The 144,179-nt window shown below is 35.6% G+C and overlaps 3 protein-coding genes, 2 long non-coding RNA genes and 1 pseudogene across 13 annotated transcripts; 2 read left to right on the forward strand and 4 right to left on the reverse strand.

Annotated features, from left to right (window-relative positions):
• Window positions 1-4,298: 4,298 nt before the first annotated feature.
• On the forward strand, window positions 4,299-55,272 carry LOC127809195 (uncharacterized). The gene is made up of 2 exons (XR_008025095.1): window positions 4,299-4,491; window positions 53,509-55,272. It is a non-coding gene; the product is annotated as an uncharacterized LOC127809195 (long non-coding RNA).
• LOC127809192 (putative disease resistance protein RGA3) lies at window positions 6,281-10,852 on the reverse strand. 2 transcript variants are annotated; one of them, XM_052347955.1, is made up of 3 exons: window positions 7,420-10,852; window positions 6,906-6,985; window positions 6,300-6,375 (listed from the first exon to the last, which is right to left on the reverse strand). In XM_052347955.1, the coding sequence occupies exon 1, from the start codon at window positions 10,763-10,765 to the stop codon at window positions 7,556-7,558; it is 3,210 nt and encodes a 1,069-aa protein (XP_052203915.1). In that variant the 5' UTR covers window positions 10,766-10,852; the 3' UTR covers window positions 6,300-6,375; window positions 6,906-6,985; window positions 7,420-7,555. The 2 variants fall into 2 exon arrangements, with proteins under 2 accessions (XP_052203914.1, XP_052203915.1); XM_052347954.1 differs by lacking the exon at window positions 6,906-6,985 and having other exon boundaries at window positions 6,281-6,375.
• On the reverse strand, window positions 27,244-55,244 carry LOC127809191 (putative disease resistance protein RGA4). 8 transcript variants are annotated; one of them, XM_052347953.1, is made up of 8 exons: window positions 30,769-34,228; window positions 29,579-29,709; window positions 29,409-29,430; window positions 29,036-29,108; window positions 28,832-28,920; window positions 28,548-28,625; window positions 28,322-28,450; window positions 27,244-27,622 (listed from the first exon to the last, which is right to left on the reverse strand). In XM_052347953.1, the coding sequence occupies exon 1, from the start codon at window positions 34,157-34,159 to the stop codon at window positions 30,905-30,907; it is 3,255 nt and encodes a 1,084-aa protein (XP_052203913.1). In that variant the 5' UTR covers window positions 34,160-34,228; the 3' UTR covers window positions 27,244-27,622; window positions 28,322-28,450; window positions 28,548-28,625; window positions 28,832-28,920; window positions 29,036-29,108; window positions 29,409-29,430; window positions 29,579-29,709; window positions 30,769-30,904. The 8 variants fall into 8 exon arrangements, 4 of the variants coding, with proteins under 4 accessions (XP_052203913.1, XP_052203912.1, XP_052203910.1 ...); XM_052347952.1 differs by having other exon boundaries at window positions 27,245-27,622; window positions 28,322-28,463; window positions 28,832-28,910; XM_052347950.1 differs by having other exon boundaries at window positions 27,245-27,622; window positions 28,322-28,463.
• LOC127809196 (uncharacterized) lies at window positions 28,454-38,138 on the forward strand. The gene is made up of 3 exons (XR_008025096.1): window positions 28,454-28,534; window positions 37,820-37,891; window positions 37,978-38,138. It is a non-coding gene; the product is annotated as an uncharacterized LOC127809196 (long non-coding RNA).
• A 1,555-nt stretch (window positions 55,273-56,827) lies between the features above and the next one.
• LOC127809317 (putative disease resistance protein RGA3) lies at window positions 56,828-117,193 on the reverse strand. Its single transcript, XM_052348079.1, has 2 exons — window positions 115,648-117,193; window positions 56,828-58,614 (listed from the first exon to the last, which is right to left on the reverse strand). The coding sequence occupies exons 1-2, from the start codon at window positions 117,080-117,082 to the stop codon at window positions 56,828-56,830; spliced, it is 3,222 nt and encodes a 1,073-aa protein (XP_052204039.1). The 5' UTR covers window positions 117,083-117,193.
• Window positions 81,742-89,490, reverse strand: LOC127809194 (putative disease resistance protein RGA4; annotated as a pseudogene).
• Window positions 117,194-144,179: the final 26,986 nt, after the last annotated feature.

Here is a 144,179-nt window from a genome sequence, read left to right on the forward strand (position 1 = left end):
TGAAATGTTCATAGGAGAGGGATATCTTAGTGATGGCCTCTTCAAAATGAATGCAATGATCATTGAAACCATGAATGAGAAGAAGAGTAATGATGTCTCTTCTTCATACGTGATTGAGTCTTGTGACATGCGGCATGGTAGGTTAGGTAATGTGAATTATAATTCTATACAAAGGTTAATAAATCTTGATTTATTACCAACTACGATTTTTAAGAAAAATCATTAGTATGAGGTTTGTATAGAAACAAAATTAATAAAAACTTCTTTTCATTCAATTGAAAGAAGTAGTGAATCTGTAGGTACAATTCACTTCGATATTGGTGATTTAAAGTTTATGCAAACTAGAGGTGGGAAAAAATAATACATTAATTTTATAGATAATTGCACAAGGTATTGTTATATCTATTTGCTTAGAAGCATCTTAAAATGTTTAAACATTACAAGAATGAAATTGAAAATTAACTTAAAAAAAAAAAGATAAAGGTAATAAGAAGTGATAAAGGTAGAGAATACGAAGCACCATTTGGTGAATTCTATTCACAAAAATGGTATTATCCACCAAACTAACACTCTTTATTCACCTCAATAAAATGGCATTGCGAAACATAAGAATCGAACTTTAAAAGAAATGATGAATGCCATGTTGATAAATTCAGGAGTTGTTCAAAACTTGTGGGGGGAGGCAATTTTGACTGCCAATTATATACTTAACAAAGTACCCTACAAGAAGTTAGAGAAGATACCATATGAATTGTGGAAATGTACAAGACCTTCCTACAAATACCTCAAAGTATGGGGATGTCTTGCAAAGGTAGTAGTATCTAAACCTAAAAAGGTCAGGATGGGACCTAAAATTGTGAATTGTGTAATTATCATATATGTTTACAATAGTAGTGCATATCGATTTCTTGAACACAAGTCAAGTATTGAGGATATTCATCTTAATACTATTATGGAATCAAGAAATGCTACAATCTTTGAAGATGTGTTTCCATGGAAGAAAGCACAAGAAAATTGTTCACTTAAAAGAACGATTGAGGGGAGCTCAAGTAGTCATCATCAATCAAAAGATGATGAAGTAAAGCCAAGAAAGAGTAAAAAGGCAAAATCAACCAAAACATTTGGTCCTAATTTTCCAACATGCTCGTTAGAAAATGAACCTCGAACCTACTACGAGGTAATGTCCTTTCCTAAAGCATTTTATTAGAAGGAGGCAATTAATAGTGAAATTGAATCCATTATGAATAATCATACATGAGAACTAGTGGATCTTCCTTTTGAAAGTAGACCATTATGCCATAAATTAATCTTTAAAAAGAAGATAAAAGCTAATGGCATTATTGATAAATATAAAGCTAGACTTCTTGTTAAAGGTTTTAGACAACAAGAAGGTATGGACTATTTTGACACAAATTCACCTGTATCAAGAATAACTTCCATACGAATGTTAATAGCCATCACAACTATTAACAAACTTGAAATATATCAAATGGATGTAAAAACATTTTTCTTAAATGGTGACCTTGATAAGGAGGTTTACATGGAACAACATAAGGAATTTGTTGCGAATGGATAAGAAAAGAAAGTCTATAAACTTGTCAAATCATTATATGGTTTGAAACAAGTACCTAAATAATAGCATGAAAAATTAAACAAGGTATCATGTCAAATGAGTTTACTATAAACAAAGTTGATAAATTATTTATATGACAAATACATATAAGGGTTATGTCATTGTATGTTTCTATATAGATGATATGATTATTTTGGATAGTAATGACTTCATGATCAAGTTTACCAAGAAAATGTTAATTAATAAGTTTGACATGAAAGACTTGGATGTTGCAGATGTCATATTAAGAATAAAAATTTCTAGGACATCTGATGGTTTAGTATTGTCCCAATCTCACTATGTTGAGAAAATTCTCAACAAATTTTCTATGAAAACACCAATGGACATAAGTGTCCATCTATCCAAAAAATAAAGGCAATGGAATAGACCAAGTGAAATATTCTCGAATAATTGGAAGTTTGATGTATGTTATGAAATGCACAAGGCCTGATATTGCATGCTCGGTTAGCAAACATAGTAGATTTATTAGTAATTCGAGTGTGGATCATTGGAAAGCAATAAAAATGATACTTAAATATTTGAGGTATACCTTGAAATATGAGTTATACTATACTGGTTATCTGATGGTACTACAAAGGTATAATGATGTAAATTGGATATCCGATACTAAGAATTCGAAATCCACTAGTGGATATGTTTTCATACTTGGTGGAGCAGTTGTGTCATGAAAATCCTCTAAACAACCGTGTATTGCAAGATTTATAATGGAATAACCTCCTAATTAAAACAAATTATGGGTGAATGAGAATTGATCTCAAATAACCCTTGGTTAGCATGTTTTTATGAAAACCTAAGACTGCGTTCTGTTTGTGTTTTAATTTTTAATTTTGAGTTTTAAATTTATTTTTAATTTTTTACTTTAAAAAACTAAAAACGTGTTTTGTTTGTCATTCTAAAAAACTGTTTCTCAAAACAAAAACTTAGAAAATACGTTTTTTTTGTAATTTTGAGAATAATTTTTTAATAATATTTTATTCAATAAATTAGAAATATTTAAAGTTAATATATTATTAAAAAATAAATACATTTTAAAGTTAATGAATTTTATAATATTTTTATTATTATAATAATAAAATACAAATAAATAAATAAATATGTTTTAAATTTAGAATTTGTTTTGATGAGAACACATAAAATAATTTTTTGTTGTTTTGAATTTTTTTTATAATTTTTTTTTATTTTCAAAAATATATTTTTAAAACTAACAAAAAGAACTCGTTTTCATTATTTTAAAAAATCAAAAATTAAAAATGACTTAAAAATAGTAAAGAGAACATAATTTAAAACTTTCAATCTCACATTCAAAGAACATGAATTTTTCCTTGTCGTTTATGCAGAGGTTATTCACCTACTTGTATGTGTTTGGTGAAGTGATTATTCAACTAATGGTTGTTGAATCTTTTACGAATGTGATAGGTTGATGATCACATTCAAATGTGAGCGTGTTAGGTGAATTCATGACATATTATGATGTCAATGACTGATTTGTCTCCCATAAATAGATGGTGAAGTAGTGAAGAAAGGAGAAAAACAATGTTCAATAAAAATGAATATGTATGTATAAGTGTGAAATTAAGAGTGAAGGAAAGAAAGGAAAGAGTTTTCTTGTGATAACGTTTGTGTTAGTACTCTTGTGAAGGAAAAGTGTTGAGTGCTCTTGTGTAAGGAATACAAGAGAAACAGTTCTTATTTTCTATTGCCATTTTCTCCTTTTGTTTCCATTCTAAAACATAGAAGATTCCTAAAAAGATTTTGAGCTCATAATCCTTTGGTTCGTGAATCTCAAAAGGAAATGCATTCTTGGAAAGTCAAGTTGTTGAAACTCTGGAAGAATACTTGTAAAAGATCATTTACATCAAGTAACGAGCATTTAAGTCATAAGACAAAAGGACTTAATCCTTGACACCACCACTTTCGTATCCTTGGACAAATAGTGTCTTATACTTATATTGGTTTTAATTTTATACCAAGTTATTTTAAGTATAATAACTTGTTTTGTACAGGTCAATATACATGTTAGGTATTCAATTACAACTTTTAATATACCTTAATATGCCTGCCAGGAAATTGTTCTAATTCAATTTCATATACAAGTATATCATACTTTATAAGTTAGAATGCTATGTAATTGCTATCATGCTTAGAGTTAAACTAAACCATTGCCAATTAAATTAAATCTCCCAACACCATTTAAGCGAGACAACATCACCATTTTGCAAAATCCAGTGACCGGTTCGCGTGAATACTGTTCCTATAGAGTCATTCAGATTCAATAGAACAATCTTTGTAAATATCATCAGGGAAAAATAAATTCGACTGTAATTTGTCCAGAATTATCAGCATCAATATATATGTACCAGTCTATAAAAAATGTTATTCATACAAAAAATTCTCAAATTAAGTACATGTTTTTCATGGCTATGTATCATGGAAAGGAAAACAGAAAACAAACAGGAATTATGTATTCTAGCACATTATCATCAGCCTTTTTTAACTTTATCCACACGAGCTGTAAAGGAAATCTAGCAAACACATCAGCAGCCTGAAAATTAAGCTTCAGTTACTCCAATTTCGATAATTGTCTGCATGTTCTCATGAGTCAGGTTCATTTAGATTCATAGTCAAGTAGTGAGTCTCCTCTCCCCGTCTGTTTTCTTTGTCCATGAGAACTGAAGTAAGTCAAACAACAAAATGGTAAAGATGATACTGACAAAAACAAGTTTCCAAAATTTGTAAAGATGATACTTAAAAATTGGTTTAGGATAACTAAACAAGATGAACAGAACTACTCAGAAGATCACTAGACAAATTGCATGCGGACAACAGTGGATCGTTGAAATTTTAAATTTGATAATAAGGTAATATTACATAATATGACAAATAAATAGAATAAAGTGGATAATATTATACTAGGGTAATTGGAAAAAGCTAATTCATATAAAACTCACATGATTTGACACTAAATTACCCAAGAGAACAGGGAAAGAAAACCAGAATGTCAAAAGGAAGCAGCAGCTAGGACTTTGGAAAACTAGAAAACTATCATGCTTATATGTCATAAATTATTTTAGACATGTTTTATCAGTATCACATGCTTAACCAACTCTAAGACCAATATAAAACTACAGAACCATTTCTTCACGACCAATATAAAAAATAAAATAACAAAAATGTCATGTTTATAGTTCTCATCACTAGATATATTTGATTTTCCTTTGCTTGTTTAGTTAGCGGACTATTAAATTATTTCACTTGACGTTATTGAATTAAAATAATTTCATTTAAACATATTATTTAAAAAAAGAAAAGCCTTTACTTGTTTAGGAAATTAAAGATAGGAAACAACTTAAGTTGATTTAGTCTAATACCTGGTTTGATGTGGATGTCTGATGTATGCTTGATCCATACCACACGGGAGTGCACTGATGATTCTACCATTGAGTCTGAACTAAAGCATTACTTTGCAGCCTCAACCAGAGAAAGTACACACGATCAACCTACAGGGAAACTCTGCATAAGCACATAATGCTCATCGGTCATCAACTTTAGACATCTTATCAATATTTCAAGATTTCACAGCTGTAAGATCAATACCTGCAATTTGATTCTGTAAATGGAATGTACATTCAATGTATGAAGTGTGAAAAAATTTCCTTAAAGTTTGTCACAGGCCTGCAAAACCCCATAAATACAAGTATCATGAAAAAAACTGGTAGAGTGACAATTTGTTTCCGATGTCTGATGTCTGTTTGATTATTATTATTTAAATTCTTATGATCAACCTAAGGGAAATACAGCATATGCACATAATGCTTATGGGTCATCAACTTTAGACATCTTGTCAATATTTCAAGATTTATCAGTAGTCAGATCAATACCTGCAACTAGGTTCTGTATATGGAATATACATTCAATGTATGAAGTGTGAACAAATTTCCTCAAAAGTTTGTCACAGGCCTGCAAGACCCTATAAATACAAGTATCATAAGGAAAATTGGTAGAGTGACAACGATAACTTGCAAATTAAATAAGAAATCCCCCAAGAAAAGAACATCTTCATATACATGGGAAGCATGACACACCTTCCAGAGAAAATAACTGCTTGTCATTTGAAAAATTCTCAAGTGGCCATTAACACGAACACCCAGCCTGTCCCTATTGCCAATCTGAAACTCTTAAATGTTAAAGACCTGACAATACCACCATTCTTGGAAGGAGAAATGAATAAGACAAAACTCTCTATTATCTCCATTATTCTAAATTATTCCACGGTGCAAATTCTCATTCACCCTTTCAGGAGTGTTAAACACAAGCCAAAACCACCTCTTGCAAATTAATTAGTTCAAAATTTATTATTTACACATAAAATTTAGTTTCTATACACATATGCTCATTGACTAAGCTCCCATAAAGGCGTTAAAAGGTAACTTCAGTACGGTACCTGATCCAGCCTATTCCAGCCTCTATGACGAAACAACATTGATTACCCTTTTAACTTATCAACCCCAGTCCAACCACCATACCAGCCCTAAAAAGATGTCGAAAGGAGGCCAAAAAGAGGACATTAAACAGAAGCTGCATTAGTCTCAACAGAAACCAAACGAGCAGAACCTGATTTATCCATGACAAGAAATTAAGATTAATCACATCAGTAACTCTCCACAGAGTTGAGAATGCAATTTGACTTTTCATCACGGAATTTGAAGCTGGGCTTATCTGCTTCAATGTTATGGGACTGCACCCTGTGAATATATAACAACACCAAAACCAAGAAAAAATGATAAAAAATAAGATACTATAGTCTAGAATGATAAACAAATTTATCTACGAAGATCAACAAGATTACATAATGCTTGAAGAGAGAGATCAATTTCCTGCAATCAAGATCCCTTTCTCAAAGTAGAAAGGTCAAGGATAAGCGGACTTAAATGTGCGAAAACAGGAAATCAGTTGGTGATTGTAAACTAAACATGGTTTAAAATTATCAGATCAAACTCATTCGAAAGAGATGAAAAACACTTAGAATGTTAAACTAAACATGTTCACTTAGTTGCTAAGAGAAGTGGGAAATAAAATTAGAATGTTTAACACATACAGCAGCAGCAGCAGCAATGACTTCGGGAGACTAGAAAAGCGAGAATGAGTTGCCAAAACCTAACTTTTAATTGGGCTGCCAAATTATAATTTAATACTCCGTTGCCAAAACCTATAAAAATTATAACTGCCAAAACATGTATCGCCTTAGACTTGAAACACAATCTAACAAATATACCTGTATTGTGAAATTCTGAACGTGACAAAGCATCATCATCTGTAAAATGATAAGTAATCTCAAAGAAGCTTGCTAATGGCCTGGAAAAGATCACAAATCCAAAGTATTAAAATATGGTATTACATGAAAACAATGTTAGTCTCTAGATAGCTCCTATATCATCATTGTGCCTGCCTTCGGTTTTTTTTGTTTTTGAGTTCTATTTAAAAAAAAATTGTAGTATTTTAGAAAAATGGGATTTTTCTCGAACAAAATAATCATAAGAGAAGAAATAAATAATTTTAGGATAGATTAGGTGATTGGAGAAGGCTTTACTTTTTGTAGGTAGGTAGGGCAGAGAGGTTGGTTAATTTGTCATTTTGTTGGAAGCTCAGCCCCTTTCCCAATTAATTGAAAAATGTTACGACTATTTAAATAAAAAAATAATGTGGATAATAAAATAAATAAATAAATAATTAGAGAGAATATGGAATAATAATAATAAATCAAAGAAAGGAAGAAAGAGGTTAAATACCTTGATATTTAAGAATATTAGCCACACGGCGAACAAGCTCTAACCGTCAAATATTTCCTCCTCCTCCTTTACATAGCAACCATCCATTTGAATGTAGTAGTTGTCAATTGCAATATTGTGAAAAGCTCTAATCATCCTAGTAAGTTATTTCGTCCTCCTTTACATAGCGACCGTCCTTTTGAATGTAGTATTCATCAATTACAATATTTGGAATGTGTTCAATGATAGGCCACTCCTCCATACTCTCCTTTCCCCATCCTCTTATTCTTCCACTCAACTCTTCAGTCACGGACGAGATTCTTAAATGTTCCAAAGAGGAAAGGTAGGGTATCACCCCTTGAGATTCAGATTGAGATAGACTCTTTAATTCTTTGCATACACAGATATTTAAAATCTGAAGAGAAGGCATCCCCTCATCAGGCAGTGGCAGAGACTTCAATCTTGAGCATAAAATGATTACTAGCTGTTGAAGAGAAGAGAGATTTTGCAGCCCTATTTCTGGAAGAGATTCCATATCCTCAACTGAAAAAATAAGTAGTTCTTTCAATTTGGAGAGTGGACGGATAAAAGTGTCTATAGAGGAAGAAGAAGAGGAAGAGACTGGTGCTGTCATCTTCATTGTCTGCTGCAACGGCATTGAACTAGTGCACCGCAAATCAAGTATATCGAGAGTTGGAAACAACGGCATTGAAGTCAGATTTGGACACCATCCTATTTTTAAGGAAGAAAGACTTGGAAAACAGAGCATTATCTCATCACTATCATCATTTATCTCATCACTACTCTTCTTCCACCATCCCTTCAGACTACCACAAAAACCGAGCTCAAGTTTCTTTAACGATGGGAAAAACGTCGACACTCCTTTTCCTCCAACCCCCTCACTATCTATGTACTCCAAACTTCTCATATCGTCAATAAACAATGCTTCAAGAGAAAGGATTCCATGTAAGGGAGGGATATGCTCAAGTCTTGGACAGTCTTCTAGATGAATCCCTACAAGATTTGAGAGACGTGAAAGCCAACTTGGAAACCTCATACCTCCATACCTTACCACTTTCAACTCTTGAAGATTCAAGTTTGGCTGGAGGTTTTGCAACGTTTCATCATTCAAATTAATATCTGAATTACTATCCCGCTCTGGGCCCCGCCACCTTATGGTCAACGACTGAAGATGTTGTTTATCTATCAATTTAGCTCCTTTACATTCTGATATCCAGGAATTGCTATCATATTCAACAACAATTATTTCTAGGCTCCCTCTCAACTCATTTAACCTTTTCAACTCATCCAATCCACCAACCATCTTAGATTTATGACTACTATTTTTTGCAACCACAAAACATGACAACGTCTGTAGAGAAGTTAATTGCCCAATCCCACGAGGCATATACTCCAAGCCACATAAATCATCAGCCAAAGAGCAACCAACATCAAGATGCCTCAGATTAATCAGCTTACTCATATCTCTTGGTAGTCTCTTAAGTTCCTCACACCCATTGAGCTTGAGCACTTGCAAATTTACCAGATTGGTGATAGAATTAGGAAGTTCCTCCATCTGATTATATGAAAGATCAAGATATTTAAGGTGCTTGAGATTTTCAATGAGAGGTGACACTTTGTGAATTCCTAATTCATGCAAAACAAGCACACGTAAATGCCCAAACTTTCGACAAATATACTCCCATGCCCCCTCATCCCACCATGTGCCACCTTGCAATATAAGTGTTCTTAGACGTTTTGCACAAGGCAACAGAATTCGAATTTGTTGTAACAAATCCAATTCCATGTCAAATGACACGTGCCGAGTCGAATCATTAATTCCATTTCCTCCGAGCTCTACTTTGGTGCTCTCAAAACCAGCGACATGGGTTGCAAGATCATGCATAAAATCATGCATTTTGCAACTTTTTATGTTACCTAAATTATCCTTTTCAACTTCCTGAAAGAAGGACCTCCACAATAAACTCTCAAAGCACATAAGAGCAACCGATTCTCCAGAGTCAACCGAATTTGAAGACCTAATGAACCCTTGTGCAATCCAAAGTTGAAACAATGATTTCACATCAATCCTATGACCTTTTGGGAATAAGCTACAGTATGCAAAACAAGGCTTCATATATGATGGAAGAGCATTGTAGCTTAACATAAAGGTCTGTATGATGTTTTCATCTATAATCGGATCTGGAAGTTCATTTCGTATAAAGGAACTCCACAGGGCTCTATCTTTCAAAGACATCAACCTCGCAATTGTCTTTATTACCAAAGGAACTCCACAACACCTCCTTACAATCTCTTCTCTAATTTTGTCATCTACATGACCCGACAGTTCGTCTTGACGAAATGCCTTTCTTCTAAACAGATCCCATGACTCATCATCTGATAGACCTTTTAAAACATGTCGATCTATTGTGCTTGTGAATTTTGCAATTACTTCAGAACGTGTAGTTACAATTATCTTGCTTCCTACTGCATCACGCGGTAACCCCTGCTTCAAATTATCCCATTTTTCAGCATCTCGACCATCCACACCACTATCCCACACATCATCTAATACAAGAAGATAATTATTTTCTTCATTTTTCTCCTTTTTTTCAATGATCTTTTTTAACTCATTTTTCAGACTCTCTAACTGATCAGAATCTTTACCCAAGACACCTGAGACACTTACCCACAGACGTCTCTCACCAAAATGCGCCTTAACTTGCTCATCATTGAAAACATGTTGAGCTAGTGTGGTCTTCCCCAACCCACCTATTCCAACTATGGAGACGACAGAAACGTTTTCATTGTAGTTGGAATTCAGCAGAAAAGTTTTAACAGCCAATTTGTCACCTTCTCTTCCAACTATTACTTCAGGTTCAGAGGAGGTAGTTTGCCTCCCGTCCGTAGTCAAAAAATCTGTCTCGTCATCCCGAATATCAAGGTTGAATCGTTTACGGTCAGCATCGATGGCATCTAGTTTCTCCCGAAGTGCTTTAACTTCATGACCCATTCGTGAACCATACACATATTGGTTTGATTTTGAGAAGAAAATGCGTACCTCCCTCGATACTTTATTACCAGGCATCAACTGTTTCTGCTGAATTTCTGTTGTAAAATCGTCCAGCAAATCCTCTGCATCATATACAGCTCCCCCCAGCTTCTCGAGCCAGTCTTTGATTTGATGGTTATGTTTTTGTGCCTTCTCCTCAGCATCTAAAATCACAGCCTTAATCCTGGTAAGTGTGCCATTGAGCTTCATTAATTGATCTTTGACCCCCCAGCATAGTGCAACCTCCTGAGCAGCTAGGCCACCTAGTTTCTCAATTATTTTCCCCGCAATACTGAAGAGCGCACCTTCAGCCATATTTTCTTCGTCGGTTCGATAAGGAGTGGGTAGAAGGAAAAGAAAGACAAGCTCAAAGGAGAAGAAGAAGAAGAAAGAATACGTGGTTGGTTTGGAAATGATGATGGGTTTGTATGCTAAAAGGGTTATATATAGAGAAGCAGATTCCAACGTGATCCAAACAGTCCAAGCTATCAATAATTATCCTTTAATCCTTAGGTTTTGTACTAAATTATAACTTAGTCTTTTTGTTAAAAATCTATAACTTAAATCTCTCTGATTTATCAAGAAAATGGCCACCGAAAGTTAAAGATTAAGCTGTAAATATATTTTGACTCTAAAAAGAGCTAGTCAATATAGGAAAATGAGACGTCCTTCGATATGCATGCATCGTGCGTTTGCAGGTGATGAGACTGAGTATCCAACGCCAGTGGAGGTTCTCAGGTAGCAGCATAGTATTGACGAGACTCTCATTAATGTGAATGAGATCTGTCATTAATAAAAATGAGATCTGAGATGGACTCGTGAATATCTAGTAAGGACTGTAATGATATTGCTGCAGATTGGTATAGGGCTAGATAAAGTTGAGATTGGGCTATGATAAATGGGCCAGATTAAGTCATGAGAGAGGGGTCAGATTTAGCCTAGACGATCCATAATTATTATTATTATTATTATTATTAATATTAATAGCATTATCATTGTTAATATTTAATTTTATCATTAAACAATGTACTCGTGTATATGCATAGCCGTGCATCACCAAACATGGCTGGATGAGTTCCCAGGCCGCATTATTAGATTTGGGGGGGGGGGGGGGGAGCGGTGGGGAGAGATATTTTTGGTAAAATGTTAAATTTAATTTTTGGGTTAAATATTAAAAAATGTCCTTTAGTTCTTAGGCTCCCAACTAAATTATAACTTAGTTTTTTTGTTTGAGCTATAAATATATAACTAAATGATTGGATTATAATAATAATACCATTCAAAGACAAGGGACTATGGAATGATTTGTTCTTAATTAATGTGTATCGTTAATAATTAGCTAGCTAGCAGTAGCAGCCTCTAGTACATCACTTATATTAATTGTAGGTCCCAAGATCAAGGGTCATGAAATCATTGTGTTCGAAGCAATGTTTGTCATAATAATATGTTAGGTGTTGCAGGGGTGGTATAAAAAGGCATAACATCTATGCCAGCTAGCCTGTCCCCAAGTGTTTGTGTTTTAATTTTATAACCCATCCTCGAACCGTACGCAAATTTGTTAATCACACGGTTCCGGCTTCTGGCATCACTCTTATTAATTAATTCTTCCAAATGCATGTTCAAAAGTTAAGGTTGGTTTAATTACATAATAATTCTTTCTTTCTTTCTTTTTTTAAAAAAAAAAATAATTTTTATGATTTAATGATACATTAAGCATGTAAATTACAAGTAGTAGTGACTTATGGTCTACTATAAGATTTTATTCAAAAATAATAAATATAATCACTATCTATTTGAACACCCAGACATATATATATATATATATAAATTTAGTTTTTGAAACTCAACTCTATAATAAAAAAAGAAGGGATTTGTTACTCATTAGTTTAGTAACAAATCTCTTCTTTTCTATTAGAAAGAATTCATTGGTGTGTTGCTCTGTAGACCTTCAGGTTCAGTATTCGAATCCTGATCAGAAGATAGTTCAGTAGGTAATGAGCGACCTTAAAAATGAAAAATGCTTGTCGCCCTCACATTTGTAGTTGTGTTAGGGGTCGAAACCTGCCTGCCTATTGGAATTGTGGGAGATAGCAACGGGAGCGGGAGTGATAGCACGTAATCTTAAAAAAATATATATATATTTTTTAATAAAATAAATTTGAAGAGGTTTAGATTAATGATGAATTAGTGTGGGAGGGGGGGGGGGAGAAGAAAGTGGGGCACTTGAGTTGAGATTAGGAATAAGATATTGATTAATTATATGTAGGGATGGCAATTACAACCGAAATCGTGAGGAATCGAACTGAAATCGAATCGGTCAATGCGATTAAAAACTGTTTGACTGGTTAATGGTTTGGTTTGGAGAAAAATCGAACACTGTTTCAATGGGTATGGTTTGATTATAGTTTTCACTAAAACTAAACCAAAACCCAAATCAAAACCGAACCGAATGGTAGGTAACCGAACCAAACTAAACCGAATATATATATTATATATATAATATATATTATATACAACCCAGCCCACCTTAGCCTAGCCCACCCCAGCCCAATTGCCTTGCTTGCAAACCCTTCTCCCATTTTCTTCTCTTTACTCTCTCGACCTCACTCTCGCTCTCTCTCACCCTCACTGCCTCCTTTCTCTTGCTCGTTCGCGTGTGCTTGCCAGTCAGCCTTGCTCTCTGCATCTCTCTTGCTCTTGCTCACCCTCGCTAGATCTATCTTGCTTTCGCTAAGGCTCGGCCCCTCTTGCTCTCACTCACCTTTGCTGTCTCTCGCTCTCTGCCCCATCTCTCTTGCTCATTCGCCAGCGCTCGCCCTCGCTCTCTGCATCTTTCTTGCTCGTTCGCTTGCTCGACCAATCAACCTCGCCCGCCTTTGCTTGGTATGTTTATCTTCTTTTAGCTCTTTGATTCTTTCGATTGACAACTAAAAAATTACTAGGAGAATCATAATCATAGAATTTCATTTCGTTATTATGTAACTCTTTTTGTTCCAAATGACAAACTTTGAGTTCAATTCCCAAATTGAACAATCCCTAAATTTGCAGGGAATACCCATACTTTTCTGGTAATGAGACCCAAATTATTTACTACAGTAGAGTTTTGTATAAGATTATGCTAGGAATTTGGGACGATTCATTAAATCACCAATTGCCATTTACTCATACTTTCTCATATTACTAAAAGAGTGTGCTTCGTGCATGTGCATTTGATGAGAACCAAAAGATAAACAATCCCTTTGCAATCAGAATTTTTCTTGGGCCAAATATATTTTTATAGGCATTTTTGTAGGGTCACATTAGCAAGAAGTTGCGTAATGGAATATATGGCTAGGACACCTACAAATTTTTGGGCACATGCAAGCATTAAGATATGCACATGGAATGGATGTTCTAGGCCATATTTAGGTAGAATTCTTGGGCACCCTGGTCGTTACCTTTGTTTCAAGTTTTTTTACTTTGTATGGTTTATCTTCTTTTAGTTCTTTGATTCTCTCGATTGATAGTTAAATTTAAGTAAGTTTTTACAAAATATGGCATGCTCGCAAAGTGGCAGCACAAAGTTGGTTGTCAAATGAAGTGAAAAAAGGTGAATTTATTTCATTTACTAGTTATTTTTTTATTGTTAAGACTTTAAAATTTTTATATTAATTTACTTTTTATATTTATATTTTTGTTAGATTGAGTTGGGTCATTCATTTCAGATGGATATGCATCAATTTACGAAGAAGATATTAATGTTGTTGATGAAGGTATTAACTTTTGTAGTTGATTTTTTTTAGCTTAAATTACAATTTAATTATGAAAATATTAATTTATTGATCTTTAACAATTGTAGGTTCGGAGATATGATTTTCTATCCAAGAAGTTTGAAGTTAATTTGTAATTTTATACAAGAATAAGCTAACTTTATTAGAGTTTGTCTTTGTTTATTGTGGAGTTATAAAATTTTTTTATGAATGCTATTTGCAAGAGTTTATCTTTTTTTGTTGATATGGATTAAACTAAAAAAAACATGGTTAAACCGAAACTGAACCGAAATCGAATGGTTTGATTATGATTTTTAATTTTTAAAATCAATAGGTTAATGGTTTTATTTTGGTTTTAGTATTTTAAGTTTGATTTGGTTTTAGTATTTTAATTTGTTTGAGAATAAATAGTTATATCTTGAGATTTGGGCAAATTGAAATTTTTTATCATTAGATGATAAAAAGAAAAGGTTGTTGAAAATCATTTTTGGTTAAATGTTAAATTTTATTTTTGGGTTAAATATTAAAAAGTATCCTTTAGTTCTTAGACTCCCAACTAAATTATAACTTAGTTTTTTTGTTTAAAAATTTGTAAATTAATCAATTTTGGTTAAATCTATAACTAAAATTGATTTGGTATTATAATAATAATAATAATAATAATAATACCATTCAAATACGAGAAAGGACTATGGAATGATTTGGTATTAATTAAAAATGTGTATGGTTAATAATTAGCTAGCTAGCAGTAGCAGCCTCTACTACCTCGCTTAAAATATTAATTGAGATCAAGGGGCTGCTTAATGAAGTCTACCAAATCAATTCTTAATTGATTTTTTTTTTTTATATATTTAATCTGTGTAAAGTACAAGTTAATTGAGTGTCGAGTCTAAAAAGTCAGGTTATAATTAATAACTATGATGTCTGTTTACTTATTGTCCATTTCATTAGACGACCGAATCTTGCAATCAATGAAGTTAGGTGAGGTTGATATAATATAATAATATGTTTGTTAGGTGTTGTAGGGGTGGTATAGTATTTTACAAGTTGTGTGCTGTCAGCATCCGTGCCAGGCCAGCTAGCCTGTCCCCAAGTGTTTTAATTTTATAATAATAATAATAATAACCCATCTCCAAATTGTACACAAATTTGTTTTAATCTTGAAAAGAATTAGAGGGTGCACCTCCCTCCATACGCTAGCGGTTCCCATTCATGCTCAGTTCCAATACATAGTTATAAAATTCACAAACTCTACAGAAGAATCCATTAATTTAAGTCGAATTTTATTTTAAATTATTTTTTTATTTAAATAATCTCATTTTAATTAAAAAACAATAATATTATTTTTTTTATTAAAAAAATCATAACTTAGTTGAGTTGTTAATTTAAAAGTCTGTCGATTCAATCCGTGACTTAGGTAGAATCCAAAATTCGAGTTGGTATTATAATTATATATATATATATATATATCTCAATCTTCAAATTGAAATTCAAGTTAGATGGAATATGGTAAGAGAGATAGGAATCATTAATGAAAAGGACCTTGCTATTTGTCCTTTTTTATCATTTCAATTATTGATGTTAAGATAAGTATGTCATTTAACATTGAGTAATGCTAGAGGTACGCCGTGGGCTATGCCCTCGGCTATCGAAATAATTTAAAAATAATTTTTATATTAGTTTTTGGATTTTGAAAGCCCAAGAAAGGTACATGCCTGCCCAGAGCCATCTTTTCTCCCTCTGCTACCCGCCCAAACCCAAAACCCAAAGCCATTTTCTCTGTCTTCTTCCTCACTCATCCAGTCTCTCTCTCTCACGCCCATTTTCACTCTCCCTTTCTCTCTCTCAAACCCACCACTCTCTCTCTCAAACCTTCGCCCCTCGTCGCCCTATGACCGCTGCGAGCACCGCCATCGCCCCCCCGGTCGCGAGCAGCGCTTGCTGTCCGTCGCCCCCCTGCCAAGAGCACCACCTGGCCCAGTCGCCCCCACCACCGGCCATAGACAGCCGTCGCCCCCCCCCCCCTCACACCGCCTTTGGGACCGCCATCGCCCTCCCTACCAACCGCTCGCAGCGCATCACCTCCCTGCCAACCGCTCACAGCGCATCACCCCCACCTGCCGTCGCCCTTCCCACTCCCCCACCGCTGTAGCCCCCAGCAGGTCACTCCCACCCGCTCGCAGCGTCTCACCCCCACTTATTCAGCTGTTTCAATAAGTTATTTTTTTCTTCTCTTAGCAAGCCAGAGATGGAACTTAGACGATTTTGCATTTCAGAAAGAGTTAAGCAAATCTATTTTTTCAAGTTGTTGACAATGAATGAAATGCTAGTTAGTGGCAGATGAATGGGTCTGCAGAAGTTGGATTTGAATGATTAAGAGAATAAAAATAATTTATTAATTATTCAGTTGTTTTTCAAATTAAGTTTTGATTTTTTAGTTATTTGTATTTTTTTGTTTTAAATTGAATAAACCAATTTGACAGAAATATATAATTATTTTATAAATTAGTTTTGTTACCCTAACAAGCTATGAAAGAAATATAGAGAATTTATTTTTCTAAATTTTGATTGCTAAACTTCAGTTTTATTTTACAATAAAATAATTTAATTTAGGGTTAGACTTTACGTATTGATCACTGTTTAATTGATTTATCTCCATTTCAAGACTAAGTCCTCCATGTAGAGTATTGTTTTAAAACTTGCTCTACTTGTAAAAAAAGAAGGCATAACTCAAATTCCTAATTGATTTTTAAATAATTAATTCAATTATTAAATTTGAAATTGAATGATTATTGAAATACTTAAATCTAAAAATTTTACATCTTTACAAAGATGTAACTATAGAAGGGACTAAGATTATGTATGTAAATGATTAAATGTTATTCCTTAGATAATTTTAATTAATTGATGATATATATATTACAAACAAAGTTCAAACTCCAATCTTCTCATACAAAATAATATTCTCCAATCTTCTCATACAAAAGAATAGGACGGTGCACCTCCCTCCATACGCTAGCTGTTCCCATTCATGCTCAGTTCCAATACATAGTTATAAAATTCACAAACTCTACAGAAGAATCCATTAATTTAAGTCGAATTTTATTTTAAATTATTTTTTTATTTAAATAATCTCATTTTAATTAAAAAACAATAATATTATTTTTTTTATTAAAAAAATCATAACTTAGTTGAGTTGTTAATTTAAAAGTCTGTCGATTCAATCCGTGACTTAGGTAGAATCCAAAATTCGAGTTGGTATTATAATTATATATATATATATATATCTCAATCTTCAAATTGAAATTCAAGTTAGATGGAATATGGTAAGAGAGATAGGAATCATTAATGAAAAGGACCTTGCTATTTGTCCTTTTTTATCATTTCAATTATTGATGTTAAGATAAGTATGTCATTTAACATTTTATTTACCAATAATATCATCTCTAGTCACGAGTCAAAATTTTATTCTCTCTCTTGTTAAATTTTAGTCTCTCACCTGATTTAATGAATTTTTAGAATCTCAAAAATATAATTATATCATAAATTAAAAATCCCTCATAACCCGAACCCCAAATATTAAGTCCCTCCTAAACCCAATTGCATGCAATGGGAATCGAACCATAGTGACGATTGTTCACTAAACTTAAAGTTTATATTTATTATAAATTTTATACTTTAATTTATATATTCATAAGAAATGACAGTGTATCAGTAGATCAGAAAAGAGAACTTATTTTGACTCTGAAAAGAGCTAGTCGATATAGGAAAATGAGACGTCCTCCGATATGCATGCATCGTGCGTTTGCAGGTGATGAGACTGAGTATCCAACGCCAGTGGAAGTTCCCAGGTGGCAGCATAGTATCGACGAGACTCTCATTAATGTGAATGAAATTTGTCATTAATGAAAATGAGATCTGAGATGGACGCGTGAATATCTAATAAGGACTGTAATGATGTTGCTGCAGATTGGTGTAGGGCTAGATGAAGCTGAGATTGAGCTATGATAAATGGGCCAGATTAGGTCATGAGAGAGGGGTCAGATTTAGCCTAGACGATCCATAATTATTTTTGGTTAAATGTATAACTAAATATATAACTAAATGACTGGATTATAATAATACCATCCAAAGACAAGGGATTATGGAATGATTTGGTCTTAATTAAAAATGTGTATGGTTAATAATTAGCTAGCTAGCAGTAGCAGCCTCTAGTACCTCACTTAAAATATTAATTGTAGGTACCAAGAGCTAAGATCAAGAGGCATGGCATCATCATTGTGTTCCAAGCAAAGTTTATCGTAATAATTAAATCAGATTTAATTCATGATTCAACCTAAGATATTGATCATTTTTTGAGAGGATTAATCTTGGTTTATTGCAATTAATTTAAATGATATGTTTTTAATTTTTTAAAAACTTATCATTTATTTTGTCAATTCTGGGCAATATAGTTATAGTAATTGGTGTGTGTGTTGTCTAAACAGGTGAAAAGTCACTTTTGAGTTTTATTTATTTTTTTTATATATTTTGTAAGGTAAAAAGTCACGTCTTACAAAATGTAAAAGAGACAAAAGTGACTTTTTACATAGCTACTCACACAATATAGCATATATATTAAGCCATCAATATTCTTCTCCAATTATTAATTCAGACTTTCCTCTCCGAAACCCAATAAATCAAAATCAAAATTTCTATTTTTTTTTATGGGATTTGGGATCCATGCATATGTTATATACATATGTATGTATGTATATAATGTATGCATGCATGCATGTATAAGCTATCTCTAATGGAAATGTTTGGGCAAAATGATATTTATGCCTTTGAACTTTTATAATTTTTTTTTATAAAATTTTAAATTTTTTATAATTTTAAATATGTGCCTAAATCTAGGCTAAAAGTATTTTTATGCCTTTAAACTTGTTGTGGTTTCAAACGTAATATTGAATTGTATAAAATTACTCATTTAAACATATAACCAGTAAATGATATATATATACGTACTAACATGACAGTTTTTTAATATCTCCTTAACTTCTTTCTCTTTTTGGCAGCTTCTCATCTCTCTTAGACGTCTCTTCTTCTATGGCAAATTGAAGTGATCGGTCACATGTCAGCGACTAACCACTTCTTCTTCCTCTCTTTTTTTTTTTTAAACAAAAAATTAACCACTCCAACTATATTATATATCTTCTTTTCTGCTACCGACACATGAATACGAAAAAGTTGGGTCATTCAATATATAGAAAGTTTAAAGTTAAAATTATGTAAGAGTGGGGATCGTATTAATTAATTTTGCACGAAAGTTGTATAATAAAAATCAATTTGTGTACGTAGCGGAGTTAGGTTGAACAAATTGCTCGTAGAATATAGTACGTAATGTGGAACATGACAAGTGTATAAGTTCAAGATCGTAAGTTAGTGTTATAGGCATGATGGATCCATGTTATATAAAATTACTTAATTAGTAGGGGAATATTGCCATGCATTGAGCCCATTGATGACCTCTCATGTCTGCATCTTATCTTTTGTTCCCTAGCTAGTGTCTCTCTACTTCATTCTTCTCAATTCCAACTTCTCTAATTGCTTTATTATATATATTTGTCTCACTTGCTTTCAACAGAATTATATTCTTATTCTTGCATCAATGAAAGAGATCACAAATTAAGAGAGCTAGGCTTAATATGTGTAAATAGATAACTAATCATGTATTGTATATAGAGATAAATGATCAACACTTCTGAACCTTGCTATCTCGGGGCCAAGAGGAATTGACAAAAGCATCCCCAATGGTTGCCCAGAGCTGCAGGCCGAGGTTGTACATTTGACGTCAATCAAGTCAAAAAAAAAAAACACAAGCAAAAACAAAAGGTGGGCTACGCGGAGGCGAGAGAGGGAGAGAGACAGAGAGAAGGGGGCGGGCGAGGGTCGGCCGAGAGAGAGGACCTTGGAAGTGGGTGGCGGCGGCGTGACGGTAGTGCGCAAACGTGGCGGCGACGATGGCGTGGGTGGGCTACGCGGAGGCGAGAGAGGGAGAGAGACAGAGAGAAGAGGGCGGGCGAGGGTCAGCCGCGGGTGAGAGAGAGACAGTGTAGACGAGGGGCGGCGACGATGGGGTGGGTGCCGCGGGTGAGACAGAGAAAGAGAGAGGGAGAGAGAGAGGCGGTGTGGGCGAAGGGCGGCGACGGCCGCGGGTGAGAGAGAGAAAGAGAGAGGGAGAGAGAGATGCAGTGTGGGCATGGGCGACAATGGCGGGCGAGTGGGAAACAGAAAATGAGAGAGAGAGGGTGAGAGGGAAACAGAGAAAGAGAGGCGTGATGGGATGGTTTTGGGCGGGCGGCCCCGCGCAGGGGGGGGTGTGGATCTCAGACGTTGATGGATCTCAACCATGGATCTCAGCCACACAAACATAGATTGTCTCTACACATTTTCAAAAACCTGCTATATTATATAGATATATATCCACTCAAAATTAACTTATTAGCCTGACATTTCAGTCATGTTTAGGATTAAATTTAGTACCTGTTTATAGTACACAAATGCCTTTAATTAAGGGGTAGGCCATTAATGATGACAGTGAATTATTGTCGAAATAGATGACCATTGTTTGTTTAAAAAGAAAAACAGATTGCAACTTCTCCCAATCAATCACTAAAGTTATAAGAGGGCTTAAATGCTCAGTTCCAATACATAGTTATAAAATTCACAAACTCTACAGAAGAATCCATTAATTTAAGTCGAATTTTATTTTAAATTATTTTTTTATTTAAATAATTTCATTTTAATTAAAAAACAATAATATTATTTTTTTTATTAAAAAAATCATAACTTAGTTGAGTTGTTAATTTAAAAGTCTGTCGATTCAATCCGTGACTTAGGTAGAATCCAAAATTCGAGTTGATATTATAATTATATATATATATATATATCTCAATCTTCAAATTGAAATTCAAGTTAGTTGGAATGTGGTAAGAGAGATAAGAATCATTAATGAAAAGACCTTGCTATTTGTCCTTTTTTGTCATTTCAATTATTGATGTTAAGATAACTATGTCATTTAACATTTTATTTATCAATAATAACATCTTTAGTCACAAGTCAAAATTTTATTCTCTCACCTGATTTAATGAATTTTTAGAATCTCAAGAATATAATTATATCATAATTTAAAAATCCCTCATAACCCGAACCCAAATATTAAGTCCCTGCTAAACCCAATTGCATGCAATGGGAATCGAACCATAGTGACGATTGTTCACTAAACTTAAAGTTTATATTTATTATAAATTTTATACTTTAATTTATATATTCATAAGAAATGACAGTGTATCAGTAGATCAAAAAAGAGAACATATTTTAATTCTGAAAAGAGCTGGTTGATATAGGAAAATGAGACGTCCTCCGACATGCATGCATCGTGCGTTTGTAGGTGATGAGACTGAGTATCCAGCGTCAGTGAAGGTTCCCAGGTGGTAGCATAGTATCAACTAGACTCTCATTAATGTGGATGAGATCTGTCATTAATGAAAATGAGATCTGAGGTGGACGCACGAAAATTCAGTAAGAGCTGCAATGATGTTGCTGCAGATTGGCGTAGGACTAGATGAAGCTAAGATTGGGCCATGATAAATGGGCCAGATTAGGCCATGAGAGAGGGGCCGGATTCAGCCTAGACGATCCATAATTATTTTTGGTTAAATGTATAACTAAATATATAACTAAATGACTAGATTATAATAATACCATCCAAAGACAAGGGATTATGGAATGATTTGGTCTTAATTAAAAATGTGTATAGTTAATAATTAGCTAGCTAGCAGTAGCAGCCTCTAGTACCTCACTTATATTAATTGTAGGTACCAAGAGCTAAGATCAAGAGGCATGGCATCATCATTGTGTTCCAAGCAAAGTTTATCGTAATAATTAAATCAGATTTAATTCATGATTCAACCTAAGATATTGATCATTTTTTGAGAGGATTAATCTTGGTTTATTGCAATTAATTTAAATGATATGTTTTTAATTTTTTTAAAAAAATTAAAATGATATTAAAAAATATTAAAAATAATTTAAATAGAGTTAATCGAACCGCGAATAAAATTTGAATTTTATTTGAGTTTAGAAAATAATTTTTTTTAAATTAAAGAATTAAAAGGGGGTATAAATTAAAATTCTATAAAATTAAAATTTAAACTCATTTTCCACCTTCCAATCAAAAACACCCTAACCCTTAGTAATTACATGACTCTTTACTGTTCATTTCATTAGACGATCGAATTTCGCAATCAATTGAGTTAGGTGAGGTTAGTTTAATAATATGTTATGCGTTGTAGGGGTGGTATAGTATTTTAGGAATTGTTTGCCTGTCTCCAAGTGCTTTAATTTTACAATAATAATCTATCCTCAAACCGTACACAAATTTGTTAGATCGTAAAAAGAAAAACCACCTCCCCAGATGAGTGTGATTTTGTTCACCCCCTTTAGTGGGGGTGAACAAAATTTATCATATTCTTTTACTCGTTATTTTTATTCATCTCACATATGTTATATATTTTTAAGTCATCAATAAAGAGGTTTTTTTTTCTAGACAACATATTGTGAAGTGAACAATGCATTAAACATCTCCATGAGTTTATGTAGAATAATATGTTGTGTGGAGAAACAATCATTTACATTTTTATTATTATTTTTGTTGAGACACAAAAGTGCTTTTGAAGTTACTATTAATCATGTTTGAACTAAATTATGAGTGTTTGTTTGAATTAAATTATGAGATTTTTTTTTTTTTTTGTGTATTTAAAGCTATCCTTATTATGTTATTCATCTACGCCCATGGAATCAGTTAAGCTGCTTTGGAAATGCTTGTTGAGTGTTAAAATTCCACTTTTAATATGTTGTGCTTATTGGTATGTTTGCAGCCATCCTTAGGGGCTGGCTTTTGAGGGGGTGGGGGTTTGTGATTTCACCATGGATTTGAATGATATTGATTAGCATGCTTATTCGTATCTGAATTCGTATCTACATCTATAAATAATTTTTTGACTAGCAGCTGAATTCGTAACTCTTATTCATTTAAATGAATATTTATGGCAGAGCTTACATGATAAAGTTTAATTTGATATTCATAAAACTACATGGCAGAATATTTATGCTTTGGAGACAAATGTGTTCACCTAGCATGTGCATCACAGCTTGGCAAGTTTAGGGTTTTATAATCCGAAAAACAGTTAATTTGTGTTTAATAGCATTTAGGTAAAAAAGAAAATGTTTTCTAATTTACATGAAAAATAAAAATCATCTTCCCTTAGATGAAATTTTTTATGGAAAAATAGCCAAAAACATGTTTTAATGATTGTATTATGGAATTAAATTTCATAAAAAATATAGTATGTCAAATAATAAAGATGAAATTTAATTTTTTGAATAAGACAATTTTCATGGACTCCATGTTATCAAACACACCCGCAATTGTGAGCAATATGACAGCAAAGCCTAATTCTTTCCCTTTTGACCCACATTGCTCTCTCGCTGTCTGTTCCCTGCAACAAATCTATCTTTTTCTATCCTTGTATGTTTGCACCATTATCATTACATTGTTGGCACCCAAGGTTTGGCTGATCATCATACTCTCTGAAATTTAATTGCCTTTTGTTCATTTTTAGACACTTCTCTCTTGGAACTAGATCACGTAGTATTTTCCTGTTCAAGTCTCTAAACATCGTTTTGAACATCGCATCTTTCTGCTTTGCTTATATTCATTCATCATCTGGCTATCTCACATTTACTTTCTTGAAAGAACTAATCAAACCATGGTAAAGTCATTTTCTTTCTTGAAATGTGGGCATCCCACATTTTTGTACAATTCCTTAAAAAACATAACACTCTTGTTACTATTATTATCATTTTCTAGATTACAAGACAAATGACAAGCCAAAAAGAACGAACATTTCCACACAGTTATCGACCACTCTATCACAACTTTTCTAAGTCAGCTTCATTACAGTAAAAGAATCTGCAAACTACACATGTCAAAGAAAGCACTACCAACTAACAGATGTCCTGGAAAACCATCTCAGGCTAGCCATCTTGCACCAAGATTTGAATGTACGCATATATAAAATCTAACCACAAATGCTGCAGCAGCAGCAACCTATCAAAGCAAGGTGCTGTTATTTCATCATTCATTAACTAAAAGCTCCCTCTAAAAACACCATTTTCTCCCAATTTAAAAACCCAACAAAAAAATTCAAAAGAAAAAAGAACTCAAAATCTCTTCAATAAAAATATACACAAATTGATTGGTTGGCTTTGGAAACCCTGTGACAAGTCCAAATATCCCTGTTCCTCACTTATGGCATAGAGTAGTTTCTTGTACATAAATTCCTGTTCAGAAAAAAAGAAACAATTAACAGCAATGAACAAAATTGATCAAGCAAAAAGAAACAATTTTGGACATACATAATTTCTTGGGGTCACCGAAGGATGGTAGGTTGGTGGCGCTTGGAGTTGGACAAAAAGAAACAATTAACATTAATGAAATACAGATCAAGCAAAGAGGTTAAACAAATTCAAGCAAAAAATTCACTTTCTTCATCCATCCTTTTTTCGGAAGCAGCTTCCATACTATATTGTTCAAGACAAGTTGAGTATTGCCAAATACAGCCAATCAAAGAAACCCAACACAGATCTCGACCATTTACTAACAAAAATCAAGTGAAACAATGTAAAAAAATTCTGTTTAAAGATGCACGCAAGCAAATCGTTAATACGCTCACATTTTGACCAATAATAGAGAGACACCAACAAACAAAATTGCAGACAAATAAGAAGCATAAGCAGAAGCAATAGAGTGCAGCTGTTGGAGCATTTCCAAACAAAAAAACTAAATCAGCATTTACCTGAAGAAGAAAGAGAACAAAGAGACGTCGCCAGAGGTGAAAGAGATGCGGTGAGGACCAACGAGGGTAGGAGGAGACGCACGGAGGACTGACGTCGAAGCTGGACGACACGCCGGAGGTGGAGGAGACGCATGAAGGACCGACGTCCGAGCTGGACGACACACCGAAAGTGGAGGAGACGCACGCCAGAGGGGGAGAGAGAGAGAGAGTGAATAAGGAAAAAGCTCTTTGGGCAGGTAAACAAAATAGTCGGCCGCACAAAGTAAATTAAAATAAATATTTTAAAATCGTCCCAAAACACTGCGCTTGACGTTCACCCCCATTAACTTGACGGGGGTTACGCTCACCCCTTTAAGGGGGTGAACAAAATCGCACTCCTCCGTGATGTATTGATCTACTATGTCATTATCTCTCTACGAATCTTCAAGTCTTTTTTTACGGTTAGACAATTTTCATTCATGTGAGGGATTGAAAAAAAATTGTATTAGATAAAACATGAACATCCTCCTAATTAAAACAAATTATGGGTGAATGAGAATTGATCTCAAATAACCCTTGGTTAGCATGTTTTTATGAAAACTAAATACTGCGTTCTGTTTGTGTTTTAATTTTTCTTTTTAAAAATTTATTTTTAAAAAGCTAAAAACGAGTTTTGTTTGTCACACTAAAAAACTGTTTCTCAAAATAAAAATTTAGAAAATGTGTTTTTTTTGAAATTTTGAGAATAATTTTTTAATAATATTTTATTCAATAAATTTGATTATTCAATAAATTAGAAATGTTTAATGTTAATATATTATTAAAAAAATAAATACATTTTAAAGTTAATGAATTTTATAATATTTTTTCTATTATAATAATAAAATACAATAAATAAATAAATATGTTTTATTATTTTGAATGAAAACACATAAAATAATTTTTTATTATTTTGAATTTTTTTATAATTTTTTTTATTTTCAAAAATATATTTTTAAAACTAGCAAAAAGAACTCGTTTTCATTATTTTAAAAAATTAAAAACTAAAAATAACTTAAAAATAGGAAAAAGAACGTAATCTAAAACTTTCAATCTCACATTCAAAGAACATGAATTTTTCCTTGTGGTTTATGTAAAGGTTATTCACCTAGTTGTATGTGTTTCCTTGTGGTTTGTGTAGAGGTTATTCAACTAGTTGTATGTGTTTGGTGAAATGATCATTCAACTAATGGTTGTTGAATCTTTTACGAATGTGATAGGTTGATGATCACATTCAAATGTGAGCGTGTTAGGTTGATCACATTCAAATGTGAGCACGTTAGGTGAATTCATGACATATTATGATGTCAATGACTGATTTGTCTCCCTATAAATAGATGGTGAAGTAGTGAAGAAAGGAGAAGAACAATGTTCAATAAAAATGAATATGTATGTATAAGTGTGAAATTAAGAGTGAAGGAAAGAAAGGAAAGAGTTTTCTTGTGATAACATTTGTGTTAGTACTCTTGTGAAGGAAAAGTGTTGAGTGCTCTTGTGTAAGGAATACAAGAGAAACAGTTCTTATTTTCTATTGCCATTTTCTCCTTTTGTTTCCATTCTAAAACATAGAAGATTTGTAAAAAGATTTTGAGCTCATAATCCTTTGATTCGTGATTCTCAAAAGGAAATGCATTCTTTGAAAGTTACGTTGTTGAAACCCTGAAAGAATACTTGTAAAAGATCGTTTGCATCAAGTAACGAGCATTTAAGTCATAAGACAAAAGGGCTTAATCCTTGACACCACAACCTCCGTATCCTTGGACAAATAGTGTCTTATACTTATATTGGTTTAAATTTTATACCAAGTTATTTTAAGTATAATAACTTGTTTTGTACATGTCAATATACATGTTAGGTATTCAATTACAACTTTTAATATTTCTTAATATGCATGCAAGGAAATTGTTCTAAAATTTCATATACAAGTATATCTTCTTACTTTATAAGTTAGAATGCTATGTAATTGTTATCATGCTTAGAGTTAAACTAAACAATTGCCAATTAAATTAAATCTCCCAACACCATTTAAGCGAGACAACATCACCATTTTGCAAAATCCAGTGACCGGTTCGCGTGAATACTGTTCCTATAGAGTCATTCAGATTCAATAGAACAATCTTTGTAAATATCATCAGGGAAAAATAAATTCGACTGTAATTTGTCCAGAATTATCAGCATCAATATATATGTACCAGTCTATAAAAAATGTTATTCATACAAAAAATTCTCAAATTAAGTACATGTTTTTCATGGCTATGTATCATGGAAAGGAAAACAGAAAACAAACAGGAATTATGTATTCTAGCACATTATCATCAGCCTTTTTTAACTTTATCCACACGAGCTGTAAAGAAAATCTAGCAAACACATCAGCAGCCTGAAAATTAAGCTTCAGTTACTCCAATTTCGATAACTGTCTGCATGTTCTCATGAGTCAGGTTCATTTAGATTCATAGTCAAGTAGTGAGTCTCCTCTCCCCGTCGGTTTTCTTTGTCCATGAGAACTGAAGTAAGTCAAACAACAAAATGGTAAAGATGATACTGACAAAAACAAGTTTTCAAAATTTGTACAGATGATACTTAAAAAATGGTTTAGGAGAACTAAACAAGATGAACAGAACTACTCAGAAGATCACTAGACAAATTACATGGGGACGACAGTGGATCGTTGAAATTTTAAATTTGATAATAAGGTAATATTACATAATATGACAAATAAATAGAATAAAGTGGATAATATTATATTAGGATAATTGGAAAATGCTAATTCATATAAAACTCACATGATTTGACACTAAATTACTCAAGAGAACAGGGAAAGAAAACCAGAATGTCAAAAGGAAGCAGCAGCTAGGACTTTGGAAAACTAGAAAACTATCATGCTTATATGTCTTAAATTATTTTAGACATGTTTTATCAGTATCACATGCTTAACCAACTCTAAGACCAATATAAAACTACAGAACCATTTCTTCACTACCAATATAAAAAATAAAATAACAAAAATGTCATGTTTATAGTTCTCATCACTAGATATATTTGATTTTCCTTTGCTTGTTTAGTTAGCAGAATATTAAATTATTTCACTTGACGTTATTGAATTAAAATAATTTCATTTAAACATATTATTTAAAAAAAGAAAAGCCTTTACTTGTTTAGGAAATTAAAGATAGGAAACAACTTAAGTTGATTTAGTCTAATACCTGGTTTGATGTGGATGTCTGATGTATGCTTGATCCATACCACACGGGAGTGCACTGATGATTCTACCATTGAGTCTGAACTAAAGCATTACTTTGCAGCCTCAACCAGAGAAAGTACACACGATCAACCTACAGGGAAACTCTGCATAAGCACATAATGCTCATCGGTCATCAACTTTAGACATCTTATCAATATTTCAAGATTTCACAGCTGTAAGATCAATACCTGCAATTTGATTCTGTAAATGGAATGTACATTCAATGTATGAAGTGTGAAAAAATTTCCTTAAAGTTTGTCACAGGCCTGCAAAACCCCATAAATACAAGTATCATGAAAAAAACTGGTAGAGTGACAATTTGTTTCCGATGTCTGATGTCTGTTTGATTATTATTATTTAAATTCTTATGATCAACCTAAGGGAAATACAGCATATGCACATAATGCTTATGGGTCATCAACTTTAGACATCTTGTCAATATTTCAAGATTTATCAGTAGTCAGATCAATACCTGCAACTAGGTTCTGTATATGGAATATACATTCAATGTATGAAGTGTGAACAAATTTCCTCAAAAGTTTGTCACAGGCCTGCAAGACCCTATAAATACAAGTATCATATGGAAAACTGGTAGAGTGACAACGATAACTTGCAAATTAAATAAGAAATCCCCCAAGAAAAGAACATCTTCATATACATGGGAAGCATGACACACCTTCCAGAGAAAATAACTGCTTGTCATTTGAAAAATTCTCAAGCGGCCATTAACACGAACACCCAGCCTGTCCCTATTGCCAATCCGAAACTCTTAAATGTTAAAGACCTGACAATACCACCATTCTTGGAAGGAGAAATGAATAAGACAAAAACTCTCTATTATCTCCATTATTCTAAATTATTCCACGGTGCAAATTCTCATTCACCCTTTCAGGAGTGTTAAACACAAGCCAAAACCACCTCTTGCAAATTAATTAGTTCAAAATTTATTATTTACGCATAAAATTTAGTTTCTATACACATATGCTCATTGACTAAGCTCCCATCAAGCAAGAACATAAAGGCGTTAAAAGGTAACTTCAGTACGGTACCTGATCCAGCCTATTCCAGCCTCTATGACGAAACAACATTGATTACCCTTTTAACTTATCAACCCCAGTCCAACCACCATACCAGCCCTAAAAAGATGTCGAAAGGAGGCCAAAAAGAGGACATTAAACAGAAGCTGCATTAGTCTCAACAGAAACCAAACGAGCAGAACCTGATTTATCCATGACAAGAAATTAAGATTAATAACATCAGTAACTCTCCACAGAGTTGAGAATGCAATTTGACTTTTCATCACGGAATTTGAAGCTGGGCTTATCTGCTTCAATGTTATGGGACTGCACCCTGTGAATATATAACAACACCAAAACCAAGAAAAAATGATAAAAAAATAAGATACTATAGTCTAGAATGATAAACAAATTTATCTACGAAGATCAATAAGATTACATAATGCTTGAAGAGAGAGATCAATTTCCTGCAATCAAGATCCCTTTCTCAAAGTAGAAAGGTCAAGGATAAGCGGACTTAAATGTGCGAAAACAGGAAATCAGTTGGTGATTGTAAACTAAACATGGTGTAAAATTATCAGATCAAACTCATTCGAAAGAGATGAAAAACACTTAGAATGTTAAACTAAACATGTTCACTTAGTTGCTAAGAGAAGTGGGAAATAAAATTAGAATGTTTAACACATACAGCAGCAGCAGCAGCAATGACTTCGGGAGACTAGAAAAGCGAGAATGAATCGATCGTAAGAGCTTATAGCCTAACTTTTAATTGGGCTGCCAAATTATAATTTAATACTCCGTTGCCAAAACCTATAAAAATTATAACTGCCAAAACATGTATCGCCTTGGACTTGAAACACAATCTAACAAATATACATGTATTGTGAAATTCTGAACGTGACAAAGCATCATCATCTGTAAAATGATAAGTAATCTCATAGAAGCTTGCTAATGGCCTGGAAAAGATCATAAATCCAAAGTATTAAAATATGGTATTACATGAAAACAATGTTAGTCTCTAGATAGCTCCTATATCATCATTGTGCCTGCCTTCGGTTTTTTTTGTTTTTGAGTTCTATTTAAAAAAAAATTGTAGTATTTTAGAAAAATGGGATTTTTCTCGAACAAAATAATCATAAGAGAAGAAATAAATAATTTTAGGATAGATTAGGTGATTGGAGAAGGCTTTACTTTTTGTAGGTAGGTAGGGCAGAGAGGTTGGTTAATTTGTCATTTTGTTGGAAGCTCAGCCCCTTTCCCAATTAATTGAAAAATGTTACGACTACTTAAAGAAAAAAATAATGTGGATAATAAATTAAATAAATAAATAATTAGAGAGAATATGGAATAATAATAATAATAAATCAAAGAAAGGAAGAAAGAGGTTAAATACCTTGATATTTAAGAATATTAGCCACACGGCGAACAAGCTCTAACCGTCAAATATTTCCTCCTCCTCCTTTACATAGCAACCATCCATTTGAATGTAGTAGTTGTCAATTGCAATATTGTGAAAAGCTCTAATCATCCTAGTAAGTTATTTCGTCCTCCTTTACATAGCGACCGTCCTTTTGAATGTAGTATTCATCAATTACAATATTTGGAATGTGTTCAATGATAGGCCACTCCTCCACACTCTCCTTTCCCCATCCTCTTATTCTTCCACTCAACTCTTCAGTCACGGACGAGATTCTTAAATGTTCCAAAGAGGAAAGGTAGGGTATCACCCCTTGAGATTCAGATTGAGATAGACTCTTTAATTCTTTGCATACACAGATATTTAAAATCTGAAGAGAAGGCATCCCCTCATCAGGCAGTGGCAGAGACTTCAATCTTGAGCATAAAATGATTACTAGCTGTTGAAGAGAAGAGAGATTTTGCAGCCCTATTTCTGGAAGAGATTCCATATCCTCAACTGAAAAAATAAGTAGTTCTTTCAATTTGGAGAGTGGACGGATAAAAGTGTCTATAGAGGAAGAAGAAGAGGAAGAGACTGGTGCTGTCATCTTCATTGTCTGCTGCAACGGCATTGAACTAGTGCACCGCAAATCAAGTATATCGAGAGTTGGAAACAACGGCATTGAAGTCAGATTTGGACACCATCCTATTTTTAAGGAAGAAAGACTTGGAAAACAGAGCATTATCTCATCACTATCATCATTTATCTCATCACTACTCTTCTTCCACCATCCCTTCAGACTACCACAAAAACCGAGCTCAAGTTTCTTTAACGATGGGAAAAACGTCGACACTCCTTTTCCTCCAACCCCCTCACTATCTATGTACTCCAAACTTCTCATATCGTCAATAAACAATGCTTCAAGAGAAAGGATTCCATGTAAGGGAGGGATATGCTCAAGTCTTGGACAGTCTTCTAGATGAATCCCTACAAGATTTGAGAGACGTGAAAGCCAACTTGGAAACCTCATACCTCCATACCTTACCACTTTCAACTCTTGAAGATTCAAGTTTGGCTGGAGGTTTTGCAACGTTTCATCATTCAAATTAATATCTGAATTACTATCCCGCTCTGGGCCCCGCCACCTTATGGTCAACGACTGAAGATGTTGTTTATCTATCAATTTAGCTCCTTTACATTCTGATATCCAGGAATTGCTATCATATTCAACAACAATTATTTCTAGGCTCCCTCTCAACTCATTTAACCTATTCAACTCATCCAATCCACCAACCATCTTAGATTTATGACTACTATTTTTTGCAACCACAAAACATGACAACGTCTGTAGAGAAGTTAATTGCCCAATCCCACGAGGCATATACTCCAAGCCACATAAATCATCAGCCAAAGAGCAACCAACATCAAGATGCCTCAGATTAATCAGCTTACTCATATCTCTTGGTAGTCTCTTAAGTTCCTCACACCCATTGAGCTTGAGCACTTGCAAATTTACCAGATTGGTGATAGAATTAGGAAGTTCCTCCATCTGATTATATGAAAGATCAAGATATTTAAGGTGCTTGAGATTTTCAATGAGAGGTGACACTTCCTCAATTCCTAATTTATGCAAAACAAGCACACGTAAATGCCCAAACTTTCGACAAATATACTCCCATGCCCTCTCATCCCATTTGCCACCTTTCAATATAAGTGTTCTTAGACGTTTTGCACAAGGCAACAGAATTCGAATTTGTTGTAACAAATCCAATTCCATGACGAATGACACGTGCCGAGTCAAATCACTGATTCTATTTCCTCCAAAATCTTCTACATTGGTGCTCTCTAAACCAGCGACATGGGCTGCAAGATCATGCATAAAATCATGCAGCCTGCAACTTTTTATGTTACCTAAATCATCCTTTTCAACATCCTGAAAGAAGGAGCTCCACAATAAACTCTCAAAGCACATAAGAGCAACCGATTCTCCAGAGTCAACCGAATTTGAAGACCTAATGAACCCTTGTGCAATCCAAAGTTGAAACAATGATTTCACATCAATCCTATGACCTTTTGGGAATAAGCTACAGTATGCAAAACAAGGCTTCATATATGATGGAAGAGCATTGTAGCTTAACATAAAGGTCTGTACGATGTTTTCATCTATAATCCTATATGGAAGTTCATTTCGTATAAAGGAACTCCACAGGGCTCTATCTTTCAAAGACATCAACCTCGCAATTGTCTTTATTACCAAAGGAACTCCACAACACCTCTCTACAATCTCTTTTCTAATTTTGTCATCTACATGACCCGACTGTTCGTCTTGACGAAATGCCTTTCTAAACAGATCCCATGAATCATCTGGTGATAGACCACCTAAAACACGTGGAGCTATTGTGCTTGTGAAATTTGCAATTACATGAGAACGTGTAGTTACCATTATCTTACTTCCTACTGCATCACGTGGTAACCACTGCTTCAAATTATCCCATTTTTCACCATCTCCACCATCCTTAGCATCCCACACATCATCTAATACAAGAAGATACTTCTTTTTACCAATTTCCTTTTCGAACTCATTTTTCAGGCGCTCCAACTGAACATCTTTACCTACAACCCCTTTGAGAATCTTCTCCAACTGATCGAAATCTTTTACAACCCCTTTGAGAATCTTTCCAACTTCTAAGACACCTGAGACACTTAACCACAGACGTTTCTCACCAAAGTGCGCCTTAACTTCCTCATCATTGAAAAAATGTTGTGCAAGTGTGGTCTTCCCGAACCCACTCATTCCAACTATGGAGACGACAGAAACATTTTCTTCGTAGTTGGAATTCAGCAGAAATTTTTTAACAGCCGATTTGTCACCTTCTCTTCCAACTATTACTTCAGGTTCAGAGGAGGTAGTTTGCCTCCAGGAAGAAGTCAAAAAATCTGTCTTGTCATCCAGACTATCAAGATTAAGTTGTTTAACGTCAGCATCGATGGCATCTATCCTCTCCAAAAGTGTTTTAACTTCATGACCCATTCGTAAACCATACACACATTGGTTTGACTCTGAGAAGAAAACGCGTACCTCCCTCCAAAATTTATTACCAGGCATCAACTGTTTCTTCTGAATTTCTGTTGTAAAATTGTCCAGCAAATCCTCTGCATCATATACAAATCTCCCCAGCTTCTTGAGCCAGACTTTGATTTGATTGTTCTGTTTTTGTGCCTTCTCCTCAGCATCTAGAATCACAGCCTTAATCCTGGTAAGTGTGTCCTCGAGCTTCATTAATTGATCTTTGACCCCCCAGCATAGTGTAACCTCCTGAGCAGCTAGGCCACCTAGTATCTCAATTACTTTCCCCGCAATACTGAAGAGCGTACCTTCAGCCATATTTTCTTCGTCGGTTCGATAAGGAGTGGGTAGAAGGAAAAGAAAGACAAGCTCAAAGGAGAAGAAGAAGAAGAAGAAGAAGAAGAAAGAATACGTGGTTGGTTTGGAAATGATGATGTGTTTGTATGCTAAAAGGGTTAAGCTGTAAATTTAAATGACGATATTATAATCACATTCAAAAGGCAAGGAACTATAGAATGATTCAGTCTTAATAATTAGCTAGTATTCTAATTATTTCTTGTAGAAAATAAAAAGGCATAACATCTAATTAAGTAATTCATTTGAATGTTTCATAAATTTTAGCATATAATGATTTCTTATAATAATAATAATAATAAAAATAATACAATGATAGTAATCACAAATATTAAATCTCACTCCAACAAAATTGTCTTTTAGAGACAGAGAATTAGGATCTATTTTTACTTTTAAAACAAAATTATAACACTACAACAAAAACAGGCATTAACAACTAAAAATTAGCGACGATATTAGTTTTGGTTGTTAATATAGTACTATTAACGGCTAAATATAAATCTCGTCGTTATAAGATAACTTTTAACAACAGACAAAATAAGTCGTCGTTAATATATTATTTTCCCGTCGTTAATGACTAAAATTTTTAATTCGAACCATAAAATAATAAAAAAATTATTAAAATTTAACTAACACTTATATAAGCAATTCTTAATATAATTATATTTTTCTATAAATGCACAAATATAATTATTAAACTATGATAATTGAGCATTATTATTGTTAGTAATATTTAAATTATTATTATTAATATTGTTATTATTATCATCATCATTATTATTATTAATATCATGCTAATATTATTATTATCATCGCTGTCGGTAATATGTATGTTGTTATCATTATTATATATATTATTGTTATTATTATTCTTATTATTTTTATTGTTATTGTTATTATCAATATTATTATTATTATTAGCATTATCATTGTTAGTATTTAATTTTATCATTAAACAATGTGCTCGTGTATATGCATAGCCGTGCATCACCAAACATGGCTGGATGAGTTCCCAGGCCGCATTATTAGATTTATCGGGGGGGGGGGGGGGGGGGCGGCGGGGAGAGATATTTTTGGTAAAATGTTAAATTTAATTTTTGGGTTAAATATTAAAAAATATCCTTTAGTTCTTAGGCTCCCAACTAAATTATAACTTAGTTTTTTTGTTTGAGCTATAAATATATAACTAAATGACTGGATTATAATAATAATACCATTCAAAGACAAGGGACTATGGAATGATTTGGTCTTAATTAATGTGTATCGTTAATAATTAGCTAGCTAACAATAACAGCCTAGTACATCACTTATATTAATTGTAGGTCCCAAGAGCTAAGATCAAGGGCCGTGGCATCATTGTGTTCGAAGCAATGTTTGTCATAATAATATGTTAGGTGTTGCAGGGGTGGTATAAAAAGGCATAACATCTATGCCAGCTAGCCTGTCCCCAAGTGTTTGTGTTTTAATTTTATAACCCATCCTCGAACCGTACGCAAATTTGTTAATCACACGGTTCCGGCTTCTGGCATCACTCTTATTAATTAATTCTTCCAAATGCATGTTCAAAAGTCAAGGTTGGTTTAATTACATAATAATTCTTTCTTTTTTTCTTTTTTTTAAAAAAATAATTTTTATGATTTAATGATACATTAAGCATGTAAATTACGAGTAGTAGTGACTTATGGTCTACTATAAGATTTTATTCAAAAATAATAAATATAATCACTATCTATTTGAACACCCAGACATATATATATATATATAAATTTAGTTTTTGAAACTCTAACTCTATAATAAAAAAAGAAGGAATTTGTTACTCATTAGTTTAGTAACAAATCCCTTCTTTTCTATTAGAAAGAATTCATTGGTGTATTGCTATGTGGATCTTCAGGTTCAGTATTCGAGTCTTGATCAGAAAATAGTTCAGTAGATAATGAATGACCTTAAAAATAAAAAATACTTGTCGCCCTCACATTTGCAGTTGTGTTAGGGGTTGAAACTTACCTGCCTATTGAAATTGTGGGAGATAGCAACGGGAGCGGGAGTGATAGCACGTAATCTTAAAAATATATATATATTTTTTAATAAAATAAATTTGAAGAGGTTTAGATTAATGATGAATTAGTTGGGGGGGGGGAGAAGAAAGTGGGGCACTTGAGTTGAGATTAGGAATAAGATATTGATTAATTATATGTAGGGATGGCAATTGTAACCGAAATCATGAGGAATCGAACTGAAATCGAATCGGTCAATGCGATTAAAAACTGTTTGACTGGTTAATGGTTTGGTTTGAAGAAAAATCGAACACTGTTTCAATGGGTATGGTTTGATTATGGTTTTCACTAAAACTAAACCAAAACCTAAATCAAAATCGAACTGAATGGTAGGTAACCGAACCAAACTAAACCGAATATATATATTATATATATAATATAATATGTATAATATATATTATATACAACCCAGCCCACCTTAGCCTAGCCAACCCCAGCCCAATTGCCTTGCTTACAAACCTTTCTCCCATTTTCTTCTCCTTCCTCTCTCGACCTCACTCTCGCTCTCTCTCACCCTCACTGCCTCCTTTCTCTTGCTCGTTCGCGTGTGCTTGCCAGTCAGCCTTGCTCTCTGCATCTCTCTTACTCTTGCTCACCCTCGCTAGATCTATCTTGCTTTCGCTAAGGCTCGGCCCCTCTTGCTCTCGCTCACCCTCGCTGTCTCTCGCTCTCTGCCCCATCTCTCTTGCTCATTCGCCAGCGCTCGCCCTCGCTCTCTGCATCTTTCTTGCTCGTCCACTTGCTCGACCAATCAACCTCGCCCGCCTTTGCTTGGTATGTTTATCTTCTTCTAGCTCTTTGATTCTTTCGATTGACAACTAAAAAATTATTAGGAGAATCACAATCATAGAATTTCATTTCGTTATTATGTAACTCTTTTTGTTCCAAATGACAAACTTTGAGTTCAATCCCCAAATTGAACAATCCCTAAATTTGCAGGGAATACCCATACTCTTCTGGTATTGAGACCCAAATTATTTACTACAGTAGAGTTTTGTATAAGATTATGCTAGGAATTTGGGACGATTCATTAAATCACCAATTGCCATTTACTCATACTTTCTCATATTACTAAAAGAGTGTGCTTCGTGCATGTGCATTTGATGAGAACCAAAAGATAAACAATCCCTTTGCAATCAGAATTTTTCTTGGGCCAAATATATTTTTATAGGCATTTTTGTAGGGTCACATTAGCAAGAAGTTGCGTAATGGAATATATGGCTAGGACACCTACAAATTTTTGGGCACATGCAAGCATTAAGATATGCACATGGAATGGATGTTCTAGGCCATATTTAGGTAGAATTCTTGGGCACCCTGGTCGTTACCTTTGTTTCAAGTTTTTTTACTTTGTATGGTTTATCTTCTTTTAGTTCTTTGATTCTCTCGATTGATAGTTAAATTTAAGTAAGTTTTTACAAAATATGGCATGCTCGCAAAGTGGCAGCACAAAGTTGGTTGTCAAATGAAGTGAAAAAATGTGAATTTATTTCATTTACTAGTTATTTTTTATTGTTAAGACTTTAAAATTTTTATATTAATTTACTTTTTATATTTATATTTTTGTTAGATTGAGTTGGGTCATTCATTTCAGATGGATATGCATCAATTTACGAAGAAGATATTAATGTTGTTGATGAAGGTATTAACTTTTGTAGTTGATTTTTTTTAGCTTAAATTACAATTTAATTATGAAAATATTAATTTATTGATCTTTAACAATTGTAGGTTCGGAGATATGATTTTCTATCCAAGAAGTTTGAAGTTAATTTGTAATTTTATACAAGAATAAGCTAACTTTATTAGAGTTTGTCTTTGTTTATTGTGGAGTTATAAAATTTTTTTATGAATGCTATTTGCAAGAGTTTATCTTTTTTTGTTGATATGGATTAAACTAAAAAAAACATGGTTAAACCGAAACTGAACCGAAATCGAATGGTTTGATTATGATTTTTAATTTTTAAAATCAATAGGTTAATGGTTTTATTTTGGTTTTAGTATTTTAAGTTTGATTTGGTTTTAGTATTTTAATTTGTTTGAGAATAAATAGTTATATCTTGAGATTTGGGCAAATTGAAATTTTTTATCATTAGATGATAAAAAGAAAAGGTTGTTGAAAATCATTTTTGGTTAAATGTTAAATTTTATTTTTGGGTTAAATATTAAAAAATATCCTTGAGTTCTTAGACTCCCAACTAAATTAATAACTTAGTTTTTTTGTTTAAAAATTTGTAAATTAATCAATTTTGGTTAAATCTATAACTAAATATATAATTAAATGACTAGATTATAATAATAATACCATTCAAATACGACAAAGGACTATGGAATGATTTGGTATTAATTAAAAATGTGTATGGTTAATAATTAGCTAGTTAGCAGTAGCAGCCTCTAGTACCTCACTTAAAATATTAATTGAGATCAAGGGGCTGCTTAATGAAGTCTACCAAATCAATTCTTAATTGATTTTTTTTTTTTATATATTTAATCTGTGTAAAGTACAAGTTAATTGAGTGTCGAGTCTAAAAAGTCAGGTTATAATTAATAACTATGATGTCTGTTTACTTATTGTCCATTTCATTAGACGACCGAATCTTGCAATCAATGAAGTTAGGTGTTGTAGGGGTGGTATAGTATTTTACAAGTTGTGTGCTGTCAGCATCCGTGCCAGGCCAGCTAGCCTGTCCCCAAGTGTTTTAATTTTATAATATAATAATAATAACCCATCTCCAAATTGTACACAAATTTGTTTAATCTTGAAAAGAATAGGACGGTGCACCTCCCTCCATACGCTAGCTGTTCCCATTCATGCTCAGTTCCAATACATAGTTATAAAATTCACAAACTCTACAGAAGAATCCATTAATTTAAGTCGAATTTTATTTTAAATTATTTTCTTATTTAAATAATCTCATTTTAATTAAAAAACAATAATATTATTTTTTTATTAAAAAAATCATAACTTAGTTGAGTTGTTAATTTAAAAGTCTGTCGATTCAATCTGTGACTTAGGTAGAATCCAAAATTTGAGTTGGTATTATAATTATATATATATATATATATCTCAATCTTCAAATTGAAATTCAAGTTAGTTGGAATATGGTAAGAGAGATAGGAATCATTAATGAAAAGGACCTTGCTATTTGTCCTTTTTTATCATTTCAATTATATACATACATACATTATATACATATGTATGTATGTATATAATGTATGCATGCATGCATGTATAAGCTATCTCTAATGGAAATGTTTGGGCAAAATGATATTTATGCCTTTGAACTTTTATAATTTTTTTTTATAAAACTTTAAATTTTTTATAATTTTAAATATGTGCCTAAATCTAGGCTAAAAGTATTTTTATGCCTTTAAACTTGTTGTGATTTCAAACGTAATATTAAATTGTATAAAATTACTCATTTAAACATATAACCAGTAAATGATATATATACGTACTAATATGACAGTTTTTTAACATTTCCTTAACTTCTTTCTCTTTTTGGCAGCTTCTCATCTCTCTTAAACGTCTCTTCTTCTATGGCAAATTGAAGTGATCGGTCACATGTCAGCGACTAACCACTTCTTCTTCCTCTTTTTTTTTTTTTTAAAAAAAAATTATCCACTCCAACTATATTATATATCTTCTTTTCTGCTACCGACACATGAATACGAAAAAGTTGGGTCATTCAATATATAGAAAGTTTAAAGTTAAAATTATGTAAGAGTGGGGATGTATTAATTAATTTTGCACGAAAGTTGTACAATAAAAATCAATTTGTGTACGTAGCGGAGTTAGGTTGAACAAATTGCTCGTAGAATATAGTACGTAATGTGGAACATGACAAGTGTATAAGTCCAAGATCGTAAGTTAGTGTTATAGGCATGATGGATCCATGTTATATAAAATTACTTAATTAGTAGGGGAATATTGCCATGCATTGAGCCCATTGATGACCTCTCATGTCTGCATCTTATCTTTTGTTCCCTAGCTAGTGTCTCTCTACTTCATTCTTCTCAATTCCAACTTCTCTAATTGCTTTATTATATATATTTGTCTCACTTGCTTTCAACAGAATTATATTCTTATTCTTGCATCAATGAAAGAGATCACAAATTAAGAGAGCTAGGCTTAATATGTGTAAATAGATAACTAATCATGTATTGTATATAGAGATAAATGATCAACACTTCTGAACCTTGCTATCTCGGGGCCAAGAGGAATTGACAAAAGCATCCCCAATGGTTGCCCAGAGCTGCAGGCCAAGGTTGTACATTTGACGTCAATCAAGTCAAAAAAAAAACACAAGCAAAAACAAAAGGTGGGCTACGCGGAGACGAGGGAGGGAGAGAGACAGAGAGAAGGGGGCGGGCGAGGGTCGGCCGAGAGAGAGGACCTTGGAAGTGGGCGGCGGCGGCGTGGCGGGGGGCGACGGTAGTGCGCAGACGCGGTGGCGACGATGGCGTGGGTGGGCTACGCGGAGGCGAGAGAGGGAGAGAGACAGAGAGAAGAGGGCGGGCGAGGGTCGGCCGCGGGTGAGAGAGAGACAGTGTGGGCGAGGGGCGGCGACGATGGGGTAGGTGCCGCGGGTGAGACAGAGAAAGAGAGAGGGAGAGAGAGAGATGCGGTGTGGGCGAAGGGTGGCGACGGCCACGGGTGAGAGAGAGAAAGAGAGAGGGAGAGAGAGATGCAGTGTGGGCGTGGGCGACAATGGCGGGCGAGTGGGAAACAGAGAGGGAGAGAGAGAGGCTGAGAGGGAAACAGAGAAAGAGAGGCGTGATGGGATGGTTTTGGGCGGGCGGCCGCGCCCGCGGGGGGGGAGGGTGTGGATCTCAGCCGTTGATGGATCTCAACCATGGATCTCAGCCACACAAACATAGATTGTCTCTACACATTTTCAAAAACCTTCTTGCTATATTATATAGATATATATCCACTCAAAATTAACTTATTAGCCTGACATTTCAGTCATGTTTAGGATTAAATTTAGTACCTGTTTATAGTACACAAATGCCTTTAATTAAGGGGTGGGCCATTGATGATGACAGTGAATTATTGTCGAAATAGATGACCATTGTTTAAAAAGAAAAACAGATTGCAACTTCTCCCAATCAATCACTAAAGTTATAAGAGGGCTTAAATGCTCAGTTCCAATACATAGTTATAAAATTCACAAACTCTACAGAAGAATCCATTAATTTAAGTCGAATTTTATTTTAAATTATTTTTTTATTTAAATAATCTCATTTTAATTAAAAAACAATAATATTATTTTTTTTATTAAAAAAATCATAACTTAGTTGAGTTGTTAATTTAAAAGTCTGTCGATTCAATCCGTGATTTAGGTAGAATCCAAAATTCGAGTTGGTATTATAATTATATATATATATATATATCTCAATCTTCAAATTGAAATTCAAGTTAGTTGGAACGTGGTAAGAGAGATAAGAATCATTAATGAAAAGGACCTTGCTATTTGTCCTTTTTTATCATTTCAATTATTGATGTTAAGATAACTATGTCATTTAACATTTTATTTACCAATAATAACATCTCTAGTCACAAGTCAAAATTTTATTCTCTCACCTGATTTAATGAATTTTTAGAATCTCAAGAATATAATTATATCATAATTTAAAAATCCCTCATAACCCGAACCCAAATATTAAGTCCCTGTTAAACCCAATTGCATGCAATGGGAATCGAATCATAGTGACGATTGTTCACTAAACTTAAAGTTTATATTTATTATAAATTTTATACTTTAATTTATGTATTCATAAGAAATTACAGTGTATCAGTAGATCAAAAAGGAGAACATATTTTGATTCTGAAAAGAGCTGGTTGATATAGGAAAATGAGACGTCCTCCGACATGCATGCATCGTGCGTTTGCAGGTGATGAGACTGAGTATCCAGCGTCAGTGAAGATTCTCAGGTGGTAGCATAGTATCAACTAGACTCTCATTAATGTGGATGAGATCTGCCATTAATGAAAATGAGATCTGAGGTGGACGCACGAATATCCAGTAAGAGCTGCAATGATGTTGCTGCAGATTGGCGTAGGGCTAGATGAAGCTAAGATTGGGCCACGATAAATGGGCCAGATTAGGCCATGAGAGAGGGGCCGGATTCAGCCTAGACGATCCATAATTATTTTTGGTTAAATGTATAACTAAATATATAACTAAATGACTAGATTATAATAATACCATCCAAAGACAAGGGATTATGGAATGATTTGGTCTTAATTAAAAATGTGTATAGTTAATAATTAGCTAGCTAGCAGTAGCAGCCTCTAGTACCTCACTTATATTAATTGTAGGTACCAAGAGCTAACTAAGATCAAGAGGCATGGCATCATCATTGTGTTCCAAGCAAAGTTTATCGTAATAATTAAATCAGATTTAATTCATGATTCAACCTAAGATATTGATCATTTTTTGAGAGGATTAATCTTGGTTTATTGCAATTAATTTAAATGATATGTTTTTAATTTTTTTTTAAAAATTAAAATGATATTAAAAAATATTAAAAATAATTTAAATAGAGTTAATCGAACCGCGAAAAAAAATTGAATTTTATTTGAGTTTAGAAAATAATTTTTTTTAAATTAAAGAATTAAAAGGGGGTATAAATTAAAATTCTATAAAATTAAAATTTAAACTCATTTTCCACCTTCCAATCAAAAACACCCTAACCCTTAGTAATTACATGACTCTTTACTGTTCATTTCATTAGACGATCGAATTTCGCAATCAATTGAGTTAGGTGAGGTTAGTTTAATAACATGTTATGCGTTGTAGGGGTGGTATAGTATTTTAGGAATTGTTTGCTGTCAGCATCCATGCTAGTTTGCCTGTCTCCAAGTGCTTTAATTTTACAATAATAATCCATCCTCAAACCGTACACAAATTTGTTAGATCTTGAAAAGAAAAGACCACCTCCCCCGATGAGTGTGATTTTGTTCACCCCCTTTAGTGGGGGTTGAACAAAATTTATCATATTCTTTTACTCGTTATTTTTATTCTTCTCACACATGTTATATATTTTTAAGTCATCAATAAAGAGATTTTTTTTTTCTAGACAACGTCTTGTGAAGTGAACAATGCATTAAACATCTCCATGAGTTTATGTAGAACAATATGTTGTGTGGGGAAACAATCATTTACATTTTTATTATTATTTTTGTTGAGACACAAAAGTGCTTTTGAAGTTACTATTAATCATGTTTGAACTAAATTATGAGTGTTTGTTTGAATTAAATTATGAGATTTTTATTTTTTTGTATTTAAAGCTATCCTTATTAGGTTATTCATCTACGCCCATGCAATCAGTTAAGCTGCTTTGGAAATGCTTGTTGAGTGTTAAAATTCCACTTTTAATATGTTGTGCTTATTGGTATGTTTGCAGCCATCCTTAGGGGCTGGCTTTTGAGGGGGTGGGGGTTTGTGATTTCACCATGGATTTGAATGATATTGATTAGCACGCTTATTCGTATCTGAATTCGTATCTACATCTATAAATAATTCTTTGACTAGCAGCTGAATTCGTAACTCTTATTCATTTAAATGAATATTTATGACAGAGCTTACCTGACAAACTTTAATTTGATATTCATAAAATCATATGGCAGAATATTTATGCTCTGGAGACAAATGTGTTCACCTAACATGTGCATTACAGCTTGGCAAGTTTAGGGTTTTATAATCCGAAAAACAGTTAATTTGTGTTTAATAGCATTTAGGTAAAAAAGAAAATGTTTTCTAATTTACATGAAAAATAAAAATCATCTTCCCTTAGATGAAATTTTTTATGGAAAAATAGCCAAAAACATGCTTTAATGATTGTATTATGGAATTGAATTTCATAAAAAATTATAGTATGTCAAATAATAAAGATGAAATCTAATTCTTTGAATAAGATATTTTTTATGGACTCCATATTATCAAACACACCCTTTAACCCGCAATTGTGAGCAATGTGACAGCAAGCCTAATTCTTTCCCTTTTGACCCGCATTGATCTCTCGCTGTCTGTTCCCTGCAACAAATCTATCTTTTTCTATCCTTGTATGTTTGCGCCATTATCATTACATTGTTGGCACCCAAGGTTTGGCTGATCATCATACTCTCTGAAATTTAATTGCCTTTTGTTCATTTTTAGACACTTCTCTCTTGGAACTAGATCATGTAGTATTTTCCTGTTCAAGTCTCTAAACATAGTTTTGAACATCGCATCTTTCTGCTTTGCTTATATTCATTCATCATCTGGCTATCTCACATTTACTTTCTTGAAAGAACTAATCAAACCATGGTAAAGTCATTTTCTTTCTTGAAATGTGGGCATCCCACATTTTTGTACAATTCCTTAAAAAACATAACACTCTTGTTACTATTTTTATCATTTTCTAGATTACAAGACAAATGACAAGCCAAAAAGAACGAACATTTCCACACAGTTATCGACCACTCTATCACAACTTTTCTAAGTCAGCTTCATTACAGTAAAAGATTTAAAGAATCTGCAAACTACACATGTCAAAGAAAGCACTACCAACTAACAGATGTCCTGTAAAACCATCTCAGGCTAGCCATCTTGCACCAAGATTTGAATGAACGCATATATAAAATCTAACCACAAATGCTGCAGCAGCCACAACCTATCAAAGCAAGGTGCTGTTATTTCATCATTCATTAACTAAAAGCTCCCTCTAAAACACCATTTTCTCCCAATTTAAAAACCCAACAAAAAAATTCAAAAGAAAAAAGAACTCAAAATATCTTCAATAAAAATATACACAAATTGATTGGTTGGCTTTGGAAACCCTATGACAAGTCCAAATATCCCTGTTCCTCACTTATGGCATAGAGTAGTTTATTGTACATAAATTCCTGTTCAGAAAAAAAGAAACAATTAACAGCAATGAACAAAATTGATCAAGCAAAAAGAAACAATTTTGGACATACATAATTTCTTGGGGTCACCGGAGGATGGTAGGTTGGTGGTGCCTGGAGTTGGACAAAAAGAAACAATTAACATTAATGAAATACAGATCAAGCAAAGAGGTGAAACAAATTCAAGCAAAGAATTCACTTTCTTCATCCATCCTTTTTTCGGAAGCAGCTTCCATACTATATTGTTCAAGACAAGTTGAGTATTTCCAAATACATGCCAATCAAAGAAACCCAACACAGATTTCGACCATTTACTAACAAAAATCAAGTGAAATAATGTAAAAAAATTCTGTTTAAAGATGCACGCAAGCAAATCGTTAATACGCTCACATTCTGACCAATAATAGAGAGACACCAACAAACAAAATTGCAGGCAAATAAGAAGCACAAGCAGAAGCAATAGAGTGCGGATGTTGGAGCATTTCCAAACAAAAAAACTAAATCAGCATTTACCTGAAGAAGAAAGAGAACAAAAAGATGTCGCCAGAGGTGAAGGAGACGCGGTGAGGACCAACGAGGGTAGGAGGAGACGCACGGAGGACTGACGTCGAAGCTGGACGACACGCCGAAGGTGGAGGAGACGCATGAAGGACCGACGTCGGAGCTGGACGACACACCGAAAGTGGAGGAGACTCACGTAAGAGGGGGAGAGGGAGAGAGAGAGAGTGAGAGAGAGAGAGAGAATGAGTGAATAAGGAAAAAGCTCTTTGGGCAGGTAAACAAAATAGTCGGCTGCACAAAGTAAATTAAAATAAATATTTTAAAATCGTCCGAAAACACTGCGCTTGATGTTCACCCCCATTAACTTGACGGGGGTTACGCTCACCCCTTTAAGGGGGTGAACAAAATCGCACTCCTCCGTGATGTATTGATCTACCATGTCATTATCTCTGTAATACCCAGTATTAAATAATAAGAGAATTTTTGAAGATATGGGTCAAAATGATATTTAGCAAAGTTTCGGGCTTAAGTGCAAATTCAAACGAAAGACGAATGACTAAGTTAAGATGAGCCAATTGAGGATAAATGGCACAATTGGGCGATATTTGATAAAAATCAAGAGATCCCGAAGAGTTGAAGTCAAAAGCACGCAGTTAGGAGCATCCAGGCAAAAGTACAGATTTTGTAAACTGCCCGAGGGAGGTCGAAAGGGCAAGTTTTTCAAAAATTCCGAAGGGAAATGGAAAATATAGAACTTGAGGGTCGTTGTGGAAGTGTTAGAAAGTCTATGGGTACCCAAGAAAGGGAGGAAATGCAATTAAAAGAAGGCTTGGGGCTAAAATGCAATTTTTGAAAAATTGCAATGTGTGTATCCGACCGCCCGCCTGTGGCAGCCAGCGGTCGCTTCTGGGGCATCGGGCAGGTCGCCCGGAGGCTCTAGGCTAGCCTCCAGGCGATGATGAGCTCGTTGGGAGCTTCCATTCGCCGGAAAATGGCGTGATTTGATCGGAAATCATGGCCAAAAGATTTTCGATTTGGCCGGATCTTTCGAGGGCTTAGGCTCGCGATTTGGTGCTTTTTAATTGGTTTAGAAGCTAGATCTAGGGTTAAGGGGATAAGGGCTGTAATACCCGAAAATAATTTGAGGATAAAAAATGATATTTGATCAAGGGCATAAATGGAATTTGTGGAAAAATAAGACTATAGGACACACTAACACAGCTTTGGACGACCGAATTAGTCAGAGGGAGTACCTCGGACCCTAGTTAATTAATGAAAATGGTATAGTATCGACGAGCATTTAAAATTATGATTTTTAGTGATAAAAGAAAGAAGATCGGGAACAGTTTTCGGTACAGCAAAAATACAACTGCCAATCAGATCATATTACCAAATTGTTATAGACGATATCCGAGAAATCAACGGAGAGTGTCAAGGACTAGTATTCGATGTATAAAACAACCCTTAAGTGGTTTCAGGTTGAATCGATTGGATTTAAGGTCAAATAAATCAGTCGGGCCTAAGTGTAATTTTCTAAAAATTACCCGAGGGAGGTCTAAACGGGAATTTTTCGAAAGATTCAAGGGAGAAATGAGAAATACTAATCTTGAGGGTCTTAGTGAGAGTGTTAGAAAGATCAGGGGCTTGAGGATAAGGACCAAAATGCAAAACAAAATTTCATGGGGGCCTAATTGTAATTTTCAGAAATTTCGCACGTACATGGCAGATTTGGCTGAGATTTTGACCTGATTTTCCGGCGATTTGGGCAGCCTAGGGTCGTCAGGGAGTGGCCTATGGTGGTCTAGGAAGCGTGGGGAAGAAGCCTTGGCCGGAGATCGGCCACGTGGGGGCGGATTTTGGCTATAAATAGCCAAGGGTTTCGGCCGAGAAGGAAGCACCAAATCGAGCTCATTTTTGAACGATTTTTGGAACTTTGATAGAGGGCTTTTGGTCTCTAGGAGTCAAGGATCATTTTGGGATCGATTTGAGGCGTTTTGGAGTAGGTTTGAGGAGGTGTCGAGTTCGGCCGAAGGTTTGTGGCGGTCCGCCTAGCCGGACCTGTAACCGGCCATTTAGGCCACTTTCCGGTGGCCTTTCGGCCTGATTTTTATAGCATCGTGATCGATTCTCCAAGGGCTTTTGAACGGCACCGATTTTGTAGCCATCGGAGCAGTCGCCGGCGACCGGCTCAAGGTAGAAGACGATAGGCGCGTGACTGCCACGTGCCAGTTCAAACCAGTCAACCACGCGCCCGCGCGTGAGGGCGCGTGAGACCTCAAGTAATTTCAATTTTTTTTATTTATTTTAAGAAAATTAAATTATGAATCATTATGTAAAAATATTTGAGAAAATAGTCGTATAGATATTTATTTTGGATTATTAGAGAAGAAAATGGGAGAAAAATAGGAAAAATATGAGAAAATTAAGGAAAATTATAATTGTTGGATAAATGTGATGATTATGGTGCCTTGAGGGTTGAGATGAAGTGACTCGTGCGAAGTTCGAAGAATGCACGCAAATCGAGGCAAGCACGCAAATCGAGGCGACTCGCGCTCTTCAAGAAAGTTGAGTTACAAGGTGAGTGTTCGCCCCCAACTTTGTTTTGACTTGTGAGTGGTCTTCATCCCTATGGCTTGGGTTTTTGTGATGAATTGTCCAAATGATTGTTTACACCTACATTAAACGTTGATTTTAAGTGATGCATGTTATGATTTAAGTTATGCATGTTATGATTTTTCGACCATTGGCATGTTTTGTGTCGTCCATGTGAGACGTGGGTTGGTAACCTGTGACGTAACCCAGAGTGACAGCACTCGCGATGCGTACCTAGGATTAATGCTAGGTGACCCACTTGGGACGGGGCTGAGACGGATTTCACCCTACGGGACCCAAGTGGCGGGGCTGAGAGTGGACACCACCCCGGTTGTTGGCTCAAGTGGCGGGGCTGCGAGTGGACACCACCCTAGGTTCCTTTGAGCAATAGCATTAATGCCGAGGTGACGTCGATTCCGAGGATAGTGCTGATGTGACACTCTTGGGGCTAGGGTTGCGTTGGGTTTTGAAATGTTTTTGAGTTGGAGCGTAAAGCCTAACGATGACAATGGGGTGATTCCCGGGTTCATATGTCGAGGTTGTCCCTCTTAAGCAGGACTGGTTTGCCAATGGGTCGGTGTGGTCGTGTCGCCTTTAGAGAGATTGCATTTTCCCCGGTTAGGGTTAAATGCTGTGTGGGATTCTCTTAGGCTGGTGCATGTCGGGATTTATCGATTTTGTATATGATTTTTCATATCTGCATGAAAACGTTTTTAAACTCTCACTTAGATGATTCAGCATCTAATTTGGACTATGTCCCTGGAATATACAAATGTTCCAGGTAAAAGCAGTGGCGCCAAGGGAAAGAATGTCATCGAGATGTAGCTGCTATGTTTAGATTCGTAGGTTTTGTCTATGATTACGATGTTCAAAGGTTATGTAGTATTTTCATATGAAACATCGGTTTGGTTATTGTAAAGGAATTGTCGGTTATATATCATTGAGGTTTCGATCTTGCTTCCGCTGATGTGATTGCTATTACCTGTCTTAGTTTATTTATTATTAAATTTGGATATGCTAAGAAGGTACGATCGGGATTGACGGGAAACGATTATGATGAAAGTATATGTATCGAGAGACTTATGTTGTGTGTTTGATGTTGAAAAAAAAAATATATATATATATATTCCCAAAATCTCGAATTAACGCTCGTTCTGAGAAAACGGGGCGTTACAAGGGCAACCGATCTATGGTGGAAAATCAGGTCGAGAGAGGGTATAAATAGACGTCGAGAGGCCGAGGGTTTTTTTTTTAAATCGAGTGAAATTAAGGGCATTTCGGCTTGAATCGAGGTGCAAGGATAAGGGGATTTTGTTCTTAGTGTTCTAAGGATTGATTCTGGAAAATTTGGGAGCGTTTGGTATAGATTTGGAGGGGTTTCAGTGTCTTGGCCGGAAAAGCGAGGGCCGCCGGACCGCGACCTGCAACTGGCTTTTAAAGCCACTTCCGGTGACTTTTTCTGACGGGTGAAGGCACCATTGAGGTCGCCTCAACAAGCTCTGCAAGCCCCTATAAGAATTTAGGGCATTGGAGGTCGCCGAAATCGGAGAAGACGACCGAAGAAGACAACCAGACGGCGGCGCGTGGCTCCCATTCGCAGGACCTCGGGGTGGCGCATGAGGGCGCGTGAGGTAGGGTTTTTATGTGTTTTAAATTTCATAATTTAGGTAGAATTATTTTAGGAATTATCATAGAAAAATATTTTGTAAAAACTGATGTTAGGTATTTTTAATTAATTTTTGAAAGTATAAATGTTTGAAAAATAAATAAAAATAGAAAAAAATTGTGAAAAAATAGAAAAGTTGATTCCAAAGGTCTTAAATAGTGAAATGGGTCGTTGGAAGAAGGATTACGCGATTTTCGAGGTGTGGCACATTTTTCGAGGCGAAATCTGGACTTTTCTAATTTGAGGTGTGTGGTTTGATTCTAGCTTTACCTTGTTTTGGAAGTGTTTTTAAGTGCTTGTGGTGGGTTCTAGTGAGCGGTTATACCCTCCTAGACATAGATTGTTTTACAAGGCTTTTACTCACGATCATTGTGTCGATATTCGCTACATTGCATTAACTGTTTTATTTTAAAATGTTGGTGCATGGCGTGTAAATTTTCATATCATTTGGGGTCAAGTTTAATTGCATCGTTGGGTTCGTATGGGGCGAGATGGGGTCTTCTTGAGATTGGGACAATGTTAAACCAGGTGAACGGGTGTCACACTGGGGCACTCGAGGGAATAATGTTAAACCAGGTGAACGGTTGTCACGACAGTGCACTCGAGGGATTAACGTTGGACCAGGTGAACGTGTGCCATAGTGGGGCATGTCAGGGTGATATCTCGAGTTAGACGTGTCTTGCATGTTGTCATATAGTATGCCATGCTCGTATGTTTTTCATGCATTGTATAACTGTTTCATACCTTCACTTAGATGGTTTATCATCTAACATGGGTTATGCCCCTGAAACATTCAACGTTCCAGCCAGGGACAGCAGCGAGGTCGAGGACACGACCGATGAGCCAGTGGTGTTTGTTGATAGTTGTTGTTGTTGTATTATTTTGGAAGCATTGATATTCACTATGTTATATATCGCTTGACGATGTTGTAATCATTAGTATTGGTGTTGTATACATATGACGGTATAGGAACATTTTGTGTGTAACAAGTGATAGGCCACGTCATTTTGATTAATTAAGTATTCCGTTGTGTTTATAATATCTCGTTCGGTTAAAATTATGTTATTATTAACTAAACGAGTAAGACTAGAACTCTTGGGGTTTATATCCGCATGTGAAGATTGTTCATGAAATCACCGTGGGTGTCGGCTGTAGTTTTACGACGAGTGTTTCATCTGCATATGAAGATTGTGCTCACAGGCGCCACGAGTGACGAACTTGGAAAAGAAAAAAAAAAATAACCGAGAATTTCCTTATAGTGACACGCCTGTATAGGATAGGGTGTTACAATCTCTCTACGAATCTTCAAGTCTTTTTTTACAGTTAGACAATTTTCATTCATGTGAGGGATTGAAAAAAATTTGTATTAGATAAATCATAAAACATGAACATCCTCCTAATTAAAACAAATTATGGGTGAATGAGAATTGATCTCAAATAACCCTTGGTTAGCATGTTTTTATGAAAACTTAAGACTGCGTTCTGTTTGTGTTTTAATTTTTTATTTTAAAAATTTATTTTTAAAAAACTAAAAACGAGTTTTGTTTGTCACACTAAAAACTGTTTCTCAAAATAAAAATTTAGAAAATATGTTTTTTTTGAAATTTTGAGAATAATTTTTTAATAATATTTTATTCAATAAATTTGATTATTCAATAAATCGGAAATGTTTAATGTTAATATATTATTAAAAAAATAAATACATTTTAAAGTTAATGAATTTTATAATATTTTTTTTCATTATAATAATAAAATATAATAAATAAATAAATATGTTTTAAGTTTAGAATTTATTTTGAATGAAAACACCTAAAATAATTTTTTATTATTTTGAATTTTTTTATAATTTTTTTTTATTTTCAAAAATATATTTTTAAAACTAGCAAAAAAGAACTCGTTTTTATTATTTTAAAAAATCAAAAATTAAAAATAACTTAAAAATAGGAAAAAGAACGTAATCTAAAACTTTCAATCTCACATTCAAAGAACATGAGTTTTTCCTTGTGGTTTATGTAGAGGTTATTCACCTAGTTGTATGTGTTTCCTTGTGGTTTGTGTAGAGGTTATTCAACTAGTTGTATGTGTTTGGTGAAATGATCATTCAACTAATGGTTGTTGAATCTTTTACAAATGTGATAGGTTGATGATCACATTCAAATGTGAGCGTGTTAGGTTGATCACATTCAAATGTGAGCATGTTAGGTGAATTCATGACATATTATGATGTCAATGACTGATTTGTCTCCCTATAAATAGATGGTGAAGTAGTGAAGAAAGGAGAAGAACAATGTTCAATAAAAATGAATATGTATGTATAAGTGTGAAATTAAGAGTGAAGGAAAGAAAGGAAAGAGTTTTCTTGTGATAACATTTGTGTTAGTACTCTTGTGAAGGAAAAGTGTGAGTGCTCGTGTAAGGAATACAAGAGAAACAGTTCTTATTTTCTATTGCCATTTTCTCCTTTTGTTTCCATTCTAAAACATAGAAGATTCGTAAAAAGATTTTGAGCTCATAGTCCTTTGGTTCGTGACTCTCAAAAGGAAATGCATTCTTGGAAAGTCAAGTTGTTGAAACTCTGGAAGAATACTTGTAAAAGATCATTTGCATCAAGTAACGAGCATTTAAGTCATAAGACAAAAGGGCTTAATCCTTGACACCACCACCTTCGTATCCTTGGACAAATAGTGTCTTATACTTATATTGGTTTTAATTTTATACCAAGTTATTTTAAGTATAATAACTTGTTTTGTACATGTCAATATACATGTTAGGTATTCAATTACAACTTCTAATATTTCTTAATATGCATGCAAGGAAATTGTTCTAATTCAATTTCATATACAAGTATATCTTACTTTATAAGTTAGAATGCTATGTAATTGTTATAATGCTTAGAGTTAACCTAAACAATATTGCCAATTAAATTAAATCTCCCAAAACCATTTAAGCGAGACAACATCACCATTTTGCAAAATCCAGTGACCGGTTCGCGTGAATACTGTTCCTATAGAGTCATTTAGATTCAATAGAACAATCTTTGTAAATATCATCAGGGAAAAATAAATTCGACTGTAAGTTGTCCAGAATTATCAGCATCAATATATATGTACCAGTCTATAAAAAATGTTATTCATACAAAAAATTCTCAAATTAAGTACATGTTTTTCATGGCTATGTATCATGGAAAGGAAAACAGAAAACAAACAGGAATTATGTATTCTAGCACATTATCATCAGCCTTTTTTAACTTTATCCACACGAGCTGTAAAGGAAATCTAGCAAACACATCAGCAGCCTGAAAATTAAGCTTCAGTTACTCCAATTTCGATAATTGTCTGCATGTTCTCATGAGTCAGGTTCATTTAGATTCACAGTCAAGTAGTGAGTCTCCTCTCCCCGTCGGTTTTCTTTGTCCATGAGAACTGAAGTCAAACAGCAAAACGGTAAAGATGATACTGACAAAAACAAGTTTTCAAAATTTGTAAAGATGATACTGAAAAAATGGTTTAGGAGAACCAAACAAGATGAACAGAACTACTCAGAAGATCACTAGACAAACTGCATGCGGACAACAGTGGATCGTTGAAATTTTAAATTTGATAATAAGGTAATATTACATAATATGACAAATAAATAGAATAAAAGTGGATAATATTATACTAGGGTAATTGGAAAATGCTAATTCATATAAAACTCACATGATTTGACACTAAATTACTCAAGAGAACAGGGAAAGAAAACCAGAATGTCAAAAGGAAGCAGCAGCTAGGACTTTGGAAAACTAGAAAACTATCATGCTTATATGTCTTAAATTATTTTAGACATGTTTTATCAGTATCACATGCTTAACCAACTCTAAGACCAATATAAAACTACAGAACCATTTCTTCACTACCAATATAAAAAATAAAATAACAAAAATGTCATGTTTATAGTTCTCATCACTAGATATATTTGATTTTCCTTTGCTTGTTTAGTTAGCGGAATATTAAATTATTTCACTTGACGTTATTGAATTAAAATAATTTCATTTAAACATATTATTTAAAAAAAGAAAAGCCTTTACTTGTTTAGGAAATTAAAGATATGAAACAACTTAAGTTGATTTAGTCTAATACCTGGTTTGATGTGGATGTCTGATGTATGCTTGATCCATACCACACGGGAGTGCACTGATGATTCTACCATTGAGTCTGAACTAAAGCATTACTTTGCAGCCTCAACCAGAGAAAGTACACATGATCAACCTACAGGGAAACTCTGCATAAGCACATAATGCTCATCGGTCATCAACTTTAGACATCTTATCAATATTTCAAGATTTCACAGCTGTAAGATCAATACCTGCAATTTGATTCTGTAAATGGAATGTACATTCAATGTATGAAGTGTGAAAAAATTTCCTTAAAGTTTGTCACAGGCCTGCAAAACCCCATAAATACAAGTATCACGAAAAAAACTGGTAGAGTGACAATTTGTTTCTGATGTCTGATGTCTGTTTGATTATTATTATTTAAATTCTTATGATCAACCTAAGGGAAATACAGCATATGCACATAATGCTTATGGGTCATCAACTTTAGACATCTTGTCAATATTTCAAGATTTATCAGTAGTCAGATCAATACCTGCAACTAGGTTCTGTATATGGAATATACATTCAATGTATGAAGTGTGAACAAATTTCCTCAAAAGTTTGTCACAGGCCTGCAAGACCCTATAAATACAAGTATCATAAGGAAAACTGGTAGAGTGACAACGATAACTTGCAAATTAAATAAGAAATCCCCCAAGAAAAGAACATCTTCATATACATGGGAAGCATGACACACCTTCCAGAGAAAATAACTGCTTGTCATTTGAAAAATTCTCAAGTGGCCATTAACACGAACACCCAGCCTGTCCCTATTGCCAATCCGAAACTCTTAAATGTTAAAGACCTGACAATACCACCATTCTTGGAAGGAGAAATGAATAAGACAAAAACTCTCTAATATCTCCATTATTCTAAATTATTCCACGGTGCAAATTCTCATTCACCCTTTCAGGAGTGTTAAACACAAGCCAAAACCACCTCTTGCAAATTAATTAGTTCAAAATTTATTATTTACGCATAAAATTTAGTTTCCATACACATATGCTCATTGACTAAGCTCCCATCAAGCAAGAACATAAAGGTGTTAAAAGGTAACTTCAGTACGGTACCTGATCCAGCCTATTCCAGCCTCTATGACGAAACAACATTGATTACCCTTTTAACTTATCAACCCCAGTCCAACCACCATACCAACACCAAAAAGATGTCGAAAGGAGGCCAAAAAGAAGACATTAAACAGAAGCTGCATTAGTCTCAACAGAAACCAAACGAGCAGAACCTGATTTATCCATGACAAGAAATTAAGATTAATAACATCAGTAACTCTCCACAGAGTTGAGAATGCAATTTGACTTTTCATCACGGAATTTGAAGCTGGGCTTATCTGCTTCAATGTTATGGGACTGCACCCTGTGAATATATAACAACACCAAAACCAAGAAAAAGTGATAAAAAAATAAGATACTATAGTCTAGAATGATAAACAAATTTATCTACGAAGATCAATAAGATTACATAATGTCTGCAGAGAGATCAATTTCCTGCAATCAAGATCCCTTTCTCAAAGTAGAAAGGTCAAGGATAAGCGGACTTAAATGTGCGAAAACAGGAAATCAGTTGGTGATTGTAAACTAAACATGGTTTAAAATTATCAGATCAAACTCATTCGAAAGAGATGAAAAACACTTAGAATGTTAAACTAAACATGTTCACTTAGTTGCTAAGAGAAGTGGGAAATCAAATTAGAATGTTTAACACATACAGCAGCAGCAGCAGCAATGACTTCGGGAGACTAGAAAAGCGAGAATGAATCGATCGTAAGAGCTTACCTCCCAAAGGTCGGAAATCGATGAGGCGCGGTCCAAGAATGGCCAGGAGATCACCGCACAAATCAGCAAAGAGATGTCGCACAAATCGGCAAGGAGAGTCGGTGTATGAGGGGAGGACACCGGCGCCGACAAGGGGAGAGAGGGGGAGAGACTTGAGTCTCCAAAGAGACAAATAAGTTTTATACATTAGGCAACTAGGGCATCCAATAAATTGGCTTCTCAGAGCAAATGGGCCATCACAAGAAATGCAAAGCAAATAGGCTAGGCATCTTCATCTCTTGAGTAAATGGGCTAAGACTCATTTCTCCTGCTCCTACAAAGAGATGGTAAATGAATTTAATACTCCGTTGCCAAAACCTATAAAAATTATAACTGCCAAAACATGTATCGCCTTGGACTTGAACGTGACAAAGCATCATCATCTGTAAAATGATAAGTAATCTCATAGAAGCTTGCTAATGGCCTGGAAAAGATCATAAATCCAAAGTATTAAAATATGGTATTACATGAAAACAATGTTAGTCTCTAGATAGCTCCTATATCATCATTGTGCCTGCCTTCGTTTTTTTTGTTTTTGAGTTCTATTAAAAAAAAAATTGTAGTATTTTAGAAAAATGGGATTTTTCTCGAACAAAATAATCATAAGAGAAGAAATAAATAATTTTAGGATAGATTAGGTAGGTAGGGCAGAGAGGTTGGTTAATTTGTCATTTTGTTGGAAGCTCAGCCCCTTTCCCAATTAATTGAAAAATGTTACGACTATTTAAATAAAAAAATAATGTGGATAATAAAATAAATAAATAAATAATTAGAGAGAATATGGAATAATAATAATAAATCAAAGAAAGGAAGAAAAAGGTTAAATACCTTGATATTTAAGAATATTAGCCACACGGGGAAAAAGCTCTAACCGTCAAATATTTCCTCCTCCTCCTCCTTTACATAGCAGCCATCCATTTGAATGTAGTAGTTATCAATTGCAATATTGTGAAAAGCTCTAATCATCCATAAGATATTTTGTCCTCCTTTACATAGCGACCGTCCTTTTGAATGTAGTAGTCATCAATTACAATATTTGGAATGTGTTCAATGATAGGCCACTCCTCCACACTCTCCTTTCCCCATCCTCTTATTCTTCCACTCAACTCTTCACTGAAGGCCCCGAGTCTTAAATGTTGCAGAGAGGGAAGGTAGGGTATCACCCCTTGAGATTCAGATTGAGATAGACTCTTTAATTCTTTGCATACACAGATACTTAATATCTGAAGAGAAGGCATCCCCTCATCAGGCAGTGGCAGAGACTTCAATCTTGAGCATAAAATGATTATTAGCTGTTGAAGAGAAGAGAGATTTTGCAGCCCTATTTCTGGAAGAGATTCCATATCCTCAACTGAAAAAATAAGTAGTTCTTTCAATTTGGAGAGTGGACGGATAAAAGTGTCTATAGAGGAAGAAGAAGAAGAGGAAGAGACTGGTGCTGTCATCTTCATTGTCTGCTGCAACGGCATTGAACTAGTGCACCGCAAATCAAGTATATCGAGAGTTGGAAACAACGGCATTGAAGTCAGATTTGGACACCATCCTATTTTTAAGGAAGAAAGACTTGGAAAACAGAGCATTATCTCATCACTATCATCATTCATCTCATCACTACTCTTCTTCCACCATCCCTTCAGACTACCACAAAAATCGAGCGTAAGTTTCTTTAACGATGGGAAAAACGTCGACACTCCTTTTCCTCCAACCCCCTCACTATCTATGTACTCCAAACTTCTCATATGGTCAATAAACAATGCTTCAAGAGAAGGGATTCCATGTAAGGGAGGGATATGCTCAAGTCTTGGACAGTCTTCTAGATGAATCCCTACAAGATTTGAGAGACGTGAAAGCCAACTTGGAAACCTCATACCTCCATACCTTACCACTTTCAACTCTTGAAGATTCAAGTTTGGCTGGAGGTTTTGCAACGTTTCATCATTCAAATTAATATCTGAATTACTATCCCGCTCTGGGCCCCGCCACCTTATGGTCAACGACTGAAGATGTTGTTTATCTATCAATTTAGCTCCTTTACATTCTGATATCCAGGAATTGCTATCATATTCAACAACAATTATTTCTAGGCTCCCTCTCAACTCATTTAACCTATTCAACTCATCCAATCCACCAACCATCTTAGATTTATGACTACTATTTTTTGCAACCACAAAACATGACAACGTCTGTAGAGAAGTTAATTGCCCAATCCCACGAGGCATATACTCCAAGCCACATAAATCATCAGCCAAAGAGGAACCAACATCAAGATGCCTCAGATTAATCAGCTTATTCATATCTCTTGGTAGTATCTTAAGTTTCCGACACCCATTGAGCTTGAGCACTTGCAAATTTACCAGATTGGTGATAGAATTAGGAAGTTCCTCCATCTGATTATATGAAAGATCAAGATATTTAAGGTGCTTGAGATTTTCAATGAGAGGTGACACTTTCTGAATTCCTAATTCATGCAAAACAAGCACACGTAAATGCCCAAACTTTCGACAAATATACTCCCATGCCCCCTCATCCCACCATGTGCCACCTTGCAATATAAGTGTTCTTAGACGTTTTGCACAAGGCAACAGAATTCGAATTTGTTGTAACAAATCCAATTCCATGTCAAATGACACGTGCCGAGTCGAATCATTAATTCCATTTCCTCCGAGCTCTACTTTGGTGCTCTCAAAACCAGCGACATGGGTTGCAAGATCATGCATAAAATCATGCATTTTGCAACTTTTTATGTTACCTAAATTATCCTTTTCAACTTCCTGAAAGAAGGACCTCCACAATAAACTCTCAAAGCACATAAGAGCAACCGATTCTCCAGAGTCAACCGAATTTGAAGACCTAATGAACCCTTGTGCAATCCAAAGTTGAAACAATGATTTCACATCAATCCTATGACCTTTTGGGAATAAGCTACAGTATGCAAAACAAGGCTTCATATATGATGGAAGAGCATTGTAGCTTAACATAAAGGTCTGTATGATGTTTTCATCTATAATCGGATCTGGAAGTTCATTTCGTATAAAGGAACTCCACAGGGCTCTATCTTTCAAAGACATCAACCTCGCAATTGTCTTTATTACCAAAGGAACTCCACAACACCTCCTTACAATCTCTTCTCTAATTTTGTCATCTACATGACCCGACTGTTCGTCTTGACGAAATGCCTTTCTTCTAAACAGATCCCATGACTCATCATCTGATAGACCTTTTAAAACATGTCGATCTATTGTGCTTGTGAAATTTAAAATTACTTCAGAACGTGTAGTTACCATTATCTTGCTTCCTACTGCATCACGCGGTAACCCCTTCTTCAAATTATCCCATTTTTCAGCATCTCGACCATCCACACCACTATCCCACACATCATCTAATACAAGAAGATAATTATTTTCTTCATTTTTCTCCTTTTTTTCAATGATCTTTTTTACCTCATTTTTCAGACTCTCTAACTGATCAGAATCTTTACCCAAGACACCTGAGACACTTACCCACAGACGTCTCTCACCAAAATGCGCCTTAACTTGCTCATCATTGAAAACATGTTGAGCTAGTGTGGTCTTCCCCAACCCACCTATTCCAACTATGGAGACGACAGAAACATTTTCATTGTAGTTGGAATTCAGCAGAAAAGTTTTAACAGCCAATTTGTCACCTTCTCTTCCAACTATTACTTCAGGTTCAGAGGAGGTAGTTTGCCTCCCGTCCGTTGTCAAAAAATCTGTCTCGTCATCCCGAATATCAAGGTTGAATCGTTTACGGTCAGCATCGATGGCATCTAGTTTCTCCCGAAGTGCTTTAACTTCATGACCCATTCGTGAACCATACACATATTGGTTTGATTTTGAGAAGAAAATGCGTACCTCCCTCGATACTTTATTACCAGGCATCAACTGTTTCTGCTGAATTTCTGTTGTAAAATCGTCCAGCAAATCCTCTGCATCATATACAGCTCCCCCCAGCTTCTTGAGCCAGTCTTTGATTTGATGGTTCTGTTTCTGTTTTTGTGCCTTCTCTTCAGCATCTTGAATCACAGCCTTAATCCTGGTAACTGTGCCTTCGAGCTTCTTTAATTGATCTTTGACCCCCCAGCATAGTGCAACATCCTGAGCAGCTAGGCCACCTAGTATCTCAATTACTTTCCCCGCAATACTGAAGAGCGTACCTTCAGCCATATTTTCTTCGTCGGTTCGATAAGGAGTGGGTAGAAGGAAAAGAAAGACAAGCTCAAAGGAGAAGAAGAAGAAGAAAGAATACGTGGTTGGTTTGGAAATGATGATGGGTTTGTATGCTAAAAGGGTTATATATAGAGAAGCAGATTCCAACGTGATCCAAACAGTCCAAGCTATCAATAATTATCCTTTAATCCTTAGGTTTTGTACTAAATTATAACTTAGTCTTTTTGTTAAAAATCTATAACTTAAATCTCTCTGATTTATCAAGAAAATGGCCACCGAAAGTTAAAGGATTAAGCTGTAAATATATTTTGACTCTGAAAAGAGCTAGTCGATATAGGAAAATGAGACGTCCTTCGATATGCATGCATCGTGCGTTTGCAGGTGATGAGACTGAGTATCCAGCGCCAGTGGAGGTTCTCAGGTAGCAGCATAGTATTGACGAGACTCTCATTAATGTGAATGAGATCTGTCATTAATGAAAATGAGATCTGAGATGGACTCGTGAATATCTAGTAAGGACTGTAATGATATTGCTGTAGATTGGTGTAGGGCTAGATAAAGCTGAGATTGGGCTATGATAAATAGGCCAGATTAAGTCATGAGAGAGGGGTCAGATTTAGCCTAGACGATTCATAATTATTATTATTATTATTAATATTATTATTACTATTATTAGCATTATCATTGTTAGTATTTAATTTTATCATTAAACAATGTGCTCGTGTATATGCATAGCCGTGCATCACCAAACATGGCTGGATGAGTTCCCAGGCCGCATTATTAGATTTAGGGGGGGGGGGGGAGCGGTGGGGAGAGATATTTTTGGTAAAATGTTAAATTTAATTTTTGGGTTAAATATTAAAAAATATCCTTTAGTTCTTAGGCTCCCAACTAAATTATAACTTAGTTTTTTTGTTTGAGCTATAAATATATAACTAAATGATTGGATTATAATAATAATACCATTCAAAGACAAGGGACTATGGAATGATTTGGTCTAATTAATGTGTATCTTTAATAATTAGCTAGCTAGCAGTAGCAGCCTCTAGTACCTCACTTATATTAATTGTAGGTCCCAAGAGCTAAGATCAAGGGCCATGGCATCATTGTGTTCGAAGCAATGTTTGTCATAATAATATGTTAGGTGTTGCAGGGGTGGTATAAAAAGGCATAACATCTATGCCAGCTAGCCTGTCCCCAAGTGTTTGTGTTTTAATTTTATAACCCATCCTCGAACCGTACGCAAATTTGTTAATCACACGGTTCCGGCTTCTGGCATCACTCTTATTAATTAATTCTTCCAAATGCATGTTCAAAAGTTAAGGTTGGTTTAATTACATAATAATTATTTCTTCCTTTCTTTTTTTAAAAAAAATAATTTTTATGATTTAATGATACATTAAGCATGTAAATTACGAGCAGTAGTGACTTATGGTCTACTATAAGATTTTATTCAAAAATAATAAATATAATCACTATCTATTTGAACACCGAGACATATATATATATATATATATAAATTTAGTTTTTGAAACTCAACTCTATAATAAAAAAAGATGGGATTTGTTACTCATTAGTTTAGTAACAAATCCCTTCTTTTCTATTAGAGAGAATTCATTGGTGTGTTGCTCTGTAGACCTTCAGGTTCAGTATTCGAGTCCTGATCAGAAGATGGTTCAGTAGGTAATGAACGACTTTAAAAATGAAAAATGCTTGTCGCCCTCACATTTGTAGTTGTGTTAGGGGTCGAAACCTGCCTGCCTATTGGAATTGTGGGAGATAGCAACGGGAGCGGGAGTGATAGCATATAATCTTAAAAAAATATATATATATTTTTTAATAAAATAAATTTGAAGAGGTTTAGATTAATGATGAATTAGTGTGGGAGGGGAGGGGGGGGAGAAGAAAGTGGGGCACTTGAGTTGAGATTAGGAATAAGATATTGATTAATTATATGTAGGGATGGCAATTGCAACCGAAATCGTGAGGAATCGAACTGAAATCGAATCGGTCAATGCGATTAAAAACTGTTTGACTGGTTAATGGTTTGGTTTGGAGAAAAATCGAACACTGTTTCAATGGGTATGGTTTGATTATAGTTTTCACTAAAACTAAACCAAAACCCAAATCAAAACCGAACCGAATGGTAGGTAACCGAACCAAACTAAACCGAATATATATATTATATATATAATATATATTATATACAACCCAGCCCCCACCCCAGCCCAATTGCCTTGCTTGCAAACCCTTCTCCCATTTTCTTCTCTTTCCTCTCTCGACCTCACTCTCGCTCTCTCTCACCCTCACTGCCTCCTTTCTCTTGCTCGTTCGCGTGTGCTTGCCAGTCAGCCTTGCTCTCTGCATCTCTCTTGCTCTTGCTCACCCTCGCTAGATCTATCTTGCTTTCGCTAAGGCTCGGCCCCTCTTGCTCTCACTCACCCTCGCTGTCTCTCGCTCTCTGCCCCATCTCTCTTGCTCATTCGCCAGCGCTCGCCCTCGCTCTCTGCATCTTTCTTGCTCGTCCGCTTGCTCGACCAATCAACCTCGCCCGCCTTTGCTTGGTATGTTTATCTTCTTTTAGCTCTTTGATTCTTTCAATTGACAACTAAAAAATTACTAGGAGAATCATAATCATAGAATTTCATTTCGTTATTATGTAACTCTTTTTGTTCCAAATGACAAACTTTGAGTTCAATCCCCAAATTGAACAATCCCTAAATTTGCAGGGAATACCCATACTCTTCTGGTAATGAGACCCAAATTATTTACTACAGTAGAGTTTTGTATAAGATTATGCTAGGAATTTGGGACGATTCATTAAATCACCAATTGCCATTTACTCATACTTTCTCATATTACTAAAAGAGTGTGCTTCGTGCATGTGCATTTGATGAGAACCAAAAGATAAACAATCCCTTTGCAATCAGAATTTTTCTTGGGCCAAATATATTTTTATAGGCATTTTTGTAGGGTCACATTAGCAAGAAGTTGCGTAATGGAATATATGGCTAGGACACCTACAAATTTTTGGGCACATGCAAGCATTAAGATATGCACATGGAATGGATGTTCTAGGCCATATTTAGGTAGAATTCTTGGGCACCCTGGTCGTTACCTTTGTTTCAAGTTTTTTTACTTTGTATGGTTTATCTTCTTTTAGTTCTTTGATTCTCTCGATTGATAGTTAAATTTAAGTAAGTTTTTACAAAATATGGCATGCTCGCAAAGTGGCAGCACAAAGTTGGTTGTCAAATGAAGTGAAAAAAGGTGAATTTATTTCATTTACTAGTTATTTTTTTATTGTTAAGACTTTAAAATTTTTATATTAATTTACTTTTTATATTTATATTTTTGTTAGATTGAGTTGGGTCATTCATTTCAGATGGATATGCATCAATTTACGAAGAAGATATTAATGTTGTTGATGAAGGTATTAACTTTTGTAGTTGATTTTTTTTAGCTTAAATTACAATTTAATTATGAAAATATTAATTTATTGATCTTTAACAATTGTAGGTTCGGAGATATGATTTTCTATCCAAGAAGTTTGAAGTTAATTTGTAATTTTATACAAGAATAAGCTAACTTTATTAGAGTTTGTCTTTGTTTATTGTGGAGTTATAAAATTTTTTTATGAATGCTATTTGCAAGAGTTTATCTTTTTTTGTTGATATGGATTAAACTAAAAAAAACATGGTTAAACCGAAACTGAACCGAAATCGAATGGTTTGATTATGATTTTTAATTTTTAAAATCAATAGGTTAATGGTTTTATTTTGGTTTTAGTATTTTAAGTTTGATTTGGTTTTAGTATTTTAATTTGTTTGAGAATAAATAGTTATATCTTGAGATTTGGGCAAATTGAAATTTTTTATCATTAGATGATAAAAAGAAAAGGTTGTTGAAAATCATTTTTGGTTAAATGTTAAATTTTATTTTTGGGTTAAATATTAAAAAGTATCCTTTAGTTCTTAGACTCCCAACTAAATTATAACTTAGTTTTTTTGTTTAAAAATTTGTAAATTAATCAATTTTGGTTAAATCTATAACTAAAATTGATTTGGTATTATAATAATAATAATAATAATAATAATACCATTCAAATACGAGAAAGGACTATGGAATGATTTGGTATTAATTAAAAATGTGTATGGTTAATAATTAGCTAGCTAGCAGTAGCAGCCTCTACTACCTCGCTTAAAATATTAATTGAGATCAAGGGGCTGCTTAATGAAGTCTACCAAATCAATTCTTAATTGATTTTTTTTTTTTATATATTTAATCTGTGTAAAGTACAAGTTAATTGAGTGTCGAGTCTAAAAAGTCAGGTTATAATTAATAACTATGATGTCTGTTTACTTATTGTCCATTTCATTAGACGACCGAATCTTGCAATCAATGAAGTTAGGTGAGGTTGATATAATATAATAATATGTTTGTTAGGTGTTGTAGGGGTGGTATAGTATTTTACAAGTTGTGTGCTGTCAGCATCCGTGCCAGGCCAGCTAGCCTGTCCCCAAGTGTTTTAATTTTATAATAATAATAATAATAACCCATCTCCAAATTGTACACAAATTTGTTTTAATCTTGAAAAGAATTAGAGGGTGCACCTCCCTCCATACGCTAGCGGTTCCCATTCATGCTCAGTTCCAATACATAGTTATAAAATTCACAAACTCTACAGAAGAATCCATTAATTTAAGTCGAATTTTATTTTAAATTATTTTTTTATTTAAATAATCTCATTTTAATTAAAAAACAATAATATTATTTTTTTTATTAAAAAAATCATAACTTAGTTGAGTTGTTAATTTAAAAGTCTGTCGATTCAATCCGTGACTTAGGTAGAATCCAAAATTCGAGTTGGTATTATAATTATATATATATATATATATATCTCAATCTTCAAATTGAAATTCAAGTTAGATGGAATATGGTAAGAGAGATAGGAATCATTAATGAAAAGGACCTTGCTATTTGTCCTTTTTTATCATTTCAATTATTGATGTTAAGATAAGTATGTCATTTAACATTGAGTAATGCTAGAGGTACGCCGTGGGCTATGCCCTCGGCTATCGAAATAATTTAAAAATAATTTTTATATTAGTTTTTGGATTTTGAAAGCCCAAGAAAGGTACATGCCTGCCCAGAGCCATCTTTTCTCCCTCTGCTACCCGCCCAAACCCAAAACCCAAAGCCATTTTCTCTGTCTTCTTCCTCACTCATCCAGTCTCTCTCTCTCACGCCCATTTTCACTCTCCCTTTCTCTCTCTCAAACCCACCACTCTCTCTCTCAAACCTTCGCCCCTCGTCGCCCTATGACCGCTGCGAGCACCGCCATCGCCCCCCCGGTCGCGAGCAGCGCTTGCTGTCCGTCGCCCCCCCTGCCAAGAGCACCACCTGGCCCAGTCGCCCCCACCACCGGCCATAGACAGCCGTCGCCCCCCCCCCCCTCACACCGCCTTTGGGACCGCCATCGCCCTCCCTACCAACCGCTCGCAGCGCATCACCTCCCTGCCAACCGCTCACAGCGCATCACCCCCACCTGCCGTCGCCCTTCCCACTCCCCCACCGCTGTAGCCCCCAGCAGGTCACTCCCACCCGCTCGCAGCGTCTCACCCCCACTTATTCAGCTGTTTCAATAAGTTATTTTTTTCTTCTCTTAGCAAGCCAGAGATGGAACTTAGACGATTTTGCATTTCAGAAAGAGTTAAGCAAATCTATTTTTTCAAGTTGTTGACAATGAATGAAATGCTAGTTAGTGGCAGATGAATGGGTCTGCAGAAGTTGGATTTGAATGATTAAGAGAATAAAAATAATTTATTAATTATTCAGTTGTTTTTCAAATTAAGTTTTGATTTTTTAGTTATTTGTATTTTTTTGTTTTAAATTGAATAAACCAATTTGACAGAAATATATAATTATTTTATAAATTAGTTTTGTTACCCTAACAAGCTATGAAAGAAATATAGAGAATTTATTTTTCTAAATTTTGATTGCTAAACTTCAGTTTTATTTTACAATAAAATAATTTAATTTAGGGTTAGACTTTACGTATTGATCACTGTTTAATTGATTTATCTCCATTTCAAGACTAAGTCCTCCATGTAGAGTATTGTTTTAAAACTTGCTCTACTTGTAAAAAAAGAAGGCATAACTCAAATTCCTAATTGATTTTTAAATAATTAATTCAATTATTAAATTTGAAATTGAATGATTATTGAAATACTTAAATCTAAAAATTTTACATCTTTACAAAGATGTAACTATAGAAGGGACTAAGATTATGTATGTAAATGATTAAATGTTATTCCTTAGATAATTTTAATTAATTGATGATATATATATTACAAACAAAGTTCAAACTCCAATCTTCTCATACAAAATAATATTCTCCAATCTTCTCATACAAAATAATATTTAGACATTTTCGTTTTATTTAACATCGTCTTTAATTTTTTTTTGATAACATTCACTAGTTGATAAATTTTGCTCCCTAACCACATCATATAAACTTAATATTTCATAAATTTAAATCCCAAACTCCTCAAAACTTAAATAAATTATATTTTTTATAACTCAAAATAAATCATATTTTTTATTTTTCACTCTCACAGTCAACTCAAAAAAAAAAAAAAAAAAAACAACGAAAGCAAATAGAAAAATTAAAGAAAAATATATATATATATGTGCGACTCGCTGGTTGGGGCAGACGACGGCAGAAGGGTTGGCGGGTGGGGGCGCTGGAAGGCAAAGGGGTCAGGGAGGGGGTAACCTGCTGGGGGCGACGGCAGTGGGGGTGCAACCGTGGTGCGGTGCGGTGCGAGCGGTGATGGGTGGCCGTCCAAGCCGCCGTGTGGTGGGTGCGGGCGGTTGCTCGTGGCGGAGGGAGGGGTGAGGACGGGTGGGGGTGAGGCGCTGCGATCGATTACAACCGAGAGACGGTTGGGGGGGGGCGATGGCGGTCCAACTGGGGGTGGGTTTGAGAAACAGAGAATGTGGGGGGGGGGGGAGAGAGAGAGAGAAGATGGAGAAGATGGTTTTGGGTTTGGCCGGGTAGCAGGGGAGAAAAGATGGAGAAGATGGCTTTGGGCAGGCAAGTACTTTTCTTGGGCTTGCAAAATCCAAACAATAATGTAAAAGTTATTTTTAAATTATTTCGGTAGCCGAGGGCGTAGCCCACGGCGTACCTCTAGCATTACTCTTTAACATTTTATTTACCAATAATATCATCTCTAGTCACAAGTCAAAATTTTATTCTCTCTCTTGTTAAATTTTATTCTCTCACCTGATTTAATAAATTTTTAGAATCTCAAAAATATAATTATATCATAAATTAAAAATCCCTCATAACCCGAACCCAAATATTAAGTCCCTCCTAAACCCAATTGCATGCAATGGGAATCGAACCATAGTGACGATTGTTCACTAAACTTAAAGTTTATATTTATTATAAATTTTATACTTTAATTTATATATTCATAAGAAATGACAGTGTATCAGTAGATCAGAAAAGAGAATATATTTTGACTCTGAAAAGAGATAGTCGATATAGGAAAATGAGACGTCCTCCGATATGCATGCATCGTGTGTTTGCAGGTGATGAGACTGAGTATCCACCGCCAGTAGAGGTTCGCAGGCAGCAGCATAGTATCGACGAAACTCTCATTAATATGAATGAGATTTGTTATTAATGAAAATGAGATCTGAGATGGACGCGTGAATATCTAGTAAGGACTGTAATGATGTTGCTGCAGATTGGTGTAGGGCTAGATGAAGCTGAGATTGGGCTATGATAAATGGGCCAGATTAAGTCATGAGAGAGGGGTCAGATTTAGCCTAGACGATCTATTATTATTATTATTATTATTAGCATTATCATTGTTAGTATTTAATTTTATCATTAAACAATATGCTCGTGTATATGCATAGCCGTGCATCACCAAACATGGCTGGATGAGTTCCCAGGCCGCATTATTAGATTTATCCCCGGGGGGTATTTTTGGTAAAATGTTAAATTTAATTTTTGGGTTAAATATTAAAAAATATCCTTTAGTTTTTGGGCTCCCAACTAAATTATAACTTAGTTTTTTTGTTTGAGCTATAAATATATAACTAAATGACTGGATTATAATAATAATACCATTCAAAGACAAAGGACTATGGAATGATTTGGTATTGATTAATGTGTATCGTTAATAATTAGCTAGCTAACAGTAGCAGCCTAGTACATCACTTATATTAATTGTAGGTCCCAAGAGCTAAGATCAAGGGCCATGGCATCATTGTGTTAGAAGCAATGTTTGTCATAATAATATGTTAGGTGTTGCAGGGGTGGTATAAAAAGGCATAACATCTATGCCAGCTAGCCTGTCCCCAAGTGTTTGTGTTTTAATTTTATAACCCATCCTCGAACCGTACGCAAATTTGTTAATCACACGGTTCCGGCTTCTGGCATCACTCTTATTAATTAATTCTTCCAAATGCATGTTCAAAAGTTAAGGTTGGTTTAATTACATAATAATTATTTCTTCCTTTCTTTTTTTAAAAAAAATAATTTTTATGATTTAATGATACATTAAGCATGTAAATTACGAGCAGTAGTGACTTATGGTCTACTATAAGATTTTATTCAAAAATAATAAATATAATCACTATCTATTTGAACACCGAGACATATATATATATATATATAAATTTAGTTTTTGAAACTCAACTCTATAATAAAAAAAAGATGGGATTTGTTACTCATTAGTTTAGTAACAAATCCCTTCTTTTCTATTAGAAAGAATTCATTGGTGTGTTGCTCTGTAGACCTTCAGGTTCAGTATTCGAGTCCTGATCAGAAGATGGTTCAGTAGGTAATGAACGACTTTAAAAATGAAAAATGCTTGTCGCCCTCACATTTGTAGTTGTGTTAGGGGTCGAAACCTGCCTACCTATTGGAATTGTGGGAGATAGCAACGGGAGCGGGAGTGATAGCATATAATCTTAAAAAAATATATATATATTTTTTAATAAAATAAATTTGAAGAGGTTTAGATTAATGATGAATTAGTGTGGGAGGGGAGGGGGGAGAAGAAAGTGGGGCACTTGAGTTGAGATTAGGAATAAGATATTGATTAATTATATGTAGGGATGACAATTGCAACCGAAATCGTGAGGAATCGAACTGAAATCGAATCGGTCAATGCGATTAAAAACTGTTTGACTGGTTAATGGTTTGGTTTGGAGAAAAATCGAACACTGTTTCAATGGGTATGGTTTGATTATAGTTTTCACTAAAACTAAACCAAAACCCAAATCAAAACCGAACCGAATGGTAGGTAACCGAACCAAACTAAACCGAATATATATATTATATATATAATATATATTATATACAACCCAGCCCATCTGAGCCTAGCCCACCCCAGCCCAATTGCCTTGCTTGCAAACCCTTCTCCCATTTTCTTCTCTTTCCTCTCTCGACCTCACTCTCGCTCTCTCTCACCCTCACTGCCTCCTTTCTCTTGCTCGTTCGCGTGTGCTTGCCAGTCAGCCTTGCTCTCTGCATCTCTCTTGCTCTTGCTCACCCTCGCTAGATCTATCTTGCTTTCGCTAAGGCTCGGCCCCTCTTGCTCTCACTCACCCTCGCTGTCTCTCGCTCTCTGCCCCATCTCTCTTGCTCATTCGCCAGCGCTCGCCATCGCTCTCTGCATCTTTCTTGCTCGTCCGCTTGCTCGACCAATCAACCTCGCCCGCCTTTGCTTGGTATGTTTATCTTCTTTTAGCTCTTTGATTCTTTCAATTGACAACTAAAAAATTACTAGGAGAATCATAACCATAGAATTTCATTTCGTTATTATGTAACTCTTTTTGTTCCAAATGACAAACTTTGAGTTCAATCCCCAAATTGAACAATCCCTAAATTTGCAGGGAATACCCATACTCTTCTGGTAATGAGACCCAAATTATTTACTACAGTAGAGTTTTGTATAAGATTATGCTAGGAATTTGGGACGATTCATTAAATCACCAATTGCCATTTACTCATACTTTCTCATATTACTAAAAGAGTGTGCTTCGTGCATGTGCATTTGATGAGAACCAAAAGATAAACAATCCCTTTGCAATCAGAATTTTTCTTGGGCCAAATATATTTTTATAGGCATTTTTGTAGGGTCACATTAGCAAGAAGTTGCGTAATGGAATATATGGCTAGGACACCTACAAATTTTTGGGCACATGCAAGCATTAAGATATGCACATGGAATGGATGTTCTAGGCCATATTTAGGTAGAATTCTTGGGCACCCTGGTCGTTACCTTTGTTTCAAGTTTTTTTACTTTGTATGGTTTCTCTTCTTTTAGTTCTTTGATTCTCTCGATTGATAGTTAAATTTAAGTAAGTTTTTACAAAATATGGCATGCTCGCAAAGTGGCAGCACAAAGTTGGTTGTCAAATGAAGTGAAAAAATGTGAATTTATTTCATTTACTAGTTATTTTTTTATTGTTAAGACTTTAAAATTTTTATATTAATTTACTTTTTATATTTATATTTTTGTTAGATTGAGTTGGGTCATTCATTTCAGATGGATATGCATCAATTTACGAAGAAGATATTAATGTTGTTGATGAAGGTATTAACTTTTGTAGTTGATTTTTTTTAGCTTAAATTACAATTTAATTATGAAAATATTAATTTATTGATCTTAACAATTGTAGGTTCGGAGATATGATTTTCTATCCAAGAAGTTTGAAGTTAATTTGTAACTTTATACAAGAATAAGCTAACTTTATTAGAGTTTGTCTTTGTTTATTGTGCAGTTATAAAAATTTTTTATGAATACTATTTGCAAGAGTTTATTTTTTTTTTGTTGATATTGATTAAACTAAAAAAATTATGGTTAAACCGAAACTGAACCGAAATCGAATGGTTTGATTATGGTTTTTAATTTTAAAAATCAATAGGTTAATGGTTTTATTTTGGTTTTAGTATTTTAAGTTTGATTTGGTTTTAGTATTTTAATTTGTTTGAGAATAAATAGTTATATCTTGAGATTTGGGCAAATTGAAATTTTTTATCATTAGATGATAAAAAGAAAAGGTTGTTGAAAATCATTTTTGGTTAAATGTTAAATTTTATTTTTGGGTTAAATATTAAAAAATATCGATCCTTTAGTTCTTAGGCTCCCAACTAAATTATAACTTAGTTTTTTTGGTGTAAAAATTTGTAAATTAATCAATGTTGGTTAAATGTATAACTAAATGACTAGATTATAATAATAATACCATTCAGAGACGACAAAGGACTATGGAATGATTTGGTCTTAATTAAAAATGTGTATGATTAATAATTAGCTAGCTGGCAGTAGCAGTCTCTAGTACCTCACTTAATATTAATTGAGATCAAGGGCCAAATTAATTTTTAATTGATTTTTTTATATATTTAATCTGTGTAAAGTACAAGTTAATTGAGCCGCGAGTCTAAAAAGTCAGGTTATAATTAATAACTATGATGTCTGTTTACTTATTGTCCATTTCATTAGACGACCGAATCTTGCGATCAATGAAGTTAGGTGAGGTTGATATAATATAATAATATGTTTGTTAGGTGTTGTAGGGGTGGTATAGTATTTTACAAGTTGTGTGCTGTCAGCATCCGTGCCAGGCCAGCTAGCCTGTCCCCAAGTGTTTTAATTTTATAATAATAATAATAATAACCCATCTCCAAATTGTACACAAATTTGTTTTAATCTTGAAAAGAATTAGAGGGTGCACCTCCCTCCATACGCTAGCGGTTCCCATTCATGCTCAGTTCCAATACATAGTTATAAAATTCACAAACTCTACAGAAGAATCCATTAATTTAAGTCGAATTTTATTTTAAATTATTTTTTTATTTAAATAATCTCATTTTAATTAAAAAACAATAATATTATTTTTTTTATTAAAAAAATCATAACTTAGTTGAGTTGTTAATTTAAAAGTCTGTCGATTCAATCCGTGACTTAGGTAGAATCCAAAATTCGAGTTGGTATTATAATTATATATATATATATATCTCAATCTTCAAATTGAAATTCAAGTTAGTTGGAATGTGGTAAGAGAGATAAGAATCATTAATGAAAAGGACCTTGCTATTTGTCCTTTTTTATCATTTCAATTATTGATGTTAAGATAATTATGTCATTTAACATTTTATTTACCAATAATAACATCTCTAGTCACAAGTCAAAATTTTATTCTCTCACCTGATTTAATGAATTTTTAGAATCTCAAGAATATAATTATATCATAATTTAAAAATCCCTCATAACCCGAACCCAAATATTAAGTCCCTGTTAAACCCAATTGCATGCAATGGGAATCAAACCATAGTGACGATTGTTCACTAAACTTAAAGTTTATATTTATTATAAATTTTATACTTTAATTTATATATTCATAAGAAATGACAGTGTATCAGTAGATCAGAAAAGAGAACATATTTTGATTCTGAAAAGAGGTAGTCGATATAGGAAAATGAGACGTCATTCGACATGCATACATCGTGCGTTTGCAGGTGATGAGACTGAGTATCCACCAGTGGAGATTCTCAAGTAGCAGCATAGTATCGACGAGACTCTCATTAATGTGGATGAGATTTGTCATTAATGAAAATGAGATCTGAGATGGACGCGCGAATATCCAATAAGGACTGTAATGATGTTGCTGCAGATTGGCATAGGACTAGATGAAGCTAAGATTGAGCCATGATAAATGGGCCAGACTAGGTCATGAGAGAGGGGTCAGATTTAGCCTAGACGGTCCATAATTATTTTTGGTTAAATGTATAACTAAATGACTGGATTATAATAATACCATCCAAAGACAAGGGATTATGGAATGATTTGGTCTTAATTAAAAATGTGTATAGTTAATAATTAGCTAGCTAGCAGTAGCAGCCTCTAGTACCTCACTTATATTAATTGTAGGTACCAAGAGCTAAGATCAAGAGGCATGGCATCATCATTGTGTTCCAAGCAAAGTTTATCGTAATAATTAAACCAGATTTAATTCATGATTCAACCTAAGATATTGATCATTTTTGGAGAGGATTAATCTTGGTTTATTGCAATTAATTTAAATGATATGTTTTTAATTTTTTAAAAACTTATCATTTATTTTGTCAATTCTGGGCAATATGGTTATAGTAATTGGTGTGTGTGTTGTCTAAACAGGTGAAAAGTCACTTTTGAGTTTTATTTTTTTTTTTATATATTTTGTAAGGTAAAAAGTCACGTCTTACAAAATGTAAAAGAGACAAAAGTGACTTTTTACATAGCTACTCACACAATATAGCATATATATTAAGCCATCAATATTCTTCTCCAATTATTAATTCAGACTTTCCTCTCCGAAACCCAATAAATCAAAATCAAAATTTCTATTTTTTTTTTGTGGGATTTGGGATCCATGCATATGTTATATACATATGTATGTATGTATATAATGTATGCATGCATGCATGTATAAGCTATCTCTAATGGAAATGTTTGGGCAAAATGATATTTATGCCTTTGAACTTTTATAATTTTTTTTTATAAAACTTTAAATTTTTTATAATTTTAAATATGTGCCTAAATCTAGGCTAAAAGTATTTTTATGCCTTTAAACTTGTTGTGATTTCAAACGTAATATTAAATTGTATAAAATTACTCATTTAAACATATAACCAGTAAATGATATATATACGTACTAATATGACAGTTTTTTAACATTTCCTTAACTTCTTTCTCTTTTTGGCAGCTTCTCATCTCTCTTAAACGTCTCTTCTTCTATGGCAAATTGAAGTGATCGGTCACATGTCAGCGACTAACCACTTCTTCTTCCTCTTTTTTTTTTTAAAAAAAAAAATTATCCACTCCAACTATATTATATATCTTCTTTTCTGCTACCGACACATGAATACGAAAAAGTTGGGTCATTCAATATATAGAAAGTTTAAAGTTAAAATTATGTAAGAGTGGGGATGTATTAATTAATTTTGCACGAAAGTTGTACAATAAAAATCAATTTGTGTACGTAGCGGAGTTAGGTTGAAGAAATTGCTCGTAGAATATAGTACGTAATGTGGAACATGACAAGTGTATAAGTCCAAGATTGTAAGTTAGTGTTATAGGCATGATGGATCCATGTTATATAAAATTACTTAATTAGTAGGGGAATATTGCCATGCATTGAGCCCATTGATGACCTCTCATGTCTGCATCTTATCTTTTGTTCCCTAGCTAGTGTCTCTCTACTTCATTCTTCTCAATTCCAACTTCTCTAATTGCTTTATTATATATATTTGTCTCACTTGCTTTCAACAGAATTATATTCTTATTCTTGCATCAATGAAAGAGATCACAAATTAAGAGAGCTAGGCTTAATATGTGTAAATAGATAACTAATCATGTATTGTATATAGAGATAAATGATCAACACTTCTGAACCTTGCTATCTCGGGGCCAAGAGGAATTGACAAAAGCATCCCCAATGGTTGCCCAGAGCTGCAGGCCGAGGTTGTACATTTGACGTCAATCAAGTCAAAAAAAAAAAACACAAGCAAAAACAAAAGGTGGGCTACGCGGAGGCGAGAGAGGGAGAGAGACAGAGAGAAGGGGGTGGGCGAGGGTCGACCGAGAGAGAGAGGACCTTGGAAGTGGGCGGCGGCGGCGTGGCGGGGGGCGACGGTAGTGCGCAGACGCGGCGGCGACGATGGCGTGGGTGGGCTACGCGGAGGTGAGAGAGGGAAAGAGACAGAGAGAAGAGGGCGGGCGAAGGTAGGCCGCAGGTGAGAGAGAGACAGTGTGGGCGAGGGGCGGCAACGATGGGGTGGGTGCCGCGGGTGAGACAGAGAGAGAGAGAGGCGGTGTGGGCGAAGGGCGGCGACGGCCGCGGGTGAGAGAGAGAAAGAGAGAGGGAGAGAGAGATGTAGTGTGGGCGTGGGCGACAATGGCGGGCGAGTGGGAAACAGAGAGGGAGAGAGAGAGGCTGAGAGGGAAACAGAGAAAGAGAGGCGTGATGGGATAGTTTTGGGCGGGCGGTCGCGCGCGGGGGGGAGGGGGGGTATGGATCTCAGCCGTTGATGGATCTCAACCACACAAACATAGATTGTCTCTACACATTTTCAAAAACCTTCTTGCTATATTATATAGATATATATCCACTCAAAATTAACTTATTAGCCTGACATTTCAGTCATGTTTAGGATTAAATTTAGTACCTGTTTATAGTACACAAATGCCTTTAATTAAGGGGTAGGCCATTAATGATGACAGTGAATTATTGTCGAAATAGATGACCATTGTTTAAAAAGAATAACAGATTCCAACTTCTCCCAATCAATCACTAAAGTTCCAATACATAGTTATAAAATTCACAAACTCTACAGAAGAATCCATTAATTTAAGTCGAATTTTATTTTAAATTATTTTTTTATTTAAATAATCTCATTTTAATTAAAAAACAATAATATTATTTTTTTATTAAAAAAATCATAACTTAGTTGAGTTGTTAATTTAAAAATCTGTCGATTCAATCCGTGACTTAGGTAGAATCCAAAATTCGAGTTGGTATTATAATTATATATATATATATATCTCAATCTTCAAATTGAAATTCAAGTTAGTTGGAATGTGGTAAGAGAGATAAGAATCATTAATGAAAACGACCTTGCTATTTGTCCTTTTTTGTCATTTCAATTATTGATGTTAAGATAATTATGTCATTTAATATTTTATTTACCAATAATAACATCTCTAGTCACAAGTCAAAATTTTATTCTCTCACCTGACTTAATGAATTTTTAGAATCTCAAGAATATAATTATATCATAATTTAAAAATCCCTCGTAACCCGAACCCAAATATTAAGTCCCTGCTAAACCCAATTGCATGCAATGGGAATCGAACCATAGTGACAATTGTTCACTAAACTTAAAGTTTATATTTATTATAAATTTTATACTTTAATTTATATATTCATAAGAAATGACAGTGTATCAGTAGATAAAAAAAGAGAACATATTTTGATTCTGAAAAGAGCTGGTTGATATAGGAAAATGAGACGTCCTCCGACATGCATGCATCGTGCGTTTGCAGGTGATGAGACTGAGTATCCAGCGTCAGTGAAGATTCCCAGGTGGTAGCATAGTATCAACTAGACTCTCATTAATGTGGATGAGATCTGTCATTAATGAAAATGAGATCTGAGGTCGACGCACGAATATCCAGTAAAAGCTGCAATGATGTTGCTGCAGATTGGCGTAGGGCTAGATGAAGCTAAGATTGGGCCACGATAAATGGGCCAGATTAGGCCATGAGAGAGGGGCCGGATTCAGCCTAGACGATCCATAATTATTTTTGGTTAAATGTATAACTAAATATATAACTAAATGACTAGATTATAATAATACCATCCAAAGACAAGGGATTATGGAATGATTTGGTCTTAATTAAAAATGTGTATAGTTAATAATTAGCTAGCTAGCAGTAGCAGCCTCTAGTACCTCACTTATATTAATTGTAGGTACCAAGAGCTAACTAAGATCAAGAGGCATGGCATCATCATTGTGTTCCAAGCAAAGTTTATCGTAATAATTAAATCAGATTTAATTCATGATTCAACCTAAGATATTGATCATTTTTTGAGAGGATTAATCTTGGTTTATTGCAATTAATTTAAATGATATGTTTTTAATTTTTTTTTAAAAATTAAAATGATATTAAAAAATATTAAAAATAATTTAAATAGAGTTAATCGAACAGCGAAAAAAATTTGAATTTTATTTGAGTTTAGAAAATAATTTTTTTTAAATTAAAGAATTAAAAGGGGGTATAAATTAAAATTCTATAAAATTAAAATTTAAACTCATTTTCCACCTTCCAATCAAAAACACCCTAACCCTTAGTAATTACATGACTCTTTACTGTTCATTTGATTAGACGATCGAATTTCGCAATCAATTGAGTTAGGTGAGGTTAGTTTAATAATATGTTATGCGTTGTAGGGGTGGTATAGTATTTTACAATAATAATCCATCCTCAACCCGTACACAAATTTGTTAGATCTTGAAAAGAAAAGACCACCTCCCCCGATGAGTGTGATTTTGTTCACCCCCTCTAGTGGGGGTGAACAAAATTTATCATATTCTTTTACTCGTTATTTTTATTCATCTCACACATGTTATATATTTTTAAGTCATCAATAAAGAGGTTTTTTTTTTCTAGACAACGTATTGTGAAGTGAACAATGCATTAAACATCTCCATGAATTTATGTAGAACAATACGTTGTGTGGAGAAACAATCATTTACATTTTTATTATTATTTTTGTTGAGACACAAAAGTGCTTTTGAAGTTACTATTAATCATGTTTGAACTAAATTATGAGTGTTTGTTTGAATTAAATTATGAGATTTTTATTTTTTTGTATTTAAAGCTATCCTTATTAGGTTATTCATCTACGCCCATGCAATCAGTTAAGCTGCTTTGGAAATGCTTGTTGAGTGTTAAAATTCCACTTTTAATATGTTGTGCTTATTGGTATGTTTGCAGCCATCCTTAGGGGCTGGCTTTTGAGGGGGTGGGGGTTTGTGATTTCACCATGGATTTGAATGATATTGATTAGCACGCTTATTCGTATCTGAATTCGTATCTACATCTATAAATAATTCTTTGACTAGCAGCTGAATTCGACTCTTATTCATTTAAATGAATATTTATGGCAGAGCTTACCTGACAAAGTTTAATTTGATATTCATAAAATCATATGACAGAATATTTATGCTCTACAGCTTGGCAAGTTTAGGGTTTTATAATCCGAAAAACAGTTAATTTGTGTTTAATAGCATTTAGGTAAAAAAGAAAATATTTTCTAATTTACATGAAAAATAAAAATCATCTTCCCTTAGATGAAATTTTTTATGAAAAAATAGCCAAAAACATGTTTTAATGATTGTATTGTGGAATTAAATTTCATAAAAAATATAGTATGTCAAATAATAAAGATGAAATTTAATTTTTTGGATAAGACAATTTTCATGGACTCCATGTTATCAAACACACCCGCAATTGTGAGCAATGTGACAGCAAAGCCTAATTCTTTCCCTTTTGACCCGCATTGCTCTCTCGCTGTCTGTTCCCTGCAACAAATCTATCTTTTTCTATCCTTGTATGTTTGCGCCATTATCATTACATTGTTGGCACCCAAGGTTTGGCTGATCATCATACTCTCTGAAATTTAATTGCCTTTTGTTCATTTTTAGACACTTCTCTCTTGGAACTAGATCACGTAGTATTTCCTGTTCAAGTCTCTAAACATCGTTTTGAACATCGCATCTTTCTGCTTTGCTTATATTCATTCATCATCTGGCTATCTCACATTTACTTTCTTGAAAGAACTAATCAAACCATGGTAAAGTCATTTTCTTTCCTGAAATGTGGGCATCCCACATTTTTGTACAATTCCTTAAAAAACATAACACTCTTGTTACTATTATTATCATTTTCTAGATTACAAGACAAATGACAAGCCAAAAAGAACGAACATTTCCACACAGTTATCGACCACTCTATCACAACTTTTCTAAGTCAGCTTCATTACAGTAAAAGATTTAAAGAATCTGCAAACTACACATGTCAAAGAAAGCACTACCAACTAACAGATGTCCTGGAAAACCATCTCAGGCTAGCCATCTTGCACCAAGATTTGAATGTACGCATATATAAAATCTAACCACAAATGCTGCAGCAGCAGCAACCTATCAAAGCAAGGTGCTGTTATTTCATCATTCATTAACTAAAAGCTCCCTCTAAAAACACCATTTTCTCCCAATTTAAAAACCCAACAAAAAAATTCAAAAGAAAAAAGAACTCAAAATCTCTTCAATAAAAATATACACAAATTGATTGGTTGGCTTTGGAAACCCTGTGACAAGTCCAAATATCCTTGTTCCTCACTTATGGCATAGACTAGTTTCTTGTACATAAATTCCTGTTCAGAAAAAAAGAAACAATTAACAGCAATGAACAAAATTGATCAAGCAAAAAGAAACAATTTTGGACATACATAATATCTTGGGGTCACCGAAGGATGGTAGGTTGGTGGCGCTTGGAGTTGGACAAAAAGAAACAATTAACATTAATGAAATACAGATCAAGCAAAGAGGTTAAACAAATTCAAGCAAAGAATTCACTTTCTTCATCCATCCTTTTTTCGGAAGCAGCTTTCATACTATATTGTTCAAGACAAGTTGAGTATTGCCAAATACATGCCAATCAAAGAAACCCAACACAGATCTCGACCATTTACTAACAAAAATCAAGTGAAATAATGTAAAAAAATTCTGTTTAAAGATGCACGCAAGCAAATCGTTAATACGCTCACATTTTTACCAATAATAGAGAGACACCAACAAACAAAATTGCAGACAAATAAGAAGCGCAAGCAGAAGCAATAGAGTACGGCTGTTGGAGCATTTCCAAACAAAAAAACTAAATCAGCATTTACCTGAAGAAGAAAGAGAACAAAGAGACGTCGCCAGAGGTGAAGGAGATGCGGTGAGGACCAGCGAGGGTAGGAGGAGACGCACGGAGGACTGACGTCGAAGCTGGATGACACGCCGGAGGTGGAGGAGACGCATGAAGGACCGACGTCCGAGCTGGACGACACACCGAAAGTGGAGGAGACGCACGCCAGAGGGGGAGAGAGAGAGAGTGAATAAGGAAAAAACTCTTTGGGCAGGTAAACAAAATAGTCGGCCGCACAAAGTAAATTAAAATAAATATTTTAAAATCGTCCCAAAACACTGCGCTTGACGTTCACCCCCATTAACTTGACGGGGGTTACGCTCACCCCTTTAAGGGGGTGAACAAAATCGCACTCCTCCGTGATGTATTGATCTACCATGTCATTATCTCTCTACGAATCTTCAAGTCTTTTTTTACAATTAGACAATTTTCATTCATGTGAGGGATTGAAAAAAAATTGTATTAGATAAAACATGAACATTCTCCTAATTAAAACAAATTATGGGTGAATGAGAATTGATCTCAAATAACCCTTGGTTAGCATGTTTTTATGAAAACTTAAGACTGCGTTCTGTTTGTGTTTTAATTTTTCTTTTTAAAAATTTATTTTTAAAAAGCTAAAAACGAGTTTTGTTTGTCACACTAAAAAACTGTTTCTCAAAATAAAAATTTAGAAAATGTGTTTTTTTTTAAATTTTAAGAATAATTTTTTAATAATATTTTATTCAATAAATTTGATTATTCAATAAATTAGAAATGTTTAATGTTAATATATTATTAAAAAAATAAATACATTTTAAAGTTAATGAATTTTATAATATTTTTTCTATTATAATAATAAAATACAATAAATAAATAAATATGTTTTATTATTTTGAATGAAAACACATAAAATAATTTTTTATTATTTTGAATTTTTTTATAATTTTTTTTTATTTTCAAAAATATATTTTTAAAACTAGCAAAAAGAACTCGTTTTCATTATTTTAAAAAATTAAAAACTAAAAATAACTTAAAAATAGGAAAAAGAACGTAATCTAAAACTTTCAATCTCACATTCAAAGAACATGAATTTTTCCTTGTGGTTTATGTAAAGGTTATTCACCTAGTTGTATGTGTTTCCTTGAGGTTTGTGTAGAGGTTATTCAACTAGTTGTATGTGTTTGGTGAAATGATCATTCAACTAATGGTTGTTGAATCTTTTACGAATGTGATAGGTTGATGATCACATTCAAATGTGAGCGTGTTAGGTTGATCACATTCAAATGTGAGCATCTTAGGTGAATTCATGACATATTATGATGTCAATGACTGATTTGTCTCCCTATAAATAGATGGTGAAGTAGTGAAGAAAGGAGAAGAACAATGTTCAATAAAAATGAATATGTATGTATAAGTGTGAAATTAAGAGTGAAGGAAAGAAAGGAAAGAGTTTTCTTGTGATAACATTTGTGTTAGTACTCTTGTGAAGGAAAAGTGTTGAGTGCTCTTGTGTAAGGAATACAAGAGAAACAGTTCTTATTTTCTATTGCCATTTTCTCCTTTTGTTTCCATTCTAAAACATAGAAAATTCGTAAAAAGATTTTGAGCTCATAATCCTTTGATTCGTGATTCTCAAAAGGAAATGCATTCTTTGAAAATTACGTTGTTGAAACCCTGAAAGAATACTTGTAAAAGATCGTTTGCATCAAGTATCGAGCATTTAAGTCATAAGACAAAAGAGCTTAATCCTTGACACCACCACGTTCGTATCCTTGGACAAATAGGGTCTTATACTTATATTGGTTTTAATTTTATACCAAGTTATTTTAATTATAATAACTTGTTTTGTACATGACAATATACATGTTAGGTTTTCAATTACAACTTTTTATATTTCTTAATATGCATGCAAGGAAATTGTTCTAATTCAATTTCATATACAAGTATATCTTACTTTATAAGTTAGAATGCTATGTAGTTGTTATCATGCTTAGAGTTAAACTAAACAATTGCCAATTAAATTAAATCTCCCAACACCATTTAAGCGAGACAACATCACCATTTTGCAAAATTCAGTGACCGGTTGGCGTGAATACACTGTTCCTATAGAGTCATTCAGATTCAATAGAACAATCTTTGTAAATATCATCAGGGAAAAATAAATTCGACTGTAATTTGTCCAGAATTATCAGCATCAATATATATGTACCAGTCTATAACAAATGTTTTCATACAAAAAATTCACAAATTAAGTACATGTTTTTCATGGCTATGTATCATGGAAAGGAAAACAGAAAACAAACAGGAATTCTGTATTCTAGCACATTATCATCAGCCTTTTTTTAACTTTATCCACACGAGCTGTAAAGGAAATCTGGCACAAACACATCAGCAGCCTGAAAATTAAGCTTCAGTTACTCCAATTTCAATAATTGTCTGCATGTTCTCATGAGTCAGGTTCATTTAGATTCATAGTCAAGTAGTGAGTCTCCTCTCCCCGTCGGTTTTCTTTGTCCATGAGAACTGAAGTAAGTCAAACAACAAAATGGTAAAAGATGATACTAACAAAAACAAGTTTTCAAAATTTGTAAAGATGATACTGAAAAAATGGTTTAGGAGAACTAAAGATGAACAGAACTACTCAGAAGATCACTAGACAAATTGCATGCGGACAACAGTGGATCGTTGAAATTTTAAATTTGATATTAAGGTAATATTACATAACATGACAAATAAATAGAATAAAAGTGGATAATATTATACTAGGGTAATTGGAAAATGCTAATTCATATAAAACTCACATGATTTGACACTAAATTACTCAAGAGAACAGGGAAAGAAAACCAGAATGTCAAAAGCATGCAGCAGCTAGGACTTTGGAAAACTAGAAAACTATCATGCTTACATGTCTTAAATTATTTTAGACATGTTTTATCAGTATCACATGCTTAACCAACTCTAAGACCAATAAACCTGTGCTTCGGAATTCTGAAAATGGGAATGCATGAGAAAAGTAATATCATCGAAGCTTGCCACTGCCTTGGAAAACAACATAAATCCAAAGTACAGAAATGCTTGACAACCACCTATATTTCAAAAACTTCCCATTTAAATAAGAAATCTCCGCAAAAGTTCATATACATACAAAACTAACAGCTTATAACAACCATACATTAGAGAGAAAAGTAACTGCTTCATGAATTGAATGATGATCTAGTGCCCATGAAGAAGAACATACATTCCATCGCTATTTGTTAATCAACAAGTTGAGATTTCGTGCTAGAATGCTCATTCGCCCTCTTAAAACTACAGAACCAATTCTTCACTACCAATATAAAAAATAAAATAACAAAAATGTCATGTTTATAGTTCTCATCACTAGATATATTTAATTTTCCTTTGCTTGTTTAGTTAGCGGAATATTAAATTATTTCACTTGACGTTACTGAATTAAAATAATTTCATTTAAACATATCATTTAAAAAAAGAAAAGCATTTACTTGTTTAGGAAATTAAAGTTATGAAACAACTTAAGTTGATTTAGTCTAATACCTGGTTTGATGTGGATGTCTGATGTATGCTTGATCCATACCACACGGGAGTGCACTTCTACCATTGAGTCTGAACTAAAGCATTACTTTGCAGCCTCAACCAGAGAAAGTACACATGATCAACCTACAGGGAAACTCTGCATAAGCACATAATGCTCATCGGTCATCAACTTTAGACATCTTATCAATATTTCAAGATTTCACAGCAGTAAGATCAATACCTGCAATTTGTTTCTGTAAATGGAATGTACATTCAATGTATGAAGTGTGAAAAAATTTCCTCGAAGTTTGTCACAGGCCTGCAAAACCCCATAAATACAAGTATAAAAAAACTGGTAAGAGTGACAATGATAACTCGCAAATTAAATAAGAAATCCCTCAACAAAAGAACAGCTTCATATACATAGGAAGCATGCCACACTTTACAGAGAAAACAACTGCTTGTCATAAAGCAACATATGTTCATTGTCTAAACTCCATCAAGCAAGAACATAAAGGGCGTTAAAAGATAACTTAAAAGTACTGTACCTGATCCAGCCTGTTCCATCCTCTGACAAAACAATATTGATTACCCTTTCAGCTTTATCAACCCCAGTCCAACCACCATACCTACCCCAAAAAGAAGTTGAAAGGAGGCCAAAAAGAAAAGGCTAAACAGAAGCTGCATTAGTCTCAACAGAAACCAAAGGAGCAAGAAGATTTGGTTTTAAACTAGCAGAACCTGATTCATCCGTGACAAGAATTTAAGATTAATCACATCAGTAACTCTCCACACATTTGAGCATGCAATTTGACTTTTCATCCTAGAATTTGAAGCTCGGCTTATCTGCTTCAATGTTAATGGAACTGCACCCTGTGAATATATAACGCCGCCAAAACCAAGAAAAAAATGATATAAAAATAAGATACTATAGTCTAGAATGTTAAACAAATTTATCTACGAAAACAATTGGTTTGCTAGGCAACGCAGAGAGCTTGGGTAATTTTTTTTTTGTAATTTGAAATTAACATAGCAAGATGTAGTGGTATATCGCAAGTAGAGGGTTGTCAAATGTCATGATTGCAGAATTTCATTGGTACCCACCTCTGAACTTTTGCAGTATCACTTTTTTAGTGACTTCTCTTTCAATGTATATCAGATATTCATCTTCAAGTGATCTAATTAATTCCCTGCGAAGGATGAAAGAGAAAAATAATGGGATTACATAATGCCTGCAGAGAGAGATCAATTTCCTGCAATCAAGATCCCTTTCTCAAAGTAGAAAGGTGAAGGACAAGTGGACTGAATTGTGTGAAAACAGAAAATCAACTGATGATTGTAACTAAACATGGTTTAAAATTATCAGATCAAACTCATTCGAAAGAGATGAAAATGACTTGAATGACGATCTAGTGCCCATCAAGAAGAACATACATTCCGTCCCCTATTGTATAATCAACAAGTTTAGATTTCACCATTTCAAAATGCTCATTTGCCATCTTAAAACCACACTACCATTTCTACAGTAAAAATATAAAAAAAAAAATAACTAAAATGTCGAGTTTTACATTTCATATATTTGATTTTCCTACACTTTCTGGGCAACCAATCATGTAGCTAGAGGGATAAGTTATTTAAAAAAGAGAAGCGTTTGATTGTTTAGTTAGCAGAATATTAAATTATTTCACTTGACATTATTAAATTAAGATAATTTCATTTAAAGATATTATTTAAAAAGGAGAAACTTTTACTTGTTTAGAAAATTAAAGATATGAAATAACCGAAGTTGATTTAGCCTAAATACCTGGTTTGATGTGGATGTCTGATGTCTGTTTGATTATTATTATTTAAATTCTTATGATCAACCTAAGGGAAATACAGCATATGCACATAATGCTTATGGGTCATCAACTTTAGACATCTTGTCAATATTTCAAGATTTATCAGCAGTCAGATCAATACCTGCAACTAGGTTCTGTAAATGGAATATACATTCAATGTATGAAGTGTGAACAAATTTCCTCAAAAGTTTGTCACAGGCCTGCAAGACCCTATAAATACAAGTATCATAAGGAAAACTGGTAGAGTGACAACGACAACTTGCAAATTAAATAAGAAATCCCCCAAGAAAAGAACATCTTCATATACATGGGAAGCATGACACACCTTCCAGAGAAAATAACTGCTTGTCATTTGAAAAATTCTCAAGTGGCCATTAACACGAACACCCAGTCTGTCCCTATTGCCAATCCAAAACTCTCAAATGTTAAAGACCTGACAATACCACCATACTTGGAAGGAGAAATGAATAAGACAAAAAAACTCTCTATTATCTCCATTATTCTATATTATTCCACGGTGCAAATTCTCATTCACCCTTTCAGTGTTAAACACAAGCCAAAACCACCTCTTGCAAATTTAATTAGTTCAAAATTTATTATTTAGGCATAAAATTTAGTTTCTATACACATGTTCATTGACTAAACTCCATCAAGCAAGAACAGAAAGGCGTTAAAAGGTAACTTCAGTACTGTACTTGATCCAGCCTATTCCAGTCTCTCTGACGAAACAACATTGATTACCCTTTTAACTTATCAACCCCAGTCCAACCACCATACCAACACCAAAAAGATGTCGAAAGGAGGCCAAAAAGAAGACATTAAACAGAAGCTGCATTAGTCTCAACAGAAACCAAAGGAGCAAGAAAATTTAGTTTCAGACGAGCAGAACCTGATTTATCCATGACAAGAATTTAAGATTAATCACATCAGTAACTCTCCACACAGTTGAGCATGCAATTTGACTTTTCATCCCGGAATTTGAAGCTGGGCATATCTGCTTCAATGTTATGGGACTGCACCCTGTGAATATATAACAACACCAAAACCAAGAAAAACATGATAAAAAATAAGATACTATAGTCTAGAATGATAAACAAATTTATCTACGAAGATCAATAAGATTACATAATGTCTGCAGAGATATCAATTTCCAGCAATCAAGATCCCTTTCTCAAAGACGAAAGGTCAAGGATAAGGATAAGCGGACTTAATTGTGCGAAAACAGGAATCAAGATCCCTTTCCCCATCCTCTTATTCTTCCACTCAACTCTTCACTGACGTCCCTGATTCTTAAATGTTGCAGAGAGGGAAGGTAGGGTATCACCCCTTGAGATTCAGATTGAGATATCCGCTTTAATTCTCCGCAAACCCTGATCTCTAACTTCTGAAGAGAATCCATCCCCTGATCAGGCAGTGGCAGAGACTTCAATCTTGAGCACCGAGTGATTACTAGCCGTTGAAGAGAAGAGAGATTTTGCAGCCATATATCTGGAAAAGATTCCATATACTCAATTTTAGAAAAACTTAGTTCCTTCAATTTGGAGAGAGGGCGGATAAACGAAGAAGAAGAAGAGGAGGAAGAGACTGGTGCTGTCATCTTCATTGTCTGCTGCAATGGCATTGAACTAGCGTCCTTCAAACGAAGTTCATCGAGAGTTGGAAACAACGGCATTGAAGTCAGATTTGGACAGTCACATATCTATAAGGAAGAAAGACGTGGAAAACAGAGCATTATCTCATCACTATCATCATTCATCTCATCACTACTCTTCTTCCACCATCCCTTCAGTCTTTCACAAAACAGGATGCCAAGTTTCTTTAAAGATGGGAAAAACGTCGACACTCCTTTTCATCCAACCCCCTCACTATCTATGTACTCCAAACTCCGCATTCCAAAAATATACAATTCTTCAAGAGAAGGGATTCCATCTAAGGGAGCGATATGCTGAAGTCTGCTACACCCTTCTAGACGAATCCTTACAAGATTTGAGAGATGTGAAAGCCAACTTGGAAACCTCATACCTCCATACAATTCCACTTTCAACTCTTGAAGATACAAGTTTGGCCGGAGGTTTTGCAACATTTCATCATTCAAATCAATATCTGAATTACTGACCAGCTTTGGGTCCCACCATATGGTCAACGACTGAAGATGATGCTTATCCTTCAATATAGCTCCTTTAAATTCTGAATTCCTCTCATATTCTTTAACACTTATTTCTAGGCTCCCTCTCAATTCATTTAACTTTTTCAACTCATCCAATCCACCAACCATCTTTGATTTATGACTACTATTTTTTGCAACCACAAAACGTGACAACGTCTGTAGAGAAGTTAATTGCCCAATCCCACGAGGCATATACTCCAAGCCACATAAATCACCAGCCGAATCGAAACCACCAACATCAAGATGCCTCAGATTAATCAGCTTATTCATATCTCTTGGTAGTCTCTTAAGTTCCTCACACCCATTGAGCTTGAGCACTTGCAAATTTACCAGATTGGTGATAGATTTAGGAAGTGCCTTCATCTCATTATGTGAAAGATCAAGATATTTAAGGAGCTTGAGCTTTTCAATGAGAGGTGACACTTCCTCAATTCCTAATTTAACCAAAACAAGCACACGTAAATGCCCAAAGTTTCGACAAATAAACTCCCATGCCTTCTCATTCCATTTGCCACCTTCCAATATAAGTGTTCTTAGACGACGTTTGGCACAAAGCAAAGGAATTGGAATTTGTTGCATCAAATCCAATTCCATGTCAAATGACACGTGCCGAGTCGAATCACCAATTCTATTTCTTCCACGCTCTACTTTGGTGCTCTCAAAACCAGCGACATGGGTTGCAAGATCATGCATAAAATCATGCATTTTGCAACTTTTTATGTTACCTAAATCATCCTTTTCCACTTTCTGAAAGAAGGACCTCCACAATAAATTCTCAAAGCACCTAAGAGCGACCAATTCTCCACACTCACCCATATTTGAAGACCTAATGAACCCTTGTGCAATCCAAACTTGAAACAATGATTTCACATCAATCTCCTGACCTTTTGGGAATAAGCTACAGTATGCAAAACAATGCTTCATATATGATGGAAGAGCATCGTAGCTTAACATAAAGGTCTGTACGATGTTATCATCTGTAATCCTATATGGAAGTTCATTTACTATAAAGGACAACCACAGGGCTCTATCTTTCAAAGACATGAACCTCGCAATTGTCTTTATGACCAAAGGAACTCCACAACACCTCTCTACAATCTCTTTTCTAATTTTTTCATCTACATGACCCGACTGCTCGTCTTGACGAAATGCCTTTCTTCTAAATAAATGCCATGACTCAACTTCTGATAGACCATTTAAAGCATGTGGAGGTGGTATTGTTCTTGTCAATTCTGCAATTCCATGAGAACGTGTAGTTACCATTATCCTACTTCCTACTGCATCACGTGGTAACAACTGCTTTAAACTATCCCATTCTTTAGCATCTCGACCATCCTCACCATCCCACACATCATCTAATACAAGAAGATACTTCTTTTTTTCAATTTTCTTTTCAAACTCATTTTTCAGACTCTCTAACTGATCAAAATCTTTACCAACAACCCCATTGAGAATCTTTCTAACATTTAAGACACCTGAGACACTTACCCACAGACGTTTCTCACCAAAGTGCGCCTTAACTTGCTCATCATTAAAAAACAAGTTGAGCTAGTGTGGTCTTCCCCAACCCACCCATTCCAACTATGGAGAGGACACAAACATTTTCATTGTAGTTGGAATTCAGCAGAAAAGATTTAACATCCAATATGTCACCGTCTCTTCCAACCATTACTTCAGGTTCAGATGAGGTAGTTTGCCTCCAGTCAGTAATCAAAAAAACCCGTCTCGTCATCCCGACTATCAAAGTTAAATCTTTCACTGTCAGCAACGATGTCATCTAGTCTCTCCCTAAGTGCTTTAACTTCATGACCCATTCGTAAACCATACACAAATTGGTTTGATTCTGAGAAGAAAACGCGTACCTCCCCGAATATTTTATTACCAGGCATCAACTGTTTCTTCTGAATTTCCATTGTAAAATCGTCCAGCAAATCCTCTGCATCATATACAAATCCCCCCAGCTTCTCGAGCCAGTCTTGGATTTGATTGTTCTGTTTCTGTGCCTTCTCAGCATCTTGAATCACAGCCTTAATCCTGGTAAGTGTGCCTTTGAGCTTCATTAATTGATGTTTGACCTGCCACCATAGTCCAACCGCCTGAGCAGCTAGGCCACCTAGTTTCTTAATTATTTCCTCCGCAACACTGAAGAGCACACCTGTAGCCATATTTTCTTCGTTGGTTCGAAAAAGAGTGGGTAGATGGAAAAGAAAGACAAACTCAAAGGAGGAGAAGAAGAAAGAATATGTGGTTGGTTTGGAAATGATGATCGGTTTGTACGCTAAAAGGGTTTTATATAGAAAAGCAGATTCCAACGTGATCCAAACAGTCCAAGCTATCAATAAATATCCTTTAATCCTTAGGTTTTTGAACTAAATTATAACTTAGTCTTTTTGTTAAAAATCTGTAACTTAATATCTCTCTGATTTATCAAGCAAATGGCCACCGAAAGTTAAAAGATTAAGCTATAAATATAGTCTTTCAAATTTAAATGACGATATTATAATCACATTCAAAAGACAAGGGACTATAGAATGATTCAGTCTTAATAATTAGCTAGTATTCTATCTAGTACCTCACCTGTATTAATTGTTGGTCCCAAGAGCTAAGATTACGGAGCAATCTGTCCAAGTCAACGTCAAGCGAGCCAGCCAGTCATGACTTGGTGAGCACTAATTGCTTGGAATGCGATAAGAGAGACAACAATCATTAATATGGGAAGAAATCAAAGCTAAGCATGGAAAAATTGATTTGTTGCAGAGCAGGCTAATTGAATCGGTCAGGCTAATTGAATCGGTCAGAGCAGGCTAATTGTATCATTAATTAGATGATACATAATTTCGCAAGCAATTAATTACTTTAAATGGGGGAGGTATTTAAAAATAAACAACTTTATTGTGCGATTTTTCATCACCGACGCATATGCCTTTAATTTTTAATTAATCCACTAACATCACAAATGATTGAATCCAGCTACCCTCATTTTGATTATTACTGCACTCTATTAATTTTTTTTTCTTTTAAGCATACTAGTTACAATAATAAATAAAAAAACAATATATTTTTTATTTAACTTTATTTTACCTGAATTTTTTCCATCTTTTATATTTCATCCCGTAGTTTTAGAGTTTTAGATGTTTATGTTTTGATTTTAAATTTTATCACTTAGTTTTTTAAACTTTTATATTTCATCTTTTTATTTATTTTCAAGAAAACTAGATTTAGCTACAACTTATAAAAATTTATTATTTTTCAATAATTTTAATTTTTTTGGGCTTTTTTGATCATGTTTAGGAGGGGATTATCAAATCATTTTTCAAGGAAATCAAATTCATTTACAATCACAGAGGCTAATGGCCTAGAAATCAAAATGTTTAGGACGTTACTAAATTATCAATGCCGCACTAGACTTGAAGACCCTCCTGGAGCTGGAAGTGCCATAATAGCCCCCCACAATCACATCACATCTGGAAAAGCCAATCAGTGGCAGCCATGACAAGCTGCCGAATCCCTCGTTCAAAAGGATAATGCTACACGAACTGAAACTTAGACCGAAAGTTGGACAACTTCAAATTCTCACGATTTTTAACACCAAAATATCGCGAGAACTTGGCATTAATTTTTCATCTTTGCCGCTTATTTTCAAACCACTATCTCTCTCTCAAAACCACCATTTATCAAACCCACTATCTATCTCTCACTCACTTTCTCTCAAAATCACTCTCTCTCTCTCTCCCACTTTTTCTCTCAAACTCACCCTCACTGGTTGCAGCGTTCGCCGTCGCCCTACCCTTGCCCTGCCACCGCAATGAGCATCGCCGTCCCCCCTCTATCCAGTCAAGCACAATCCGTCATCTCCTTCTTGTCGCAAGCACCGTCCGCCGTCTCCCCTCCTTCTGCCAGTTGCACCGCCTCGCCCCAACCAGGTCGCCCCCTCTGTTGATCGTAGCGCCTCGCCCTCACCACTGGCCACAAATTGCAGTCGCCCCCCCCCCCCCCACCGCCAGCCCCTTATTGTTGCTCGGACGGCTACGCGCTGCTGCTGTCCGCCCCTACATATATTTATATATATTTATGTATTTTTCTTTTTTCTGCTTTAGTTTTTCTACTTTCTTAGTTGGTTGTTTTTTTCATGTGCTGCTGCTGCTGCTGATTTAGTTGTGATATATTTTGCTAAATCCAGCCATCGTCCGTCTCTGTTTTCGCCGTTCCGCGGCCGACACCTCCATCCCCCCTTTCTCTCTTTCTCCTCCCCCCTCTCTTGCCTCATTCTCTCTCTCTTTGTGCTCATTCTGGCCTACACATCCGACGTCTCTATCGCCTTCGCCACCGACGTACATCTCTGCCGTTTGAAGCCAACACCTCTATCTCTCCCCCCTTCTCTGTGTGGGTCACCAACACATAAATATATAATATATTTACTAAAAATATATTTGAATATAACAGGGTTAAATATACATATTTTTTAAATAAAAATATATACTAAACAAGAATAAAAATATATAATATATTTTGAGTTCAAATATTTTTTATATGAATGATAAATAGAAAAAATATAATAATATTGTGATTTATAGTTTAATTTGTATTTTATAACTTAAAAAATAAAATAAGATTACAAAATAAAATTTTAAAAATAATAAGTTAAATTATACTCTTAAAAGTTTCAATATCTTATAAACTAAAATTTTTAAAAGTAACAAAATAGATAAAAGAAAAGGCTCTTGTTAAATCCACACCATGAATTTTACTAGAAAATTCTCCCCTTCCCCCACCCAAGACAAGGGAAAATTCAAATAAATCTATTTTTTTTTCATTATTCTCCACTTCCAATTATTTAGAATAACAAGTTTAAATAATTTATAATTCTAATTATATTTTTTCTCATATCATTTATACAACACATAAAATTTTATGTATTAATAATTATTTTATGTATAAATAATTATATATATTTGTATGTTATTATTGATTTATATTGCTTGAATTGAAATTACGTGTAAATTTATGCAAAATTTTAATACATATAAATTTATACAAAATTTTAATATTATATTTTATAAAAAATTAAAAATTATATTTAAAGTTAAACAAAATCATAATATCATATTTCAAGTAATATAAAATAGATAAGAAAATAAATAATATGCAAATAATATTATATATTTATATAGGTTTAACAGAGACCCAGAGAGAGAAAAGAGATGGAGGTGTTGGCGGCAGCGTTGATGGCAACGGACGTTGGCTCAGGCGGCTGCGTCGGTGACAACGGCGACGAGAAATGAGAAGAAATACTGAAAGAGAGGGGGGGAAGGAGAAAGAGAAAGAAAGAGAGAGGAGGAGGGAAGAGCGACGACATGTGAGAGCGAGGCAGTGCGAGCAGCTGGCGAGGGGGGTGATGGCGGTTTGAAAGGCTGCGTGGGAGGGGGGCGATGGTGGTCTGTGACCGGTGGTGGGGGCAAGGCGGTGCGACCTGAAGAAGGAGGGGCGATGGCTGTTCCTGCAACTCATGGGGGTGGATTTGAAATAGAGAGTAAGGGAGATAAGAATGGGCTTGAAAGAAAGTAGGAGAGATAAAAATGGGTTTGAGAGAAAGTGGTTTTGAGATGGAGAGTGAGGGAGAGATGGAGTGGTTTGAAAGAGAGAGAGAGTGAGTGAAAATGGGGGGCGATGGCTGTTCCTGCAACTCGTGGGGGTGGATTTGAAACAGAGAGCAAGGGATATAAGAATGGGCTTGAAAGAAAGTATGAGAGATAAGAATGGGTTTGAGAGAAAATGGTTTTGAGATGGAGAGTGAGGGAGAGATGGAGTGATTTGAAAGAGAGAGAGAGAGAGTGAGTGAAAATGGGCGGGTGAAGATGAAAGTGAAAGGTGATAGTGAAACAGATCAAGCGTAGATTTGTCTTTTACATTAAGGGTTATTATGGTAATTTTATTGAAGTTGTCCAATTTTCTATGGAAAATTCTATTTGTAACCATAAATTTTGCTCTCTATAACCCACTTTTAATATTCCTAAAATACCCTGAGATGAAAACTCATATTTGCCCTTTATTTAAATATTTAACGCTCAACCACCCATCATTACTCTTCAAGCGCGTGCACTCACTTTCTCGACCACCATCGCCACAACCACTTTCTCACACACAACTAAATATCGCGCAACCATTATTATTCAATACCGAGCAGCAGCCACTATTATTGAACATCAAACATTGCTCAGCCGAGTTCTCATCGCCATAGCCATTATTATCAGCGATGGATGATTATTATCTGTAAATGTTTACGCAGAGTTTGACAAAGAAGATAATGAGTATTCATGTTTCGGTGGGAAAAAACACAATTTATAACATCTATCACTAGTTTAATCACATAATTAATATATACATACACGACAAATGAATTAAAAAATAAAAAATACACTGCTTTGGAGCCGAGGGGATGCCCCGAATCTCGAAATTCGGGCGATTTGAGATTCCCCGAATCCCAAGGTTCGAGGAACCCTTAACCGCCCGAACCCCAACGTTCGAGAAAAATCAATTCTCCCGAACTCATGAGTTCGGGAAAAACTATTTTTCCTGAAATCATAAATTCGGGAGAATTGCATTCTCCCAAATCCATAGATTCGGGAGAATGCAATTCAATTTATTATATAATTTATTATATAATATTATACTATTATAAATATATAGAATGCAATTGTATCCATTCTCCCGAACTCATGGGTTCGGGAGAATGGATACTATTATATATATATATATTATATTATTATATATGATATGTATATTATATTATTATATATATTATAATTATATACATACATATATATATAATAATTTTGTGTATAAATTACTTCGAATCATTGTCTTCCAAATCTTTGGATTAATATTATATATTTTTTTTAAATTAATATTGCTTTAATCTTAATTTTGTTTTTGAGTTAATTTTAATTTTTGATATCAATAAATCAACCTAATCTGATCCAAATTTCACTGTACAAAATTCAGTAAGTTCGATTTCAATTTTGTATATCATTTACTTTCATATTTTATATCATTGGTATCATTATTTTCATATTTTTAAAGAAACTCCTTAGCCCCGAAGGGCGAGATTCGGGAAACCCCATACCCCCCGAATCTCGTTGTTCGGGGGGTTAGGGGTTCCCCGAATCTTGCTCTTCGGGAAAGCCATCACCTCCCAAACAGCGAGATTCTAGGGGTGAGGGGTTTCCCGAACCTTACTGTTCGGGAAACCCCTAACCCCCCGAACAACGAGATTCAGGGGATATGGGGTTCCCCGAATCTCCCCTTTCGGGGAAGCCCTCACCCCCCGAATAGCGAGATTCGAGGGGTGAGGGGTTCCCCGAACCTTATGGTTCAGGGAATCCTTAACCCCCCGAAGGAAGGGCATTACCTAGTTCTGAGATTTCGGGGAACTCCAATGAAAAATGTGGGTGAGGCAAGCGAAGTGGGCGACGACGAAAGGTCGGCAGTGGTCTGTGAGAGTGGTCTAAAGAAGAAGAACATGGTTTGATGTGCGAAGAAGGAGAACAGGAAGATGACTAGGGTTTGATGTGAAGAAGAATAATTTGGATGCGCGTAGGGTGTGTTTTTTGAGGGATGAGTGTTTAGAGGATATATTTGGTATATAAATGGTTGGACAAAGTAATAAATATGGTTACGAATAGTAAAATTTAATATTTTATGTGTAATGGTTATGAAAAGCAAAATTTATGATTGTAAATAGAATCTCCCACTTTCTATTCGCCCTTACGTTCGTGTAGCATTATCCCGTTCAAAATTCAAATAACCGCCCCCGACACCCCCCCCCCCACTGTTCTTGAATTTTCAGCCATGACTAGTTATTATAGTTAATAATAACTTTCATGTTTTAAAATATTTTATTAATTAACCAAAATATTTAAATACACTTTTAACACAACCCTAAAATTAATGGCCAATTGGGTGGCCCCAACATGCAAGGTGACAATTTGAGGAAACAATAGAGATGTGAGTGACCGTACAGATGCATTGACTTCAATATTATATATAGTTTGTCAGGTTACAATCAGGATTAGTGACAAGCCAAATGGTATCCTAACATATATAATTCAGAGAGCTAATAGATTAAAATTTATAATGATGAGGAGCACAACATAATTTGTCAAAGAAAGATAATAAGATAATAATAATGTCAATGTTTATTTCTAGGGGGCGATCAAGAAAAATTGGATAATTAATTAAATCCTGATTTTTTTTGTTAATTAAACCATTTTTAAGGATATTTTTGAAACAAAATATGGGTCTAGGTTTTTTATGAAATATCTCTGAGACTTAAAAAAAAAAAAAAAATAAAGTAAGCCAAACCACTCAAAAGGACATATGAAGTGACTGAAAAACCTTGGGCGCCTGCATTCTTTTTCAAGAATTATTTCACTTTACTACAATTAATTGTAACATGAGATAATTAAAGATATTAAATGTCAAAAATATTATTATTTTAAAATTATCGTCTCATCTCAAAAATATCATGCGGGCATTTAAATAAAATCCACCCAAAATGAACGAGGCAGACTATGTTTAGGGGTGAGCAAAAGTTCGATTAAACCAAATTAACCAAATCGAACTGGCAAATTTGATCGATTCGGTTCGATTTTTTAAAAAAAATGGTTCGATTCGGTTACTTTTGCCCTTAAAAATCGATTTTTCAGTTCGATTCGATTCGGTTATTTTAGTAAAAATAATCAAAAAATCGAACCGAATCAAATAGCAATACCCCCCTCTCCCCCGAATCGAACTACCCCATTTCCTCACACAGGTGCGGCACCCCATGTCTGCTACTGTCTTCTCTTCACTCTTCTATTCGTCATTCTCTCTCTAAGACTCTATCCCTCTCGCCATTTCGTCTTTCTCTTTGAGATCTGGTCGGCTGCAGCACTATCTCATCTCATCTCTTCATAGATCTCAGATCTGGTCGCGCGGCAGCAGTGCCTCATGGTCATCTCTTCGTCCCTTCTCTCTTCCTCCACCATCACTCACCGTCGTTGATGGTGAAGACGAAGGCTCTTCGAGTTCAAGGCTTCGTAGATCAGGCCGCACCATCTCTTCGTCTTTTCTCTCTCCCTCCACTATCCCTCGTCGTCGCCGATGGCGAAGACGAAGACGAAGGCCGAAGACGAAGACAACGCCGATGCGAGCTGCTGCCGATGGCCAGAGACGAAGATGACGCCTATGTGAGCAGATGATGCCTATGCGAGCTGCTATCAATGGCCAGAGACGAAGATGATGCCGATGGTTTTTAGGTTAGTTTTTTGGGTACAACTTATCTTTTACATTAAAAGTTTGAAACCTAGATCTACTAAAATCTAACCATTAGATGTTTTTATTTTTTGGGTATGTGGGTCACCATGGTTGGGGGAATCCGATGATCGGTTCCGATCATCGGAATCATCGGCCGACTAGGTGGCTGGTGACAACAGCAAGACAGTCTTTTGTTTATTTTTGTGTTCTAGTTCGTTTTCGATTCATTTTTAGTTCGATTCGGTTAGTATGGTGTAGGCTTCAGTTAGTTCAGTTTCGGTTAGTCGGGGTGGTTCGATCGGTTCGGTTCAGTTATTAAATATAGTTCTATTTGATTCGACTCATAATTTTTGAACGATTCAGTTCGATTATAACCGATTATATATCCCTAACTATGTTGAAGTCTGCACAACAAATTTCATTTCATCCGCTACACATTGTGGGCGAACTTTATTTGTTGCACGGTGGGCGGACTTCAACATTCCGTCTGGTAATTTTTCAATAAATTCGTTGGTCAACCTCTCCCAAGCACTGTAACATGACTCCTTTTCCAATTGGTTGGCTGCCTTTCCCATCGAGTAGGGGGATTTTGGGAATATGGGGGATCCACGTAATTGTTTGGAAACCGGGAAAATATATGGGAGAGTTTCCCCACTTTCCAGGAAAGTTGAGATTGAGATTGTTGAGTCTTGATCATTTGATTTGCATGGCTGGCGTAGAAATTTCTCACCTGGTGTTCTTCTAGAGGCAGCCCCAACGCCCATTCCTTGACTGGAAATTATGCTAAGCAGTGGGAAAAGGGTTCGCTTTAGTTTAGATTTTTTCTATGCAACTGCTATTCGGCTCCCTCCCTGTTGTTACTATACTTTTCGACGGTAAAATAACTATTTCTTGTAGAAAATAAAAAGGCATAACATCTAATTAAGTAATTCATTTAAATGTTCATAAATTTTAGCAAATAATGATTTCTTATAATAATAATAATAATAATAGTAATCACAAATATAATTTTTATATATATTTACTTTTTATCAAAAATGAATATATAAAAATTAAAATATACAAGATATTGTTGGTCATACAAAAAAAAATCAATAGTAAATAAAATTACTGTAGTGATCAGAAAAAACCACGACAATAGAATTTATAAGGAGGGAAAGTTGGAGCCGAGTCAGAGCGAGATTGACAGCTTACATGTGCCTGTTGGTGGAGATAGACGTTGGGTGACTTCGGTCTTCAATGTCTTGATTGAGAGAGTAGGTCGTTCATGACTGACCTCCCCACACACATTTATATATATATATATATACACACACGTATGACTGCGGCTATGACAGTCGCAATCATGGAAACCTCCACATCGTGAGATACGGGGGTTTCCATGATCGTGGCCATGCGTGTGTGTATATATCTCTGTGTGTGTGAGTCAGCCACTTTTTCTCTTTTTTCGCCAGGTGGGTCAGCTTCCATGGCCGCGGCTGCCATAGTTGCAGCCATGAAATCGTGTGTGTGTATATATATGTGTGTGCACATATATATGTGTGTGTGCGAGTGTGTATATATATATATATGGTGTATGTGTGTGGGGGGGGGGGGGGGGGGCGCTATGACAACTGACCCATTCTCTCTCTCTAATATGACTCGCGATCATTGATCATTGCACAAAGAGAAAGAGCAAGAGTGTGTGTGGATGGTGGGGCAACTAATGGTAGTGGGTCAGTAGTTGTGGGTGCCGCTCGTGTGTGTAATATATATATATATATATATATGTGTTTGTATATGTATGTGTGTATATGGTGGGGGAGAAAAATAGAGAGGTGAGGGACAGTTGGAGGAGGTAGTGGACTGTGGGCTAAAATAAAAATTTTAAAATTAATGTAAAATTTTGTATAGTGTAGACTATAAAGAGTAAATCAAAATATACAGGATATCACTGACATGCGCAGAAAAATCAATAGTAAATACAATCACAGAGGCCAATAGCCTGCAAACCAAAATGTTTTAGAAACTAAAAGATACATAAAAGTCTGTACACAGGAGCTCTAAACATAAGAAACCTAAATTATGAATGCCCCATTACATTAGGCTTGAAGAACCTCCTGGAGCTGGAAGTGCCATAACACATCACCATCTGGAAAAGCCAATCAGTGGCAGCCATGACACAAGCTGTCGAATTCCTCGATCAAAATTCAAATAACCGCCCCACCATAATCAGCTGCGAACAAAGCACGGGAGCAGGTGGACCCCACCAAACAGAATCCCACCACTAAAACACCCACGAGATAATCCGTAATGGAAAAGTAAAAGCAATCAGATTCACTTGCTCCGTAATCTTAATTAAAAATGTGTATGGTTAATAATTAGCTAACTAGCAGTAGTAGCTCTAAGTACCTCACTTATATTAATTGTAGGTCCCAAGAACCTAAATCAAGAGGCATGGCATCATTGCGTTCAAGCAATGTTCATCGTAATAATTAAACCAGAATTAATTAATGATTCAACCTAAGATATTGATAATTTTTTGAGAGGATTAATCTTGGTTTGTTGTAATTAATTAAAATGATATGTTTTTAATTTTTTTTAAATAAAATAATATTAAAAAGATATTAAATATAATTTAAATATAGTTAATCGAATCGCCACTTAGACCCGTTTGATAACATTTAGCTAGAAAAAAAAAATTTCAATTTATATAAAAAATAAAAATCACCTTTAGATAAAAAATTTTCATAAAAAATAGGTTAAATTATAATTTAATAATTATATCATGAAAGTTAATTTATAAAAAATATAATATACCAAATAATAAAAATGAAATTCAACTTTTCAAATGTTACATTTTTCATCAAATTTGTATGCTATCAAATGGGCTTAATGAAGTTTACAAGATTAATTATGAATTAATCTTTTTTTATATTTAATCTGAGTAAGGCACGAGTTAATCAAGTCTCAAGTCTAGAAAGTCAAACTATAAGGGAGCGTTTGATAGGGATAAAAAATGAAGGTAAGATTCATTTTTCATTCAAATTTTAAGAAATTTTAATAAATAATTTTTTTTATTCATGAAATTCGAATTCAATCTTAATTCAAAAAGTAAATTTTTTTCCTAAAATCAAAAAATTCAAATTTCATATAATTAGAATTTTGCCTCACTTACCACCTCAAAAAAAAAAAAGAAATTCTATTCACAACTCACAAATCTACAGCTCACACCCCACCAAAATTTTTAATAATTTTAAAATTTCTATTTTACTCCCATAGCACACTCTCTCCTTCGACTACCACTGGTCGTTGCCTTGCCTGTCTCTTTCTTTCCTGCACCATATATACACACAAACACACACACACATATATATATATATAAATATACACACATGTGACGGCTGATCCACTACTATCGGGGGGAGACACACACACTCTCTCTTTTTCTATGTGATGACTGTGATGTGGGTCGGCGATGGTGGCCAACCCATCGCCATTGCCAAGATAGGTCAGCCATAGCGGTAGATCTACTGCTATCATCACACCCGGTCAGTGCCTGGTGCGATCTTGGCTAGTATCATTGTGCTTGATGGTGGCCGTGATGGCACCAATATCACCGAGGGGAACCTGAGGGGGTCCCCAGATCCCATCACCCCAATCATAATGGGTTAGCCACCATCGTCGACCTACCTCGCGATCATCGCACATAAAGAGAAAGAGAAAATGTGTGAGAGGGTCGGTTGCCCTGGCCAACCCAACAATGGTGGTGGGTTAGCAACCATGGTCGACGTGCTTGTATATATTATATGTATGTATGTGTGTACATGTATGTATAGGGTACAAGAGAAAAAGAGAGAGATGAGTCGGGAGTTGTTGGGAGAGAGAATGGGTTGTGAGTTTTGGGAATAAAATAAAAAATTTAAAATTATTAAAATATTTAACGATGATAAAACTGTAAAGAACAAATTTGTGAGTTAATAGAATTTCTTCCCATCAAACACAACTTAAATAATAATTATGATGATTGTTTACTGTCCATTTCATTAGCGACCGAATTTCGCAATCAATTAAGTTAGGTGAGGTTGGTACAATAATCTGTTAGGCGTTATAAGGGTGATATAGTATTTTAGGAATTGTTTACTGTCAGCATCCATGCCAGCTAACGTGTCCCCAAGTGCTTTAATTTATAACCATCCCCACACCATACACAAATTTGAATTTTCAATCTCCTAGCAGAAGTGCCATAATGACCCCCACATCACATCAATCTCCTGGCGCCAGGGTGGTGGGACTTTCTGAATTTTCAAGACACGACAAAACAGTTTCGAACGAGGCAAGGTCACATCTGGACCCCACCCAATAGAATCCCACCACTAAAGCACCCACGTGATCATCTGTCATGGAAAAATCAAAAGCAGTCACGAGCCCAATCTTTAACCTCCTGCTAAAGCTAATGCTTCAAAAGTCACACTAGCAAACAGCAACACCAAAATTAGGAGACCCAATCTAAATTTAGGTAAGCACGGAAATGCGTTTTTCGGCGTTTTCTAACCGTTTTTCGTTTCGGAGACGACGAAAATGGCCTGTATTAGAATATTTTAATTGTATAATAGTTAGTTGTTAGTTTTATTATAATTTTGTGTATTGTTATAATTTTGTGCTGTTATTTTTTATTTTTGCTATTAAACAAATAATGACATTTTTGTTATTTTGATGTATTAATTTTAAGAATTTTTAATAGAGGAGCTGAAACCCAAAATGGGTTAACGAAGCATTTAATATTTTTTCTCTCTCTTTCCCTGTTTGAAACTTTCTTTGTATTCATGAAAGCCTGAAACGAATTTTGGGGTATTTTTGTAAATTACGAAACGTTTGGGGCTGTTTCACAATTTACTAAGACTTATTAGAAACGCGTTTTAGCTTGAAACGCGTTTCCGGCAATAGCCACCTCGCATTTCGGAGGCAGAAAGCCAGCCGCCCGCCCACATCGCATGCTTCCCGAAGGGCGACGGAATCTTTGCCCATTTTCTCTCTCTTTTTTTTCTTCGCCGCCGACCGTCAGTCCGTCTCTCGCGTCCTATTCCAGGTCCGTCCGTTGCTCGGCTCAAGTCTCTCTCTCTCTCTCTATGTGTTCATTACTGTTAGAGTTTGGATTTGGATTTGGATTTGGATTTGTATGTGTTGTGTGTGTGTTCATTATTATTTCGATTTGGATTTGTACATGTTCTTTGTGTGTGCGTTCATTACTGTTTGGATTTGGATTTGGATCATATTTATGTTGTTCTTTGTTTGGTTTGAGGATTTGTATGTGTTTGTATTTGGATTTGTATGTAATTCTTTGTTTGGTTTCAGTTTAGTTTTTTAATTTTAATCTATTTAATCTATTACTGCCTTATGACTTGAATCGTTTTGAAGTGTTATTAACCTCAAGCATATAAGGGAATTATATAATTTTTTTTATTTGAACTATTTTATATAATTTTTAATATAAAAATTATATTTTTAATTTTTTTTTATATTTTTAAAATTTATAATTTATCCCGTATTTTTATTTTTTATCTTTTTAAAAAAATATCGTTTTAGCGTTTTCAAAATGAGGTGGCATGACAAACGAGGGCTGACGGCTATGGGAAGGGAGGAGAGAGGCAAAGGCAGTGGCATGGGCATTTTTGTCTTTTTACCTTCATTCAATAAGCCCATGGTAAGTCTCTCGAGCAAAGTAATATTTTCCTTATCTAAGTCACTTTTTAGGAACTGCAATTCATTTACAAATTTATCAGAAGTAAATACAGTAAATAAAGCTAAGGAATTAGAAAAGCCAGAGAATCCATTTAACAAAAAAAAGGAGAATTTTAATGGCACGTTAATGATCAATGAGATCTTTTTACAGTTGGTCAAATCCAAAATCCATGCCTCTCCTTACGTTTTTTTTATTAAAGATAAATATGTATAAATTAAAATGTTCAAGATATCGTTGGACATACCAAAAACAATCAATAGTAAAAATACATTGGAGTTCAATCGCCTGCAAATCAAAATATTTAAAACTAAAAATACATGAAAATATATTTTAATTATTAATTTAAAATATATAAATATAATAAAAGTAATAAAGAATATAAAGGGAATAAATTATTTTGAAGTCATACAAAAGAGGGGTAAAATTGAAAAAAAAAAAAAAATTAGTGTTAAGCGAATAGTATAATATCAAATTTAATGTTATACTATTAAATACTATTTTGATATATTTATTGGAGTTCATTTTGCGCTAAATTATAATTAGTGTTGCAATTGCAGCATTCATTGAAAATGCTCTTAGGCATGAAAAATATCTTAGAAGTGCCGTTTGACTCTCACATCACATCAACCTAAATGATCGATGCCCCGTTAGGCATGAAGAATCTCCTAGCAGAAATGCCATAATGACCCCCACATCACAAGGCGGGACTCTTTGAATTTTCAAGACACGCCAAAACAATTGCGAACAAGGCAAGGGAGCATCTGGACCCACCCAATAGAATCCAACCACTGAAGCATCCATGAGATAATCCGCCATAGAAAATCAAAAGCAGTCACGAGCCCAATCTTAAACCTGCTAAAGCTAATGCTTCAGAATTCACACACACTAGCAAACAACACCAAAATCAGGAGACCCAATCTGAATTCCCATTTGAATCCACGAGCAGAGCCCAAAATTAAAATCAAAACAGAGTTAAAACACATTACAAGGCCATTTCCATCTGAAGCTACTTTGAAGGGATTTATAGCAACCGAGTCAGACGATCACACAAAAAACCAAGTTAGGACTACGTCCTGCAAAGAGTTTTTACTATATTTTTCGGTTACAGCAGATTCAACAACTTACAATTGAACAAAAGAAGCAAAAATATATATGCCTAAAAAATGGGCCTAAAACCTAAAACAATATAAAAAACTTTTAAGTCCAACCATACGGGCCAGCTTACGTAAAAGTCCAAACCCGTCGGGGGCGCTGCCCCCGAACCCCCGCTCGCTGATCGGGTAGCGGGACACCCGTGTCCGAACCCCCGTATTCCGCACGTAGGGGTCACATTTAGTTGAGTAACACTTCAATTCCCCTAAGCTTACGTGGATGAACCCAGTATGAAAAACAAGAGTTCCCGAAATATTCGCCAACTCCAACATACTTGGATCCATACTGGAATGACAAAAGACAAAAGTAGTGCAAGTGATGTTTCAGATGGCAAAGCCACAATCTTTAATTTCAAAATGTACACTGCTATTATATATATATATATATCTAGTCAAAATTAACTTGTTAGCATGAGATTTCAGTCATGTTTAGGATGAAATTTACTAGATGTTTATAGTACACAACTGCCTTTAATTAATTAAAGGGTAGGTCATTAATGATGACAGTGAATTATTGTCGAAATAGATGACTATTGTTTAAAAAGAAAATAGATGACTATCGGTAAAGTCTCTCTAGTAAAATAGTATCTTCCTGACTAAGTAATTTTTTAAAGAACTCAAATTCATTTACAATTTATCAGAAGTAAATGCAGTAAATAAAGCTAAGGAATAAGAGAAGCCAGAGAATCCATTTAACAAAAAAAAAGAAGAGAAGAATGTTAATGGCACATTAATGGTCAATGAGATCTTTTTACAGTTGGTCAAATCCAAAATTCATGCCTCTCCTTACTTTTTCTTTTTTTATTAAAGATAAATATGTATAAATTAAAATATACAAGATATCACTGACATACCCAGAAAAATCAATAGTAAAAATCAATCACAGACGCCAATAGCCTGCAAATCAAAATGTTTAGAAAATAAAGATACATAAAAGTCGGGACACAGGAGAAGAAACCTAAATTATGAATGCCCCATTACATTAGGCTTGAAGAACCTCCTGGAGCTGGAAGTGCCATAACACATCACCATCTGGAAAAGCCAATCAGTGGCAGCCATGACACAAGCTGTCGAATTCCTCGATCAAAATTCAAATAACCGTCAAGGCGGGATCCTTGAAAATTCAAATTTTGAATTTTCCAACACGGCAAATCAGCTGCGAACAAGGCAAGGGAGCAACTGGGCCCCACCAATCAGAATCCCACCACTAAAGCTAAAGCACCCTCGAGTGAAAAAATCAAAAGCAGTCACGAGCCTAAACATTAACCTGCTAAAGCTAATGCTTTAGAAGTCACACAAGCCTAAACAGCAACACCAAAATCAGGAGACCCAATCTGAATTTCCATTTGGATCCACGAACATAACCCAAAAATAAAATCAAAAACAGAGTTCCAAACATAAACCCACGAGCACAATTCCAAATCGATCGGAAATGCAACCATCCATGCAGACCCAATCACACATCGTGACAACAACAAGGATCCAAACATGCCTCTCCTTACTTTGCATGAAGATGATGATGATGATCAGAACCAAAGAAGAGGAGGAGCACCATCACAAGATCAAAAAAACAAAAAAGAAAACCATCAAATGAAGCACTCACACAAGCCATCATAGCAACAAAATTGCACGAGAGAAAGAGAAGGTTTACTGGGTTAGGTGAGGTTGGTATAATAATATTTTAGGTGTTGTATAGGGGTGGTATAGTATTTTACGAGTTGTGTACTGTCAGCATCCATGCCAGCTAGCCTGTCTCCAAGTGCTTTAATTTTATAATAATAATAATCCATCCTCAAACCGTACACAAATTTGTTATATCTTGAAAAGAAAAGACGCACCTCCCTCGATACTCTATTCCCATTCATCAATCTTTAGTCCTTACTTTAGTCTAAAGTTATCACATTAGGCATCTTCAATGACGGTTGCTATTTCATTCTTTATTATATTATAAATAATTTATTTTTTTTTGTTATATTATAAATAATTTACTCTTTATTTTAATCTTATTTAAATTTTCATTCTATTTATTTTATCTCACTTATAATTTTTATTACTATAAAATTTATTAATTATTTAATAATTTAACAACAAATATGATAGTATTAAAATTTTATAATATTTAATATATTTATAAATAAATTTACTAATATTTTTTAAAAACGATTATTTAACAAAATTATTTAAAATATTTTTATAATAAAAAAATAATATTTTAATATATTAAAATTAAAATTTCAACAACGATCATATTGCAACGGTTATATTCTAATGAAATATTACAACAACAATCATATTTTAAAAGGCTATATTCTATTAGAAAATTCCAACAACGATCATATTCCAACAGTTATATTCTAATAGAATATTCTAACAACGATAATATTCTAACGATTATATTCCATTAGAATATTCAAACAATGGTCACATTTTTATGCATTATAAATAGATGATTCATTGAATCAAAAAATTTATGGCCCACATGTAAGACCCTGTTTCAGCATAAGATTGTCACGTAATTTCAGTGAGATTAAAATATTAAAAAGTGAGTTTGATGGTAAAATAAGTCACCAAATTGATTGTAGAGAATGTGCCGGAGTGTAAATGCCTAAGAAAAACGATATGGTCTTAATGAGCGTTTCAAAATAGAATTTATGGTATTAAAAAAAATTGGAACTGAGACAATTTTTGGTACACTTAAAATACAACTATGATTTAGATTGAAAGATCGAATTATCGTAAGGGATATTCGGGAAGTCAACGGAACCCTAGAGAGGCTTCGATTTTGCATGAGAAATAACCCTAAAGTGATTTCGAGATGAATCAATAGTCCCGTGAGGATATTGAGATGAAATCGATCTTGTCAAGCAAATTCAAAATTATTAATTATGAATTTCAAGCATTGTAATGTAAATTAACTTGAGCATTAAGGGTGTATTTACAAGTAGAGAATTGTTCAAAGGAAATAAAATTGAATTATGGGGATTAAATATGAAATATAAATATAATATATATAATATTCATATGTGTGTGCTCGTGTGATGGCAAAGAGGAACAAAAAGGCATGTGTAATGGAAGCGTGGGAGGCAGCATGCAGCTTGATGGGATTGGTTCTCCAATCGAGAGGATTGTCGTGTGTGCGGGTGAGCTGGACGAAGCTTCTGGGAAGCTTCATAGCCGATCGAGTAATGGCCAAGGCTGTGGTGGCTTGCCTATATTTAGATAGGAATTAGAGTTCCAGAGAGTGGGAGAAGAGAGCAATCAGAATGGCCGAGAGAATGAGGGTAGGGAGAGAGCTTGGTTGGGTGTGAGATCGAGAGAGAGATTGAATGAGAGTTGTGCGAGAGGGAGAGGCTAGAGCTGGCCGCAGCAAGCGGACAACATCCATGGCCGCAAGCTGCGGCCATGGCAGCTCGTGAGGAAGCCGACGCAAAGCAGCCAGCAAGCAAGAGAGCAGCACATGGCGATTGCGCGGCTGTTGGAGGCGACCGACGAGCAAGCACGTTGCTGCGGGAAGGCGGCTAAAAGCTTCGACGCTCGGTCATGGCAGATGAGGAAGAAGAAGCAGCAGTTGTCGCGGTGATGGCAGCAAGGTGAAGCCGCTGTGGTGGCGGTCGTTGGTGCGGCCGAAGGCGAGCAGCGACGGCGGAACTGAGGCAGTGTGTGGCGGCTGGGCATGTCGGATGAGCTGGTTGAAGCTCTATTCGTTGCAGGTAGCAGGAGCCGCGAAAAAGAAGATGAATAGGAGAAGGAAAAAAAAAAAAAAGAAAAGAAGGAAGAAAAGAAAAAGAAAAAAAAAGAAAAAAGAATATAAATATAGGAAGAAAAATTTGGGAAAAATTCTAAAAAATCTAGAAAAATATTTTAGAAGTTTTGGTGAAGAAAAATTGAGGAAAAAAGTTATAGAATAATTTATTTTATTTCTTGAAAAGAAATAGACTTTATGAAAATATGAGAATAAGAAGAAAGAAAATAGAAAAAATTGGAAGAAAGATCAAAAAATTAGGATTATTGATTTTAGAATGGATTGATGCCCAAGGAGCGATTTTATTTGAAACACTTCACGTAAATTGAGGTAGTAACACATTCGAGGTTAAAACTTAAAAGCACGTTTCTTGAGACTTTAATCTCTTAATAGAAGAAATTGCTGTGATATTCTTTTGGTTATCTACTCAACTTGCCAATTAGAAACTCTCAAATGTTAAGGACCTAAAAATACCACCATGCTTGGAAGGAGAAATGAATTAGACAGAACTTTCTATTGTCTCCATTTCCACGGTGCAAATTCTCATTCAGCCTTTTAAGAGTGTTAAACACAATTCAAAACCACCTTTTGCAAATTTGAATTAGATCAACATTTATTATCTAGGCATAAGATTAAATTTATGTACACATGTTCATTTACTAAACTCCATCAAGCATCTTAATATATCTCAGGTAGCGAGGCTTGTTAAAGTCATGATTTCAAATTCAAATTTTATTTAGGATTACGATGTAGCATCTCAAAATTTCCTCCTCTTTAACTTCTTGACTTTCTGAACATGGAATTTATAGTTGAAAATTTTTATTATTTTAAAAAATATATAAATACCTTTTTTTAACTCTAAAGTTTTCCTGCTTTACATAGAGACCGTCCTTTCACTTCCTCAAATTTTGCGTTTGCCATTTGGCCTGTACTCCACAGGCTTTTTTCCTCCTTTTATTCTTCCTCCTAGCTCTAAGATCAATATACGATATATCTGTACTTTGGAATTCTCAAATTCTGTGTCGCAGGCCTACAAAACCCCATAAATATAAGTATCACGAGAAAAAATAGTACAGTGACAACGATAACTTGCAAATTAAATAAGAAATCCCTGAAAAAAAAGAACAGCTTCACATACATAGGAAGCATGCCACACCTTACAGAGAAAACAACTGCTTGTCATAAAGCAACATATGTTCATTGACTAAACTCCATCAAGCAAGAACACAAAGGCGTTAAAAGATAACTTAAGTACTGTACCTGATCCAGCCTGTTCCATACTCTCTATGACGAAACAATATTCATTACCCTTTCAACTTTATCAACCCCAGTCCAACCACCATACCTACACCAAAAAGAAGTAGAAAGGAGCCCAAAAAGAAAAGGTTAAACAGAAGCTGCATTAGTCTCAACAGAAACCAAAGGAGCAAGAAGATTTGGTTTTAGACGAGCAGAACCTGATTCATCCATGACAAGAATTCAAGATTAATCACATCAGTAACTCTCCACAAAGTTGAGCATGCAATTTCACCTTTCATCCCAGATTTTGAAGCTCGGTTTATCTGCTTCAATGTTAAATGGAACTGCACCCTGTCAATATATAACAACACCAAAACCAAGAAAAAAATGATAAAAAATAAGATACTATGGCCTAGAATGTTACACAAATTTATCTACGAAAACTATTGGTTTGCTAGGGAAGGTAGAGAGGTTGGGAAATTTTTTTTGTCATTTGAAATTAACGCAGCAAGATGTAGTGGTATATCACAAGCAGAGGGTTGTTAAATGTCATGATTGCAGAATTTCATTGGTACCCACCTCTCACCTTTTGCAGTACAAGTGTAATACCCTATGTTCGTACGAGATTGCCACGTAATTTCGATAAGTTTAAAATATCAAAAAATTGGCTTGATAGTAGTTATAAGTACCGAATCGACTGCAGAAAATGTCTCGGAATGAAATTGTCTAAGAAAAATTACATGGTCTCGATGAGCATTTCGGGATAGGATTTATGGTATCAAAAGAAATCGAATTCAGAACGATTTTCGGTACAACTAAAATGCAGCTGTCATTTAGGTGGCAAAATCGAATCGTCGTAAGAGACTCCCGAAAAATTAACAGAACCCTAAGGGGGCTCCGATTTTGCGTAAGGATCAACTCTTTAATAGTTTCAGGATCAATTGATGTCCCAGTGAGGACACTGGAGCAAAATTGTCCTTTTTAACTAAGCTTCAAGTTATTAATTTTGTGTTTTGGTATCATAATGTCAATTAATTCAGTATTTGAGGATATTATTGCAATTAGAGAATTATTCCAATGAAATTAAGAAGAAAATTGAGGTTTATGTGTAATTTTCTTTAGTTAAATGTGTAAAAAATTAGTATAATATATAATTATATATATATATATATATCTATGCGTGCTCAGACAAGCAACGACCACGCCTCTGCAAATCTCCATACCCTGCATCTCCCAACCTCTATGCTCTGCAAATGTGTGGCGGTAAATTGAGTGTGCTATACGCAAAGAGGGATGGCTTGGCCGTAAGGAAAGTTCGTGTATTGACTATAAATAGGGAGAGAAATGAAGGAAAAGAAGCAAGAATGGAGATGAGAGAGGCAGAGAAGGCTCGGGGGATTGAGAGAGAATGGGAGATAGATCGCGAGAGAGAGCAAGCGGCCAAGGAGTAGCCGTTTCCAGTGGCTGAAGGCGGCCATGGCCGCGAAGTAGAAGCTTCGATGCTCGACCATGGCATATGAGGAAGGAAGAGCAGCAAGGGGGCAGTCAGCAGCAGCCAAGGCAACGTTCGACGAGGTCGATGGGGTGGTTGCAGGCTCGAGAGAGGGTCAGGAGAAGCTGGCGTGGCCATGGAAACCATGGCCACAACCAGTTGCAGCGAGCTGCAACCCGCAGTAGCCAGCGACTCGCGGGGTTTCGTGAGTTGTGCCAGGGTCCGGCGAGGCCGAGGTGGCTGGTGGTGGGCAGCGGCAGCGGCGGGAGGGGCAGCTGGTGCGCAGGCGGTGGCTGGTTCGCGCGCAGGTCGGGAAGAAAAAGAGAGGGAAAGGGAAGAGAAGAAAAGAAAAAGAAAAAAGAAAAAAAGAAAAGAAAAGGAAAAAAAATATAGAAAAATCCTAGAAAATTCTAGGAAAATGGGTAAGGGAGATTTATTAATATTCCAAAGATTTTGGTCAAGAAAATTATCCGGGCACGCGTTTCGGGAATATGGTACGCATACCGAGGAAGTCGGAGATGCTAAATTAAGGTAAGTAAAATTCCCTAGAAAATTCCAAAAATTCAAGAATATTATTTTATGAATTGTCGTAGTGAAATATTTGAGAAAATATTTTAGAAATATTTAGTTTGGATTTATTGAGGAAAAATAGGAAGAAATAGAGAGAAAATTAAAGAAAATGCAAGAAATTATGGAAAAATAGGTTTTAATGTTTATTTAAATAAATTTGGTAATTAGGATGCTTTGAGGCTTAAGTTGAAGTGACTTGTGCAAATTTTGAGGTCGGCACACAAATCGAGGCAATGCACGAATATTGAGGTAGCCCGATAAGCTTAAGAAGGTAAGTGGTATTTTTCAACTGAATTTAGTTTTATGAAAAATACTAGATTTGTAAGTGATTTATGTTTTTCGAAAATGTTTTCATCATATTGACATACTCTGATATGTACTCATTACGTAAACTACGTACATGACATGACTATGAACTGCATGAATACGCGTTGATATCATTGATCACACGCATTGGGGCCATAGGGAGTACGAATTGGCACCGCTACCTTACCAAAGGAGGCCCCCAGACACCCCGGCTTCGAAAGAGGTGGCCGTAAGAATGGTAGGTAACATGAGGGGTGCAGTTGACATCTATAATGAAAGACATTGCATACACACATGATAAAACATTATGTACCCTTACTTAGATGATTCATCATCTAACTTGGGTTTTGTCACTAGAATATTCAAACATTCCAGATGAAGATTGTAGCAGATACGAGGATAAATGAGGCATGAAATGGCACTTAGCAGAGTGCATGAAGAATGAAATGTATGTAGCCCATATATTTAAGTTCTGCTACTTTAAATTCTGAATGTTTTGAGGAATATTGAAGATATAAAAATTTATTTATAATTAATGTTAAGATATCAGGTTTCGATTATTGCTTCCGCATTTGATGTGTATAGTGATTCTTTTTAGAGAAAAATGATTGGGAATTTTGGGACGAATTCGAGCAATGATGTGGTTTAACATTAGTTTGAAAGAAAAATAATTTATTATTCTAAAATTGTCCCAAATTATAATGCGCCCAGGAAAGCGAGGCGTTACAATAAGCTTTTTAGTGACATCTCCATAAATGTATATCAGACACTCATCTTCAATAATGCGTGCAGAGAGAGATCAATTTCCAGCAATCAAGATCCCTTTCTCAAAGTAGAAAGGTGAAGGGCAAGTGGACTGAATTATGTGAAAACAGAAAATCAATTGATGATTGTAACTAAACATGGTTTAAAATTATCAGATCAAACTCATTCGAAAGAGATGAAAATGACTTGAATGACGATCTAGTGCCCATCAAGAAGAACATACATGCCGTCCCCTATTGTATAATCAACAAGTTTAGATTTCACCATTTCAAAATGCTCATTTGCCATCTTAAAACCACACTACCATTTCTAAAGTAAAAATATAAAAAATAAAATAACTAAAATATCATATTTTACATTTCTCATTTCATACATACACTTTCTGGGGGACCAATCATGTAGCTAGAAGGATAAGTTATTTAAAAAAGAGAAGCGTTTGATTGTTTAGTTAGCAGAATATTAAATTATTTCACTTGAGGTTATTAAATTAAGACGATTTTATTTAAAGATATTATTTAAAAAAAAGAAACTTTTACTTGTTTAGAAAATTAAAGATATGAAATAACTGAAGTTGATCTAGTCTAATACCTGGTTTGATGTGCATGTCTGATGACTGATGTCTGTTCGATTATTATTATTATTTAAATGCTTATGATCAACCTGAGGGAAATACAGCATGTGAACATAATTTCCTAAAAAGTTTATCAGCAATCAGATTTCCTAAATGGAATTAGGTTCTGTAAATGGAATATACATTCAATGTATGAAGTGTGAACAAATTTCCTCAAAAGTTTGTCACAGGCCTACAAGACCCTATAAATACAAGTATCATAAGGAAAACTGGTAGAGTGACAACGATAACTTGCAAATTATATAAGAAATCCTCCAAAAAAAGAGCATCTTCATATACATGGGAAGCATGACACACCTTCTATAGAAAACAACTGCTTGTCTTTTGAAAAATTCTCTATTGCCAATCCGAAACTCTCAAATGTTAAGGACCTGACAATACCACCATAATTGGAAGGAGAAATGAATAAGACAAAAACTCTCCATTATCTCTATTATTCCACTGTGCAAATTCTCATTCACCTTTTCAAGAGTGATAAACACAAGCCCAAACCACCTTTTGCAAATTTGAATTAGTTCAAAATTTATTATTTAGGAGATACATTTAGTTTCTATACACATATGTTCATTGACTAAACTCCATCAAGCAAGAACATATAGGCGTTAAAAGATAACTTCAGTACTGTACCTGATGCAGCCTGTTCCAGTCTCTATGACAAAACAACATTGATTACCCTTTCAACCCCAGTCCAACCACCATACCTACACCAAAAAGATGCTGAAAGGAGGCCAAAAAGAAAAGATTAAACAGAAGCTGCATTAGTCTCAACAGAAACCAAAGGAGCAAGAAAATTTCGTTTCAGACGAGCAGAACCTGATTTATCCATGACAAGAATTTAAGATTTATCACATCAGTAACTCTCCACACAGTTAAGCATGGAATTTGACTTTTCATCCCCAGAAAAAAATGTTAATGGAACTGCACCCCGTGAATATATAACAACTCCAAAACCAAGAAAAATAAGATACTATAGTCTAGAATGATAAAGAAATTTATCTACGAAGATCAATAAGATTACATAATGCTTGAAGAGAGAGATCAATTTCCTGCAATCAAGATCTCTTTCTCAAAGTAGAAAGGTCAAGGATAAGCGGACTTAATTATGCGTAAACAGGAAATCAGTTGGTGATTGCAAACTAAACATGGTTTAAAATTATCAGATCAAACTCATTCGAATGAGATGAAAAACACTTAGAATGTAAAACTAAACACGTTCACTAAGTTTCTAAGAGAAGTGGGAAATGAAATTAGAATGTTAACACATACAGCAGCAGCAGCAATGACTTTGGGAGACTAGAAAAGTATCATGCTTATCTGTCTTCAATAAATATGAAGATGTTCTATACTTAAACCAGCTCATCTAAGAACAATATTGTGAGCGGAAGATCTACAAAAGAGATGGTTAGTGCAAATAGAATACGAAAACACCATAAATCCAAAGTATCAGAATATGGTGTTACATGAAAACAATGTTAGTCTCTAGGTAGCTCCTATAACATCATTGTGCCTGCCTTCAGTTTTTTGTTTTTGAGTTCTGTTGAAAAACAAAAAAAGATTGTAATATCGAAGCAATTGGGTTTTTCCTCAAGCAAAATAATCATAAGAGGAAAAACAAATAATTTTAGGATAGTTTAGGTAATTGGAGAAGGCTTTAATTTTTGTAGGTAGGTAGGGCAGAGAGGTTGGGTAATTTTGTCATTTTGTTGGGAGCTCAGCCCCTTTCCCAATTAATTGAAAAATGTTACGACTATTTAAAGAAAAAAATCATTTGTGGATAATAAAATAAATAAATAAAGAGAGTATGGAATAATAATAATAATAATAAATCAAGGAAGGAAGCAAGGAAGAGGTTAAATACCTTGATATTTAGAAATATTAGCCACGCAGTGAAAAAGCTCTAATCATCAAATATTTCCTCCTCCTCCTTTACATAGCGACCGTCCTTTTGAATGCAGTACTGATCAATTGCAATATTTGGAATGTGTTCAATGATAGGCCACTCCACACTCTCCTTTCCCCATCCTTTTATTCTTCCATTCAACTCTTCACTGACGGACGAGATGATTAAATGTTGCAAAGAGGGAAGGTAGGGTATCACCCCTTGAGATTCAGATTGAGATATCCGCTTTAATTCTCCGCAAACCCTGATCTCTAACTTCTGAAGAGAATGCATCCCCTGATCAGGCAATGGCAGAGACTTCAATCTTGAGCACCAATTGATTTCTAGCCGTTGAAGAAGAGAGAGATTTTGCAGCCCTATTTCTGGAAGAGATTCCATATCCTCAACTAAAAAAATATGTAGTTCTTTCAATTTGGAGAGAGGACGGGTAAATGAAGAAGAAGAGGAAGAGACTGGTGCTGTCATCTTCATTGTCTGCTGTAATAGCATTGAACTAGTGTCCTTCAAAACAAGTTTATCGAGAGTTGGAAACAACGGCATTGAAGTCAGATTTGGACAACATCTTATATCCAAGGAAGAAAGACGTGGAAAATAGAGCATTATCTCATCACTATCATCATTCATCTCATCACTACTCTTCTTCCACCATCCCTTCAGTCTACGACACGATCGGATGTAAAGTTTCTTTAAAGATGGGAAAAACGTCGACACTCCTTTTCGTCCAACCCCCTCACTATCTATGTACTCCAAACTCCGCATTTCAAAAATATACAATTCTTCAAGAGAAGGGATTCCATCTAAGGGAGGGATATGCTGAAGTCTGCTACAGCCTTCTAGACGAATCTTTACAAGATTTGAGAGATGTGAAAGCCAACTTGGAAACCTCATACCTCCATACGATTCCACTTTCAACTCTTGAAGATACAAGTTTGGCTGGAGGTTTTGCAACATTTCATCATTCAAATCAATATCTGAATTACTAACCAGCTTTGGGTCCCACCCTATGGTCAACGACTGAAGATGATGTTTATCCTTCAATATAGCTCCTTTAAATTCTGACATTATCCAAGAATTCCTCTCATATTCTTTAACACTTATTTTTAGGCTCCCTCTCAATTCATTTAACTTTTTCAACTCATCCAATCCACCAACCATCTTTGACTTAGGACTACTATTTTTTGCAACCACAAAACGTGACAACGTCTGTAGAGAAGTTAATTGCCCAATCCCACGAGGCATATACTCCAAGGAAGATAAATGACCAACATCAAGATGCCTCAGATTAATCAGCTTATTCATATCTCTTGGTAGTATCTTAAGTTTCCGACACCCATTGAGCTTGAGCACTTGCAAATCTACCAGATTGGTGATAGAATTAGGAAGCGCCTCCATCTGATTATATGAAAGATCAAGATATTTAAGGAGCTTGAGCTTTTTAATGAGAGGTGACACTTCCTCAATTCCTAATTTATGCAAAACAAGCACACGTAAATGCCCAAAGTTTCGACAAATAGACTCCCATGCCCTCTCATCCCATTTGCCACCTTCCAATATAAGTGTTCTTAGACGTTCTGCACAAGGCAAAAGAATTAGAATTTGTTGTGACAAATCCAATTCCATATCAAATGACACGTGCCGAGTCATGGTGCTCTCAAAACCAGCGACATGGGTTGCAAGATCATGCATAAAATCATGCATTTTGCAACTTTCTATGTTACCTAAATCATCCTTTTCCACATCCTGAAAGAAGGACCTCCGCAATAAATTCTCAAAGCACCTAAGAGCAACCAATTCTCCACACTCACCCAAATTTGAAGACCTAATGAACCCTTGTGCAATCCAAAGTTGAAACAATGATTTCACATCAATCCTATGACCTTTTGGGAATAAGCTACAGTATGCAAAACAATGCTTCATATATGATGGAAGAGCATCATAGCTTAACATTAAGGTCTGTATGATGTTATCATCTCTAATCCCATCTGGAAGTTCATTTACTATAAAGGAACTCCACAGGGCTCTATCTTTCAAAGACATCAACCTCGCAATTGTCTTTATTACCAAAGGAACTCCACAACACCTCTTTACAATCTCTTTTCTAATTTTGTCATCTACATGACCCGACTGTTCGTCTTGACGAAATGCCTTTCTTCTAAACAGATCCCATGACTCATCTTCTGATAGACATTTTAAAACATGTGGAGCTATTGTGCTTGTGAAATTTGCAATTACATGAGAACGCGTAGTTACCATTATCTTGCTTCCTACTGCATCACGCGGTAACCCCTGCTTCAAATTATCCCATTTTTCAGCATCTCGACCATCCCACACATCATCTAATACAAGAAGATAATTATTTTCTTCATTTTTCTCCTTTTTTTCATTTTTCTCCTTTTTTTCAATGATCTTTTTTAACTCATTTTTCAGACTCTCTAACTGATCAGAATCTTTACCCAAGACACCTGAGACACTTACCCACAGACGTCTCTCACCAAAATGCGCCTTAACTTGCTCATCATTGAAAACATGTTGAGCTAGTGTGGTCTTCCCCAACCCACCCATTCCAACTATGGAGACGACAGAAACATTTTCATTGTAGTTGGAATTCAGCAGAAAAGTTTTAACAGCCAATTTGTCACCTTCTCTTCCAACTATTACTTCAGGTTCAGAGTAGCTAGTTCGCCTCCAGTCAGTAGTCAAAAAATCTGTCTCGTCATCCCGAATATCAAAGTTGAATTTTTCACTGTCAGCAACGATGGCATCTAGTCTCTGCCTAAGTACTTTAACTTCATGACCCATTCGTAAACCATACATAAATTGGTTTGATTCTGAGAAGAAAGCGCGTACCTCCACGCATATTTTATTACCAGGTATCAACTGTTTCTTCTGAATTTCTGTTGTAAAATTGTCCAGCAAATCCTCTGCATCATATACAAATCCCCCCAGCTTCTCGAGCCAGTCTTTGATTTGATTGTTATGTTTTTGTGCCTTCTCCTCAGCATCTAGAATCACAGCCTTAATCCTGGTAAGTGTGCCTTCGAGCTTCATTAATTGATCTTTGATCCCCCAGCATAGTGCAACCTCCTGAGCAGCTAGGCCACCTAGGTTCTCAATTATTTTCCCCGCAATACTGAAGAGCGCACGTTCAGCCATATTTTCTTCGTCGGTTCGATAAGGAGTGGCTAGAAGGAAAAGAAAGACAAACTCACAGGAGAAGAAGAAGAAAGAATATGTGGTTGGTTTGGAAATGATGATCGGTTTGTATGGTAAAAGGGTTTTATATAGAGAAGCAGATTCCAACGTGATCCGAACAGTCCAAGCTATCAATAAATATCCTTTAGTCCTTAGGTTTTGAACTAAATTATAACTTAGTCTTTTTGTTAAAAATCTATAACTTAATCTCTCTGACTTATCAAGAAAATGGCCACCGAGAGTTAAAAGGATTAAGCTGTAAATATAGAGCCTTTCAAATTGAAATGACAATATTATAATCACATTCAAAGGAAAGGGACTACAGAATGATTTAGTCTTAATAATAAGAGAGACAAAGAATTATTAATATGAGAAATGTCTGGGAAGAAATCAAAGCTAAGCGTGGTTGCAGAGTAGGCTAATTGAATCGGTCACACACCTGACATGGTTGGGTAGGAAGCAGTACTATTTTATTGAATTAGACGATATATAATTTCACAAGCAATTAATTAATTTAGATGGGATAGGTATTTAAAAATAACAATAAATTTATTTAAATACAATCTATCCAGATAGAATTGTACTTTTTCCCCATTTCAATTGTTAATGATAAACAGCTTTATTGTGTGATTTTTCATCACCGACACATATGCCTTCAATTTTTAATTAATCCCCTAACATCACAAATGATTGAATCCGGCTACCCGCATTTTGATTATTATTGTACTCTATTAATTCTTTTTCTTTTAAACATACTAGTTACCATAATAAACAAAAACAAAACCAAAAAAAAAAAAACAATATGTTTTTTATGCAGCTTTTCTCTCAATTCACAGTGGATGGCACTGTTCAAGGAATACCTGAATTTTTTCAATCTTTTATATTTCATCCCGATGTTTTACAATTTTAGATGTTTAGGTATTGTTCTCTTTGTATTTTAATTTTGAATTTTAAATTTATTTTTACTTTTGTATTTTGATTGTCTATTTTGAAATTTTTAAAAATGCATTATTTTTGTCATTCTGAAAAATTATTTCTTAAAATAGAAAACACATTTACTTTAAAAATTCGAGAAAATTTATTTTATAATATTTTATTAAATAAAATTGATTTAAAATAAATTATAAACATTTATTAATACATTATAAATTTAATTCAAAGACTTTAAACTATAATTTTAGAGATAATTGATAATTTAATTTTAGAAATGAAAGAAAGTATTTATAAATTACAAAATAACATAACATTATCACAAGTATAATCCAAAAATTTAAAAATATTCTTAAAAAATTTAATACAAAAAAATTATATTATATATTTAATTTAATATTTAAATAAAATAAAACAAAATAACAAAAAAATCAAATCGCAAAGAGAGTAGTCATAGCAAGCAAGAAGAAATGAAGAGAGGAGGAAGGAGACGGGGGGTGATCAACGGCGGTGGGCAATGGCGAATGCAATGCTAGGGTTCCAGTGAATGGCGGTGGCGGGCCAAAAGAGAAAAGATGAGGAATGAGACAGGGGACATCAACGACGGTGGGCGGTGTCGTCGATCGCGATGCGAGGGCTTGTGATGGGGGCGGTCGACAGCGGTGGTGGTGGCGAAAGCAATCAGCGACGGTGATGGAGATGGCAGCGGGCCAGAAGCTCAGTGATGGCGGTCGACGGCTAGAAGAGAAGAGAGGAGAGAGATGAAAGGTCTGGGTCTCTGCAGCAGGTGGGTGGGTGGGTGGGGGGGGGGGGGGTTGGATGCGTTTTAAATGTTTTGCTATTTTCAATGTGTTTTCATTGAAAATACTTAAATTGTTGTTTTGGATTTCATTTACAAATTTTTTTCTTGTTTTCAAAAACGCGTTTTTAAAAACAGAAAAGAGAACGCGTTTTTAATATTTTGAAAAACTAAAAACTCAAAACGTGTTGAAAACAGTAAAGATAACAGACCCATATGTTTTGATGTTAAATTTTATCACTTAGTTTTTTCAATCTTTTATATTTCATCCCGTAGTTTTATAGTTTTAGATGTTTATGTTTTGATTTTAAATTTTATCACTTAGTTTTTTAAACTTTTATATTTCAACTTTTTATTTATTTTCAAGAAAACTAGATTTAGCTACAATTTATAAAAAATTGTTATTTTTCAATAACTTGTAATGTTTTTGGGCTTTTTTAGTTGATTTTGTTCCTTTTCTGTTTTGATCATGTTTAGGAGGGGATTATCAAATCATTTTTCAAGGAAATCAAATTCACTTACAATCACAGAGGCTAATGGCCTACAAATCAAAATGTTTAGGACGTTACTAAATTATCAATGCCCCATTAGGCTAATGGCCTACAGATCATTATTATAAAAGAATATAGATAGATTAATGGTCGAAATATGATAGAACACAAAAATTCTAATTTATAATTTTATTGTTGAAGAGAAAACTCTATTCTATGATCTTTCTCTTTAAAAGGTTTACAACTTAAATAAGTTTTAAAACCAACCAACATATATATAAACAAAGGAAAAGTCATAAAAATCATCAAACAATTAATCAAGAAAAATAAAGTTACCAATCTCAATATTTGACTTCTTAAACTAAATAAGAAAAAATAAAATCACTATAACAAAATATTTTTCTAAACTAAATAAGAAATAACAATAACTAAAAAAAATAAAATCTTCATAAAAATTTTCTTGCTTCAATCTTGTAACGCCCCGTAAATGCCAATTTAATTTAATTTTGGGGTAATTTAAATTAAAAGAAATATTAAAATAATTTGTTGTGATTTAATAAAATTTACTTATGTGATTTTAAGGAAATAAGAAATTAAAATAATTAATTAATTTGTTTTAGGAATTTCTGGAATTATAGGAAAATTAAAAGAAATTCAATAATGGGATTTTCAGAAATTTCGGGAGTTAATGTAATTAATTAAGTGGGCGTTAGTGCAATTAATGGAAAGTTTCGGGTGCTGGCGTGTGTTGCAGAAAAGGGCTCAAAATCACCTTAAATATAATATAAGTCACATATAGGTTGAAGACACATGCGGGCGCGAGCGGTCGCGCGCGAGGCTGCCAGGCGGTGGACGCGGCTTCGAGTCGCGGGGGCTGCGTGCGGGGGAGGGGGATTTTTGGCTGATTTTAATCAGCCACTGGACGTCCGAAACGACGTCGTTTCGGTGAGGCGGTGGCCTCCCAGTGGCTGGCCTGCGCGCTGCCACGTGGCCGCGTCTCCTCCGCTTATTTTTGGCCGCATTTAAGCTCGATTTCGGGCGTGATTTTGAGCATAGAAACAGTAGCAATTTTAGAGAAAAACCAGCGCGCGCACGGGAGAAATTTGTGAGATTTTGGGGCTGAAAAATTCGGATTAAATTGTGTTTAATTTCAGATTTAATTATCCAGGTATGTAGAGCAGCTAGTAATTAATATTCTGTACGGTCAGAATTTCGTTTTGCGTCCAATTTTATTAATTTTGGCAAATAATTGGGATATTGCAGTTTGTATAATTTTTACTACTTTTGGACCAAACGAGCCTAAGGATATCTCTGATAAGGCAAGTTCTTCTTACCTATCCCGTCGTTTCTTTCGTTGGCGATTTATTGGGCCTCCCTTCATTTGTTTTGGCTATTAATTAATTATGAAGTTTTTAAACGATTAGTTTAAGATTTAATTTATTAAATGGATTTCGTGGGTTTTATTCGTTGGTTGCCTACGGGGGTTTGTGCCACCCCCTGCCTGTTGGGAATGATGTCGTACTCACCCGGGGCTAGATTCTTAGCGGTTCGGGTATTAATTGGATTTTTGGTTATTTTCTGACTGGAGCGGTTGTGCAGTGGGGGCTAGGAGCGGCGGTTTGGTGACGGAGTGACTATCGTACGGTCTACCTTAGGCCGCCGGCGAGTCTCTCCTACCCACTGATCGTTGACCGGTGCCAGGCACTGCTGACTAGCTTAGCCATTATGTGATTATAGCATACTTGCTTATATTTTATTCTCGTTGCATGTTTTGATGTGCACATGGGTACAGACTGCATGTTGGGATTAACATGACTTGGTTATGCTTGGTCACGGGCATTTTAGCTTGACTAGGATACATCCAGCACGGGCATATGCATTGCGTGTGGCTTACTATGTGGGCGGAGCATGGCCTGATGCCTGGATGTATGGGCGCCTTGTATCATGTTGATGCTCAATACGCCATTGCATTTTATGTGCATTGCATGGATACTGGTATTATTTAGTTCTCGGACGGGAGTACCGTTCCGAGGGAGCCTTTGGCTCGGCTGTCGGGAGTACCGGCAGGGATACGGGTGACGGGAGTACCGACCCGGGACAGTGCGCACAGGCTTATGGAGATATATGTTGCCTTTCAGGGCAGCGGCAGGTTGGTATGGGACTTGGGTGCCAGGTGTCTTATGTGGGCCCCAAGGACCGGTATGTGCTTTTATTACGCGGTGCTATTGTTTGGTTGCGTCACATGGCTTGTGTGTACATGTGGGTTTGTATTTGGGGTGATCTCTTTTTCGATTCATGTTATAGCCTTCCTTTTCATATAAACTTGCTGAGTCTTGCGACTCACCTTGCTTTCCATCATTCCAGGTAAGGGTAAAGCAAAGGCCGAGGGCAAGGATCGTTCCACTTAGCAGCCGGCCGCGTTGGTTAGGTGTACAGTTAGCTACCCCCGTCATCTCTGATGTTTTGCTAGAGTCGCTGTCTTTTATTTTTGACTGTGCCAGGTTGTCATTTGTACCTCCTATTGTTGGCACAGGGTCTGTATGTATTTTTATATACTTCATGACCGCTGTATCAGCGGGGTGCTTGTGGGCATGCATGTTTACCGTTTTGCTTCCGCTGTTAAATTTCTTATTTATGCATGCCAGGGCATTTCTGTCTTTTGTCTATTCCTCTTCCCTTCTGTGAGCGCACTCGTTCGGATAGACCGGGTGGTTGGGATATCCGGGCGGGGGTGCTTATAAATCTTCCCTCTCAAATTAGAGAGAACTTGTCATCCTCGAGTTCTGGTCATCGCGTTGTCGTTGCTGTCAACCACTTAAAATGATTTTGATATTTTATGCTCCATTAACTTATTTCACACTGACTTAGATAAAATAAATCAAAATTTAATTTTTAAAACATCATTAATCTTTACAAAATCATTACTTACCATCAATAATGTGTTTCACGTTGTACCATTACTCAATCAATTTTTTTTTAACTACATGTCAATGCAAATAATTGTGAAACTTTGTTAAAATTATATAATCATGCATCCTACGTTTATTTGATCCACTCCTTTTGAAAATGACCTTCCAAATTACAAAGGGATTATAATTGCAGTCCATATAATAATAATATAATAAAAATGTTGCAGAGGCACTTTGATGTTGCATGGACTGCATTATCCATATAGGAAACAAGTTGAGAAGTCTTTTTCTTTTAAGTGTCGTCTAGATAGCAGAGAAGTTAAATATTATTTATGATTTGAAACTTTAGGAGATGGCGAGAAAGAAAAAAAAAAAAAAAAATTTACAGGTACTGATTGCTCAGTTTAATTAAAATTCAATCCAAAAATAATTTAATTTTACCTATTTAAAGGATGAGCACATAACTAATTTAAGAATTAAATCACTGGTGATTAAAAACAAAATCCTCTTGTAATTTTCAAATAAATTAATTTGTTTGAGAATAAATAGTTATATCTTGAGATTTTGGGCAAATTGAAAGTTTTTATCATTAGATGATAAAAAGAAAAGGTTGTTGAAAATCATTTTTGGTTAAATATTAAATTTTATTTTTAGGTTAAATATTAAAAAATATCCTTTAGTTCTTAGGCTTCCAACTAAATTATAACTTAGTCTTTTTGTTTAAGCTACAAATATATAACTAAATGATTAGATTATAATAATAATAATACCATTTAAAGATAAGGGATTATGGAATGATTTGGTTTTAATTAAAAATGTGTATGATTAATAATTAGCTAGCAGTAGCAGCCTCTAGTACCTCACTTTTATTAATATTTGTAGGTCCCAAGAGCTAAGATCAAGGGGCATGCCATCATTGTGTTCAAAGCAATGTTTATTGTAATAATTAAACTAGATTTAATAATTTTTTTGGGATTTTTTTTAGTTGATTGTGTTTTTTTTTTTTTTTTTATTACGCCTCATTACTGACGTCCTCGACCACTCCGCTCCTAGAGCTAGTGCCGTATCTGAGATTCGGGGACTCTGAGGCAAAATATAAAAATGGGCTCGTGAATCATAAAGTACATTTAAATTTTATTTTTTCATAATAAGACAAAATAAATAAATATTTATACCATATCAAAGAATAAAATTAAAATTTTTCTAAATTATCAATTAAAAACTACACAGTTTTAGAAGCAAAAAAATCAATCAAGTTTACATAATTAAGTTGTTCGAGCATTTTTTTTCTCAATAGACAACATAGCCAATCCAATACACACTTAAGCAATAATAATCTTAAACTTAATTTCTATATCTAGACTTGTAATAATAATAAAAAAAAATAAAATGAACAAGGCATCTCTAGACTCTAGTTCTATTTTCTAAGAAGAAAACAAACGGTTATCATGTATATAAACAAAATGAAGATGTCAATAAAATTAAATTTTCTTTTTTCCAGATTCAGCCAACATCAATAAAATAGACATAGGCAAGCTATCCAATAATTCAAATCTCCGAATGTATCATAATTTTATTTCATAAACGAAATGAAATGAAAGAGAAACTAACCGCTAAAAGTTAAATGAAGCTAAGCAGATTTAGATACTGAAGTTAGGGCTTTTGAGAAGCAGATTTGCTTCAAAGACAAACATTGAATCTAAGGCAGTGAGCGACGGAGAGCGAGGTAGGGCAGTGTGAGCGAGCCATCGGTGACCGACCACGAGGGCGAGCGTCGAGCAACCGTCGACTGAACACAGCAGCAAGAGGCGAGCCCAGCGAGGGCGAATGGCAAGCCCGACTAGGGCGAAGGCCGACGGAGCAGAGAGGCGCGAGCGATGGACCAGTTGAAGGCGAGCCACCAATGGCGAGGGCAAGTCGGCAAGGATGAGGGCGATGGAGGGAGTGACAGAGAGCGAGAGAGGGCAGGAAAAGCGAAAGCGAGAGCGGGAGAAGGGCAGGGTGAAAGCGAAGCTTGCAGAGGGAGAGGGTAGATCGTGGGCGGCTGGGCCCTTTCCAAAAGAAGGGTTTCCAATTTATGGACCCCCTAAATAGTCAGATTTTTATGGGCCCTGAGGCAACTGCCTCATGGACCTCATGAAAGGTCCGGCCCTGCCTAAAGCTACACTGAAAAGATAAATCGAAGGATGTGACCAAGTGATCAGAATGATAAGCCTAAGTACCACTAATTTTTTTTTTTATCATGTTTAAGAGGGGATCATCAAAGTCACTTTTCAGATAACTCTCGAGCTGTTCTTCCATTTTCTTTTTTATTTTTTTCTCCTCTTTCTTTTCTTTTTCTCTATAATTCTGAATAAAAATAATATATTTTTATATTTCCTTTCAACAACCTCCTCTCTCTTAAGTGCTAATACTATACGCTTTCGTTTTAGTTTTATACTGAGAGTATATGTATTATTTCATCCATCATGTGCGACATTCCTATCATATTGCCATGAATTGCCCAATAATAGATGACATGTATCTATAGACACCATATAACACCAAACACTATCAAAATATCTTTTTGCCTATAGAAAATGAAACAAGACTACACCTGTGCATAATTACCTTGGTGTCTTTATTCAGCCAAGTCAGCTTCTAGGGCTTAGGGTGGCCCTTGATTTTTAGTTGGTGCTTCTTTACTGCTTCCATATATAGACATCATATATATTGTCACAGCTATTGTTGCCTATTATTAAGTTACAAACTTTTACTGCTTCCATAGACATCATATTATCACAGCAGCTATCCTTGCCTATTTTTAAGTTTCAAACTTTTATCTTTTATGTTATACATTGAGTGGAAAATGACAGTTCGCCGCCAATCTTCATCTGAATCACCTCTCACTCTCTCAACTGCAGTAGAATGTGCAAATGCATTATATTTTGTTGATGTAAACTTGGAGCTCATATTTGGAATTGTGACTGCGACATAGAAGCCTAATTATAATATAGCTATGTAGGACTCTCAACCGTATCATGTCAATAAACTACTACTGCTGCTTTTTCATTCTGGATGAAATTGATGTCTCGTATAAGTATTGAACGCTCACTTCACTTCAATGGCTGAACTGTCTTCTTTATTAATAGTCCTTAGGCTTCCAACTAAATTATAACTTAGTTTTTTTGTTTAAAAATTTGTAAATTAATCATTTTTGGTTAAATGTATAACTAAATATATAACTAAATGACTAGATTATAATAATAATAATAATACCATTCAAAGTTTTTTTGTTTAATGTGTATGGTTAATAATTAGCTAGCCAGCAGTAGCAGTCTCTAGTACCTCACTTATATTAATTGTGGGTCCCAAGAGCTAAGATCAAGGGGCATGGCATCATCGTTGTATTCGAAGCAATGTTTATCGTAATAATTAAACCAGATTTAATTCATGATTCAACCTAAGATATTGATTATTTTTTGAGAGGATTAATCTTGGTTTATTGCAATTAATTTAAATGATATGTTTTTAAATTTTTTTAAAAAATTAAAATGATATTAAAAAAATATTAAAAATAATTTAAATAGAGTTAATCGTGAATAAAATTTGAATTTTATTTGAGTTTAAAAAATAATTTTTTTTTAAATTAAAGAATTAAAAGGGGTATAAATTAAAATTCTATAGAATTAAAATTTAAACTCATTTTTCACCTTCCAATCAAATTTCGCGAATTTAAACTCATTAGACGATCGAATTTCGCAATCAATTAAGTTAGGTGAGGTTGGTTTAATAATATGTTACGCGTTTTAGGGGTGGTATAGTATTTTAGGAATTGTTTACTGTCAGCATCCATGCCAGTTTGCCTGCCTGTCCCCAAGTGCTTTAATTTTATAATAATAACACATCCCCAAACCGTACACAAATTTGTTTGATCTTGAAAAGTAAAAACGCACCTCCCTCGATACTCTGTTCTCATGCATCATTTTTTTTATTAAAAATAAATATATATAAATTAAAATATACAAGATGTTGTTGGACATACCCAAAAAAATCAATAATAAATACAATTAGAGAAGACCAATCGCCTACAAATCAAAATATTTAAAACTAAAAATACATAAAAATCTGTATACAAGAGCTTTAAACATAAAAAATCTAAATGATCAATGCCCCGTTAGGCATGAAGAATCTCCCGGAAGTACAATAATAACCCCACATCAAATCAACCTAAATGATCAATGCCCCGGCCATCTCCAATGCATGACAAGAATTCTCACCAAGTCAAAAAAAATAAGGAGAAAAGTGTTTGAAGTCATATCCAAGGCAGCTCTCTATATGTCTTGTCTCTCCTTAAAATTTGACTTTGGTTGAAATATCTCCATATAGATAAGGAGCTAAAATTTGCTCCCTATTCTATTTTATATGTGTTGATGTTCGAAATTGGTCGACGAAAATTTATTAACCCGCACTTGTATGGTAGACCCGAGAGATGAGCAATGAGGTATCCAACCTGGTTGGCTGAGCCGACGGCCCGTCCCTACAAAGTACTCTGAACCTCAAGTTAGCGAGCGAACAAGCAAGTATCTTGGGCATTTTTTTTGGGTTGGTCATAAAGAGTACATACCTTCGCCCTTAAGAGGGCTGGTTGATATATGTATCCGCCAAAAGCTTCTTTGCCTGCTCCGTACGGTGATGGGATGGAGTAGCTAGCAGGGATGTCCCTGTCTCGGCGAGGTGTCGATGAGACCCTCATTAATGTGGACGGGATTTGCTATTAATGCGGATGAGATCTGTAATTAATGCGGATGGGATCTGTCATTAATGCGATGGGATCTGATGAGGATGTCCGAAAATCCAGGTGCGGCCGCAATGATGTTGTTGCTAGAAGGCAAATATGGGACTAGCATGGGCTGGAGAAATAGGTCGAGAGAATGGGCCCAAGGGGTCCAGTCGAGGTGGCCCTTGGCTTGCCGGTATGCTGCAACACGCGCCCCTTCTATAATGCGAGCTGACGAGCTATGAAGGTCGCAGGGAACTTGCCTAGGGCATAACTGGGGGCCGGTTTGAATATGCCAACGAGTTAGAGGTGCTATAGGGAGCTCGCTTGGTCGCGACGTTTGATCCTGAGTTTCGGCATTATCTGAGCTCGCTTTGGCGAGCTCGATCCGATTTACTAGCCTTCGAGCTTTTGGGCCGAATCATCATGCTAAGTCCAGCCCACATAGAGTGGAGCGGGAAATACCTGTAACATCAAGCCCTCCAGCTCACAGTGCGATCTTTAGGTTGGGAGCTAACACATGCCTGGCTGCTTCAACCTTTAATACATCTTTTCAGCTTTCCGCCCAATCGTTTCAAATCACACTGTTTTGTGTTGCACGTCTTGTCTACGGCGCATTTAATGTGCACGTTTCCCATGATTGCTAATCATCATGTCTGTATTCCCCATGCTTTCGCTCACCGCCATTGGATCTAGGGAAGTTCGTCAGTCTCTTTATCCAACGGTGGGTGCCCTGAGCTATAAAAGGGGAAAAATGGGGGTATTTGGCTCCCCCTTTACCGTCTTATTTCAAAAATTTTCCTCGTTCCTACAACTTGCCTTCTTTTGGTTCCGAGACTCCATCGCTATTGGTCCCGAAGCCTCTCTGCTCCAACTTCTCAATTGGTTCCTATTCATGATCTTCACAGCAATCGAGTTAAGAACAGTAAGTTCCTCATGTTTCTTTAATGAGTTTCGACTCTGCTTCTATTCTTCCTACTATTTCCGCCTTCGTACTTTGCCTCTCGGCGATGGCAAGGCGGTTTATGGAAATAGGCAGAGCTTCGATAACTTAGGAAACCCCGACCCCCTTTTTCCTTTTGAGTTATGCCTTGTTGCGAAGCGCGCGACCTAACATGTAGAAGGAGTCTCTAGGATCTTTGATTCGACGCCCTAATACTTTTCTTCTCCTTTTTTTTTTAGATGTCGACATTAGGTCAGAAGCACTGCAACCACAGGGTAAAAAGTGATGACAACTCCAGCTCTTCGGGGCAAAGAGGAGTGATGCAGCCGCGAACTGTTCAAGACATGGCTTCATCTCGCTCAGAGGTCGCTGAGAGAGCTCTTCAGCGTACCACACCCGCTTTAACCCAGCGATCTACCGAGGAGCATGCGGCTCGTGAGATCTGCAAGCGGTATCCCTCAAGGATGACGATCGGCGAGCTGACGTCGCATGCCGCCACATACCGCCTCCCCTGTGGGACTCGTCTGATGGTCCCCTCCCCTAGCGACAATACAGCTTTCCCCCCCATGGGGTTTGTTGCTATTAGCCCCCAACACTTAGAATTCGATTTTAGGTGTCCACTTCAGCCTTACCTCATAGATATTTTGAACAACCTTAAGCTCGCTCCCTTCCAGTTGACGCCTAATTCGTAGGCCCAAATAACCTCCCTAGCCATTCTTTTCAAAAAGAACAAACTTCATCTTCCAACTCCTAGAATACTTAGGTACCTTTATTCTTTCAAGGGTACCAAGGACGGGTTGTATTATATGGCAGCTCGTTCCTCAGACTGCAAGAGAGTCTTGCCTTAGGGGAGGGCCAAAGGCATGTCTAATGTTGGAGACTACAAATCCCAATGGTTCTACCTGTCCTGCTCCTCTCTCAAAGACCTCAACAACCTCAGTTTCGTCCTCGTGCCGAGTGAGTAGTAGTGTCCCATCTCCCCTCTCTCTTTCTTTTTTTTTTTTTTTCTTGTACACGTAATCATCAATTCGGCCATGCTTATTTTTCCTTCACACGTGTCTTTCTGATTTTACAGATGTCACCAGAGGGCAGCCTGGACTAACCATCTCTGAAGCGCAAGATCTTCAAGCAACTTCGGACTTAAAGACTGACGAAGACGATTGTGAGTTCTGCGAGTCTGCTCTTTGCGACTATCAGCTCGCCCCTCCCTTTGGTATCAAGGAAGTCAGAAAAAGTGACATTGGAATATGTGGCCAAAGAGATATAAGGTTAGTTTTTGACGAAGCTGACTTCGACGGGAGTCCGGTTAGGGAGAGTAGAGCTCGCGGTGAGGTTACCGTTGCAGCGTTACCGACACTATCCGAGGTGATGAGGCTCCAGCTCGAACGACCTGGTTCTTTCGCCCTCTCCAGCATCCCTAAGGTTGTCTGCTCCTCCTTTTCCCCTGCAAAGGCCCAAGGGCTTGGAGCCTGCACTGAAGTAGCCGGTTCGAGACATGACCCCCTCCGTCTTCCAGGTGCTGAACCTGCGCTAGTGGCCGCGGTTCCCTCAAGATCCATTCCTGCTGGATCCTCTTTAGAGTTTGGGGCAGCCGAGACCGCCGCAAGTCGCGAAAAATTCGTAACTTCTGAGGAAGCTTTTGGGAGTAAAAGGAAGATTCCTTTGACCTCGCAGCTCGGTCAGCGGGCCCAGGCGGATAAGAGGAAGAAAATGAGCGCCTCCCCGAGGCTGGACGCGTCTGACGTCATGGTTGATGGGACGTATTTCGCCCCTCTTCTTGACAGCATGGACCGGGTCCTTGGTAATTATGCCAAGAGCCTGGACAGGAAGGAAGTATTGGGCGAAGCACTTGAGGATTAGGTCGCTCGTCACAGTCTCTTGGTGAGGTTCCTCTTCTTTTCCTTGCATTTCTTTATTTTACCTTTTTCGAGTGTGCTGACTCCTCCGATTTTGTAGGCTTCCTTGGGCGTCTTTAAGTTGAAGGAAGAAAGAGCTCATGCTAAGAAAGAAGCAGAGAAGCTCGAGGCTGCTACTGAGGAGCTTAAAAGAGACAAAAATAAGTTGGAGGAGAGCTTGGCCTTTGTCACCGGTGAATCCCGCAGATATCGGGGCTAGGACGAAGGCCTAGAGGACCGAGTAAGGGAGGCCAAGAGGGCCAAGAAAGAGGCCGAAGATGAGCTATATCTCGAGAAACAAGTGCTCGACTTGGCCTGTACCCAAGCCACCTCGAAGCTAAATAAGGCTGAAGCAGACTTAGCTGCGAGGCGAGGCGAACTAGAGCGGTCCCGACAAGAGATCGAGCAGCTGAAGGTCGACGTCGAGTTCCGGGTTGCAAAGGAGCCCGAGGAGGTTGAGTCTGACGTCTGTGGTGCGTTTCTTTTTACTTTGTGGAAAGTGCACCCAGATCTCGATTTCTCTTTCTTTGGTGAGGAAGCGGTGGAGGCGGTGAAGAAATATGCCGCTGATGCTGCAAGCTCCCGAGTCGATGCCCCTGCGTCCGAACCCAATTAGGCCGTGGTCGATCTTTCTGCTGAGGACACCACCAACCCTGCTTCCCAAGGCGTGGTGACTCCAAGCCGAGATCCTCTAGGTCACTAGACTATTATTTTTTTTATTCTTGTACTTTGAATTTTGGAAACAATACATTTCCTTTATTCAATTAGCTTTCTACTTCTTTGTTATTTACTGCAATCTCTGAAAACACAGCATAGAAACGAGCTTAAATTCAGTTAACTCGAGCGTGTCTTTAACTTGTAAACAAGGAAATTTGAAAACAAATGGCTTTAAATAACACATCGAATAAGATAGCGCTAGCTCGAAAATAACACATCGAATATGATAGCGTTAGCTCGAACCGCGTGCTCAATAGATCCTGGGTCGCGGGATTAGTTTCAAACTTGATAGTTGTTGACTTAATTAGTATTTTGCTGTCAAGTTATACGCTTAGGTAAGACATAGTTTGCCCCCAGCTAGCGTACCATGACTTTCGAGGGTTTTAACGAGGTCAAGGTGAGCACTCTGGCAGGTCACAGTTCATGCGTTTTGTCAAAATAAGAAGACCCCGGCCGGTGAACCATGACTCAGGATTTTTAAGGGTGGTGACTCATTTTAGCGCCAAACCATGACACTGCGGTCAAGATGAATAGGCTTTGTTTTGTCAACCACGATCTAGGGTGAAAACTAAGATGAATGCATAGATAAGCCACAAACCATGGCATGTTGGCCAAGTTGAATAGGCCCCAGTTCGCAAACCATAGTCTTCTAACCCTTCAATTATTTAACAATCCAAAGCGTGGGTGTAATGAATGCATTACATTTCATCATACATACAAATGCTCCAGGCATAGGTTACGTGGTTCGGCTTATACTTTGCCTACTCCACGGGAATACAGGGGGTATATTCTTTCATTTATAGGGAGATTTTTACATAGAGAAATCAGGAAGATCTCTGGTTCACGGTGGAGTCAGGTAGTGCCTCTTGCAATGAACGCATCTCCATGTCTTGTGCTTTAGATCCTTCATAGCTAGCCCCGACCGATAGAGTAGGGGAATACCTTTGATGATGCATAGTGTTCTAGGTCTTGCTCTTCACATCCCCTCTGATTGTTTCTCTTGCACCTTTTCCCCCGGCCTTGATGGTTTTTAGGTTTATCTAGTATGAATTTATCTAGTATGAATCGATTGAGTTTCCCATCTTTGACTAGCTGTTCAATCTAGTTTCATAGCTCCTAACACTATTCTGTAGTATGCCCTGGGGACTCGTGAAATTTTGCATAAAGAGTCCATGTCCCTACCCATGTGTAATGGAGGAAAGGATAGCGACTCTTGGCTTAGTAAGGGGAGCAAAGCTCTAGAATTGCGTCTTTTGGGGGCTCTTCTTTTCTCGGCAACTTTACTAATGTGTTCGACCCAAGGTCGTTCGGCCTTCCTCTTCTTTTCCCTTCCCATGTTTCTAAAATTTCCATTTGAATGATGAATTGTTCGGCTCGGGCAAACAATTTGGCCATTGAGTTTGGCTCGAAAAATGCTAGGGATCTTCTGAGCGGGGAGTAGGCGGTTCCATTAAGCAAGGCTAAGGCTGCCAAGCTGATCGAGAGGTCCCTTACCTCTTGCGTTGCAGCCCTAAACCTCTCAATGTATCGCTTTAGGGATTCATTTGGCCTTTGTTGCAAACTCATCAAATACATGACACTCTTCTTCTTTGGGACATAGGCAGCGAACGCCTCTAAAAACTCTTTCTTCAGCTGTTCAAATGATCGGACATGTTCGGCTAGTAATTCAGTGAACCATTGTTGAGCCTGTCCTACTAGGAAGAGCGGGAAGACTCTGCACTTAGTGACCTCATTCTACCTATGTAAAGCGGCCATTGCGACAAAGTGTCGTAGGTGCTTCTCTGGGTCCTCCTTTCCTGAGTATACCGAAAGCTGAGGTAGCTCGAACCCTTGTTGCATTGGTTGCCTTTGGAGTTCTTCAGATAAAGGAAACCCCTTCGGGGGTGTTTCCTTTGGCGTCATCATTACTTGCTTATGCTCTAGCACCTTTTCTATGAGGAGCTTGATGTCAGACGCCTTGAGTGTTTCCTGTTCTGCTTCATTTTTGTGAGGAGGTGGGTTATAAAGAGCTTGTAAGTAGGTGCTTCCTGCTGCCTCTTTATGCATGAGAGCCTTCCCTATCCTTCTATCACGTTCTCTTCCCAAGCCTATCATCTCTGGGACTTGGTTATTCGGCCATGGAGTTATAACTCTTACCCCCTGCCGTGTGGTCCTTGGAGGGGTTTCTATGGATCTCCAGTGTTCTCCTCCTGTATCGGCTTGTCTCATGTGGGGAATAGTTCACGCAGCAAAGCAGTGATTCCTTGTAGTCTTCTCATATTCTTCTCATTGTTTATCTCGAGTTCATCATTTTGTTGTTTTAGTTCCTCAAAATTCTTCTGTAGTTGTTCATAATTTGATAGCAGGACCGTGGGTGGGGCTATCCCGGAGGGTTCTGAAGGTGCTAAAGTCTCCACAAGGTCTCTATCTAGAATTGAAGACTGTCCAAATGAGTGTTGTTCATGACTAGCGGGTGCTGCATGCTGGACTTGCTGTTGCATACCTCCTCAATCAAGTTACGTGTACTTTTTCCTGCTCTGAACGTTCCATGCCCCCCAGTCCAGTGGTCTAGTTGCCTTCAAGTATAGGAAAATTTTCTGAACGCACTTCATTATCATGGTGATCTTCTAAAAATTCTGGCACTGCAGGGTGCACTTGATTGGGGCCTCTTGTGTCTTCTGTCTTCGTACGAGCGCTCCTTCGGGTGGAGTTATGCGTGTTCGTCGAACTAGCTGATCTAGTCCCATTTGGCATTTTGCGTTAAGATTGGCTTTTTGTTGCGTTTCTCACAGATAGCGCCAAATTGTTGTTACCAAAATACAACAATTCGAATTTCTAGGAGTGGGATGCACGTGGATGTCGTCGGCTGTAATACCCCAAAATTTAATATAAAGGTTGGATGATGCAATAAAGTGTTTTAAATTGAAGTTTTGAATTTAAGTGTAAATGGAAAATGGTTTAGGACCTAAATGCAAATATCATAATTGGTAAGAAAAGATAACTTGTCTCCAACAATAGGAATATTTGCAATGATAAATGCTTATTTAAGAAGCTTTGAGTCGGAGAAATGGGATTGGAAGGTTAACCTAAAAGTCTTAAAGCTTTGGTGATAACAATAATTACTTTCACCTTAAAGTCAAAAGTAAATGAAATTTGGAAGGTTTACATTGGCTTGCAAAATAAGAGAATGATAGAGCTTATCCTAAAGCCATGTGAGAGGGTATTTGGAAGTTTAAGATTGAAAGAAAGGAGAAGCTTGAATAGGAAGATAAAATTATTCAAAAGAAGTAATGATTGATTCTTACCCCAAAAGTCTTAAGTGGCATGAGTTGGAAGGTTATAAGTGGCTTGGAAGAGAAGAGATAAGGGTCTTTGAGTGTTCTTATCATGAAAGCCACGTAAAGGGGAGATTTGATTGGAAGGAAGTAAAGGCTTGAAGGAGAAGATGAAATCAAAATCAAAGATTGCAATGATTGATTTTTTATCCTAAAGTCTAAACTTGGAAGACTAGGATTGGCTAGGAGTTTCTTGCAAGGAAAGAGGATGATAAGGCTTATCTTGAAAGTGTATTTGGTGGCCTAGGATTGGAAGAAGTGGAGGCTTGCTTGAGAAGATTGTAAAAATTTCGAAGTGTGATGATTACTTGGGTGGAAAATAAGTAACTTGGAGGCCAAGTGAAATCTTGAGGATTTGGGAATTTAAAGGCTATATAAAGGGAAGAAGTTAAGGCCATGAGAAGCTAAGGAGAAAGGAAAGAAAGCAAGTGCAAGAAAAATCAAAGAAAAAGCAAAGAAGAAAGGAAAGAGAGACCTGGCTGGAAAACTGCCAAAATAGAAAGGAAACAGAAAAGGTAAGCTAATTCTCTTTCTGTAGGATCGTAGAGCATGAAAAGAGGAGTCCGTAGGTTCAAACGGAGAGCGAATCAGATAAAAAATGCGCAAGATATGGCCGTTTTAATTTTGGGTTGCGAAATAAAAAAGGGACAGCACGTGGCCACCCTTCCTGGGGCATGTGAGGGCGCATCCGGCCTCCGATTGGCCTAAAAGTTTCACCGTTATTCTCCTATTTTAATTACCTACAACTCTATGTAAAAATATTTAAGGTTTGGTTCATTAAAATCCATGCTTTCTGTAGAAACAGCCCCCAGTGCTTGAAATCGGGCTGAAAACAGTACTATCAAAGGGGAAGCGGTCAAGGTGAGTGATTCTTACATGTTTGTGACACTTTGAGCATTTGTTGCTTCACTTGTGTGTGGATGTTGCTTGCATATCATGCCTTTGTGCCTTACATGTCATATTTTCCCTTGGCTATGCATATTCTTTTTGCTTTGTCATATATCATGTTCATGTTGGTGACTATGGCTAGTTGTTGGGCCATCATGGAAGAACTCGTGCTCTTGCGGTGAGCCAAGGGGTGACTATGATGACCGTGGGGGTGATTGCAACACCCTGGCATTGCTACCACAGGGGTGGATTTCATAATGGCATTATTGCATTTGCACGCATGTACTTTTATTTTTTGAGTCACTCACTTAGATGTAATAATCAAACTTGGGTGTTTCATACCCCTGGGACATTCAACGTCCCAGCTTTATCAGAAGTATCCGGTGTTACAGGTTTCGGATCAAAGCGTGGGAAAAGAGGTGGAGCTCTGCCAGCTTTGGGTTCTTTTCGATTTGTTATAGTTCCTTTTGATTTATTATAACCTGAATGATGTATTGTGAATAGCAGCCAGGATACTCAAGGATGTAAGAGGTGTGTGTGTGTGGGCATCCTACAGTTGTACTTATAAGTAGTAAGTTGTGTTTTTGGGATTATTGAAAGTTGTATACATTTCTTATACATATAAAGGAAATATAGTGAAAATCCCTTTATTTAGCTTTGGTTAAGCTTGCAAGTTCGATCCAATGCTTCCGTTGGTAAGGGTTTCCATAACGCCCGTAGGTGATGTCTTAATTATATTTCAAGTTATTATGTATTTGGAAAAGTGGGGCGTTACATCGGCCTCGGGACTCGATCGAATATTTGGCTGCAAAACTAAGGGGGCTTCCGAAGGGTTCCTTCCGAAGGATGCTTCTGAAGCTCTTCCTTTCGAAGGGTCAATATAGGCTTCCGAAGGTCGCTTCCATGAGCAGCTTCCGAAGGGTTCAGGTGGGCTTCTGAAGGTCGCTTCTGTGGGCAGCTTCTGAAGGTCTTCTCCAGCAGCTTCCGAAGGGTTTTTTGTCCCTCCGAAGGGTATTTGGTCCTTCCGAAGGAACTGTAGTGGACAAACAAGGATTAGAAGGCTCACAGGATTTTCCTCCCGCGAAGGCCCTCCGATGCTCAAGTCAGTAACGGAAGGAAAATAATCGTGAGGAATGGAAAAGAACACTAAATTTCAGAAGGAAAGTGGGAGAGAAATACCGATGTTCGGATGCTTTTCTGAGGGTTGTGATGAGGGGTTAATATTTCCTAAATCTTAATGAATTATATCCCCATTTTGACTTTATAATTATGCTTAAAATAAATAATTATTCATATTACATATTATTTCAGGATGAAGCAAGAAAGTTGACTTCTACAATTAATTAGGGGCATAATTGAAGACATTGGATTACCCATTATTGTTGCTCAAATTCAAAAGGCCAATTATGGAGTCTAGAGGATGTTTCAAGTGCACTTGGCCCAACTATCCAATGGAATCCAACCAAAGGCCCAAGACCAACCAAAGGTCAAAGACCAATCAAAGGCCCAACAAAGCCAAATTTGTAGAAGACTTTTCTTTGTTTTGTATTTTCTTTATATAAGTGATTTATCACCTAAAGTCTTTTGTATTCTTATGAGAAGTCCACCACCTAAAGTCTTTTGTATTCTTATGAGAAGTCCACCACACAAAATCTTTTGTATTTTTTGTCTTTTACCTAATTTTCTTCCACTAGTTAGGTGAATGTTTTGTTGAATAATTGTGTGGCTTGTATTGCATCTTGTGAGCTATAAATAGCTCACTTTGGTGCATTTGTGAGGGTGTGGTTATTACTTGAATCAAAGTTTAGTTTTGTTCTTAGAGTTTCTCTTAGAGAATTGCTCTTATTCTCTCTCTTGTTTTCTCTTGTAATCTTACATCCTTTCTTTCTTCTTTTAAATTCTTATATCATTTATTGTTACTTTATTATCCACTGCCTAAATGGCCGATTAATTTATGCTTTTAAATTTTTGCAATTTTAATTCCTGTCATTTAAATTATCCATTGCCTAAATGGCCGGTTAGTTTCTGCTATTTTAATTTTTGTCATTTAAATTCTGTTATTTAAATTACGCCATTTAAATTCTTGTCAATTAACTTTTAAATAGAAATGAGTAGCTAAATCTAATCTTGGGTTAAGGCGAGGACAGTGTCCAATGTTCTTGAATCTCAAGATAAGCCAAACCTTGATGAATGTAAGATTTATCTGAGTTAAACTTGAGTTGAGTGTGTAAATGATTTTGTGAGTTTGGATTGGGTCATCATCCTAACTTAGAACTCTCATGTCATGTATGAGAGTTGCTAGAATTGGAGATGAGATATACCCAAGCTCAAACAATCAAATCATAGTTTGTAGTATAATACAATTTACAGTGACATCTTAACCTAGAACCCTCATATCATGTATGAGGGTTGCTTAGCTGAGACTCATTCGTATCTTGAATTATATCTACCAAATGATCCTATGTTTATTTCAGATTAATGTTGCTGTTTAAATTGCTATAAGAGATTTATTAGGCACTGGTTCTGAACTCGCCTCAATTCAAGACCTTTTTAATATTAAAAAAAAACCTTTTCACAATCAAGAAAACTTAGCTCTCTTTGGACAAATCAACCCGAATGAATAATTCTTTTGTTAAATAAACCTCCCAGTGAATCGACTCGGACTTGTCCGGAATTTATATTTGTGCTACAACTACACTTAAGCACTTGTGAGTTTAAACCTCCTCACCATTTCAACATTGAACATTCAAACTGATTAAGGCTATTTAAATTATAGGGTGAGGAGTGCAGCCAAATTTTGGCGCCGTTGCCAGGGAGGTGCAACAGAAGAAAAAATTCACTCCACGCTCTAAATAAAATATTTGCATACTAATTCATGTATTGAAGACCGCCAGGTATGCCTATTTTCTATCCTTTTATTGCCAATTGAGGACAATGCGCAATTTAAGTTGGGGGGTAAGGTGTACTTAGGAATTTATTGGTGTTTGAAATTGATCCATTGTGCAAATAATTTTGGTTGACTTGATAATATTGTCTTGTGTGGTATATATGATTTTAATGTGTGGTGTACTTAGGAATTTATTGGTGTTTGAAATTGATCCATTGTGCAAATAATTTTGGTTGACTTGATAATATTGTCTTATGTGGTATATATGATTTTATTGAGCCCCTAAAAAAAATAATAATTAAAAAAAAATAATAATAATAAAAAATAATAAAATAAATAGAAAAAAATAAATTTTTTTTTTTTTTTATTGAGAGAGACAGAATTGACGCTGGTGGTAGCCATTCTTCTCGGGCAGTGCAATCACACTGCCCTATAAAGAAAGAGGCACACTACCAAATATTGAAAAATGAGGCGTTAAACGACACCAAACCTGACGGTGCAATCATGACATGCCTATAGCCGAGTGTCGAATAGTGATGCCCATTGCTCTATAAGAGACTCCAAATCTGTATGAGGCAAGCCACCCTTCTTGAGCTCAATCTTCTCTCATTTGTGTTATTCGCCGATCAGGTACTCTCATCCCTTTTGTAAAGTTTATAGTTCTTTATTTTCTTCTTATTAGAGTTTTCTTTAAAAAAAAAAAAATGGATCTTCAGCTTTCAAAAATTCGCAAGTACTATCCATCTCTCCCGTAGAATGATTTGAAAAAAATTTATGCTGCTAGGTGTGAAAGACTTAGGCTTTTGATGTGTAATAACATTCCTGAAGATATTCGTTGGCTGATGAAGCAAAAGTTCGATTAGCTGGCGAAACTTCACCTAGTTTTAAGCATTTCTCGGACTTAGGGAAGAGTAGTTTTGTGAAGAAACGAAGAGCTAAAAGAGTGAATGGTTGTCACAAGTGTGCTCATTGTAACGACCCGTTAGGGGGCCTAGTATTTATTTAGAATTAGTTAATTAATTATTGAAGTAATTAATTAAGAGGATTTGCCATTTAGTTATTTTATATGGCAATTTAGATTTTTATTGAGTAAATAACATTTAATTCCTTTTATTTATGAGAAATTAAATGCAAGGACTTGAGGGTCATTTAAGAAGTTGTTATTAATTTAATTAATTAATAAAAGTTATTAGGAGAATGGGAAGTCCATCCGAGAAAGGGTTTTGGATTTATGGAGTCTCCTAGTTGTATTAGGAGAATGAGATGCCCTAGGGTTGCTCTCTTTCTCTCTCTCTATATATATATCTTCACATAGCATTGAGTTTCTTCACGCCGTGGAGATTAGAGATCGCATAGAAGGAGGAAATAAGCCAAGAGCTATTGCAGTAACAGTGAGTAGCATTCGAGTTCGATCAGAGAGTTTAAGGCAAGTATTCCATCCTTGTAATCCATTCTTTCGAGATTATAGTTCAGTAATACCCTCAGTTGATTCAAGATTCTTAGTGTAGTTCGGATTAATACAGTCAGTATGTATGTATATATTTTTCATGCATATACAGTGAGTTCAAGCTTTGCATAGAAGGCTCTCGGGAGATTATTGAGTCAATTAAGAAGATCATAAGGCAAGTATCCTTCCCCTGTAATCCTTTCTTACAGGTCTTGATTGAGTTGGATATCAGATTTCCATAATTGAATCAGTTCCAGTGCATGTATATTCATATATGTGCGTTACAGTGAGTTATATCAGTTTAGTGCATGTTTATTTATGTATTTTCATGCGTACAGTGAGTACCAGCCAGTTCATGTATATTCCTTGCAATGTTTATATGAGTTATGATCAGTAAATCATCCCTCAAGTTGTTAATATATCAATTGGGATTGTTCTCCCAAGATTTCCTTTGGAATGGTGTAGCAATGCTAAGTTTTGAATTCAAGATTTGGTCTCTGTTATCATAAGCTTCGTTTTGTATAAGTTTCCAGTCATTCGAATGAGCCTCTTTGACATTCGAATGAGTTCAGTGGTATCCGAATAAGTTTCAGTGTTATCGTGATGTTTTTCCCTTATAATGTATCAGTCATTCGAATGAGTTCCTTGTCATTCGAATGAGTCTTGAGATATCGTATCATTCGTATGAATTTTTGAGGTTTTTTGACTGTCATTCGAATGAGCCTTGTTGTCATTCGAATGAGCCCTTGAAGATGTGAGTAAGTTGTTGCTTTGTATAGTCTGTCATTCGAATGAGTCTTCTTGTCATTCGAATGATCTTCAAATTGATTCGAATAAGGTTACTGTTGCATTCGAATGAGTCGCATTTTGCCAGTTCAAAAGTTGAAATTTTCCAAAATTCATTCGAATGAATTTGAGAGCCATTCGAATGAGTCCCAGATCAGATCCGAATAGCCTTTGAAAATCATCAGTCATTCGAATGAGCCTTCTGTCATTCGAATGAGTCTCTGTCATTCGAATGAGTTTTCTGCCATTCGAATGAGCTTGCTGAAATCCATTTTTTTCATTCGAATGAGCTGTTTTTCATTCAAATTGCTTCCTTAGACTTTCTCAATCATCCAAATAGTATCAAATGGCATCCAAATAGCTTCCAATAAATTCTTGATTCAAGTATTAAATTTAATATAAATATTCAATTATTCAAATATTGAATTTTTATGCCAAGATAAGAATAAATCCAATATGCCATGCCTATACTTAGAAATTTCAGAATATTTGAATCTCAACATTTCTAGTAAAAATCATATACCATGTTTAGCAGTTCATTATGACATGGTCAACATTATTTTGTGAGATTATGTGCATACACATTGTATGAGCATTGAGCATGACTTATGTGGAGCACTACATATCGTGTGCTAGCATTTATATGAGCATTGCATTATGCGCGCCAGGCGGCTTGTCCGCGGGGATCCCACTAGTATCAGTTCTATTATATCTCAGTTATGAGTTGCTCGCCTGAGGTCGACCAGGGAGCTAGGGGCATATTGCCCAAAGTATGTGCTTACAGTTTTTATGTTTGCAGGACTCAGATCAGTCAGGTATGCGTTACAGTTATGTGGGCCTATGGGCCAAAGTTGCATACCTGCATTTAGTTTACAGCTTATGTGCATTACATCTTATAAATGCCATCCAGTGATTATTATATCTCTCAGTACAAGTTCAGTAAGTATTTTTATCAGTATCGATATTCTTCGATTCAGCTTCAGTTATTCTTTCTGGTTTATTACTTGCTGAGCTTTGTAGCTCACCTTGTACTCTTCACCATTCCAGGTCCTAGTGGGGGAGTACCAGACGTGGGGCCTAGCAGCAGTGTCCAGTAGTGTGTGTACGTGGAGCCGCTCAAGACCAAAGATGTCTGGGAGTTATTAGTTATTAGTTGTTAGTTAGTGTTTGATCAGTTTAGATTCATTTTAATTTCCAGTTTAGGGAATTTCCCTTAGATGCAATTATGATTTCAGTTTTTGTTGACTCAGAGTTTTATTCAGTTAATTGATATATACAGTATTGGTATCAGAATTCAGTTATCAGTCAGTTTGTTTTATTGTCCCCAGTAACACCTCTTCTCGGGCAGTTCTAGGAGGGGGGGTGTTACAGTATTGGTATCAGAGCAGTGTTTTGAGGAGTCTCCAGTACACACATAGGATGTTGGGTAGAGTTAGGACATGTGTCCGTCAGTTAGATACGTTAACCCAATTTACAGTATTCTAACCCTAAGTGGTGATACAGGAAGATGAGTAATCAAAGAGGACGACCCCGTACTCGCAGCCAGGCTACACTTCTACGCCAGGCGAGGTTCCAGTTCCCACACCAGGCTCACCAGGGCATTCTGGTAGTGACTTACGACAGGGTATGGCCGAGATGCGAGGCATGTTGGCAGGCTTGATGAGGGTAGTTGATACCCTAGTGACGAATCAGGTGAGGCAGCCGCAAGTACACCAAGAAGCAGGAGGCAGTGGAGGTGAACCGCTAGTTGCCCCAACAACTCCAGTTGTAGCGGCAGACACTGGGAGTCAATTATTGAAGGACTTCATGGCGTTTCGACCACCAGCATTTCATGGAGGTACAGATGCAGCAACAGCGGAGAATTGGATGCTATCAATAGAGAAGCATCTCCGATCTATTGGTTGTGCGGACGACCGACGAGTTCGACTTAGCACGTTCATGTTCAGAGGTGATGCCGAGAGATGGTGGGAGACTGCCCGCCAGAGGTTTGGTGATCGAGAACCCACATGGGTTGAGTTTCAACAAGTGTTCAACGACGCTTATTGCCCAGCGTGGGTCAAGGAGCAGAAAGTTTATGAGTTCGTGGAGTTGGTACAAGGTACTAATACGGTGGCTCAGTACGAGGCGGAGTTTACAGCATTGTCACGATACGCTCCAGAGTTGGTGTCCAGTGAAGCAAAGAAGGCCGCCAAATTTCAGAGAGGATTGCGTGCGGATATCCGACATGCTTTTGGAGGAGCTCTAAGCGTGGATTATGCCACGGTGGTCCAGCGAGCATATGCTATCGAGCGAGATCGCAATGAATGGAGAGCAACACAAGCAGCCAAGAAGGGCACAGGTACATCTCAGGGTTCGTCCAACAATAATAAGAAGAGGAAGTGGACAGCCGGACAAGGAAATAAAGTAGAGAATAACCCACAATGTGGTCAATGTGGGAGGAAGCACGGAGGACCGTGCCTAGCTGGGAAGAACGTTTGTTTCAAGTGTGGACAAGAGGGGCATAGAAAGAAAGATTGCCCGAGGAATCAAGCAGCACTTCCCGCACCAGAGGTCACTTGTTTCAGGTGCGGACAAAAAGGACACACAGCCAACCGGTGTACTCAACCGCCCCAAAATAGAGGTCAGCAGGCGAATCAGAGGCCACCAGTAGCTAGAGGGCTAGGAGCGGCACCAATACCAGCGCTACCAGTAGCTCAGCATCCACCGCCCGCAGATAGACAGGTGCAGGGTAGAGTTTATGCCCTTACCACAGCTGAGGCAGAGCAGGGCGACGGGACTATCCAAGGTATTCTATCCCTATATGGTCATGATGTGCGTGCATTATTTGATACTGGTTCTACACATTCTTTTATTGCACTGCGCACAGTATGTTATGTTCCCCATTCCCGGATTTCTTTGCCGTACCACTTGATTGTGTCTACGCCGGGAGATAAGATTATGATAGCTAGAGAAATGTTTGAGAATTGCGAGATCGAGGTCCATGATAAGAAACTATTGGGAGATTTGGTAATTCTCGATGTTAAGGATTTTGATTTGATCCTTGGCATGGATTGGCTATCACGACATTATGCAAGAGTCGATTGTCGGCGAAAGATTATTGATTTTGAACTACCTCAACAGCCAATTCTCATTTATAGAGGAGTCAAGCCTATGTCTACGATTCCTATGATCTCGGTGATGAAAGTTGAAAAGCTAATGCGTGATGGATGCGAGGCCTATCTAGCCTTTGTAACCACTGACGAAGGAAGCAAGAAGAATTTAACCGAGGTACCAGTAGTACGAAATTTCCAAGAAGTTTTCCCAGATGAGCTACCAGGATTACCTCCTCGGAGAGGATCGGAGTTTACTATTGAATTATTGCCTGGTACGCAGCCTATCTCTAAGGCTCCATATCGGATGGCACCTAATGAACTAAAGGAGTTGAAGGCCCAATTAGAAGAATTAATAGAGAAGGGATTTATCCGACCCAGTTCATCCCCGTGGGGTGCACCAGTATTGTTCGTGAGGAAGAAAGATGGATCTTTGAGATTATGTATTGACTATCGTCAATTGAACCAGGTGACAGTAAAGAATAAATATCCCTTACCTCGAGTGGATGACTTGTTAGATCAATTGCGAGGAGCTAAGGTATTCTCGAAGATAGATTTGAGATCGGGATACCATCAGGTGCGAGTTAGAGATGATGATATTCAGAAGACTGCTTTCAGGACTCGCTATGGACACTACGAGTTTGTGGTGATGCCATTCGGGTTGACGAATGCTCCAGCTGTTTTCATGGATTTGATGAATCGAGTCCTACGTGAGTACCTAGATCGATTCATTATTGTCTTCATCGACGATATCCTAGTCTACTCATCTAATGTGGAGGAGCATACAGAGCATCTTACTCTGGTATTACAAAGACTTAAAGAAGAGCAACTGTATGCCAAGTTCAGCAAGTGTGAGTTCTGGCTCACTCAAATTGGATTTCTAGGTCATGTGGTGTCTGGAGATGGTATTTCAGTGGATCCAGACAAGACCAAAGCAGTTATGGATTGGCCGAGACCTACGACAGTGACAGAGATACGTAGTTTTCTGGGTCTTGCAGGCTATTATAGACGATTCATTGAAGGGTTTGCTCGTTTATCTTCCCCTATGACTAAGCTAACAAGAAAAGGAGAAAAGTTTGAATGGAATGACGCGTGTACACGTGCCTTCCAAGAATTGAAGCGAAAGTTAACTACTGCACCAGTTTTAGCCATTCCGAGAAGTGGAGAGAAATATTCCATTTACAGCGATGCATCCCATTCAGGT

Source organism: Diospyros lotus, chromosome 9 (genome assembly GCF_014633365.1).
Source record: "Diospyros lotus cultivar Yz01 chromosome 9, ASM1463336v1, whole genome shotgun sequence".
Classification (NCBI taxonomy): domain Eukaryota; kingdom Viridiplantae; phylum Streptophyta; class Magnoliopsida; order Ericales; family Ebenaceae; genus Diospyros; species Diospyros lotus.

Bases quoted from the DNA above. Each gene is read 5' to 3' on its own strand.
- LOC127809191 (XM_052347953.1), bottom strand. From the start codon at position 34,159: ATGGCTGAAGGTACGCTCTTCAGTATTGCGGGGAAAGTAATTGAGATA.
- LOC127809192 (XM_052347954.1), bottom strand. From the start codon at position 10,765: ATGGCTGAAGGTGCGCTCTTCAGTATTGCGGGGAAAATAATTGAGAAA.
- LOC127809317 (XM_052348079.1), bottom strand. From the start codon at position 117,082: ATGGCTGAACGTGCGCTCTTCAGTATTGCGGGGAAAATAATTGAGAAC. The intron at 58,615-115,647 runs GTAACATAGAAA...AGGATAATTTAG, and splicing joins TGTGGAAAAGGATGATTTAG to GTAACATAAAAAGTTGCAAA.